Genomic DNA, 102,259 nt, shown 5'->3' on the forward strand with positions numbered 1-102,259 from the left:
TTCACCAAAAAAAATTCTCCTGTCTTCATGTGATACACTTCAATAAAGGTGTTGAGAAGGTCATATTTTGATAGATCCATGCATATGCTCCAAATAAAAATTCCTGTAACACCAGATCACTTGCAGTGGCTCCTCAAAATATCTTAAGATTCTATTTAGGATTTTTAAAAAGAGGGTGAGAAAGACCCAAAAATAAAGAATACTTTTTGGTGGATATATTTCTAAAACATTCATATATTAAAACCGGTGAGGTCAAAATGATGTTTAAAGGGGAACACCAGAAAGCTTCACTGCAGCAGCTGTCATAAGTAGCCGTTACAAGCCTTTTGGCCTTTCTGAAAAACCTGAGTGCCTCTAACATCTGATGCAACACTGGACATCCACGATCATGTCTATTAGGTAAGAGCTTAAAGCCTTTCCTCACTAATCCACTCACATGCAGTGTAAGTGTTGAAATTGTGGTTTCACATGTTACTGATCTTTTCGGCTAAGGCGCTGGCCTGAATACTTTGGATGTACTTGGAAGACTAAGTGAAATTTGCATGAATTTAGAACTTGGAGAATTAAAAAAAAAAAAAAAAAAAAAAGGAAAAAAATCCTTTGAAGTATCAAGATAAGCGATTAAGCGATGACACAGGCCTTGCATAATCCCTGCGAATGAGTTAAAGACAGAGAAGGGGAAAAAGGAGAGGAGATTTGGAGCTGAAGTAGGGAAGTAATAAAAACAAAAAGAGATAAACCCTGAGAGGTTGGGGGGGGGGGGCTCAGATATTGTTTATCACTCATTCTGTTCATCGGTGTGCTGCTACAGTGCTCAAAGCGGTTGTTAGCATTTAAGAAATAGGCATAAAGTGACCATTGCTTTCTGCCGCAACTGCAGGACAAAAACATCTGGAGGTGATGAGAGTGAAACAAAGAGTAGAGTGTTCAGTGGTGTACAAGTTGGCTCCACACACCGACGCTTCAAACTATTTAACTGTGACAACATTCAAGAAAAAATGAAAATATCTAATATAATCAGAGTATGAAGTAAAAGCTGAGCTTGTACCAGTGAGATGTTTTTAAAAAACGCTTAATCATTCTTGCAGTCTACATCAATGACTGCAAGACTTATTTAGGTAAAGAATGAGACAACTTTCAGCTATAAGCAGAAAAAGCTGCTAAACAAGACCAAGAGCCTACAGTCACGCTGGCAGCTTTGAGAGTTTGCACTTTTCAACAAGTTTTAGTGCTTATATTCACCAACTTATTTCGCTAGCGGGAGAATTCTGGCTTTAGGCATCTCTGACAGAATGCTGTCTTTTCTTCAGTTTTTAGTCACAGGTTGATTTGATTTCAGAAAAAGTCTTTATTTTGGTTTTACAAAGTCCCTTGTCAGTAACAGTAACCATGCCCTGTTGAGTCCGTCTGGCTTCAAGATTTAAATGAAAAATTGTTACATGTACAAATATAATTCTATCATCTTCAGACATTTAGTCACAAACTAAGGCATCAGGATGTGACATTTTTAACTAAGTTTAAGGTTTTATAGAATCACAGGCCATTTCTTTAGGTACATCTTCCTATTAGGCGCCTCTGTCAGTGCGCCCCAGGGTGGCTGTGGCTACGATGTAGCTTGCCATCACCAGTGTGTGAATGTGTGTGTGAATGGGTGGATGTGTAAAGCGCTTTGGGGTCCTTAGGGACTAGAAAGGCGCTATACAAATACAGGCCATTTACCATTATTTTTTTCCCCCTAGATATTTTTATTAAATTTTCTGCATCCACTTTTACAAAAGACAAATTGAACAATATGCCGTTTTCTTTTTGAAGAACATAAGACAATATGGAACATACACTCCCACCTCATAAGTATAAGAGTACCAGTGGGTGTACACACAAAAAAAAAAGATCCAATCTAATAATACAAATAGTAAACCCTGGAGTACAAGATAACAGTTCCTGAGTATACAAGAGAGATGTGCAGAGTTTCAGAACCCACACCCCTACACAGACTACATCTTCCTATTATTGGGTTGGGCTCCTTTTTGCCTTTATATCTGCCTCAATTCTTTAAGGCACAGATTAAACAAGGTGCTGGGAACATTTCTTGGGATTTGGATCCATACTGGCGCGATAACATAATGCCGATTTGTCAGGTAAATATCCATGATCCGAATCTACCCGATTCACCACATCCCAAAGGTGCTCTGTTGGATTGAGATCTGGTTATTGTCGAGACCATTTGAGTACAGCGAACTTACCATCTACACAAAGCTACTTTGAAATGATTTGAGCTTTGTGCTTAAAGCAGCCATCAGAAGATAGGCACACTGTGTCTGTAAAAGAATGGGCATGGTCAGCAGCATTACTCGCATAGGCTGAAGCACTTAAATAATGATGAACTGGTACTAATGTTTCATGTTGTTTACACCAAATTCTGAACTGACCATCTGAATGTTCCAGCAGAAAGCAGTCTGGGCATTCTTTTCTGATCTCTGGCATCAGTAAGGCAGTTTTATGCAATGTTGTTGGTTTTTGGATGTTTCCTCTTTTTAAAACCAGTCTGTAAACCCTGCAGATTGCTACTCTGTCATTTTCACACACACAACTTCTAAAGTAGTCAGACCTGTGGCACCAATCATTTCAAGTCACATTCAAAGTGACTTTAATCACTTTTCTTCAACCTTTCTGATGCAGTTTGAACTTAGGCACACTACCCTTGACCATGTCTACATGCCTAAAATGCATTTTTATAAAAAGAAAATATCCAATAGTTATTATGAGATTTCACTTGAATTGATTTATCTTGAAATCCTAAATGTCTGTAAAAAATTTGGCACTGATCTATGGATGAAAAGGTTTATGTCACTGCTGGCACAGGAGAAAATACCAAGGAATCACCACAGAGATTGGAATGGATTGAATCCCTTCAAAGTACTATCGATATCTGTGCCCTACTTCACGGCTGTTCATTGGATAGCTGTCAAGATATTTTAGTGTGGAACAAAATGTCAGACTAACACACCAACATTGCGAACTGTTGACGACAGCCGTTACAGACAGATCCCCTTTAACATAACATAATGAATATGGTCCAAGTGGTCTGTTTTTGATTGTTTCTCTGTTAAATACTGAAATATTTCACAATAGCATAGTTAAGGAATAAATCCATTGTGCACCACAAAGTCAGCAAGCATGCAGAAGGCAGGAGAAATAGGAAGTGAGGTCTCTGTTGTCTGTTAGTGGATTATTGGATTATCTGCAGAAACACGATTACCCATTAGGGCATATTGTGCATTCTCCTTCAGTAGAGATGCTGCTCACAAAAGCCTTGGTTAACCCTAACCTTGCAAAACAGGGACTCAAAACAGGCTAGCTGCTAAAATATGCACAACTTGGGCCACTTTAGTGACCGAAATCAGCAGCATTTACTGTAGAAATAGCACTCTGTTCATAGATATGCCTAAAGACTCGAACGAGCACACACCGAGGCTCATGCAGCAATGATGAATATGTGCTCAGGAGCTGCTAATCATCACTGAATGGGGGGTTGGGCTGGGAGACAACAGAGAATGAGGGTGGGGCTGGGGGAGGGATGGGTGGGTGTTTGGTTTGGACTAAACTATTTTTATCCGGATTCCATGAAGACAGCTGCCAACCTCCCGAGTGTGAGACTCTCCTGCCCTCCTTATCCCCAGGAACAATGACATTAGACACCACCTCTGAGTATTTCGGCTAGGCATGTGGTAAAATAATAATAATTACAATAAAGGCTCCTCTTTTAATGCTTTCATTGAGGCCAGTTGTGGAGTGGGTGCTGAAAATCTCATAAGCTCATCCGGTTTAGCTGAAAGCATTACAGACTTCAGGCTCTGCAACAGCCCGTGTGCTGCTGTAATCTGCCATCGTGTCCAACTATCAATCTTTACCTGAGATGTCAAAGAGGCTTCGGTGCGATCATGTGTGTAATGCTGATAATCGAATTCTTCTTCAAAATAAAATTGTAATTGCTGAATATTTTCTTTGGATCTTCATTGTTCAATTGTTCATTAACCAATTACTTGCATATAAAATCCATTTATAGCTACTTATTCTTCACTTGTGGATACCAAAGCCATCAAAGGCTCCAGCCTGCTCTTTTTATCTATTGAGGACAGAATATGGGCTTTTCTTTTTTAGCAGGTGTCTATTACAGGCCACATGCCATGACCCTGACATTCCCATGCCACTTCAGGCCCACCAGGACTTCTGCCATCCGTTTGCAGAGAGATGCAAGATAAGGGCTGACAGAGTGACAGTGACATCCTCCACAGCCATAAGCTAACAATGTTACTCTGCTTCCTGGGGCCACATGCCACAAACATCAGGGCTCTGATACCTCCCTCAACATTTGCCCACAGCCACCTTCAGCTCCTGTATGTGGAATCCTTCCAGAAGCAAAGAAGAAAATAAGGTACATATCATGGTTCACTAATTAATGTTGTTCTTCATGCCACCCACTCGTGTTAAAGTGTAGCTTTATGTTTTCTCCTCACAATTATATTGTGGTCAGTGTACGTCAATGAACGTCACTGAGCAGAGAGACTGATGTTCAGATGATGCCTGTTTTTATACTTATGGCATGAGAGTGGAAAGTTCCTCTCAGCTATAATCATATTACAATTTGTAGACAAGTAATGGGCCACCTGTACATTACTCCTACAGAAGATGCTCATCCATGGAAACGCATGCCATTAAGCTATTGGTGCAGTTTTTGTGCCGATGTTAATGTCAGAAGATTGAGTCAGCAAAGCGCTGCAACTTTTAGATATTCTGTGACTCCAATCAGTAAGTTTATGTAGTCTGCCACTTCATGGTTGGGTTCTGTAGCTCCTTAACGATTCTACTTTGTAACAATAGTACTTGAAGTCGAATATCGCGGAATATCAAGGAGGGCCTAAAATAAAGGAATCCTATTACAGCACCACACTCTTAAGAGCCACACATTCTTTCACAAATCCTTGTAAAAGGCAGGCTGCATGGACCGGTGCTCGATTTTACACACCTTTAGCAATGGCACTGAAACCACCTTACATCAAAGATTTCTATCCAGGCAGCTACAGTTATTTTCATGGGAAAACAGAGCAAGACAAATTATTACCAGTGCTCACATTAAGCGTAGACAAAAAAAAACTTGAAATATTTGGTTTATTCTTAGTTTTCCATGTAAAAATACACATCCGAGGGATGGATTTAGTGGGGGGGAAAACAAAACAAAAAACAATTTTTTTTAAACGTCTTATTTCAACAAGTCAAAATTTAAAATCAGTTTTTGCTATTAAATACACACCTCCAAGTTTTGCATTTTTCACACATACCTAATCTGTCAAAGTCTGCATTGGCAGCAACGTAAAAGTAGACTGGATGTTGTTTTAACAGCTTTACAAAGTTAAAGAGTGAAAGTAAAGCTCAGGGTTTTTTTTAAGTCATGTTTTCAAAGTGCAAAAATTGTACTTGTAAGGCAACAACCCTTGATGTGTGTATATTGTGACAATGAAGACAACCATACACTCTTTACTTGTAAACATGTCAAAACTTGATTCAACTGTGTCCAAGAAAATATTAAGATCACAAAAAGTTATAACATGTGTCTGCTCTATGAGCAGCCAACCCAAACACAATGCAGCCTTGCGCTTCTCCCAATGTATGGCCCAGAGAGCTTTAAGTGAAGAAGAAGAAATGTCGCAGTGGCATCTACAGTAGCTCAAGGTGGTTTAAAAGACAAAAACTAGCTTCTCCAACTGGAAAATGTTTGAGAATTTGATCTGTAAAAAGAGATCAGAGAGAGAGAGGGAGAGACATTACTGAGAAAGAGTTTTGAATGTTTAAAAAGTCAGCAGCAGGACTATTAAAATGACCTCTAACGAGCAAATCAAAACACAGACACCATGACATCTTGTCCACCCACGCACCCACCCAGTGTTCTTATAGATTTGACATCATGTCGTCCTAATTGCTTTCCGCAGCATTTTTCCAGGCAGGTTGTGAAATAAATCAAATGAAAAAACGCGTTGAATTCAGTGAAAGTGTCTGATTTTGTACTCCTGCATTTGCCTTTTGTCTTGGCAGCAATGACAAGTGCACATGATGAATGGTTTTTACATTGGAGAGAGCTGCTGTTAAGAGCCATATTTTATTGTAGGATTATGATTTATTGTTAGCAATGATTACACTTTTCAAAACTGGTTTTAGAGTTGTCAATGGAGATGTTTAGTTTTTCACAGCACAGGGTAATAAAAACACTGGAATGTTTCTGTTCGTTCTTTTTAAGGTTTAAACACAAATCCAAGGTTCCTACAAATAATTTCTTGATAATCATGAATGGATTTCATTTTAATTCAGGCTTTTTCCCCAGTGTCATTGTAGTAGAGGTTTTTTTTGTTAATATTATTAAATCAAAAATTATAACGCTTGTAGATTTGAGAAATAAAAGTAAAGGCAATTTTGACTTGGCAACAATCCTGTCTGTACAAAGAATGTAATATGCATACAGTTTTGAAGGCAGACACAAGAGAAAAGCAGAAAAGACTGAAAGAGAAGGATTATTAACAGAATGTGAATGTGTCCAATAGACTAAGCCTTGTCTTCACACACTCCTGCACACTTCAGAGTGCATTCCACTGGAACACACCCCGGGGAAACACTGGCTGCCATGTGACACATGGAAAATGAAGCGAGAAGCAGTATAAAAAGGTAGAAAGTGAAATTGAAGGATGACAGGAAAGAAGAGGAGATAGAGAAGAGGAGGTGAAGGAAAAAATAATCACTTTAATTAGTTTTAGGTTTAATTAGTAAGAAAGCTCTGCTTGAACATTTAAACCATGCACAGCCAAGTAAGGAGCACCAGCTTCACAGGGGCTGAGAATGAAAAGCCACACCCACACACCCTTCATGTGCTATAGATTTAGCAAGTGCAGCATTGAGTAGTTTTTAGAATATCTTCTAAATATGACTAAAAACAATATTTTCCTATAATAATTGCTTTCAAAATTTACTGTAAGACAATGCAGTGAAATAATGGTGAATATGAGCGATTATGAGGAACAGAGGAAAGAAAGAAGATGGAAAAGAGGAAAGAAATGAGGTTAGATGAGGTGGTATTAAACCTGAAAGGTTCTATAGGGAGCACTGCGGTGGAAGATGGAAGCTTCAGCAGAGTTCAAATACCACAGGCACAATGCAGTGCTGCCAGCGAGGAACAGAGAAATGTGGGTCTGTCTACTTATCAGTTCACATTAACACACACAAGAAAAAAAACCACACAAAAAGACTAATTAAAACTAGATGGATGGACCACACTTACTGGTTTGCAGACCCAAAGGTGTTTCCAGAGAATCCTAAAAATATAAAAAATAAATACATGATTAATTTGGTAATTGTTACTGCAAGTGGGAAAAAAAGACTAATGGAAGTCTCACTTCACAGCGTGAGTCACATGATCTGTGTGCCTATGTGTTGGAAGTGGGTTAGTGGACAGTCCTATGTACAGTATGCATATTGTGTATAGTGTGCATCCACAATACCATTAAAACTTCAGAAAAAAAATAAAGCAGAGGACTGAAACAAAGGAGAGAAATATCAAAGAAATGAGTGCATGGAAAAATAATTTGGATCTTGCATGCATGAAAACTCAGAGGGATGCACACCAGTCATCTCGGCAAAGAAACCTGTAACAGCTGTAATGCAGTGAAAGTTTATAGATGTGCAGGACAGGCAAATTCACCATACAGTGTGTTACAGTGAACCCCTTTCTGTCTCATTAGCCCATGAAACATAAAATGTATTCATCCATCCAGGAAGTACTCCTTGGATATGTTTCGCACAAACTTGCATTGTGTTGCCAAATGAGGAAATTGACCACTTTAAAATCTTCATGTGATGCACAATCTACCCTAAAAGTGTAATTAACACAACAAAACACTTGTTTGGTCGCAATACTCAGGAAATTTCTATTGCACAACAATAAAGCCACCTTCCTTTTTCAAGTTTGAAAGACAGTTAAAGTAAAGAAACTTGTGATAAACACTGTACAATGGCTAAAATTGTACAGTTGCTGGAAGAATGGCGCTGTTGAGTGACTCACTGTAGGGAATAAACTAGAGTGATAGCAGGCAAGATGGCAGCTGAAGATGATGAGGAAGGGGGAAAAAATAAAAACAAAAATAATTCAGGTAAAGTAGTAGTCTCACCTCCTGGCTGTGGCTGTTGTCCAAAACCTGAAAAGCTGCTGGGCTGACTTCCAAACCCAGGTCCCTGCTGGGCCAGGCTCCCGAATGATGGAGCGCTCTGACCGGCTAGCGCACCAAAGGACGGAGTGCTAGGAGGTGGGGCAAACCTGAAAACCGGAGCAGGTGCTGAGGTTGTGATACTGTAAAACGCAAAAGTTACAACTGAAAAAAAGACAGCCACACCTGAATGGGGCTGGTAAGACAAAATGCTTGACAATATTAGGTTACTGGTCTGACAGTCATAAATTCATAATTAAACACACATACATGTGGGCAAATAGTTTGTCCAAGATGTTTTTATTGGTTAGTTAAACATGTAAACAAAGCAGAACATTCAAGATAGTGAATGTGAATTTGTTTAGCTTTATTTTTTTACTTGTTTGGCATGTGAGGATTGACAGGCTGGGATTTATACATTAATCCTTTCTACAGGACCCAACGCCCGCTCACTCCCAAGGGAGAGAAAAAAAGAATAAGCAAAACAGTGAAAGAGAGAGAGAGAGAGAGCATGTCAGTTTAATCTGCAGGCTTCATGACCCCAGATTGAGATTATCTGGAGGGAATAATCTAGTCTGGCACAGAGCTGGGTTTGTTTTGTGCTGGCAACCATGGTTGCTGGTATCAAAACACATGCACATGTGAACACACCAGAGGTTAATGCAAATCATTAGAGTATAAATGATAAGGAGGAGGGGAGGATTAAAAAACATAATAATCAGGAAATCCTGCCTGAAGTCAGAACTGCTGGAATTAGATTAGATAGAAATGTGTGTGTTTAAAAGTAATAAAATTAAGCCTCACTTCCCAAATTTGCCTCATATAACTCTATAGACCAATAAAAATGTTTTGTTTCTCTACACTTAAATGTTAATGGGGTTTTTAATAGTGTTGTTAAATGCTGCTTTCAGCTGGTTTGTCTTGTAGTGCTGAGCACACTGAAAGGCGCCTATTATGACAATAATAGCCTGATGACAATGACATTTTCAAATACTCATTGTCTGCAACAGTGGGTTGAGAAAAAAAACAGTTCTCTGTTACACTACTTTGTCAATGAAAGGTTGTTCTACTGAAAATATTTTCCGCTTTAAACCTTGAATATCAGAGCAGGCAAAGAAAATAGATTACAGACAAACTAGATGCAGATAGAAGTTCTATAAACAAAGTTCAGCTAAAGGTTCAGCCACCCTGAATCAAAGTGGCTGAACCTTTAGGTTGCTCTAAAGTCAGCTTTAATTACACAACGATGGATTTTTTTTCCATATCAAACCTTTCAAAAAAGACTTCGTCTTGCTTACCCAAATCCTCCCATGTTGGCAGCCGCGGTGCCCTCTCCGAACACTTTGCCAGCCGATGATCCAATAGGACTGCTGAATGAAGGGCTTGAGCCAAAAGATGCTCCAGCACCAAATGCTGGGGAACCCCCAAAAGAAGGAGGACTCCCAAACACCGGAGCACTGCCAAAGCCACCTGTAGGAAGGAAATAGGATAACAGAGCAGGAAGTTACTTGGTTTCCAGCGTTCTTTCTACAAAGAAAATACAGAAGAAATGTGAGTCATGAAGCAATTTCTGTAACTTTTATAACATTATATGCTAAGTGGCTTATTTACATCAGGCATTACATCCATGTAGATGTTTTTTCCCTTTAACAAAGCTACTGCAAACACTAAAATTTAATCTAGAGTTCTTCTTGGACTCATATGAAGAAACATAAATTGAATTTAGTGCTGGCACTTCCAAAAAGGAAAATAAATTCCTAGGTAAAGACAGAAAAAGTATTTTAGCTATGTTTTAAATTTAAAATTTTTTAAAAAAAAATTGCATATCCCCCTATTGTAACTCATCAGAAGCTACCTGAGTACACGTGTGGGCATTTACAGTATTGTTGTGCACAGCCTCTGGAGCAGTAAACTGTTATAAGCATGATGAGTACTTCACACCAATTCAAAGCCTCTGATTGGCAGGAGAGAAAGAGTGTACTGAAATTACAGCCTGGCTAGCAGCATGCCCCAGTAAATAATTGATTGAGCTAATGTAACAAGAATACATTCCCCCTGCATGGCCAGTGATGGAGAATTAGTGTGCTGAGGGTTACCAATATCCCAGAGGCTCTGAGGTACAGCTTGAATAGCTGCTACTACTATGACTACTCATGGCCACGAGCAGCAAAGTATCAGCATATCGGTTTTTAAATTTACATGATGTTTTCAGACAAACTACAATGTGATGTAGACAGGGTTTCTCCTGGTTTAAAACAGCCCTCTAAGGGCGAATTTAACTACGCCTGCACTGGTTTTTATCCATAGCGCCCCAGCTCTATTCAGAAGTGATTTACACAATAAAGACCACTTTTAAATGTATAATAATGAGTTCTCCAAGAATTGACTGAAAATAATCAGCGCATCATCTCGATAGATTAAGAAAAACATGGTGGGGTTCACCAATGTGTTGAACCATTTAAAATGTTTCTCAAAGTAAGAGTGCAAAGAATATGAGGAATTCAACTTTTACAGGAAATTACTTTATATATCCAAGACATGTATGAGTTTAAGTTAGTTGGTGTTTCTAAATTTGAAAGTAGGTGTGAAAGTGAGCGTGAGTGGTTGTCTCTTTGTGTTAACACTGTAACAGATTCAGGCCCTCAGGCAGCGCAGCATGGGAAGCGCACATTTCTCGGGTGGAAATCAGGAACCCTTTGAATGCTGTGATCAGTCACCAATTGATCAGTCACCAAAAACCATATCTAAATGAGGGTCGAACGCAGTGCTGCCTGTTAGAGGCTGAGCTTAATTTAAGATGCATTGAGCAGAAGTGGAAAACTATCCCATGGTCATGGTTCTTGACTAAAATGCTTTAGAGGTTCATCCAGTGAGAACAAAACACAAGGATTAATAGATAAAATACGCTAAAATAAAAATAGAATAAAAATAGGAATGCACTGAGATGTCTTTACTCAACTCGAGCTAAAAGCCAGGAAGACCAGGTGAGTTTTGAGTAAAGACTTGAAGGTCTCTCCACTACAAACAGATCTGATGTTTTGGGGTTGGCGGTTCCACAAGACAGGGCCTAGAACCAAAATGGCCTTGTCTTGGGAACATCCAAAATCATCTGATTGGAAGACCTTAGTGCCCTAAGTGGAGCGTGGATACTTAAAAGCTCAGATAAATTTGGGGGGGGGTGTGCAATAGCATCTTAAAATCAATTCAAAAAAAAAAAAAAAAAAAAAAAGGGACAGGGAGCCAATGAGGACAGGATAAAACTGGGGCAATGTGCTCTCACATTTTTGCCCCTGTAAGATGTCGACCAGCTGCATTTTGAACTAACTGTAAACTTCAGATAGCAGAGTGACCCAGGCCTGCAAAAAGGGAGGTACAATAGTTGGGGCAAATACAATTAAAAGCATGGATAACTCTCTCAAGGTAGATAGGGCTTGACTTTGGCCAACTGTCCGAGTTGATAAAACCCTGCTTTGACCACAGAGCTAATCTGTCCGTCGAATTTGAAACCACTGTCAAAAATAAGATCCAAATTCCTGGTAAAAGGTTAAAGGTTAAAACCCTAAAGTGCCAAAAGTGCGAGCGAGTTACTGAGCTGTTCGGGGCGACCAAAAGCAACATCCTCAGTCTTCTCCTCATTTAGAAATGGAAAGTTTTTAGGTAGCGTGAGCAGTTAAGATGTGGTTTAAATGACTCTTTGTTGTTTGCTTTGATTGAGAGACAGATTTGAAAAATAAAATTTGAATTTCTTTTTCAAAGTCCTACTCATCGTGTACCCAGGTTAAAGAGTATAAGAAACCATCTGACTTTTGAAATCAGCACTCTGCAAAGGCAATCATCCATGATGGTATAGGGATGGATTAGTTCATTTGTTATAGGAAAATTTTCACCCATAACAAATTTCTATTTATACAAAAAGCTTATTCACACGTGTTATTGCCTTTACTTAACAGACGTGATGTCACTGACACATCTTCTTCCTATGGGAGAGCAAAACCTCAGTGTCCAGACACTGGGAAAATGGTCTGTTTGTGAAGAGGCAGTTGTTAAAGAGTTATGAAAAGTTACTATATATAGTTGCTTTTGAGTGATCAAAAGGGATGTCAGATGCAGAAGCTGAGATTGGATACACTACCATGAAAAAAGAAGACACTGCAGTCATTTCATTATAAATAAATAGTTGTAGATTAAACGCATCATTTGTGTCGTAAATATGAATCGATTCAAATAAACATCAGATCTTTGAGGTCATACACTGTGACTTGGCAATGGAGAAGACTGGCACTGCATAATATTCTGTGGGGAACAATGGAGCTTTTGACAACCTCATAGTTTATTCTGTCCTCAGGGGTGAGGAGATAAGAGCTCAGATGATAAAGGTGAGAGCAATGTCAAGAACTGGCTGCCAAGTATTAAAACCGTTTCTACCGCAGTCATCTAACTATCACTGAACTATCACATCAATGAACCAGAGCCCTTAAGCCAGGGCCTGGAAAGAAATGCGAAAGAACTAATCACAGTTTCATGCTTACTCCCCCCGCCCAACGTTTGCAGCAGTAGAATCAGTAGCTCTCTTCTCTTGTCCACATAATCGTGCATCGTGTGGTTACACACGGCTTCAGTTGCATGGTTATATGTCAGTTTCCTTTGACACAGCCGACATACGGTGACTGACTTTCTACATCAAAGTTTCAGACATGCACTGGTTTGCACTTTTGTTATTGACATAGTTTCCAACCTAACTTGTTTACAAGTTCCCATCACAGAAAAAGATGGGCTACGGCTTTGAACAAACAGGTAACTGTTGTTTTACAAAATGAAATCATTATTGTTATGCATTATTTAGCTTAACAACTGGTATTTCTGGTGTGACTAACAAATGTAGAAACATTTAAATCATGATATACATAATGTAGACATATCCTTTTCTTTCAGCTGCTCCCTTTACGGATCATCTGCCTCCATCTTCTCACACTATCCCCAGCATCCACCTCTGTCACTTCAACCCTCTGCATGTCCTCCTTCACTACTTCCATTAATCTTCTCTGTGGTTTTCCTGGTTCCTGGATCTTTTCCTCCCATCTGGCAGCTGCCAATTCAACATCTTTTGTACATTATACCCACCATCCCTCTACTACACATGTTCAAAGCAACTCAGTTTTTCCTCTCTGACTTTGTCAACCACCGGCTCAACCTCACTTGTCCCTCTGATATACAAATGTCTAGTCCTGTCCCTCCTTGTCACTCCCAAGCAAAATCTTAGCATCTTCAGCTCTGCTACCTCCAGGTCTGCCTTCTGTCCTTTTGCCTGTGCCACCGTCTCCAAACCAGGGATCATAGAAGGTCCAACTACTGTCTTTTAAACCTTCCCTTTTACTCATGTACAAATACAGCCACCAGCAAGAGAGCACCAAATGATCTAGTTTAGAAAGACCACTGAATGATTTAGTCTATCCTTAATAAGTGGATAGATATTACTTGAACAGGGGAAAAAAAATACATGATGTCTTCATTGTTGTCTCTCTGTTGCCTACTGTGTGTGTCTGACAGAAAGGATCCTTCTATTGTCGATGTTTGTACTTTTACAAGAACTCCTAAATATGTCTTAAAGTTTGCACATATGTTTTTTAGCTGCAAATCCAAAATGAAATATTGACAGTTTTTAAACTCTGCTTTCAAGCCCTGTGTTCATGTCTATAATATCTATTTAAATTAACATAACTAAAAAATTCTCAGTTTTCACCAAAAATACGCTCTTTCCAAAGCAATGGGGAACAGCACATAGAAACAAGTCTTGTTTTAAAATCTCAGCAGCAATAAATCTTATAAAACGTTACCTGTGAATTACAACTAGCTATGCACAACTTTCAAAACGTGTGAAAATATATCAAGACTAAAAAGCAGGGAGTGAAGAACAAATGCATTAAAATTACAAGGAAAGCTGTACCTGGTTTTGATGGTGTAGAGAATGAGCCAAAGCCCTGGGATGCTACACTTCCAGCACCAGTGCTGAAGGTCCCTGTAGGTTTCTGCTCCCCAAAGGAGGACTGTCCAAAGCTGAAGGTCTTGGCACCACTATTACCGAAGAGACTGTTGGTACCTAGAAGACGGACAGGTAAATGTAATTACACAACAATAAAATGATCTGGGTTTATTTGGTTTGTTCTTTGACAAAGTAGTTACCGCTGACTCAGAACAAAGTCTTGAACAAAAATGATGAAAATATTTCTGAACCTGACATAAATCGGCAACTACAGTTCAAATTTTCTAGTTAATCTGCAGTTTTATTACATCTTAGCCTACCTGTCTGACCAGACTGTCCAAACACTCCAGTGGAGGAGGTGGTGCCAAATGGATTCTTGTTGGCAGCGTCCTCGCTTGGTTTGCCTCCTAGGCCGCTGAAAAATCCTCCACCACCAGATGAGACTGCTGTATTGGCTGAACTGGAACCAAAGAGACTCCCAGATGACGGCTGCTGCTGGGAGATAAACATTAATTCAAAAATTTGTCTAGAAGAAAGGGAATTCAAGAAATTTCCCAAAGTTGGTTTAACAAAAAAAAAGAAAAAAGAAAAAAAAAAAAAAAGATGGGTCATACCTGTCCAAATCCACTGCCACTGCTAGACTGCTGGCCGAACACCGGGTTGGCAGAAGAGCAGCCAAAACCTGTTTGAGAACAAAAGACAAATTCAATTAACACAGACAAGATCAGATTACTGCATTTGGCCCTTGATGCCAGGCCCATTTTATAGTCATCACTACAGAGTGAAAAGTGGGACCCCCCCCCATAAAGTATGAAATCAGGAATGCCAAGCTGGGACTAACTGCTGAGTTAATGCACTGACATCAGCTGTGGCATTCTCATACTGCTCTGAGAATTTATAGAAGCTTTGGGAATGGCACAACACCCGCCATCCCACTCAGGCTGACAGTACACCACAAATCTTTCCTGCAAGATGATACCATTTCAAACACAAGTGCCACATTTACCACAACATGTGGAGGTCAGCCAGAGCGAGTGTAAAACTTTGCACATCCTCCACTGCCCACTAACCTTACAGACATCACAGTTCATAAGCTGTCAGACAGTGTTAGTATAATCACTGTCAAATGTGACTGAACAGCATGCAGCCGAGAAGCTCTGGTTATTGATCATTTCATCATGTCGGTGACACAGTGTGGTCTCTGTTAGGCGGGTGCGAAATGAGAGAATTTTCAATACCAATTTCTTTCTGACATTTGGTGTCATTTTTCCAATTTATAAAAAGCCACAGAACTTACAGTAGTTTTAAATAAAGATGCCAATGATTTCTTTAAAAGCTCTGAAGTTGATCCAATCACGTCCAGAATCGGACTCACCTGACGGTTGTCCAAAGCTGAATCCTGAAGATGAGGATGTGGTGGTGTTACTCCCAAACACAGATCCCTGTCCAAATCCAGAGCTTTGGCCAAAAGCCTGGTTTGTGCTTTGTGCAAACAGCCCAGTGCCAGTGCTGCTTACTGTGTTAGCACCGCTCGTCCCGAAGGAGAAAGAACTTGCATTGGTAGCAGTAGAAGCACCGAAAAGACTTCCGCCAGTAGTTGCACTACTAGAAGTCGCTCCAAATGCAGACTGTCCAAAAGTAAATCCACTCGATGTTCCAGTGTTGCTTGCAGGCTGGCCGAAGCCACTAACCTGGCCAAACACAGATTTGCCAAAACCAGCTGATGTACCAAACCCAGCTGAGCTGAATCCTGTTGATGCTGGTGCAGAGGAAGCTGGAGGTGCAGCAGGTTGCCCAAACACGTTATTCACAGCAGTCACTGTTGCACTACTAACAACGGTAGAGGTTTGAGTAGCTGCAGCTGGGGCAGCTGTGTTGATAACTGGTGTGACTCCAACAGAACTACTGTCTGTAGTTGCAGGAGCGGGCTGAGTAAAAATGGAGCCTGGCTTGTCAGACGTGGGGATCTGGAATGCTGGTGGAGCTGCCTGAGATACAGGTGCTGCGGTGGCAGCAGTTGAAGAGGGTACAGTAGCAGTGGTAGATGGCTCTGGGGTGGTTTCTGTTGTGGACAGGGCACTGGATGGTGCCGGAGGGTTTACTTCTTTTGGTGCAGTGAAAGTCGAGGGAGGGTCTGGGGTAGGGGCAGGTGCGGCCAAAGCAGGAGCAGGTGTTGACACTGCAGGGGTCTGGGTGGTTGCAGGTGCTGCAGGTTCAGGTATCACAGGACGACTGGTGCTCTCTACTTCAGGTTCACTGGTGGGAGGTTCTTTTATAGGGGGCGAAGCAGGTACTGAAGACTGAGGAACAGCTTTTGGTTCTTCTTGCGTCTCTGGTGCAGCTGCAAGAAGACTACTGAAAGATGAGGCGAAAGCTGAGCTGGCTGAGCTAGACTGTGGAACGGAGAAGGCTGGCTTGGCGTTTGATTCAGGAGGCTTAAACAGACTGCCTGACGGGGTCCCTTCGGACAAGTCTGGTGCTGAAGAATCTTCTCCAGATTTTGGAAGACCTGTTCCAAAACTAAACTGTGTCGCTCCCTTGCCCTTGCCAAGTCCAGTGTCCGCAAATGTAAATGCTGCCACAGCAGGTTTGGTGGAGGAATCTTTAGCTTCTTCTCCTTGGCCCACCCTTAGTCCAGAAAAAATGCCCAGAGTCTCGCCACCAGCTGTCTTTGGAGGCTGTGGCTCTATCCTCAGAGTGGCTGTGGTCGAGGTGGGTTTAGCACCTTCAACTGTTGCGTTTGGAGCCAAAGTGGGAGACCCAGTGCCAAGACCAGGGGAGGTGGACTTTGAGGTAAAGGAGAATGACTCTTCTCCAGCCTGGCCAAACACCATCTTACCATTTCCACCAAAAGAGAATTTACTTGCATCTTTCACTGGAGAAACATGAGAAAGAAAAACAGAAATAATGTGCATCAGTAATCTCACAGCTCCTACATCTATCCTAACAAGCTGCTATATCATTTGTACCTTGTGGCATTCCAGCTCCTGGTGTAACTGAAGCAAAACTGAAGCTTGAGGACCTGAAAAAAAAAAAATAAAACACCATTTAAGTTTAAATGCAGCAACAGTGAGATGCTCATTATATTTTGTAACAAGACATATTTACGTGTGAAAAATGCTGGATTAACCAGCCAATCTCAGCAATACAGCCATGTAAACACTTGCTCACCTATTAGGCTAGATTTGGATTACATTAGAGAACTCTTTCAGTACACAACTTATGATTTTGCTCCAGGAGCTATTACCACCCAGTCAAGCATAGTTGTAAGCTGATGGAAAGCTTTAGTAAGCGGGCCCAAATCCTTTGTGAGAGGATGCATTTCATATACACCCCCGAGTGCAGGTTACAAAATAAGTTGGCCTTTAGAGGAATGTGTCTTAAAACATTTTCTATTATAGTGTCTTTTTATGACAAAAATAATGATTTAGTCTTAATAAGTGGATAGATATTACTTGAACAAAAATAATCACAAACATAGTGTATAATCTATAAAATACTGCTGGGCCATTAAAAATATATTATATTTATAAACATCAACTCACACTGAATTGAAAGAAAAACCCTTGCTGCTGGTTTGCTCAGCTGAGCTAGGAGTAGCAACAGAAGCATCAGTTTTGGACGGCTGACCTGAAAGAAAAAGTTTATAGTCAATGTCAGGATTTTACAGTGTGTGTGTGTGTGTGTGTGTGTGTGTGTGTGTGTGTGTGTGTGTGTGTGTGTGTGTGTGTGTGTGTAACAGTGCTTACCAAAAACAAAACTGCTCTGTGGGATGGTTGTAGTCTCTGCAGGCATTTTTTGGACACCCTGGACAGGATTCTGCCGAGACAGTTTTAAATACATGTATGAAATTAATATTACAGCCTAACTGTTAACCTTACAGAAAAACAACACTACTATGATGCATTCACGATTTAAAAAATATAACACACAGGATTGTTTCAGGTGAAAGCTCAAGTCCACTAAGACATAAACTTAAGGCAGATATAGAGAAAAAAACAAAACAAATGTCTATAGGTAATCGTGCAGCACATGAACTTGGAGCTACACAAGAACAGGATTTCTGCGAGGAGTACCCCTGTCACCCAACTGTAATTTGTAACATCAACATGGGTGGGAGGTGGGACATTTCTCACCCATCTTGATAATGGTCTTCACAGGAAAAACTGTCAGCAAACTGTGAATTCTCACATGCTGAATGTTCTTGAAAGTTGTGAGAAGACGAACATAAAGCTATGAATATACCTTTATAATAACTTTTACTATTTAGCACGTGGACACATAAAAATATACTGAAGACATTTGTTTGTGGTGGCACTCCTTGGAAAAGTACAAAACCACATGAAAGGTAAAGTTTTTTTACATGATTTTTTTTTCAATTTAAAGTTTTTATTTATTCCTTAAAATATAGATAAAAATGGTTTCAAATATTTCACATGCAAGTCAACTGAGATTTGTGTTGTGAAGATTATTTAATTTGAATTAATATGTCACCCAAGTAACAGTAACAAGAAAGTCAAAGACAAAATGACAGGTTGGTGAGTGATGGATTTACTCACCCGTTTGGCCTGACTGGAAGAAACTGTTGCAAAGACCTGAGATCCTGGATCTGGTACCGAGGAGCTGGGGACATCAACACAACCATAAGAGGGCACAGTTTTCACATGGCACAAAAATATTTTTAAATTTACATTATTTAGTGGTATGTTTATGGCAAGGGTCCCTCGCAGCAGCCTTTACCATATCTCTTGCCTGGTCACCCAGTTAAGCTATAGTATCACCCTCATATTACTGACTATGTTAGTGATTATTAAAATAAGAATACATCAAAAATGTTTCAACTACATGTTGATCAAGTACATCCAAGTGTCCCACACCTATGTCTAAATATCTGCTAATCTTTAAGGAATTGGTTATTAACTGATTTTCTAACTGATTCTTTTTAATAGCTACAAATAATAAGTCTTAGGTAATGCCAGTAATCTCGTTTACAGTTATACAGAGGAATAGTTTGTAACACTGACCAAAAATAAAAACAAATAGACTTCTACTTGGGGTTTACTATCTTATTTGGAAGCTATAGTCTTGCCGTATTTGTAGTTTACCCTTGACACATTTTATCTGCTTTCCCTCAATTGCCTTTAAAGGAGTGGGGGTGAGAAGGTGAGAAGTGACCTTCGTTTTAGGTTTTACCTGATGTTGGAAGGAACCACCACAGGAGTCCCCTTGTCTTTGAACTCCTGAACATTGACCACCTGAGGAACAGTCTTCAAGGTGGACTCTGTCAGTGAAGTATTGATCACAGCTGGAATATAAACACATGCATATTAGAGCAATTCACAGCTGGAAAAAAAGGTACCAGATGAGACAGAAGCAATCAAACTGAATGTCTCCAGGTTTATTTAAGCCTGCTCTGTTTACATGGAAACATTTTAGCAAATTACTCTCAGGCAGGATGTGGTAATGAGCTAACAGTTACATATTATCTGTTCTTTAAGTCTTTGTCTCCCCCTGGTGAATTACTGAGGGAATAACAAAACAATATTTAAAAGATCCCCAAATGCCCACTGTAGCTAAAAACAAATGTGCACATCTTCCTCATTGTTTAAAAACAAATAAATACATTTTGACTGCTGCACAATGTTACTTACCCAACTGACTGGCCATCTGTCTGCGTAAAGCAGCATTGGCTGCAGCCTGCTGGGCAGAGATGGTGATGGGTGCGGTCCTCTCGGTTGGTGGAGCTCCATGCTTGACTGTCTTTGTGGCGAGAGCCGTGCTCTCAGCCCCGCTGAGGTTGATCTTATTTGTTGGAACTGGAATATTAATGCAGTAATCAATATCTACAAAAAATATCCACATCTAAGACTAGCGACATTACTTTATGTTCAGTAAAATATGGCATTATAACTTGAAGTCATTTATGATTCATGAATGCATCCTCGTAATTTTTTATGAACAGCAACAGTTGGTATAATTTACTTACTGGGGCTGGCAATAGGGCTGAGTCCAAAGCCCATACCCTGTCCTGACTGAATTTTAGATAAAGGGGTGGACTGGATGGCTCCGAAGCCCGGCTGGATAGAGGGGGTCCTCACAACGGTTGGGTGGCGGGGGGTGGACAATGTTGGAGGTATGGAGGACATGGGAGGGGGCCGTGTCTGCAGCTCCTCTTCTTCCTGCTCCAAGTGAGGCGGGTGAGGCTCCAGGGACTGGGACAGGGAAGATGTTGAACTCGCGTCATCCAAGTCCTCGTAGTATTTAGGTGAAAGGAAGGCTGAGCGAGATAGGTTGGCTGAAACAGAAAAATGAATAAATACATTTCAATTCCAATATGTGAGGTGCTGCTGCATTCCACAGTATGAGCATCAGCATAGGGATTTCAATATTAATATCACTGAAATGAAGCGGGTGTTGAATTTGGCATTTGCAGTTGTGAGGAAAAAGCTACTGTCGACATGAAATTAGCACTCACATTTACTATGATTTATTATGAAACACACTAAGAGGGCTTGATTAACATCCCTTTACTTTAAAATCAGGCTTTTTGTATACTTTTTCAAAAGGCGAAATCCACAATCATTTGAACATTTAGGATAAAACTTTCATGTAACCATAAATTTCTAGTACCTGGTGCAGTTGAGCGGACAGGAGGCATCTGTCCCTTTGAGAGAAAGTTGCGCAGCTGGGACTGTTTAACTGGTGATATCTTGACAGCTGCAGAGACATCATACATACTGAAATATACTGAAAAATATACTGAAATGATTAAATATATCCTGTGCTGTTTTTATGCAGACGGTAGGGGAAAAAAATCAATACCTGGAGATTTGGTCTTAGAAGGGGTAGGGTCCAGCCTGGTTTTCAGGAGAGCATCTCTTAAAGTCTCAAGGTCATTTTCCAAACTAATAACAACACAAAAACATGGTGTTTTTATCCAATAGGAGCAAATGGAAGCATGTGAACATCCATACATTATAAGGAATGCTGCTTGGAACCATTCTTTACCATACATGATGTTTAAGCTGACTAAAACCCTTTTTAATAACTTAAAAACTGACTTATAAACCATAGATAATGGTTAACTTAAAACTTAAGTCTTTCCTTAAACTACCGCACATAACTAACTCCTAATATCCTCTTAAATCCCTGTTTTTTCCCCCCACATTCTGCAGCCAGGCCTTACCTAGCTGTCGTTGCTGTCACAGGACTTCTAGCAGGAGTGGTTGTTTTGCTGTAGAGGCGTAGTGAATTGAGCTCCTTAACCAGCTGGTCCAGTCTGTTCTTCTGCTGGTTGATGATGTACAGATTGTTGGACAGTGTAGTGAACAGACCCTCACGTCCAGGCACAACCATGTGTCTGTAAAGAGATTTATTTAATAACAAATTATACTCCATCCAATTTTTTATTCTCTCTTTCTATCCAACACACAAACTGCTGGTGGGATTATCTGCCATTTTCTTTAAAACTCACTTCTGCTTTTTCTTCTTCTCCAAGTGTTTCTCCCATTCCACATCCAAGACATCATTAACATCCTCCACAGTGAACATAACATACTGGTATAGCCTTCGAATCTCCTGAATTAAAAAAAAAAAGAAAAAAAAAGATCAAATATACACGATGAAGGAGATTATTTTTATAAGAATATGTAAAACCTTAAAACTGTCAATTCATGCAAACAATTTGGGGGTAATCTGTCATTTTATTTCTCACCTTGAGCTGTTCCTCACTGCGTGGGTCCAGAGGCTTTTTGTAAAGTAGCTGTCTGTAATTTCTGTCTTTGCTCAGTTCACTCTGGGTCTTGGCTTCTTCTGCCCCAGCAAAGCCTTCCAGTAGCGAAGTTTTCAGTGTGCCAATGTCACCATGGAGTGACTAAAGATTACAGACACACACACACAAAAAGGCTTGAAAGGAGGTTTTAAATGATTTATCAACCTAGAGTGACACCATCTTCCAAACACTGCTTCAGACAGGACTCTAAAGTCACAGTGGTTGAAGTCTTATGGTTGCAGAATTTAAGGTTGTTCGAAATGATTTTTACTGGCTTTCTCAACATCAAATGTTAAAAGGAAGAAGAGCAGTCTGTGAACAGGACTCAGCGTTTCAATCATTGTCTTACCTCTGTAGTTTCCTTGATTTCCAGGGTGAAAATATGGAGGTCTTCCGACTCTTTCCTCAACTCCTTCATTTCCTCATCAGCACCAACCTTAAAGTCAGCTTTTGCACTTCGTGCCTTAAGGTCATCCAATTCCTTCTGGAAGTGTCCGATCTGATGGCAAGTCAGAGACATGTTTAGTAATGTTCTGCCAGACACCACATGTGGTGTCCTGAATAAAGTCCACTACCTTTTCGTAAATCCTACAACTTTGTATGTCAAGTCTTTGAAACTAGTTACCAACTAGACACCTGCACCATTAAAGCTGGTGATATAACTTTTCAACTAATGTACCTATGCCTATTGCTCTATTTATCGAAACACATTATTGCACATAATTAATCTGATGTATCCTTATAAAATAATGACATTAATATGTACTTGTTTGTTATCTTTTGTCCCTCCATATAACATTAATGTGAATAATAAGAAGGTACTTTATTGATCCCAAATGTTGGGAAATTACTGTGTTATAGCACCCGAAACACAAGAAACAACTTAGCTCAATTAAACAAATAATGTATTCATTTCTTCTTTTTCTTCAAGCTGCTTTACAGGTTCATACAGCAGATGATCTGCCTCCATTTAACCCTGTCCCTAGCATGTGACTCTGTCCCACCAACGCTCTGGATGCCCTGGATCTAGGGCTGTGCGATATGACCGAAATCTCATATCCCGGTATAAGAATTCTATCGTCCGATAACGATATAAATCACAGAAATTTAACATTTTCTGTAAATTCTGTGAATCTCGGGCGGCTCGTCTTGCAGGAAGTGTTTCCAGCTGCGCGTCATGTAGCTGGAGTCAAGTGTTTTAACCGATGCATGAAACTATACATTTTTAGACACAAGTTGTAACAGCCGCCGTTTTCTTTGTGAGTATTTATTACACAGCGTGCTGCGGGGAAAAGCCTGTTCTAACATTCGAGTCTAAGGTTTATTTTTTAGCACCTGGTGGCTCTTTTTTAATTCTCATCCGTAAATAATCTGCTCTTTCACGTGATTCAGTTTATTTTGAAAAGTCTCAACAGGATCTTGAGCTTTATTGTGAAAGGTTTATGTGGAACAAACAAGCGGACACGCGATGCTGTTACCGTCGTTGTTGTAGTGTGGTTATATTAAATAAGAGAAAGAGAGAACTTTAAGAAATTAATATAGCCACTACAGTGACCATCAAAACGATGAAAAAATATTGCCGTAAACAGTTTATTTTGCGACAGCACGAAACAAACGATAGCGTAAAATGAAACGATAGACGTTTCTATATCGTCATCCAATATATATCATTATATCGAACAGCCCTAACTGGATCTATAACGCTCCTCTGAGGACTTTTCCTCCTGCCTGGCAGCTCTGTCTTCAACATCATTTGAGATGCTTTGGACATGTGCAGAGGTGAGATAGTGGATATACTGGACAGTTTTGTCAGTAACACATTCAACCTGAATTGTCCCCCCTAACACTCATTTCTAATCCTCTTCCTCCTGGTTACTCACAGTGAAAATCATAGCACCTTCAACTCTGCTCAGTCGCATTTATTTATTATGTATTTGGTATAATTATATTGTAGTATTATATGTTCTCTATATAATTTATTTGTTAGTTTATATAATTAAAAAGCATTCTGATTGAGGTCCACACTTGATATGGTGCATTTCATCTTATCACTTTCTTTTCTCTACAAGCTCAAGAACCCATATATTAGAGATTTAAAGCATTCACACGACAAAACCAGCATTTCTTCCCCGACAAACCACTGCTACATGGCACGACAGTACATGATATGTCTCACCTCCTCCAATATGCCAGCCATGATGGGATCAGAGTCTTTCCTTTGCTGTAGCTGTTTCTCCAGGGCCTTCACACTGACACCGGCCTGCTTTTTCATGAAAAGTATATCAAAAGTTACTTTTCACTGTCAGCAACAAACACAAAAAACAGTCTGAACTAAAAAAAATATATCAAAATGCCTGTCATCTGATATTACTTTTAATCTGTCTGTTTCACTTTGTTTTAGTTGAAGTCTGTTGCCAGTAGCAACCAGTGACTGCACAGTTAAACAGAAGTTTGTTTTGTGTTACTTTATTTAGGATTTGTGAATATATTTTTTGCTGCAATTAGTTAATTGCTTACGTATCCAGGGCTCTATATGACAACACCTCCTTTGGGAGTGACCAAATTTAACACCAATCATCATGATTTTATGTCATTGGTGAATTGTGATTAAAAGGTTGTTTTTTTTAATCTATCGAAAAAGTCTACCACATCACTGAAAGAAACCTATTTGATATAAGAACAGTAAACTTTCTTCGCAGCAAAGAGATCAGACCTGTGGAGCCTGGGTACGGGTCTGGACAGCAGGAGAAGGTTTCTGGACAACTGCTGGAGAGACACTGGTTTGAACTGGATGCACTGGAGCTGATACACATTTGGAACAACAGACAACATGCATTTGCAATTAAGATTCCAAGAGGACCTTTGTAAGAAAAACTACAACATAAATTTAATTACATTAAATACAACACCTTTCTTACCTAAAATAGCTGGTGGTTTGCTGGCCAAAGAAGGAGGGGCAGTTAAACTACTGGAAGTCGTGGCAACCGTTTTGGACAGTGGGGAGTTAAAGGAGAAAGGAGGTTGTGTAGTCTCCACTGTTGAAAATCTTTGGAAAAAGCAGACCAATTTTTAAACATTTAGACAAAAATCGACATCTTAGGACTAATACTATGAAAAACACGTGATAGTTCAGTACCTGTCATTTAGATTCAGTTTCACTGCAGACTGGGACGCAGGGGTGGCAAGACTCTGAGGAGTTAGAGCTGGTGCTGCTGATGGTTTAGCAAGACTCTGAGGAGTTAGAGCTGGTGCTGCTGATGGTTTAGCAAGACTCTGAGGAGTTAGAGCTGGTGCTGCTGATGGTTTGACAGAAAGGTTGTTGAAAGAAAAAGCTGAAGGTGCAGAGGGAGTGTCAGAGGGAGGTTTCGAAGCAAAAGAGAAGCCGGATGACCCTGAGCCAAAAGGTGCAGAACCCCCCAGGGAGAAAGCTGAAGGGCCTGAAGTGGAGCAGGTAGTTGGGATGGAGAAAGTGAAGCCTGATGCTGCTGATGACACAGGAGCTTTTGGAACAATGCTGAACGGTGCAGCGGCAGAAGAAGTAGCAGGGGATGGAGAACTGGAAGCAGCTGCTGGAGTAAGACCAAGGCTTGGAAATGCTGCTGGGGCAGATGGGATTGAGGCAGCAATTTTGGGTGGTTGGGTTGCTAAAGAGCCTGTGAAAGAACATAAACAAACAAACAAAGATTACTTTTATTTGATCTCATCACATTTAAAGCAGTGTGAGTTTTGTCTACAAGCACAAGCTACTAGTTTAAAAAAAAAAAGTAGAAAGGTGAAAAAACATTTTTAAAATCACATTTCTGACAGTTTTTAAAGGTATCTGCAGAAATGACCCCTTTATGAGTGAACCTGACTGAACCAAAAAAGAAAAAGCTGTTCATAGAATAGAAGGCACTTGAGAATGTAGTAAAAGCTCACTGCATGGTAAAAACAGTTGGTCACATTTAACAAATGTCAGTGAACAACATGTGAAAAACAACCAAAAAAATTAGAGAAATAAACTCTTTACTAAATATTACTAGAACCAATAATGCACTACACGGCTGCTATATTAGGTACAGCCTGATAATCCAGGGTAGGACCTTTTTTGCCATTAAAATTACTTTGATTTTTTTTTTTTAGAAAAGGATGCCAGAAAAATTCCTCAGATTTTGGCCCATATTATTAAAATGACCAAAAAATAATAATAATAATCACACAGTTGCAGCAGATTTGTCAAATCATGATGCAAACCCTCCACATCCAGATGGTGCAATACTGGACTGAGTCACTCCTGGTGACTGTAGATTCCATTTGAGTACATGAACTCAAGAGATCGGATGAAATAAGGTGGAGATTATCTGAGTTTTGTCACATGGAACTTTGTTTGCTGGAAGCAGCCAGCAGATGATGGCTGTACTGTGGTAATAAAGAGATAAACTGGGTTGAGAATAGGGCTGTCCCAAACGATTATTTTGATAGTCGACGAGTCACCCATTATTTTTGCGATTAGTCAACTAATCAGATCATCATCCATTGAACGTAAAACGTACAGCTTATTGCACCAGCAGCATCTGCTCTTATATAACTATCATTAGCTTACAGCTTTAAGTGTTTAAGGTATGTGGTAACTAAAAATAAAGACAAGATGATAGTTTATTAAATGTAAATGAAATTTGCAGATTGTTTCGGTGGAGTTTAATAAACTCAGCCGTCTGCTCCTTGCTATCTAAAATATAACAGGACACCGGAGTAAATTCTCGAGCATCTCACACTTCTGATAATCAGCTGTCTGCTTGACGTTTATTCAGCTGTGTAAAAACTATAACATTGATCTCAGCCAAACCGATTTACTCAGGAACAAATACTGAAAAAAGCCAAACACTAACATTTTTAAGTTATCTAAGTGACTTATATATCATGTTTAACCTGAGTAGCGAAAGACGGTGGTGGGTTTGAAAACAATCTGCCGGGAGTCCGGTGTTCTCACGGGCTCTAGTGAGCCTTGCCCCCGGCTAGCTATCGAGCTAGTGGGTAACAGACGTCTCTGAAAATGTCGGAGCGCTTTTGAAAATATGTGTCTTGATAAACTGAGCAGATATTTCAAGTTTACACAGCTACATTAACATAAAATATGTTAAACGTTTATTTTGTGACCAGAAAGAATAATAAGAGTAATATTAAAACTAAGTAGCTGCCGCCATTGTTGGAAACTGAGCTGGGCTGCGCTATGAATTCTGGGACACAGTTTCTTCTCCTCCGGGGTTTAACGGCAGCTGGCATCCTTGTACATGCAGTGCTGCCATCTTCTGTTTCAGTCCGTTATTACACTCTTAAATCCTACTACTTATTCCTGCGTCTTTTGGGATCTTACAAAGCTTCAAACGACGCATCGACTATTAAATTAGTCGTCGACGATTTTGATAGTCGACGTAATCGTGACTAGTCGACTAATCGTGGCAGCCCTAGTTGAGAACTACTCAAATTCCAACACTCCCATCTTAACATTGGAGCAAAACTTAAGACTAAGACAACATTTTTTCCAATCTTTTATTGTCCTATTTTGGCGAGTCTGTGTGAATTGTAGGCTCAGTATCTCAGCTGACAGGGCTTTGAAAGCGCCATGACCTTCTACTGCTGTAGTCTATCTGCGTCAAGGTTCAACATGTGCATTCAGAGATGCTCTTCTGCATATTTTTGGTTATAATAAGCAGTTATTGCTGCTTTCCTATCAGCTCGCAGTAGTTTAGCCATTCTCCTCCAACCTCTGGTATCAACAAGGCATTTTCACCCAGACAACTGGTGCTCATTTTGCCTTTTTTTGCATCATCTGGGAGACGGTTGTGTGTCAAAATCCCAGTAGAGCAGCAGTTTCTGAAAAACTCAGACCAGCCCGACACGCATCAACAACCATGCCCTGTTCAAAGTCACTGAAATCACTTTTTCTGCCTCATTCTGATGCTCAATATGTCTACATGCCTAAATGCACAGAGTTGCTGCCATGACTTGTGTTCGGTTGCTTTTTAAATGGTTGTATGAACACAGTTTACAGCTATCAAACATTTAAAGACATAAAGAAGACATCAAAATTAACAAGAGGGATATATTCAGAAAATCTGCTTCCTTAAAGATTAAGTCAGTCATTTTGTTTAGTTTATTTAACATAAAAAAAGAATGCAGTACTCACAAATGTACTTTGATTAGTGTGTAATTATGTCTTCCAACAAACGGGTGCATTCTCATAAACTTCGAATTAATCCATCAAAATACATAGGAGTGGTTTGTGGAAGTCTCTGTGTTCCCTGACATTTTGAATACAGTGGCTGAGCTGTACATAGAGACAAATCTATGTGCATTTCAGCCACATACACAGCACGCTATAAGTTACTTTAATTTAAAAAAACAAAAAAAAACAGCACAAATAGTCACTTCAAATCCCCAAAGGAGGAGCTGTAACAATTCAAACACTATGCAATCAATACATTATCAATACATTAGGACATTGAAGAAATATTTTAGGCAAACATGGTTCCAATTCACAGGTTTTCTTACCAGGTTTGGGAAGTCTTTCCCCTTCCAAGGCCAGATTAGAAGGAGCCACGACTAGCTGCTTAACCCCTGGATTGAGGTTGAGTAGAGCAAATGGACAAAGTAATCCCTCAGTGGAAAGCATTAGCATTGTGGGCGCTGGGGGCAAGGTCTTCTCATCAGCTTTATGGGAGTGGAAAGATTGGATATAAACAAAGTCAGACACTGAGCAGTTCTCCACACAATATATTTAAAAGTTTTAAGAACATTTGAGTACTAAGACAGTAGGTTCACGCTATAGTTGTCTGACTAAAGTTGGAGCTTTACGCCCTCTAGTGGTTAAAAAAAAGTATCCAGTCTTCATTTCAAAAAGATACTCCAGTCAGTTACAGAGACAACTGTCCTAATATTTGTAATTCGGTAAAAGAGTAAGATGCCTTTCTCTTCTCGCCAAACCCTGAAACATTTTCTGCTCCTCACACCCACTTTCTTGCCCTTTCCAAAGCCTCGCAGTATGCTGTGGGCTGCAGAGAAAATGGCAAATCATGTCTAAACCACCATTCAAATAACGAAACTGACTATTCACGACACAAATTAAAGATGCATTAGTCAGAGTTGATACTAGTCATTTCAGAAATGCCAACAAAGTACACTGAACACACAGTCCTCTTTGTTTTCTCTATGACCACGTTTTATATCTAAAAATACTGAATTTATCAAGTATAACTGTTCATGAGTGCATGAAAAAGTGTTGCTTTTTCTGACCGCGTCATTAATATCCACCGACTTTGCACCTATTTGACCCATGAGCTACATGCATGATAATCAGTGTCAATGTACACACACAAATACACACCCACACTGACAAATAAAATGCCAAGAAATACACTTGAAGAAGCAGTGCGATTTAAAGTTTTAGACAAAAAGAAAGCATACACCCCCACCCCACCCCAAAAGACTGTATCTAATGCTTTTTTGTTATGAAACTAAAGTTTGAAAGCTTTAGAGACGCAAGCAGAGAGAGGGTGAGAGGGAGCGAACAGACGGGAGAGGCACACGGTAAACCTCATCAGCATTCTGCAACAGGATTGTCTGGGCTTTGTTGTTTGTTATGGTCCTCTAGCTTGTGTGAGCCATTTTAATGAGTGCATTTTTCCCTACAGATAACTCCCTCCTACTCTCCCTTTGCTTTTCCAACCTAATGTCTAACTTTAGATCAAGGTTTTGATCAGACTACAATCATGTCATAATGTTGCTCAAATTGCAGGGTTTTTTTTCCCGTAATGGGGAGGGAGGGAATCGTAGAGCGAACAGGAAGAGATGTGACTAGACAGCAACAGCAGCTCTACGTGAATGTCTGGCAGACTGGGCCAGTTAAGATAAAACAGTGTACTGAGACGATAGCTTATCACTATTCTTTACACATGCTGCAATACAGCACTGCGGTGAATGCTGTATGCACACAGAAACCTGACGGATTTAAGATTCACTGGCTCATTAGGGGACTTCTCACCAGAAAACATTTTAAAGTTGAAACAAAGGCAAGGGAATGCGCTACAAGAGATAACACGACTAAATTAAATTAAACTAAACTTAAAAATGACCAAATTAACTTTTGTCTGGTGGCAGAGGAGACGTGCACCGTCGCCTATCTTTAGAGCGTGGTAAGAGGGCTGAATGATGTTTTTCACACCCCTGGATTGAAAAAATACAGGCCATTTATTTTACACCGCAGCTGTCTGATTCTTTAACAAGAGACTGTCACTATGTGTCTTGGTGAAGAAGAAAAAAAAGAATTAGAAACTATGCACCCACCACAGTCAACCAAATATAATGCGCCTGTCTCTGCTAAAAGAAATTCACTCGAAACTAACACGAGCCTCTGTGTTTTGCTGACTTATGGTGCGATCGAGTCATTAATTCCTCTTCCATCTATTTCCACAGTTTTCTGCTGACACACAAGTTAGAAGACAGCTCACTACTGATCACCAGATTCACAGCGTAAACACAATAAATCCATGGTGAGCACTAACACTGCACTGCTTCGCCAGTGTTCAAAATGCTGCATTACTTTTCCCACACAATCCACACGTTTTTCCAACAGTGTCGATCCAAATTCTTAGAAGCTTTGACTACCATGATAGAAAATGTCAAAATCGTGATCCATGATTATTCACTAAACTTGAATGTTATCCTTAATGATATTTATAAATCTCACTGACTGTGTTGGGTCTCATTTCTAGCACCAGCACTGTGAAAGGTGTACATCTACGTGGCAAGGTGCCAGATGAGGTCAAGGTTTTGTTTTTTCAAAGTGACTTTAAGCAGAGACGGCAACATTGTAACGATTTTTTTATTTACTCATTTTTTTTAAAACCCTGCTTTAGGGCTGCTCAATTAATCGAATTTTAATCTCGATTACAATCTGGGCTTTCAACGATCATTAAAAATGACTGAGCCGATTATTAGCACCTCCCTCGTGCTTTACTCTCGCGCTGCTCCGTGTGACAAATCGAGCGCACCGCTCTGCGTTTCGAACACACGTCACAACAATTAAGAGGACCCAAGGGAAGCTCGGAAAGCTAAGCAGAAGTTATTTGGAGAGGAGAGTGACTGCCGTTGGTTGAAAAGAGAGGTAAAAAAAACAAAAAACAAAACTTCAGTGGTGTGGAAACATTATGGGTTCGCGGAGTCAGAAGTGGATCAAGTAGACATAGTGTGTAAACTTTGCTACGGTATCGTAGCTGCACCACAGAGCAACACTGCAAAGTTCACTGAACATAGATGTTTACATTTTCCATTTATTTTTTATATTGCAAACATTTGCACTGTTATCAGTATTTGCACACTATTTTATATTATTTTTTGACAATCTTTAAAGCCATTATTCAATACATTGTTATTGTTAAATAAATATCGTCAAATAATCGAGATCTCAATTTCAGTGAAAATAATCGTGATTATCATTTTTGCCATAATCGAGCAGCCCTACCCTGCTTTGTTTTTTGGGATTCCATTGAGTCAGGCATTACAGTTGTTATGTCTGTTAACATTTGCTCAATCAAATGACAGCAGTATTTCTGTCAACAACTGTAGCACAGACAGATCACCTTTATTGTACTGTACGCAGACTGGTCATGCTTATTTGACACAGTCAACAAGTCTGATATATTCTGAAATAACATGAATCATAACCCAAGTCCTTATGAAGGTTATGCCACAAAAAGAGAAACAAACAAACAAAAACAAGGCAAAACAACAACAACAGTAATAATCTTTATATATGAAATTAACTTCTGCTCAGACAAGTGAAGCAACTAAATACATAAAAAGTCATATTCACTTACTTATGTGGATTTCCTGCTGGCTGGTGTAATCTATAGCTAAGCCAAGGGGCAAAGTGTCTTCATTTGTTTCAGTCACTCGAAGCTCAGCCCTGCTCGAATCTTCTAGTTGCCAAACTTCCCACATCTAAAAGGGGTAAAAATAAGGCATGGTCATCACCATTTACAGAGAGTAAGTATTCAAACAAAATCCAAGGAAAATTAATAGATTTGGGCGGGTGGGGGTATTTACAGTTCCTAAAAGCATCAAGTCTAATTCTCTAAAACGTTGAAGCACTCAGATAAAATTATTGGTTTACCTAATTGATAAAAATTCAGCAAAAGCACAAGCTTGCTCAACTGTCACCAAAAAAGTCAGGTAAGCATTGGATATTTGACCTGGTGGGAGCTTAGCTAATCTAAATTATTTAGAAGGTAAGTGTTGTGACTGACTAGAAGCTGCTGTAACACTTATGCAACCCTCCTCGATTTTTTGGAAGCATTTTACTTTAACCGAGTAAAACAAACGGATGTAAAGACAAAGTAGAAAAATGACAATACATTCAAGACCACTTTCATTTATCTCTACATTTAGACAAACCTAAAACGTTTTCACACATTTTAGCGTTTACCTTATCGTCTTGTCTGGCAATGACGCTGACCTCAATGGAAGCTGCTGATGCTGCAAACACAAGGTCCCTGGATGAAAGAAAAAAAATAAAAACAATGAGACAAAGCTTCAATTTACCATGACCTTAACATCAAACAAAGCACAAAACTTTCAGGGCATAAACAATGAGTTTTAGCTTATAAGTAATCAGGCTTTCAGGTCACTGTTGGAGCAAATCTATCAGTTGGGATCAGTCTTACCAGTCCTCTACGTGACTGAGGAAGTAGTGGTGCTGACGCTCCGTACAGCTTCCAAAAACAAATTCACCAAAGTTCAGAAACTTTGGCTCCACTTTCTCATCCTTCTTCTGTAAAATAAATAAATAAATAAATAAATCTAGAGTAGAGAAGTGGCATACTTCAGTAGCACTGTAATTTATGTCAAAAATGTAAGCTGCAGAAAAAGAACCACAATATGCATACAGTAATTTATGTGCATTAACCTGTCAGCTAGTGACATCAAACTGTGTCTCAGGGTTGGGGGGGGGGGGGGGGGGGGGGGGGGGTTTGTGCTAAATCTGCTTTCTGTTAAACAAATTTAAGGGGGATGAGTGGGCCTCAAGAGTCTTGGTATACAGACTGTAAAGCTGTCTAACACACATACAAGTTTGAGTTTTATAAATAAAACTGATTGGACATTAACACTGTTAAAATGCCTTAAGCTACCCATGGGAAACAGGTGCAGCAATTTATTGGAACATCTGCAAACAGAAATGGAAATACAGCATATAACAAACTTTGTACAATTTTAACAAGCTTGAAGGTTTACAGTTTGGTATTACCACCTTTATTCTTCATCACAGCCTGAACTCTCTGATGTAGTCTTTCTTGTAATTTCTTTAACCTCCTAGGACCTGGCGTCCACAATATGGACATCACATTTTGGGTTGTCTAGACCAAAATACTACATTTTGCTCTACAAGGGCCTGATATCCACTTACGAGGACATTATACTGCCACTGTTCTATTGAATTTTTAAACAAATATGCTCATATGTGGATCTCATTTTTCTCAGAAACAAAAAGTAAAAAAATAAAAATTTAAAAAATTAAAAAAAAAAAAAAAAAAAAAGAATCTGGTAATTCTTTGTTTTTACATTCATCAGGTGCCAATCATCCCAAATATCAAAGAGAAATTAAAAATGCATGCCATGGAAGAGTTCAGGTCTTAGGAGGTTAAGTAGTCGCTTAAAGGCCATTTAAAGCTCTTCTTTGGATGTTGGTTGCGTTTTGTTAAATTGTCTGTTAAGATGATTCCACACTGTTAATGGGCACTGAGGAGGTCAATCCATGACTGATACAGTGTTGCCTTTTTCAATTTACACAAACAAACATTCCTCTGAAAATGGTCAGATACAAGGACTGGACAGGAAAAAAAAATTGTGGAAAAGCAGCCAATGTCCAAAGAAAAACCTTGAAATACCTTCAGAGAGCCTGCATAACGCTTTCTCTGTCATTAAAAAAAAAAAAAAAAAAACTACAAGTGTAGCTGACTGGGAGCAAAATATGAAGAAATGACTGGTGACTCAATACTTTTGCACAGTAGTGTAAATATGAAAAGAAAGCACAAAAGCCCAATTATGGTCAAAGCACTGGTCACTGCATGCACAGCTGTGATGTCATCAGAGCACCAGAACTACATGCACTGAAACCCAAGGGAAGCCTAAGAAGTAAATAAATAAATATATCACAGATTCATAGGAATAAGCAAGTTTTTTGTTTTAAATCTTTGTTTCTACCATCTGGAAATCTATGTTCCTTCACAGATGTGTCATAGAAATGTCTCCACTGACTGACCTGCTTGCACTGACATGCCTCCAGACTGGTTGTGCCAGGCATACAGGAATACTGTATGCAAAAATGCTGTGAAGTTTCTTTTGGTACTCATGGCTGCCAATGGCAACCATTGAAAACAATCGACACTGTTATTCTTTGCTTTTTTTCTGTGGTCATTTTCTCTGCACTGAAACATTTCTGTATTAATCCCTGTTTAATTATTAAAACCTGTATAAAGCTCTGGAGGCATAAAACACTAATGATGAACAATTAGATGTTCTGATGATCAGTTTGCTGGATCATTCCTGCTCTCTTTCACTTCATGTGGGGATGATGTGAATATTTATGAATAAAGATGACTGTGATCAAACGACTTGTAGATTTTCAGACTTAAAAGCAGCTCTAATGAATTCCTAACCATAATCTAAATGTATTTACTCCAAGCATAAATACACAAATATATTTGTAAACAATGTTTAAAAACTGCTGTGCATTTATATTTTAAGTATAAGTTGAATTGTTACAGTTTGAACCTGGATCATCTTTTTCACACACTTCACAGATCAATAACTAATCTGCTAGATACATGTGTTTAACTCTGTTACTTGCATTGTTATCACTGTCAAATTACTGATAAATAAATAAATTTTAAAATTTACGTGATAAAACTTAGAAACGAAAGCAAGGAAAATTCAAGATGAAAATGTGGATAATAAATTTAACTCTCCATAACTGAGCTGCAGTGATGATTTTTTTCCCCCCGATACCCATGAATGGTCTTAACTGAGCTTCATACTATGATCAGCAGTTCGACCGTAGAACCAGTCTGTTAAACCTGATAAACCCAGATAAAAATCAATCATAAAACGATGCCAGGCATACTTACAGGGAGTGAGATCAACACTAGCTCAGGGGGGGTCTCAAGTGAGCCATCTCCAGCAGCATATGCTACTGCAAACACATAGGTTTTCAGCCACAGCACATCCACAGCTGTGAGAGACAAATAGGAAAGAGAGACAAGACATTGGAACATCAACAAAACAGCAAGACTCAGCTCCTCCTTTTCCTATACAACTTGAAATATTTTATGGAATCACTGCAATCTATTACTAATCTATCACCACCAAGATAAAAACCTTAGTGTACGGACCATTTTCATAGTTTAATTTTATATACATAGGTATGGCTACCTTACCTTTTACAGTTTCGCCAGGGGTGAAGAACTGTGGACATGGGATAACTTTCTTTTCCTCCAGTCCCTTTAGAACAGAGGAGAAAAATCTGTTCCTGTAGCTTCCAAAGACTGTTAAGCAATTTGCTTTTAATTCAAAATTCTTCTTATTATAACTTACTGGTGTATATTGTGTGACTGTACCATCCATTTTTCCAGCTGCAACTTGCTTTCCCTTTGGACTCCAGCAAACTGTGGTAAACAAAGCAAGTAAACAACTACTGAACCACATCAGCGATATGGACTGCAGATAAATTTACCAATTATGTCAAGAGTGTCACTCACTGCAGGTAATTCCACTTGAAGAAGGCAGCCTGGCCTGCACATTGACACTGTCAGTAACATCCAAAATCATTATAGTGCCATCAGAGAGGCAGACAGCCAACACAGACACCTGCGCAGGATTCCACTTCAGGTCCTGCACTAAGACGTCAGGTGCTACAGCTGGCTGGTGCGATGCAAATGGTAGCTTCTGTAGTTTTCCCTGGAAAAGCAAGGAATGCAAATTAAAACAAATATCAGACAACATGATTACATTTACCAGACAAGGTGAAATTTGGCAACCGGTGTTCGACTGTGTTAACACATTAGGTAGACAGACTGAAATAACTACCTTGTTCATGAACGTGCGGACATCATAGAATGTGAGCAACAAGCCAGCTTCCTCAGACATGCCACACATGGACAGTGTGAGCTCATCACAACTGAGAGCCACGTGGTGCAAAATTAGTTCCACGGTCACTTCAGTCAGTGCTGGTATTCCTTTGACTAAAATAGGGAGGAAGATGTTAGTGGACAGTGAAACAGCAAAAATTATTAATGACATGAAACATGTGGTGTATCTGTCATGACAACATTGTGTTTTTAACCTGTCATCATTGCACTATTTAAAACTGCATGTGTATTCATACCTATTTCGTTGGAGTTGCCATCACCTTTATCAGCAGCCAGAATATCTCGAGTTAAGTACACCTTGAGAGTTCTGTCAAGCCCCACAAAAGTTAAGCCATATTTATTTGAGATGGCAAGGAGGCTGGATCTGTCTTTTGGCAAATCTTCGGTGGGGTCAAACACTCTGACTTTCTTCATCTGACGAAACTGAAAATCCTAAAACGAAAGGCAAACACTTTCATTTCATGGTGACCTGTTATGAACTGTTAACAACTGTGGGTCCACTTCGGTAAATGCAAACGCAGCGTCTTCGAGACAGAATAATACACACTTTAAATAAACATTGTTGACAAGACAGCGGGTGAGCCTGAAGGGTGATCTCAAAGCCAAAATGTTTGTAATGCCTCTCAATTAGAACTATGCTAACACGTTACCATATCGTGTTAGCAATCGGTGCAAGGCTTGTTGTAATGTTACAGCAATATATAAAACTTAAACAAAAAAAATGCAATGTGTGTTAGAACACGTTATTTTACAAATGCATAATTTAATAGGACGAATCCACCAAACACAGCGGCGTTTAACTTTACAAGCACAACATCACACCGGCTATGGTGCTAACCCTAAGTAGCGGGCTAAAATAAGGCATGAATAAAACTGCAGTAACTACTTTTAATTGAAACGCTTTTAAACCGCTGTGAAAGTCTTTAATGTTTTATCGTATCAAAATAGTCATTACAGTTCAGTAAATATCGTGAGGATAAGGATACCTAAACCAGAAAACATAACCCACGACAAGTGGCTTGTTTAGCTAGCCAGCTAGCTAAACTAGCCACTACATTAAGGGTGAACTGACACGGTAACTTACACATGCTAACCTGTGAAGTCAACTTTACCAGAGACATACCTTCATTTCCCTCTCAGGAGGGGAGTCCGCATCGTCACTCATTGTGAAATTTTGAGGGTTTTTCTTCCAAAAGACCTGCTGTGTTCGTTTATTTCTTGCTAGTATGTACCACAGAAAGTTTAGGTTAGCTACATCAGGACAACTAAACACACGCCGCGCGATTTCTCCGTTGAAAAAACAAAAACCAGCTAGGATGACGAGTAGATACCAGAGCAGCTTGAGAGAACACGAGCTCATACAGTCGAGTATGTTTAAGAGTTGCAATTAAAAAAATGCATAAAAGTTGTGTTTTTGTGTGTGTGTGTATACAAAAACATAACTTTTATGCATTTTTTTACTTACTATTAAAAAGGTCCCACTTTTTACAGTAATAGAATAACATTTTTTCCACCAACAAAGTGATTTCCATGAGCCATTAACTCAAACTTATAAGTGTTGGCTAATAGTTAATCTATAATTCTACTGTTCGAAGCTTCAGCATAAATTATCTAAATGGACTGGTGGCTATCAGGGAATGGAATAAAAGCCAGCAAAGGAGAGCTCTGATTGTCCTTTGAGGATCCTGGAGAGCTATCCTTGAAGACTAGTTCAAGAATTTACAAGAGTTCAGGCTGTGTTCGAGGATAAAAGTAGTTATACCAAATACTGACTTTCAATCTTGTTAGAGTTGAACACATTCTTTCACCTCACATACCATATAATCATGCGTGTTTCAATAAACTGCTGCATCTTCAGTCTTTCTCATTTTCATAGCAAAATAAATTTTAAAAAATTGAAAGAATGAGGGGTAGCTTAATAAGAGTCCCCCCATACATATATTTATATATCATAGATGAAATGCTTAGGTTAATATGGTTGATTTGGATCGATCCAGTGTTGCCTGCAATTCTAAACCTGTGCCTTCATGAAATAAAACTGGCTGTATACTGTATGTTACATTCATCTTTGAAGGAACTCCAGTGACTCATCCAGCAAAATTTAACACCATTTTAATGACACAAGAATTTCACAGCTCGGTGGCACAGACAGTGAGAATTATTATTGTCACTAATTTGTCTTCTTTCTGCTGGAATCTCATTACTTACATGTTTGAAGCCATGCAGATCTACAATAAATCGCAACTTCCAGAGAAAAATATATTTCAAGTGCATCCTTTTGTAGGTACTTTGGCAAATGCAAAGAGAGACAAAAGACAGTATATGGTGAAGTAAGGACTTTTATTAGAAAGCAGATTTTTCTGTATTGCATTTAAAGAAATTGGGTACTCTTGGACTATACAACTTAAAACTGGTGATGGCAAATATGATGGGAATGAAAGGTAGATTACATCAAAAGTGGCAACTTGCATTTCTGTTGTATATATTATTGATGCTTGAGTCAGAAGGCGCATAAACATCTTTTTCATTTGAAACATAAAGCGGCATCAACACTGAAATTGTCCCATCCCAGTTTGCCTGATCCAAACCCAGCTGATAGTGAAGAACATTACCATGATCGGTGTAGGGTTGTTGTCCATCAAAGGGGGTTATCAACAAAACCTGGGCTCAGGACCACGTCCAGAACATGCTTACCAGAGCATGACAGATATGGTCCGTGTCCAGCTCTGTTTGCAAAGCACCAAAGTTTGACTCAGTCCTGGTTTTAAAGACACACACTTATAACCAAGAAGGCTGGAGATAACATCACCATGTCCCTCCACTCTGGAAAGGAAGCTAGCACAGACCGAAGCAAGCTGAAGAAAGACAAAGCAAACAGCAAGAGCACATAGCAAGTCATACCATATGTCCCGTAGTGCACTTTGGGTCTCGTTCCTATTCTGATTGTCAGCGCTCTGAACACATGGCTTTAAAAGTTGCATTTACTCCTCATTTGCCTAACACCCGGTTGCTCTCAGTGTTTTTCCTTTCACCTTTCCAAGTAGTTCTAAAGTGCTGGCGTTATGTACAAGGACACGTAAATACACAAACAAACCTTCAGTGCATTTTCTTCTGAGTGTGCTGAGCTGTGAACATACTGAACTGTGTACTTAGTCTCTGTATTCCACTCTTTGTCACTACTTTGCTGTCATTAATACAAGAAATTCAGCTTTATGCAAACATTCAGCGAAAGGCCAGGTTGTATAATAAAAAAATCCAGCCCTGCTCACCACAGGACACCTCGATCTTTGTTTACTAACAGTTGACAAGAGTTATTCAGCATAAAATACATGGTGCATAAAGATCAGAGGTTTCATTGGGTTGCGGTGAGTGTGCGAATGGCATGCATTTTATGGTACAAGTGTCTCTTTGCATATAAATGTATTGTTTTTCATGATGAGCCAGTCACTGGAACAAAAAACTACAGTGTCCGTGTGGGGGTGAGCAGAGCCCGATGCAAAGTGAGGAAGAAGTTATTTGCAACAAAATACCTTCTATTCAATAACCATCCAAGAAAAACAAAAAGTTTGATATAAATGAGAAACACGTCCGATACATGACATACATGTAACTGGACTTTTCTCTTTTGGCCACGTCAATCTTCCCAAGGGTTAGCCATGACATTCTCCGTTTATAGTGCAACATCGTTCATTTACCCTGCACAAGAAAAGGATCAAACCCCAAGCGGTCTTAAAGGATTATTGTTCTGTTTTGGGTTTTTTTGATGGCTTTGTTTTGCAGCGGGGCAGAAAAAGTGAATGAGCTGGTCAAAACCAGCGCGTGATAAGGAAATCGTGCGTAAAAAAAGAAAGATCCCCCCCCAAACAACAACAACAAAAGCCCGCCACACCTTAAATGTGACTAACTGATGAACAGGTTTGACTATACTTGACTATACTACGAATGAGATTTCATTTGAATTTCTTCCAAGGGTGTTCAACCAGATTCCTTAAGAGCTGTGCTGTAAATATGTAATACTGGGCTGGTGAGCCAACATGATGGAAAACATAAAGCAAGAATGTAAGGTGAATAAATGACTATGTCATTAATATCATTTATTAGAATAAAAGATTACTAGTTTTTAATTTTAAACTCAAAAATGGCCAAAAAAAGTGTTATCTGGCTATATTTAGTAGATCCTTGGTCCTGTTTGCTTCTGAACACAAAGTAATGGCACACATCCACACCCACACATTCACAGTCTAAGGCACTGCTCCACACCCCTTTAATACTACAGTGGAACACATCCATGTTTCCCACCCGTTATTATTTACTGCTTTATTTTAATTGCAGCTGATTTCATATTCCCCATGCATTTAGTATCTCTGCGAAAGTCCTCCTATTCAAAAGGATCAAAGATTTATTTTACACAAAAACACACAGAGAGAAATATTAAATACAAAGAATATCACACTCATTGCCCAGTTTACTAACTGAGTAGAAAGGTTTCTCTCTCTCTTTTTTTTTCTGAAGCTATAACAGCTACTTTCTATATTTTCCAAAATAAAGGCTACACATATTCATTTCTCAAGTCTGTTACTCTGACTGGCATAACCAGAAGTGATCAGACATTTAAGTGGCTCAAATAGACAACTGAATATTGTTTGTTTTTTACTGCGAGAAAAACCTGTAAGAATAATAAACATATGATATGAAGGTACAATTTGCAAAATCTCTGTGTTAAAAAAACATCAAACAGAGGGGAAAAAAAGCCTGCACTGCATGTGAACCTTGCTCAGTTTTGCACATAACGATGTTCACTACACTGGAAGACCTGTTCGCAGTTTGAAAAATAAATAAATAAAAAAAATAAAAAAAATCACTATATCAATAAAGCTTTAGGTTTAAACACCACCCAGCCTCACAGTCGGTATTAATTTTATATTATGGCATATTTTGAAGAATTTACTATACTCAAATCAAAGCTTGGACCCTCACCACAGCAGTGCTACAGATTACATTCATCCATCATCCCAGCCATCGTGTCACAGTCTTGTTTTATCTACGGCAGATCGCACTTATTCCCAATGAAAATAAACGCGCTATGAACCTTTTTGTTACTACCTAGTGCAATCGTAACCCTGTGTTTCTTGTGCAGGGCCATCTTAAAACTTCCCCTAACAGACGCTGAAACAAGAGCAGAAACAGAGACTACTCTGGCCCCGCTCATGAAGTGGCATAGCATATATTTTGAGAATAGTATTAGTACTAAGCCCGGCAGTTCTTAAATTAACCTATCACAACCCACTTTCCCCCAAATGTTGGTGGCTTCTCTTTTACTTAAATGAACGGTCTTTTCTGTGCTTTCGTTTGCTGATAGGGGGGAAAAAAAAGATACAGGGAAGATCTATGCATTGCACAATGAAGAAAGGCTGTGTGGCAAAAAACAGATATCAAAAGAAGAAATCAGGTATGACGAATGCAGGTTTAAAGTCCCTGTTGGACATTGCTTTGCTCCCCCCACCCCCCTTCCAAAACGTAGAAACAGTCATTGTCAGAGAGACTCGTTTCAGGTGTTGTCGTTACAGCCTCTCAATTAAAAAGGTCCACGTTACCTCCCTCAGCATCTCGGCTCTTTACCTTCTTTTGAGTGCAAATGCAATAAGCCAGCATAAATTGCTCGTATAAGTTTGATTCAATAATTTACCCACCCTCCCAAAGAAAAAAAGAACAAACAATAAAACAAACAAACAAACAGCCAGGTAGGAAGCAGGACTGCGTAGTATCGGTGCATATCACACCACCACCACAACATTACCGAGGTGGAACAGTGCTTCTCTCTAACATTCGTTCTTCTACTGCCCAGTGTAGTGCACTTCTTTACTACTCCATATATCCAGTCTCCTCTGCTCATGGGCACAGCACACTCTTTAGTTTAAAACAAACAAACAAAAAACAAATAAAACAACAACAACAAGAAATTCCAACTGTTACTGTGTAAATCCTGGGTCACAGCCGGATCAGTTCTAACATGCGTCAGACTGCGGTCAGGTCCAGCGGAAAACGGAGAGAGTCCTCTTTGAGCATTAATAGCGTATCTCGAGGCAACGGCAGCTGTTATCTTATTTCAATGCAGGTTTGTGGCTTTGTTGGCGTTTTTTTTTCCGAGAATTCTTTGTATCCACTGTTTGTATGAATGCATGCAAGCTCGGATTTTTTCTTTCTCTCTCTCTCTCTCTTTTTTTTAGTGCATGTTCATGTTCAAGTCTCTCTCTGTATCTCCACAAGAGAATGATTTTTACCCAGAGTTAAAAAGCACTGTTTTTATAGACCATGTATTCTGAATACATTGGCGCAGATATTCAAGGCTATTATCCACGGGTTAGGAAATATGTCTTATCTGTATGCATGTGTGGTTGGGGAGGAGTGGTCTGGAGCAGACACAGGCATCACATTGACAACCTAATTCAACATGTCATGGGCAAATATGCGCGAATAAACAACTCCATGTGATAGAGTTGTTTTTAGACTGTGGACTATAGACATGAGTGCTTAAAAAAATTTGATCATCTAAATGATGGGCCTATTTAATAGGGAGAAAACCGTTTTGTTTAATGGAGCTACCACAGTACATGGCCTTAAATTGCAAAACTGTTGTTGTTATACATTCATACACGTTCAAAATACAGTAAACTAACATAAAGGTCAACATTGCTCTTTCCAGATCTGTTTTCCCCAAGGTTACGCGGGTTAGTTTCTGATGCAGCTTTCCAAGAAAATGGAATCATTTTACAAATCAGTGTACCACACCGGCAAAGCAGCTGTTGCTTTTGTATTGCACTTGAATGATGAATCATTACAGCCATTTGTTCTGCTACCAGGCCTTTGTAATAATGCTGCGGATGCCAAAACACTGAGTACATACTGAGTGTACCAAGAAACGGGCGGAGCAGAAAGAGTCGACTTTCTCAAAGTGCTAATGCCATGCCTGTGTCTACTTCTAAGAACAGTGTTCTGCTTCCACTAGCGGCAATTATGGGAGCACGCAAGCACACGTGTGCGCATGCATGTGCGACAGATTCCTGTATAGTAAGATCAGTGAGTGCGGCTTCTTGTGCTGAGCGAAATTCCCGTTGAGGAAGCACAGAGGAGGAAGAGTGGCGGACGAGCTGTTGTAAAAGAGCAAGCAAAGAGAAGAGGCTGTCTCTCACAATGTAAGAGACAGCCTAAAAAGGACATTCACTGTCCGTTCACCCTCGCACCGTGTCCAAAATTTTCTGCTTCCTGCTCAGCCGGCGTGTCGCCACAGTTGCCTGCCTCGGCTCCTGGGATCGCCCCCAGTGATCTGTTTACACCCTCTAACCTAGCTTCATCCTCGTCTTCCTCCTGTTCCTCTTGGACTGCTCCTTCGCCTTCATCTTCAGCTTCTGCTCCAGCCGCCCCAGACCCGGGGCTGCCTTCTGTCAGGGGTGGGTGAGTCCTGAGAGGGTCCTTACGATCAGGATACAACCTTTGCTCTAAGGTCTTGAAGTCGGCCTCAAAAGTGAGGGGTAACCCTGACTGAGGGGCACCCAGCGTCAGACCCAGACCTATAGCAGCGCTCATGCCCATTCCTGCACGGTACACATCCATGCCATCGGGCAGCATGGACTTAATCTTGGGCAACCATCGCTTGCGGACCCGCCTCGCGTTTGTGCACATGTCAGCAGCAATCACATTCATTTCACTCTCCTTGAAGTTAGGGTTGAAATTTTGACAGTAGACTGTAAAAAAAGAAAGAAAGAATACAGCAAAAGTCAGCGTGGCACAAACTGCCCCTCTTTGAAACTTCCATTACTTCTATCAAGTATGACCTACGTTTGACAGCGTTGAGGACCCTGCTGTCCAGGGGTTTCCTGCTGGGATCACTAGTAGAAGAGCGAATGCCCGTCCCACAGCTATTGGCTAAAGTGTTTCTGCAGGGATGCAAAGTCAACACCAGGGGGCAGAGTCAGCAACAGGCACATACAGTAGATAAACATGGGAGCACACATAACAAACCGCATTGCACAACATGGCCACAGATGGAGTGTGAAAGTTGGTTTGTGACAACAGCAGTAGTGTTGGAGTCATACACAGAAGTCAAGCCTAAGAGTCGAAATACTTAAACAGTTTGTTCATTATTTGCACATTTCTCTGCTCACCTGTCAAAGAATGTGGCTAAGAGACGGCGGAGCAAGACTTTGTGTTTGATGCCGGCACATAGATGACAATTCATCAGCTGGCCTCGAGTCATGAACACTTGTGTACCTGTGTGGGAAACAAAGAAAAAAAAAATCTTGTGTGAAACACGCTGACATTACAGCATTTTCCTTTATCTTTGAAGGCCCTCCTCTCTGCTTCTTTTACCTTTTACTCCACTTTGAGGCCTTTTTCTACATTTGAAGTCAAAGTTTAAGGAGATCTTTAATGGACTTAAACAAAATGGAGTCAGAAATTAGAGAAGAGGAACAGACGGTGACAAAAGCAGCACACTATTAAATGACTCCGTTTTGCTTTCTTTCCAGCGTCATCCCTTCCTCAGCAGTGCATGAGCCCTTACACCAATCGAGTTTTGGATTATTCACCACGACTTGCGCATTATTGTGCTCAGCTCTCTGTGAATTACGCTGGGAAGTACTCAGATGTCGTTCTTTTGTCTGGAGAGATTCGGCACCAAATCGATTTAAGGTTTTCTGTCACGTTCCTTTGTGGAAGCTGTATTGCCTACACGGTGAGTTGTACCTGTTCTCTTTGAAGTGCCAAGAGCGTGATGTGGGAGCCAGACCAAAGAGTTCAATTTTTGTCTCATTGTACCAAAAAATAAAAAATAAATAAAAGAACTTTTCCCTCATACTCTCAGAGCTCTGTAAGGACCATTTGGCAAACTCCCGGCAGGCAGTCATATGCTTTTTACTCCAGAGTGACTTCTGTCTAGCTACTCTTCCATAAAGACTGATGATATCTGCAGAGATGGTTGGATGGGTGCAGAGATGGTCCTTCTGTCTCAGCCTTAAATCTCTGCAAAGAAACTTGCAGCTTTATTTTAGCACTTTCAGTCTGACAGACAGAGACGTGGCGCCGGCTTCCTGACCCTTGCCTGATCCGTGGATTAACATGGGTCAGACTATGTTTTCCCAAACAGCCTTTTAATTAGGAATATGAATTCAATTAAACGGCACTGAGTTGTAAACATAATTTAACTAAACAGTCTTAATCAAATTTTTTTAGCACTTATGCATAGTCAAGTTGCTGTGAATGAGCAGTAATTCTCTGGTAGGAGTCTCATATCGGACAAAGAGGGCTGATTACATGCAGTTGACCCTTACATTCACTATGAATGAAGGTCACAGGGCTGTGGGTAAATTCTCTAATAGATGGTGCTCTTTGCCCAAGTCTCATTAAAAAGATTTCGGTAACTTTAAACTTTGACAATGAGCTCTCCATCCTTCTGAATTTATGACTTTCAATTCATTTAGTTAAATTCATTTTTAAATCCAATTTCGATATCTTCCAAACTCACTTGGTGTGTAAGCGAATCCTTGGAAATTCTGCAGGGGTAAGATGTTAGCATCTAAATGTGCTGTGAGTGACTTGTGATTGCTTTGTGCGTGCCTACCCGCCACCAGCTCCAGCTTCTCTCCAGGGTCCCCCTCAGTATAGAGCTTAGGATGGCAGCGGTAGCCTATCTGGCTTATGAGGCTTGCAGGCAGCGCCACAAGGTCCCTGCGGATCAGCACGCAGTTGCGGTTCTCCAAGGACAAGGGCATCGACGCCATCTCCGGCTTGTCTTGGACTAAAAAAAAAAGAGATAAAGAACCGAAATGCAAACTTTATTTAAAATCTCACATCACAAAAACACATTGGTATCCGTCACTTTACTGGAATAAAAACACCCTAAACAAAGTTGTTTTCCACGCCTACCCCTGTGTATCCACACCAAAATAGAAGCTATGAAATTTAATTAGTAAAGCAGGTTGGAGTAATCTCATACAAGTTTGTTGTGTTTCATGAATGTTTTAGAGCATTGCAGATGCATCCTAGACAAGTCACTGTGCAGCATCAGCATCTTTAGTTTTGGAGGGGGGGGGGGACATATCCAGAGCTGAGTGTTGGGTTCTTATTCAAAAACTCTTTTTTTCACCCCAAAACCTCTAAGACAGCTTGTGAGTGTATACACATGCATACTCGTCCTGCACGCACACACACATGAAACAAAAAGAAATTAATCCAATAACTGCCACACGCATGCACATAGCGAAAGGTGTAGATTAATCAATTTGTATGTGCAGACACATCTGCGCGCGTGCACACACACACACACACACACACACACACACACACACACACACACACACACACACACACACACACACACACACAGGAAAGATGTGCATGGTTCTCAAATATCCTACAATGTCACCCTGGGGTGCTCTGACTGATTGCAGATAGAATGGATTTCATAAATATGTGAAACCCTAGAATTTGACAAACCTCCCTTTGAGCTGCAGGATGTGAAGAATGAAGGAGAGCGAAATCTGTGTGTATGTGTACTCATGTGTGAGTTTATCACTATCCATAGGTACCCCGTCGGTGTGTTTATGTGAATGCAAACCATTTACACCTGCATGTATTGAAAAAATCTACACCAGTGTAAAAAATGTGGCAGAAAGCCATAATGAAAAGCGGTACGGTCCGGCTGCTGTAGCTGCGATAAGGAAGATGTTGTTGGTCACGAAGCACTTCAATCATAACTCCATAAAGCTATCTTTAAGCTGAAAGAACCCCCCCACACACACATGCACACACACAAACACACACACTGGAAGTACAACAACCTGCTTTTCAAAGATGCACAGGACACACGATGCATAAAAGATTAAATAAGGTAATTGGGATGAAATGAATGTGCATCAGGTTCTAGTTTTTTTGTTTTGTTTTTTTAATTTTTTGCACAACCTGTAACAGATAAGAGGTCTGGATAAACCCCACATTTAGTTTCTCCAATTCCTCTCAAGTTTTACTTTGAGATCGCTCTGTTATCAAATTAATTTCCTCCATATGAGCCGAGGGCAGCTGAGAAAGTAATGCACCAAATCAGACTTGACATGACTACAAATTTAAAGTTGCCATTGAGACTTTATCAGAGTCCTGGACTTTGATAGTATGTGCTTTAAGGATCGAAGTGCTGTAAAATCAGGGGGTGTGTTGTAAGCACAGCTCCTTATGGCATGCCACTGTTGTTTCATATACTAATAAGCATTGTTAAGGACTTTAGAAACATCTAACACAATACTCACTCCCGTAGGGATTGGCTGAACGTCCATAAAGATGACTGTAGGTCTCCTCTGTGATCCCATCGTAGGGCTCCTCCTCAAACTCCTCATCCTCGTTCTGGTAGGACGTGGGACTGTCGGTTGTGGGCAGACTGGAAGCTCCGGGGCTGGACCTGTCACCGCCGGCTGCTCCTCCTCCTCCAGCTCCACTGCCACTAGTCCCCTGGAGGCTGAAAGCAGGCATACCAGGGATAGGGGTCCCTCCAGCTGTTGTGTAGAACAGCGGCCCGGCCCTCCCCAGTCTACTTCCAAGCTCTGAAGGCGAAGTCTTACTTGGCGTTGAAGGTACAGTCAGGGGCAAGGGCTCACCTCCTTCAATTTTAATCTTACGCTGCGGTATGAGCAGAGTCGAAGACCATCCCGGGGTCCCTAGAAGGGCAGCCACTGCCAGGCCGTTGCCATTATTACAAGGACTCTGTGGCTCAGATACCGTTTCTTCTAAGGACCCCATTGTCTGCGAGTCACAGTGAGGTGAGTTTGCCTTAAACATTAGGTCCATGCCTTTTTCAACTATATGCTGAATTTGGAGGTAGCCAGCTGTGTACATGACCACCAGCTGTTCACTAGCTGCCATTGTTAGCTTCCCTGTGTAGCAGAAAGTGAGGATCTGCTCAAAGCAAGCAGGTGTGACTGAGGAAGGCAACTCAAACTGGGTCTTGGTGGAGCTGCTGAAGAGGTCACGAAAGTAGAGGCTGCTGGCGGCCAAAACAGCCCGGTGGGCTTTGAAAGCCTGGCCTGGTTGAGGGAAAAAGAAGTTGAGAACATTGACGAAGACAGTTAGCACTTTGTACAAGTTAATCTGTGATTAACAGAGCAACATTAACATTTTTCTGCCAACTGACCTTTAACCAGTATGGATACATCACAGTAGTGTCCCAGCAAGCGCTGCTCATTAAGGGAACCCAGAACCGTAGCTCCAAAGTTTGGGATCTCCACATGGAGCAGCTGGGACATGATGGCCACAGAGTGGAAGGAAGATGGGGCTTCAGATATTCACTGCAGACTCTGCCGCCGAGAGAGGCATCTGTAATAACAAAGCGGAAGGAATCCAAAAAAAAAGGTATGGTAAATGCGTTGGAGAGGAGAAAGGCACTGACAAATGAAGGAGCAAAAAGCAAACGCGTGAAAGATGAAAAGACATGCCAGAGGGAGGCAGAGGGGCGAGAAGAGAGAGATAGATCCTCTCAGGTTGTTTCTCTCTCTTAGAAAAAGCAAAGAGTAAGAATGAAAATAGAGTTGCGATGAAGTGAGAACACGCATACAGTTGAGGGAGAAGTGAGAGGTGTGCGAAAGAAAGATGGATATGCAGAGATAGTGGGTGAGAGAGTCGAGGCAGGAGAGAGAAAGGAGGAGTCACTCCACAGAAAAAAAAAAAAAAAAACACGAACACAATGCTGCGCCTACTGTGCATAGAAGGTTGTGAAATACCTTTAGGCTATGTTGTTTTACATTACTTAAATTCCAAGAACCTTGCACTCCTTCCATGTATTGCTCTTAATGCATCCAGAACAATTTACCCACAGCATGGACTTTGACAGCCTGTACGCCTTAACTTTTCTCAGAAATAAACCCCACACTGAATGCAACCTGTTTTTCATGTCATAGATTTTCCTGGATTTCGCTGACACCGTGGCAGTTGTTCTCTTTCTCAGATCTAGCTAGACAACAATCCAAAGAAAGACAACTTTAAAAAACAAAACAAATAAAAAGTCCTTTTCAGTAACACTCTCCAGATATATTTGCACCTTCATTCCAGCCCTGAACCTTTTAGAATTGCCTTTGTCTTCCCACCAACCCACACATACATACATATACGCACTAGTTTCATTATTGAGCAATGCTGCAGAACAGTTTCCAGGAATACAAACTGAAAAAGATGTCACCGCCTCTCTCTCTCTCTCTCTCTCTCTCTCACACACACACACACACTCTCCCACTTCATGCACTCCATACAGAAAGGCATGCACTGTGGCTTACTTACATAAAAGCCTGCATGCATGAAGACACACACGCACATGCAGTAAAAGCTGCACAGGGAAATTACTGTGTACTCTGGCACGCAAGCACTCACCTGGAGAAACAAGAACATGCCTTTTCCTCTGCTAACAGTCTCTCACACATGCACAAATGCACAAAAAGAGTGCTCACTCTGTTATCCCAGACAGTTCTGACCTGAGTAAGCCAGTCTTCTGGTTAAAGCACACCATGGAGCCTTGACACACACACACACACACACACACACACACACACAAAACACGCCAGCAGCAGTCAGGACCAGGACAGAAGAGGAGCAGTTAAGAGACGGAGGGAGAGCACTCAGATGTACTCCGTCTGGTCGACTCTTTCTCTCACTTAAAGTGTCATTCCTAGTGACTCAAAGATGATTCTCTCTGCTGACTGACTTTTCTCTGTCTGTTTTCTCTCGGCCTATCTACAATCTCTATACCCTCCAAAGCCCTATTCTCCCTGCTAACTGTCTGCTCTAGCACTGTCTCAAAGCCTCCCTCTGCCTCGTCATTATCTCGCTCTCTCTCTGTGTTTCTCTCCCCCTCTCCCTGTTCTCCAAGGGTTGAATTCAACAAGTGCCGCTGTAGATAGGGGGAGTGTGTGAGTGAGAGAGAGAGAGAGGGGGGGAGTGAGAAAGACAATGGGGGGGGAGAGAAAGAGAGGCCAGAGCAGAGCAGAACCGAGCAGAGCAGAGCGAATCAATGATGAAAGGAGTGGGAGGCTCAGTGTGTGCGCAAGCGCACGCCCGTGCATGTGTCTGCGCGCGTGTGTCTGATCAATGCAGTATCTATACGTCGCAGGGAGTGGGAGGGAGAGAAAAACACAGGCTACAGTTACAGACGGAGACAGAGACTGGGCAGAGCTAAAGAGAATCAAGGGAGGGAGGGCGGGAAGGGAGAGTTGAGACAGAGAGAAAGTCATTTGAGGACAGTACGAGTAGAGAAAGACAATTAGGTTGAAGCAACTTCTGCTACTTGGACACAGACATGTATATACAGTCTAACAGAATGAGGGGGAGAATGACTAAGACGAAAAAAAAAGAGAAATGAGAAGCACATACAGGGGTCACATCCACCATTAATTAAGGAGACATCGAATAGCGAAACTTGTGAGCGCCCAGTTTGACGCAAGTCTGGAAAGAATGCGTCACATCTCAGTAAAGCAGAGCTTTATTAAACTCGAACTATAGCGTGCACAATGCAGTGAACCTTAAATCCTTCTAAATGTAGAACTGAAAAGATTGATCGAAAAACAATCACCAGTGTCAGGGTATTTCCCATTATTCGTACCATCTTTGTAAGACAATAGTTTAAAAAAAAAAGGAAAAGAAAAGAGAGGCTTTACTTTTGAGCAAGTGTTGTGTATTTTCTCTGAATCATGCAAGGACATCTCTGCCAAACACCTACACATAAACAGAGAGAAGTGCTGTCTTCACGCAAGACTATTTTGTATTTCTACATGAATTGATGAATTAAATGATTAATTTACGCCTCCGCTTCGGTGGCTCGGCTTGTTCAGGTGACATTTCTCTGCTTTCTCTTGGGTACTTTTTTTGGCCAGCCCATAGAACGCTTCCCTAAATGTTACTTGATCTGTATGAAGGAGGACAGGAGCCAGATGTCACTGCCTGCGACAGGACAACCGCTAAAAGAAGGACAACAGCTACCAGAGAGGATAAGTTCCAGAAAGATGTGTGTGGGAGGGTATAAATGCATAACGGATGAGTAGGAAAATGGGTTGTTTTTTTTTACAGTATGTGTGTGCATATAAACACACGCACACGAACGAATGCTGTGTAATTTTTACATGTCAGAGTAAAAAATTATAAAAACAACAAATAACACTAAGGAGACAGCTTTCTCGGAGTGCCGTGCTGTGTTATAGGTGACGAGACATGAAGACATCCTTTCAGCGCATGTCGCTTATCTTAAAGAAAAAAACAAAACAAAAAAACATCAAGCTGATGCTGAGGTTTTCTGAAAGTGAGCACGTCTCTCTCCCCCCCTACAAAAACTATCAAGGCACATTGTGCTCAATTCTTTGCCAAAGAAACCTCAAGTGGAGAAAGTTGCGCTAAACTGAGCAAACTTTTACTCTTCAGTTGCAGCGGAAATATGAAAGGGAGGATATCACAAAGCGTTGAATGCAGTGAGTCAGACTTTGGTTTACAGAGCTTTGGCCCAGCAGTGCGATATCTGCACGGCACATATAGGCACACATGAGTGAGCACACACACAAAAAAGCACAGTGAAACGCAGGAGAAACAAATCTGCAAACACTCTCCTGCTTTCTTACACACACACACACACACACACACACACACACACACACACACACACACACACACACACACACAGGTAATCTCCCTGTGCACACTCAGCAATACACATTCTGTTTGTTTGTCTGTCTGTCCCTCTGTGAACCTGCCAGACTGCTTGTCCACCGGCCCATCCATCCACCGGTTATTGTAACTACTGTGTCCTTACATCGCCTCTTGCGTCCCCCCCGCATCCCCACCGCCCTTCTTTCTCTTCTCTATCCTTCCCGCCCTGCATACCACGTACCCACTGTCTCTCTGCCAATTAATGCACACAGGGCTGCATTGCAGTGAGGTTGGCGCGTGCCACGGCAGCAAGCACAGTACAGAGTCTACAGACATGCATGTACGTGCCAGCCAGGCAGAGCGGGATGGAGAGGAGGGGGTGAGAGTGAGGGAAAAGAGGAAGAGGGAGGGCGGGTAAGTGGGTGGGTGAGTATGGGGAGGGGGGCGAGAGAGTGAGCGGAGAATATGTTGAGTCAGGCAGACAGGACGGTGGAGTGCCACACTGCACATATACACAGCCGCATGTCTGTGAAAATGTATGCACGAATGAATATGAAACAAAAGGCACGGCACACATACATGTGCATCATGACAGCCCAAAAGTATGCAGAAATGCAAATGCGCACACGCACACACACGCACTCGCACACAAACATGCATGCAAATTCCAACCTCCTTATGGCTGCTTTATATATAGACTTTGCACATCACTGATGAAAAAAATATAAGGCACCGACTCCCTCAACTTGTTTGCCAAACGAGTCACTATGTGTGTGTGTGTGTTTCTCCGTACATTGTGTCCTCATTTGCTACCGTATGTTTGCATTTCCATGTCAAAGTTTCCTGCATACCAAGGCGTGTTTTTATAGTCATCATAATATATCCGACTGTGACTTTTGGCACTTCATATCAGGCGCATGTGTGTGTCTGTGTGTGTGCGTGTGAGGCACAGTTTGTGAGTTTAGATATAAGATTCGAATGCTGTTCTGATGGCGCTTGTCTGTTTTTTGTTGGAATGTGTTACATCCATTTTAATCAAGAATTCATACCTACGCACAGTGTTATTAACTGTAGCAGCAGGTCCAGGCATATTTGAATAATATGAAGAAATGAGACGATTCGCCAGATGGCAAACAAACACACACACACGCCGATTTTAACTACTACTTATACTAGAGCTCTCTACCAAATGACAATGCTGTAAGATTCAAACCTTAAACCATCAAAGTCACAAACAACCCTGAATGCACTAACCCTTTATTACTTTGTGGAACAGTTTAAGCTTAAAGTGAAGTTGGTTCACATGATGCAAGTCACAAAAATCCTCACTTAAATACGTTAGCCGGCATCATCGTCAAGGCACAGAGAAGTAATACCATTGCTAAACATGTTTTTGGAAGTAAAGAAATTCATTAAAAAAAAAAAAAAAAAAAGGAAACTCAAATCAAAAATTTGAAACGAGCCGAGGAGGAGCACATCCGTCCTCCATTGCTTATGTTGCCACTATACAATCTCAATATGAACAGTCCCCTCGTTATAAATATTCAGATCCTGCAGTTGTTCTCATGTTTAAAGTGTACCAGACAACAGATTCTATCCACGTTGAGACAGCAACGCTCCCTGGCAACAGTTCTACCAATCGGGAATGAGCGGGTGTCTGCCTGAGTCTGTCTGAGTATCATTATGGGATGTCGAGAGAAATAGAGAGAGGAAGAGAGAGGCTGCTTATCACTGCTTATAATGCAACATCATTCTCTGTGTACAGACCCCGCTGGGTGAAGTTGTCTGCACATAGTCAGGATCAAAATCATCTTTTCTTAAAAAGAAGAAGAAAAGAAAATCTCCCCATGATTCATGTAGTTACGTAACAAAGAGACAAATATGAAATGATTTGTTGTGGGCTGAATATTGTCTGGTATCTTTCCACTTGTACTCACTCAATATGCACTAATAACGTAACTTGTGGTCTGACGAAGGAGAAAATAGCAGTGAATTCCAGTTTTTAACTGCAATGTTGTCTGCACAGAAATGATAGTGTGAAGCAAAAAGTCCCACAGAACAAGCCATATGAGGGTGGGATGATGTAACCAAATATAACATATCACAATTGTTTGGTCAAATTAAATATTAAAAAGTACTTTTTCGCACTTTGCTTTTTAATAATCATTGTTTTGTTTTTTGGTTGGATGATTTTGTATTCAAAGTAAAGTCCCTTTTACACTGGATTTGCTGAACACTACCATGACGGGAAGAATTTGAAGTATACACACATTTTGTCACTTACAGTAAAGATGCACTAATGTGTCTAAAAAGAGAAAAATTAAATCTAATAACTGTTATCATTACTAGATTTAGTGACAGACAGACTATTCATTTGGTCCCCTATCCCTACTCACAGCATTGCTTTGACAAAAGCAGTCATTTATTTTGGTCTGCTAAAGGCCTAGAGACCAGTTGGCAACCATCTGCCAACTGGTCATGAGGGAGATATGTGTACTCTCCAACCAGTTGGTGGGTGGTTGCTGGAATTTGATGGTAGTTGCTCTGAAACTTATTGCTAAAGCCCCAGTGATGCCAAGAGATATGTCACTGGGAACAATGTGTATTTCTTGACCAGTTGCTGGTTGTTGTGGTACATGGTGCTGCTTATAATTATTTTATTTGCTAGCACACTGCTGCGGTTGCCAGTGAAAGATGCCGACATGTCAGTAAACACTCTGCAACTACTCTCCAAGTGGCAAAGAAACATTTTCCTTCAAATTAAAAGTTGTGCCTTTCGAAAATCCACATCGCACTTTAAAGTTGCACTGCTGCTCATCTAGTAGTTAGCAAGTGTCTGCAGACAAATCGATGTCTTCCATGCAAACGGCAATCTGCTAATGATCTTAGCAGTCAAAACCAGGTCTTTGGTCCAGCACCCAGTTTTCGATTTCATCTAGCAACAGCCAGCAACTTTCAGCAACTGGTTGGTACATTTTACACATTTTTCCCCAGCACCTGGAGGTTGCCAGAGAGTTGCCAACCAGTTTCTAAGCCTGTGTAAGTGAGGCCTTAATTAGCTAAAATCTTTCCGCCATCTTTCCACCACAATGCAGACATTTAATGGGATGGTAGAGACCAAATTCAAAGCAAAAAGGTGAGACTATTCTGAATCTTCTGGGGTTTTGGAAACACAAATATATGCTGACAACTGCTGTCAAAAAGATCAGAGCCAATGCAAAGCAGCTGGAGCTGGACTGAACAACAGGAGTTCTAGGTAATGAGGTGTGTTCAAAAATTTTCACATATGGCTCTAACTGTCAGTTGTTTAGACTAGAGGTTTTAGAATAAACATACTGCCCAAAGGGTTGTTGTGGCTAGCATTTGTTGAAAAATTAAGTACGGGTAAAATCGGTAAGAGAGACAAAATGAAAGCATCTACGGATCAAGCCTGCCAACTGCATTCCCGGCTGCTACTGTATTTAGTAGATACTGTTTACTCTCTTCCAGAGTCTAACAGCTAAAGGGTCAATTATGATAAGTACAACTCCATCCATTATAATCGACTCTCATCAAGGGAGGTAAACACGAACACGGACACACCTTCGCAGAAATGTACATATCTTAATCATGTGCACCGCTTCAGGGGAAGATGCCAGCGATGAATGAAGTTAATGCTTACATTTCCCAGTGGTTGAGCACAGTATTAAGGAAAAAGCTTTGACAAATAACTCCTGTAACAGGGGGGGGATACCTGTAAGTTTAGCCTGTAGTCGCTGTGATAACCAGACAGACTGAGGGAAAGAAAGACAGAGAGAGAATATACAGTATCTGTGTGTGTGTGTGTGTGTAATCCTCCTGAGGCAAAGGCATTGCTAATGGACTCCAAGTGGCTGTGGGAGGTAAACAAACAAACAGTAGCAGTGGCTACTACATCACACCAAACTCTGGTGACTAGCACACTAGACCGGCTGTGTATACCAAACATCAACCCACATACCCTTGAATATACATGACTGCATGGACTGCTTATAGATATATAAAGGAGTGCTTGAAAGATAAATATGGCAGACTGACGGGTACATAACGGCGTTTTAGGTTAAGAGATGATAAAAGGCCGGGGGGTGAGGGGATAAATGAATAAAAGGGGAGAGGAAAGAGAGAGAGAGGGAGAGATAGAGCGAGTGTGTGAAAGATGCAAATAGAAAAGAACAAGAGAGAAGTTGACAAAGCACAGTCACAGGGAAAGAGAGGAATAGGGAAATGAGCTAAACTGACAGAAATGTAAAGCTTCAAAAGAGAATGTGTTCGAGTTGACAAGAAAACTGCAGAATACTTGAAAAGGCATACGAAAAGTTAAAAGTTGGAAAAAAAGCAGCAGACTTGATCATCTGTAATATTAATATTCCCATTTAAACTGTGACAGCCATAAAGCAGACTTAGCATATTGTGTAATCTCATTTCATGCGCTTTGGTCCCCGATTTTTCCAAGCAGGGCAACAGACAAAGCCAGGCCATATGGATAAACTGTCACTTTGTTCCAATCCAAAGAGATCCGACCTTCGCTCAACATTACTCACTCTAAAATGTCAGCTTCACGGTATAAGCTTCCCAGACTGTCATTTTCTAGCAAGGTAAATCCTTAAATGACAAAGAAAGGGAAGAAAAAGAGGCAGGTTGGATTTTTTTCCAGTTAGAATAAACTCATATTAGACAACCACAGGAGCCCGCGGGCCGTTCCAGTTTAGAGCAACATATAAGTGTGACGTTAGTGTGCTAAGGAAACTATATTCACGCAAGATGGAGATATTTTGACCAAATACTGACACAAGACCAAAAATTCCCCCAATTTCCAACTTAAAAGGAAGCTACGTAAGCAGCACAGGAAGAAAGTAGGGAAGAGAGAGAGACAGTGAGGGCGCGACAAAGCAAGAAATGATTCAGTGTGAGATTGTTAAGTCACAACACTTGAATGTGTAAACGCTAGGATAGAGTATACTGCGCTTATGACTATCATGTGATATCTCTGTCTTTGGGATAGAAACCCTTTACATTGGGAGTGGTTTGCAGCTGCAGTGTGTGACTGTTGGGACTGTTTTCTATGAGCCCGAGGGACGTCATGTCACACTGGCACAGACTGATCTCCTGCCAACAAAGTGTCTGTTTTGATGGGCTCAGGCAGATTTTTTTTTTCCTTCTCCTGTCTTGTTTGGTGATTTCATCGATTGCCAAGACGTTGCAGGAAAAATGTCAATGGACAGAGAACAAAGTGACTTTGGTGTCAACCGTGGAATGCAAATCATCTCCAATTACAGCTTAAAAACGCCATTAGAGACAATCGGACAATTACTGCTCAGAAAAACAGTTTTTTTTCTTTGATTGAAGGAAGGGTAATCTGACTTTTTGGGGAAGCAATAAGTCTAAGTTTATAAAGTTATAACTCTAAAGTTAGTTTTCACATGAAGGGAGGACCTGTTGCTGGGCAGCTACCACACCGAGGTCCACAAAGGTCTACGAGTGAGTAAAAACACAATTACTTTTAGCTAAGTATTCCTAAAACTTGCAATATCTGTGGATGGCTTAGTCTGGCTTTATCAGTGAAGCAGCAGATTGAAAAATACATGTTTTTTTCAGCGTATCAAGGTAGATGCGTGTGTTGCTGCTCAAGCTCACAGAAGTGAATACCAAATAAAAGAAACACAATTTGTCCTTGGCCTCGCAATAGGGATGTTGTAGCCCTGCCATGTGACTCTGCTTTGACAAGGACATCAGTTCACTCTCGGGACAAGCGTTTGTGGCATCTCTAATGTGCTCATTTACAAACTATAACTGTGCCATGGCAGGGAGTGTACTGGCTGAAGGAGCTAATTGGTTTTATAGCTGATCCCTGCATCGAGAGCGCTTTGATACCGTAATTTATTCTTACAAGTGCAATTACAAATCAGGTTTGCCACCGTTGCTGTGCTAGCACTTCTGGCTACAAGGCACCAGATAATTGAGTACACTGGATTTATGCAATTGCCCTTAAGTTAGTTAAAAACGGCAGCACCATCCCCCTCTGGAGCATGTGAGGTTATTGAGTTTTTTCTTTTGTTGTCAAGCTGACCAAAAGACTTGTGGTTATTGACATACTGCCTGAGGATAGCTTCGGTATTTCCTCATATATCCCGAAATTCCGAAAGTTCTACTTTAGAGGTGGCATGGGAACAATTTTTATAGGCCAATACACATTTAGTATTCAATCATCAATATCAAACATATCTCATTTCAAAATCAAATGTTAACATATTTGTTTTCTCCTGTCAGTTCTTAATATTAAGGACATTTTCAGGACCTTTTAGAGGGAATCTATTATGCCAGCTTGTATATAAGAAGCAGCATAATTCACTTTTGCCCACCTGGCCAGCTGTCTTGCCTTAGATACTCTTTGGATATTCTCTTTAGCTTGACCATTGTCTGGGGATACACTGGCCATAAGATGTCCTGCTGAGTGTCACCATCTGTCACACAAGCTCTATTATTAGGTTAGATTTCACAGGAAGTCTGTATGGTTGTGAGTCTATGCGTATCTTGCCTATGCATTTGTTCCAGGGCATGATTTGATTTCCATACTGAAATGAAAACAGCAGGACATGAAAGATCATGACTGGCGATCCTGAACATTTTGAAAAAGATCCTGAATGAAGGGATGAGAGATATTATTTTTATTTCCGGTTTGTTTCCACATTTTGTAATAAAGGTAATGATGCTAATTTTTTTTTCTTTTTTCTTTGCTCAATAATGCTTTAAAAAAAAAAAGTATCTGTAGCTAAAAAAGTATCTCTTAGATGACTGATTGGTACTCCTTTACTCACTGCATATACTGCAAACAAAATTAGCATACATGTGCAACTCTGATGTACACACACTGGCCACTTTATTAGGTACGCTTTTTTAACTGCTCATTAACACAAATATTTATTCGGCTAGTCACGTGGCAGCAACTCAGTGCATTAGACATGGTTAAGACAACCTGCTGAAGATCAGACTGAGCATCAGAGTGGGAAAGAAAATGTCATTTATGTGACACGGTTGTTCTTACAATTCATTTCAGAGAGAAATTTTGACAAAAAAGTCACAACAAAAGTCACCTCAGAAATTTCCAGCGGAACAAGGCTGAGGGAGCGGCAGCTATCTGCCGCAACCGGTTGCAGGTGAGGGTAAACAAGAAACAAAAAGCAAAACAATAGGGAGACGGGACAGAAGACACAACAGTTTATAAGGTTTAAATAGAATTACCCCAAAAAGAGAAAATATCCCGTGAATATCTTTTAGTGAAAAGGCCTTGTTGGGGCCACAGGTCAGAGGAGAATGTTCAGACTGCTTTGATCAGATACGAAAGCAACAATAACTAAAATAACTACTCATTACAACCAATGTATACAGAAGGGTATACCTTAAAGCAGATAGCCTAGAGCAGCAGAAGACCACCCCAGGTGGCTCTCCCATCAGCTAAGATGTTGAAGCCAGAATTTGGTGTCAACAACATGAAAGCATGGCTCCATCCTGCTTTATATCAACAGTAGAGACAGGTGGCGGTGCCATAATGGTGTGGGGGATATTTTCTTGGAAAACTTTGGCACACATTAACTTTAACGCAACCCAAGCCTACCCAAGTATTGTTGGTGACAATGCCTATCCTTTTATGACCACACTTACCAATCTTCTCATAACAGTTAGATAACGCACCATGTCTCAAAGCTCAAATCATCTCAAACTATTTCCTTGAAAATCATAATGCGTTCACTGTACTCAAATGACCTCCACAGTCACCAGATCTCAATCCAATAGAGCACTTTTGGGATGTGACATAAAAAAACAAACAAAAAAACAACGATTCACAGTAGGGGTGGGGTTTCTATCATATATAAACGATATACGATAGAAACGATATAAATTTGGCCAACGATAGAGATTTTGCTATCGCGATAGCGCATGTTGATGATGTCATCAAGCTGCGCCTGTTTTGGTCGAAAGCATTGCAGCGGCTACAACCATTATCAACTGCAAATTATGCCGACAGTCATAGCAAAGAGATGAAGCACTTTTGAAATATGGGGAAAGCCAAAAACTGCGCTTCCTCCACTTCCGTAACATTGATTCATTAATGGTGAATTCTCTCGCAGCTGCTCTATTCCCATGTTGTTGCAGTATATTAATAACTAACCTCGTATTGTGGATGAATAATCTCAGTTGTTCTCCTGACTGAAGTTTGGCCCGTGTATAGCATCCTGCTATGCGATTGCATTTGTCCCTAACCACCAGAATCCCTCACGTTAACTTTTATCGAGTGGGGAAAAAAAGTTGGCGTTCATCCTCCAGCTTCACTGTGCTAATGTTATGCTAACATAGCTGTGTCGCTAGCAATCACGTAGCACAACATTATATACCAGGTAGTCCAACTTCAGTAACCCTGCAAATGCCACTGCTGTTTAGTTTTCTGTCTTCATTTATCTGAAGTAGTAGCAGAGCTGTACGTTTTAATTAGTTTCAAAAATCTCTCAGTCAGAACATGGTATGTCATGTTTAGGTGGAAACTAGCGAGCTAACTTCTAACTCCGTTAAATTTAATAAATTCTGTTTTCATGGATGCCTGGATGTTAAACTTAATTGTTACACCTGGTAAAGCAGCAACGCTGATGATTTTATTAAAGATTAAAGAATTTAGACAGTTTTTAACTCTCAGTGTTCGTTTGACTTTGGGACCAGAAATGGATGGAGTTTTGGACCCAGATTACTCCGCGAAGCTCCTCACTACGGCAGCCGTAATGCTCTGACAATCCATCAAGCAGTGCGGCTTACTAAAGTTGTACTAAAACATTTTTAACAGATTTCTGCACGCCAAAATTGGTTCAAGGTCAGTAAGCACAACCAGAATTCATACATAAGGCACACTCTCGATTTATGAGGAAATTAAAGGATTTTAAGTGTGCTTTATAGTGTGGAAAATACATTATACAGAAGAAAAGAATATATCGCGATATATATCATTACCGCACATGCTTCAAATTATATCGCGATATGAATTTTAGGCCATATCGCCCAGCCCTAATTCACAGGAAGTAAAGCTGATAAATCTGAAGTAACTGTGTGATGCTTTCATGTCAACACAGACCAAAATCTCAGAGGAATGTTTCCAGCACCTTGCTGAAACTATGACACAAAGAATTAAGGTTGTTCTGTAGACAAAAAAGGTGGGGAGGTGGTGGTGGTGGGGTGTCCAACCTATTATTAGGAGTAGGGATGAGTACCGGTGTCCGGTGCCATGATGGCACCGGTTCTGACATAAACGGTAGTAACCAGACCGAAAAGCAGCGCACATTTCGGTGCTTTATTTCGGTGCTTTATTTCGGTGCTTTTTTTTCCTGAGCTGTGATACACTTCTAGCCAATCATTTTACGTTTCCGAGGATAGTAGGCGGGCCCAGGTACGTATGTTCTTTTAGAGCAGAGCTACAGATTAAAAATGCTCAAGGCGAAGCGGTCAAAAGTCTGGCTGTACTTCACAGCAAAATATGCAAACTCAGCAGCCTGCAACAAGTGCTTTAAGCTGATACTGTGATACTGTCAAAGGAGGTAACACCTCGAATCCGATGAAACACCTGGCGACGCATAGCGTTTTTTTTTTTAAAAGCCAAGAAATGCGCTGTATTTGATAGCTTGCTGCGAGACCTTACACCGAGCACATCTACTGCGGGTGGGTTGCCTGTTATCGGACCCGGAGTTAGCAACATCCCCAAAAACACGAAGAGGAGAGTCCTGGCCCCTAGCCCTGCCAGTGTAGCAGAAATGATGAGGATGATGCAGCAGCAGCCGTTCTTCTCTGCGTGAGTAGCTTAATGTTGTTCGTGTGTAATTTACGTTGAGTAGGCTAACCACGTTATTACATTAATGCATGTAAGGTGAACTAGCAAACATCATCATAGCTACATGCGGCTGTCTTCTTGTTTGATGGCAGATACTCCCTTCACCCTGGCCAAAAAGGCTAAAATGACCAAAGAAAAAGTGGGAAACAGCTAAACATGAGAAGTTTTTGGACAAAGTTTGTGTTTTTTCCATTGTTTAAGCACTGCTTCCAGCCAAGAGTGATGCCATATATGCCCCATAGCTGCAGAAAAGGCTAACATTGTTATCTTTTTACAAAAACCAGCTGAACATGAGAGGTTTTTGGACCAATTTTGAGTTCTCCATTCTTTAAGCACCGGTTTGAGCACCGTTTGAGCACCGGCACCGTTTCAAAAGTACCGATTTGGCACCGGTATCGGATAAAACCTAAACGATACCCATCCCTAATTAGGAGTTAGTGTGTACCCAATAAAGTGGCCGGTGAGGGTACATCACTTGCAGATGTTATTTTTTGGTGTCTGTTCATATTCAATCTGTAGGCGTTTATCTTGTTTTTAACAGTAATTCAGATAAAAGTCAACATCTCACTGACTAAATAAATAAAAAAACCACATATATTATTATCATCTTTGTCTCCAAATATTCTTAGTCAGCAAAGCCAAATGGTTTAAAAAAGGAGTTGTATTTGTTGTTTTAGTTCAAGGAACTCCTTTTGGTTCTACTGACTATGATCCTTTTTTTGGCCTTCAGCGCAGTAGCAGATACAAATACAGTGTTTGAACCGATGCAACAGAATCAATGAATCTTTGATCCAAGCATTGCTGAACACCAAGATCATCTGAAGATAAATGAGAAGCAATGTGGACATATTTAGGGTCTGCTATTGACATTACAACTCGCTATCCAGACTCTAATTTAAGGGTTGAGGACCAGTTCCAGATTTCAAATATGAACTTGTCTGCAAGGGTCTAAATAAATGTTCTTTTCAGAGGTTATAGCAGGCTGGTTTTTAACTTGCTGGAAACAAGCGACATACTGCATAAGACAATTTCAGTGAAAAGGTTCTGCACATATTAAGAAAAAAGAACTGTGGATAACAGCTGCGTCAAGGGTGTCAATCAAACAGGGGCATGCAAGGTGAGAGAAATTTAAAACACACGCGATCAGGTCTCTGGAAGGCTCTTCACACCTTTAAGTGTAAAAGCGGTTGTTTTTAAAAAAACGAAAAAACCTCCTACCTAGTAAAACCACCACTTTTTTAAAACAATTACATAAAAAATTGTAATCTACGAGGGATCTTCGATAGCAGAAAAAAAGAAAAAAGTTCCCAGCAAACCAGCGAGTCACAGAGTGACAGGAAGAGAGTGACACAAAGGTAGACAGAGGGTTGGAGAAAAAAAACAAAAAAAACAACAACAACAAAAAAACCCAAAACACAGCTTCTTGATCACACTGCTCTGCTGTGTCTGAGCTGACTGACTACAGTGGCACATGTGTGACATCAGAGAAGCCCAACATGGCTGCCAGAGGAGCCCAGTGCAATGCAAAAACGAGGACGCATCTTTCAGCATCAGTGCCCCACTGTCTACACACAGGAGTATACAAACTCACACATGCACACGCAAACACACCCACGCAGACGAAGGCATACAGAGAAAGCAGTCCCTGCAACGACTGAGTGCCCCAAGTACATTTTTCAATTAGAGCAGACCGAATGATAACTTTAAAAAAAAAACAACAACAACAAGAAAACCAAAAAACAAACAAGAGGCAAAAATAAATATATAAAGCAGCAGGGGACTGAAATGCATTTGATAACAGAATCAGGAAAGCCAAGCACAGGCCACAGGTCATGCCAAAAAAAAAGTGTATCACAAAAGAGGGTTTGGTCTAGCAGCAGCAGCACACGTTTATTTTGAGATCTTATACGCAACCCCCTCCCCATCCACCCTTTCCCCAACCAAACATCTCTCTCTCGCTCTCTCTCTCTCACACACACACACACACACACACACACACACACACACACACACACACACACACACACACACACACACACACACACACACACACACACACTTTCCTGTGACCTAAGAACCTTCCAGTGAGCACCATACCAAGCCTAGCACACATGTGCTCAAATAGCATGTAACCTTGGGTAACCTCATCGCACTAGTAAAGCACTGAAGTGGGCTGTGGCTGATCCTACGCTTGTTTATCTCTGTCTCAGGCAAGAAATGAGTAAAGAACGTTGAAATAACCATCTCGCATCATGAAAATCCCCTGGAGTTTACATAATGTGTGTAGAAGCATAGGTGTTGGCCACGCAGATATAGGAAATGCGCTTACATCATGTAAGGTTTCCAGGAACCGATCAGTTTGATCTGCCTTTTGATGCATGGGTCCTTTGCCATGCTGTTATATAATTCCTCGAGACAGCGTTAAGAAAAAGAAAAATCATATCTGGAATTTTTTTCTTCAAAATACTTTTCTCTGTCTGCCCAGTTATTCACAATGTTAATGGACATGAGGCTTGTTAATGAGTAGAGAGTGTTTCTCCTCCTTAGATCAGCCTTTCTCAAACTTCACAATCCTGCAGCCCAGTTAGAAATCTCAATAAACCCACCAGACTAGTTGCGTTTTAGCAGTTTTAGTTTGATCTTTAACTGGCTTGCTTGTCGAGAGCGATTCTTCGTTAGCATCTTTCCTCTCCCCTTATTATAGCCCCCATTTTTAGCTCTTTCCCTGTCAATGCTCACAAAATACACACACACACACACACACACACACACACACACACACTTGTAGATCACACAAGAGCAATGATGGATAATGTGTAACAAAAACCCCAGGCCTTTGTTTTATTAGTTCTGAAAGTAACAACTGTATCAGTTATATTTGATTGTAACTTTTATCTTAAACCGTTTTATCCATTTGCAGCAAATGATGTCTTGCAGCCAACCTGCAGCAGCTTTAAGAGAGCACGCTGTGAGAACCAATGGGCTTAGAGCATTTGCTTTTTGCTGAGGTTTAGATAACAATCAGTGAAACCACTCTGGTAGGTCGAGGCTATACATGCCAGAGTCTTGCTTGGCAAGGCCAAAGATGAGGAAATAGTCACCTTGACTCAATGAACATTTGAAAAAAAAAAAAAGTCAAGCTCTTATATATATCTCAGCTAATGTGCTGGATGATGGTCCCATGTTTTGTATGAACGGAAAACAAGCTAAACATGATGATGATTGGCCTTTACGGATGCAAAGGGATGGCCTTTTCTTTTGGACTTTTAAAATGAAGCCGGCTATTTCTAACACTCCGTTTCCCAACACTGGCTAATCGTTACAGTCATTGTAAGCACAAGCCAAGAGGAATTCCTAGAATTGACACAATCTTCCCCTCACCCTCAACCAGTCCCAGCAGATGCCTGCCCCTCCCTAAGCCTGGTTCTGCTGGAGGTTTCTTCCTGTTAAAAGGGAGTTTTTCCTTCCTACTGTCTCCCAGTGCTTGCTCAAAGGGGGTAATTTGATTATTAGGGTTTTCTCTGTACTACTGCAGCATCTTTACTTTACAATATTAAGCACCTTGATTTGGTGCTATATAAATACAACTGAACTGAATTGAGCTGAAACCCTAAAAAAAAAAAAGTCAAGAAATAAAAGTGGGTTTCTACATCTTGCCCAATGTCGTGAAATCATCAGGTAAGTCAAGTTGTGATTTAGCAGTAATTGCTTGCACATGTTATCTTTGGAAAAGGGAGGGAGTGAGGGTGGGCTGTGTTGTGAAAACGACCCGCCTCGGATTGCTGTCTTTTTCCACTGGCCCCTCCCAGGATTCGGTCCCGACTGTTAAGACATGAAGAGCACATGCAGGACAGGTCATCACTACAGAGGAGGGGGGTGCTTTCCCCCTCGCTTATTACCTTGCGCTCTAATTAGCAAGCTTTGTTTACAGGCAGGAGTCTTGAGAGAGGCTTGAAGTTTGCAGCAATTTAATTATGCGCAGCACACAGTGAAAGAGCATGGAAAATTGTGTGTGTGTGTGCAGGGTGGGGGGCTGCGAGGATAAATGCCATCCACGGTGCTCTCTCGCTGGCTCTCCCTCTCTCAGTCTGGTCTACTCCTGTGCGAGTGTGTGATTCTGTTGGGTTTATGCATGCGACTGTGCGCGCGCACGTCACCCTCTGAATTACAGGTTCAACTTTCACAGCAAGTCTAATGTACCCTCAGTGGGAGTCTGAGAATCTGACAAAATTGCTCTAATCCTTTTCAATCCTTTTTTTTGCTACTGTCTCCGTCTCCAGTTATAATGAAGCACTTTCAAAGAGAATTTAGGGTCGGAGGTTTTCGGGGTGGTGGTGGTGGGGTGGCTCAAAAAAAAGTTTGAGATACTGTAAGCGAAAACATACAAGTGGTCTCGCCACACAAGCCTCCCTACAAGGCTACGCAGCTTTAATGAATTTTGAACGGCCCAGCGCCACAAGTGAAGTGAAAAAGTGCATCCACTATGAAGTACCATCAAGGAAAAAAAATCAGATTCTCCATCCTATTTGAGAATGTGATCCCATGACCGTTTCAGAAACACATCCTCGTCATACTTCTTGGTACTCCGTAATTCTCTGCCATGGCTACGTGCTTCTATTCATGCTGAAAATACTTGGAACAATCAAATGTGCACATGCTCCCTTTCGGGTTTTTTTTTTCTCTACTCAAGAACAAATGCACACACACACATGCACAGTCTCTCTCTGTCACACACACACACAGACACACACATATACACAACACAAGCACGACATTCATGCCATGTGATCTTGCTAGGCATTATGCCAACGGCCAAACATGTCACTTACAAGAAATCTCTGAGACACAGAGAGGGAGAGAGGGAGAAATTGTGCACATTTGTCAGTTTGTGAGAGCTCCTTGTCAAGTGTAAGTACAGTGCATACACAGGGAGCAGGAGATTTAGCTGCTACAGTTATCTGCAAGTGTAGTGCGGTGTGGGGGCAGTCGATTCTGAGAAAAAACCAGACACGTGATCTCTGAGATCTAATGTGGAATTGTTCTAAGGAACATGCCATGTTTACTGTTCATTGTCTAAATTCTTGGAAGGCTTCCTGAAAAGCAGTTAGTGAGCCAGAGCAGCCCAAATCACTAACATTTCAAGATTCCTAATGGCTTTCGCTGATCCTCTCTCCCTCTCATTTGGTCCCGCATTATTTCGCCCTGTGCGAACATGCATGTTGTGTAATTTCACAGGAAATGACAATAGGTGTGGAAAAATGTTCTCAGCTGCATTATTACTTCTGTGTGCACTTTGAGAATAACAAAATAAATTTAGTACAGTAATAGAGCACAAAAGAAAAACAAAAGAAAGAAAAACGCCACACATACCTCCAGAAGATATATATTATCCGTCAATCTGTTTTCCTCGAGAGAGGCAGGAAGGTTGCCAAACCTACTGGTGTTTTCCAAGAAAAAAACTTGGCCTCATTACATATGAAATGAGCAGGAGATTCGAGGAACTGCCCAACCCTGTTTAGTGGGTTTGGCAAATACCTTTTGTGCTGCAAACGTGTGGCACTCTAATAGTTGAGCTGTAAAACAGCAGCGGTGAAGCAAGACAAGAAATGTGAACCTTCTTGTGCCCACTTTAGCATGAAGTCTAAAGGTCTTCACATGCACTGGGAGCGAACATAACGAGAAAAACAACTTAAGCAAACGCCTTTTGTAGCTAACAGCAAACACACCGTAATGTATGAAACTCCCAACTTCACTCTCTCCCCGATGAGGAAGTATGCGGACAAAGCCTGGTCACTGGGGCCAACAAATTTGCTTAGCATTTACCTGCTTTTCGTGAACTCAGAATGTATACTTCTAGTGTTTATTTGTGTCATTCGAGTCTGCGCTGACTGTGACAGCACGTTTTACTCTCACTATCTGCGCTAGTTGCGCACATTACATAAACCCTGGCTCCATCGCCTTGCTGCCATTCTGTTTAATCCCTAAAAGAGAACATAACCCGCTTTCTTTTTAGCAAAAATAAGTTGTCACATACACATGTGTTTACATACCCACAAGCTATGAAGAAGAAAAAAAAAAATCCTGTCCCTCGTGCTTCTTTCCTTTAAATTAGGAGTGCCTGTGAATGAGCCGTGTTATTTTCCAGCCGGTCGTGATGTCAAAACGGGCTAGGCTGTTACACGTCTTTGATGGAAGTTTCACATCTTATGGTGTCATCTGATCCAGAGTGGCAATACAATCAGTGCATTTGGCGGATCGCACCGGCGTGTCTGAACAAAGTTCACACTACGTATACACGTAGCTTTACAAATCATACATGCCCTGCCTGTATTTTTAGAATTTCCACGTCTTTCCCCAATTCCTGTTTTTACAGGCTTACTTTTATTATTTGCTTTGACTTAATCACCCATGCTGCTTTTGACAGCTGTATCAGGGCAGAGCTAAAAACCAGAGGGATGGCACACTGAATGAGCGAGTTACCATGTGGCAGTTGCCTCTGCAGAAGTCAGCGAATGCTAAGTTTCCTCTACTGTATTTAAATTGTTTAGCCGTACAGCACATTTTATGCCGTCATCCTAGCTGAGGTATAATTTGCATTTGGAGTGTGCAACGTTAATTGAGGCTTTACATTTGAAAGCAGGAGCCTGCTAAGGTCCGCCAGCATCAAGGGTGAAATCTTAAGTCAGACAATGAGGAAGGGGTGCAGTCTAACATAAGATGCATCTAACTACCAACAATTTACAGGCGATTCCTTTCCTGAGCAAGTATGGATAAAACTTACCAAACAGATAGGGAATCTGAACAAAAACCAAAAAAGGGGGGGATTAACCGGCCCCTAAATAGACCACTGCTTTCCCTTACTGAATCAGTGTGAGGGACTGCTTATTTTAAAGCACTTACTATTAGCATAAGGACATTATTTTCCTCACTTACCCTCTACATGCACATCTAGTTGGCAAGAAACACCAAAGTCAATTTTACAGTGTTAGCAGTACTGGGTTAGGGAGGAAGGAGTCATTTTACTCCAGTATTCTTTAGAAACACCACAAAAAGGAGAAACTACATGGCAAAAATATTTGCATGTTCCCCAGAAAGATCCAAATACACGCATGAATGTTAAAGTCTGAGCACAAACAAGCTTACCTCCACATTTAATTCATGTCACCATGTGCTGGTGTATGTAGATAAATTCAGCTAAAGGAAAAATGTATATGTGACCACCCGATGCGTATCTTTCCCAGAATTCCTGAACGCTTACTAGAAATGCCATGTCTTCACAGTTACTCTTAACTGTTTAAACCTCAGTTCCATGAACAGCAGCCTACATGCCTGAACATACCAGTAGGAGCAGGTTTTTTTCGTCCATCAGGGTTTAACTCGAACAAGTAGCATGTGTGTTACCAAGAAAGCACAGAAGTAACCTATGAGAATACAATGTATGACTGTTGGTATCGCATACCATCAGCAATGACTCATGCTTGTCTCAGGAAAGGAAAATCATAGACACATAAACACACTCCCCACACAAGTTTACACGCATATACAGAGGAAAGTGCGCCAAGCATGAGGGTGAACACGCGCACACGCACACAGTAAATGAAGCCGCACTAGAGATGGTTGCTGATTTTTCATGTAGTCGACAGTGCCCTTGTTTAGTTTTTCTTTATTAAAGCCAGGGTACAAATCTGCAGTTAAGATGATCTTTAAAGCCAGCCAGCGTGCTACTGTAAATTACATTTGGGATTAACCCTACTTAAATATTTGCTGTGTAAGAAATAACAGGGGAAATCACCTCCAGGTGGCTTTCTACGACTGCTTTACACACTGATCAAGTGATGAAGTTAACGCCACCCCCAAATCTCTTGCAAATCTACAGAAGAATTTACTGGGAACGTCTACTTTGCTGCAGAGGACCTTTTAATTTAAAGGTCTGACAAGCGATGAGGAAACAGTCTCACCGTTTCCCCTCTCCTTCGGCCTTTTCTCTGCCAGCGTGTCCACATCAGTTTTATTTATTGAATCTCTCTCGCTGTCTCCTTGACACTCCCTACCCGCACAGCCCCCGGCCCCCTTGTGGAATGCTGTATAGAGAGAGGCCTATGGAGGAAGGGCATCCCGGGACACAGCTAGAGCACACACAGAGGCACACACACATACATACACTAACCCACTCACTGACACACGCAAATACATACACACTCTCTCTCTCTCTCACACACACACACGCATGCACACATACACACACACACAGACAAATACAGCTGTTGAGAGCCATCAGAACCCTTTGGCAGATGCCCAAATCAAAGACCACTGGTGTCGGAGGGCCTCCGTTCACAGAGAAATAGAGAACGAGGGGGGGGGGGGGGGGAGACTCCCATTTTCCATGTATGTTATCTTAAAGGCTGGACATAAAAACTTGTCAGCGTGAGCTAACATTACTGTGAACCGATTTCCTCGTAATGAAGGGAGGGTATGATGAACTGCCCTCATAAAAATCTGTCTCTGTGTTGTCTTAGGGCAACCAGGTACAACTATGGATGCATAATGATTTAAAAGGGCAGCTTAAAATTAGTGCAATGCACCTTCACACCTTCTTATATCCACAGGTTATATATTTATATATACACAGAAACAGATGGGTGTTAAAAGTAAAAGTTATAAAGTTACACTGCAGTTTGAAAGGGTTCATTCACCTAATAACCCCACCTGAGTGTCACCTGTTGAGGACATGGAAGCTTAATATGAAGTAGGCTGCATTGCTTAACTTGTTGCCACGTTACCATAAAAGTACGATAAAATGTATCTAAGATTTTTTAAAAGAAGAAAAAAAGCATTTTGTCTTCTTAAGAAACAAACAATTGACTCACCAGTGGACTAGACAATAATAATTACAGCGACAGAGAGAAAGCGTGTGTACTGGGGGAGGAAAAGTGACAGGAAATGAAGAAAACTACCACAAGCTACATGCTGGGTAGCCACACACTGCACCCATGTACACAAGGAGAAGAGAGAGAAGAGGGGGGTGGTGTTGTTTTGTATGTATAGCCAGATGGCTCCTGCTGGGGGTTCAAGTAAGGTAAATGGAACCACGGCTGACAGATTTGATTCAACAGCATGCACAAATAACATATAAACATATATTTTTTTCAATCCATATATGCCAAACATAAACTTCAGAGCCCCCTCATCCCCACCTTTTTTAACAGCCATGTACTTTTCTAAGCTAGCCAGTCAGCCAAAGAGGCCAAGTGTTAACCAGACTGTACCCGAAAAATAAACCCCCAAAAAGAAAACCTTGAAACAACAGTCATGAAAATGTAAGCTGATATCCTATAGACTTTTTCTTTAGCGACTACAACCAATAAAATCATATCTGCAACACCAGTACCTCGATCCGTCCTGTGATTCTCAAATCTATAGCATTACAATAGATGCACTATGGGTGGAGATTTATCTTTTTTCCTTTTTTTTTTTTACCTCATCGTGACGCAAGACCGATAATAGCTTGCCACTTTCACCACTCAGTACAGTTGAAACTAATGACAACACCAGTTCCTGTGGTTAAAAGCAATGGCCAAAATTATCATTAGACTGCAAATTTTGGGTGGGTTTTTTTGGGGGGAGGGAGGGGGGGGGGTGTAGAAGAGGTTAGGGTGAAAAACTACAACTACTATCAACCTGATTAAATTCCTTCAGAGGCGCGTGGTACGGTTACACATTTTCCGACTGAAGTTTAAGGCGCTAACTTAGTTTTAGGTGGCCGAAATAACTGAAATTCCGACTGGCAAAAATAAATAGATAAAATATTTTTTAAATGTAGCTATGAAGAGAGAGGGGGAAACGAGGGAGTACTGCATGGTAAAACCTATGCGTCATACGAATCAGGCTCAGTACATATAAAGCCAAGAGAGAGAGAGAGAGAGAGAGAGAGACACACACAGAAAGGGGGGGGGGGGGGGGTGTATATTTACCCGATGCGTCGTTATTCCATAAAATCAGCTGGCCCAGATGTGGCAGGCTTTTTCTTCTTATAGCCTATAAAGTTTGGAAGGCGTTTGTTTTTTGTTTTGTTTTTAAAAAGAAGAAGAAGAAGAAGCAGGCCCCGGTTCCTTTCGTCCGCTGGCTCACTCTTTCACTTTATCTCCGGCCGCTCGTTCCCCATCTCTATCCCACTCTCTCTTTCTCTGCCCGCTTCTGTCCCTTTGCAGGAAGTAAACGCAGCTCACATGAACAGTATACGGACTGCATTCAGCCTGACATCATGCAGCACTCGGCAAATAGTTCTTTTTAAAGACACAGACATTTTTGGACCCGCCAGGTTACTGTAGGTACTCTGTCCTACTGTAGTCTACGCGGCAAACGGGCAGTCGGCAGCAGCGGTCGGTCATATCGTGCGCCTTTACGGACACATGAACTCGCTGCACTCTGCGGGCTTTAAAGGTGTAGACTGCTGCGGAACACTTTTTAACGAGATCACCGGACAGGTTCGCGCGCCTCCACCCCGCCACTAACGTGTTCCTGAAAAGACAACACACTTGGGAGCACATTTGGGGGGCTATAAGTAGGGCAGGGGAGGGTTGCACGGCTCAGTGAGACCCCATTCGGTGTCGTCTACATGTGTGGTTACTTCACGTGTCATTATGCGATGACAGTCCGGGCTACATGATGCGCATGTGTGCCGTTCTGCTAAATTATAAGCGCCAACTGCTGGCGGTGTGACCTCAAGTCAACTTTTCTTTACTGCAGGCCTGTATCACGGTGTCACAGCACGATAAATCACTGCAGGAGCCTCCAGTCTACCACATGAAATCGCCATATTCGTTTATTTAGATTTTTTTCACAATGTTATACTATATTTACCTTGTTGATTTGAGTTATTTTATGATCGTCCAATCACATTTTTACTTTTCACTTGTAAATTTACACACTGCAATAGCAATTAAAATCAGTGATTTTACCGGGCATTTTAGTGATTTTAACTGTAGTTTATACATACACACATATATCAGGGATGTCAAACATAAGGCACAGGGGCTAGAACTGGCCTGGCACAGACTACAATCCGGCCCACTAGACTTCTTTAGAAAATGCAAAGGACTGCATAGATTTTGAACTTTTAACTGTATTTTCACAAGTTTTACAGCTTTTCCTAATGATAAAGACCCCACACCGATTGCCAAGGACATTTCTGTGAGTTAATGAAAACTTTATATATTAATTTATAATTACAGGATAGTATAATTAGTCTGTGCAGTGATCTACCAGAACCCTTTATGTGGAAAGGGATGAGGATGAGTTTTCTTTCACATTTTATTTTTAGATAAACACACACACACACACAGGTACATATATAACCTCATCTAGGCATGAGCACACAGCCACCGAGACGTGCACCTCATCTATACACTCCACAGACATGACACACATAACCTCACACAGGCACAGCAAACACAGCATAGACACAGGCCTGAACACACATGTGAGCCAAGCACATACCGATGGACGTATGAAGAGCTTCTATCTTTGGCCATGTTTGCAGGGTCAACATATAGTACTGTTTTTTGTAATAAAGCTGTTATTGTATGTGAGCATACATGACAGATTTGTTTCTGTAATGGCACCAGCATCACTGGGAGAGTACAGGTCAGGAGGATCCTAGCAAAGAGGAGGCTCTCTGTGAGATAACCTTTTGTGGTACCAGATTTATGGAGCAACAGCGGGTACAAATGTAAATGTGGAGAGGCTGTGTCTTTTGTATTTCCTCTGTAGCATGAGAGAGATAACCCACACATGAATAAATATCTCAAACTACTTGGAACTATCTTTTTCATATTCTCTTTCCTCAATTCAACCACCATCATTTAGTTTTATTGATCTGGTCCACTTCAAAGAGGGCTGTATGATGTAAAATGAGTTTACATTTACTTACAAAATACATATGAGTCAGTCGTTCTTCTCCCTTTTCAACCAGTTAATTAATTTTATAGGTTGGCTGGATTATCTTTAGAGGTCAGAAGACAGAAAAACAGAAAATATTAATGCAGTAGTTGTACGTGTCTTTGTGAAACTGGATAGAACGAGTGTAGATATCTAACTGCTGCCCTCAAAAATGGATTTGTCAACTTTAATAAACATTAAACTATAATTTTGAGTAAAATGCACCTGAAACATAGAAAACCAAAGGTTTATTTATTTCAATAATAAATCATTAAGGAAAATGTGCTTGCTATAACCTGAAAGAATACCAACCAGGCACATTTCATTTGACCAGATTCCACTAATTGTAAAATCTTACACTATACTTATATAACAAAAACGTACACTTAATTAAATTAGTCAGCACTTGGGCATTTTTTTCCAGCTGTATAAATATCTACAGGTGTAAATCAGCTTACCCGTTCCCCATTTTTTGCCCATCTCTATCAACCCAACTCTTTATGTTTATCCATGCAGGCATTTTGTAAATTTAACATTTGATATTTCTTTTTATTTTCACTTTCTTACGGGATAGTATTGTATGTATTTATATATAGATATAGATATATATACCAATTTGTTAGGTACTCCTGTACAACCGCTCATTAATGCAAATGTCATTAGCGAATCACATGACATGTATAATTAGGCATATTAAAACTGAGCATCAAAATAGGGAAGAAAGGTGATTTAAGAGACTCTGAACATGGCGTAGTTGTTGGCTAGTCTAAGTATTTCAGAAACCGCTGGGATTTTTCCATATGACCATTCCTAAGAGTTTACACAAATGTTCTGAAAAAGAGGAAATATCCAGCGAGCGGCAGCTTTCTAGGTGAAAATGCCTTGTTGATGCCAGAGGTCAGAGGAGAGTGGGACAGACTGCCTCGAGCTGAGGGAGCTGCAACAGGAACTCAAATAATCTCTTGTCACAACAAAGTTCTGCAGAGGAGCATCTCTGAATGCACAACACATCAGACCTTGAAGCACAGAGGCATAGACTAAACAGCAGAAAATTGGAAAAATATTGCCTGGTCTGATGAGTCTCGATTTCGCTTTGTAATTTAGATGTAAGAGTCAGAATTTGACGTGAACAACGTGAAAGCATGGATCTATCCTATCATGTATAAATTGTGGTGGTTTAACAGGGCAGTGGTTATTTTCTTGGCAATCTTCCGACCACTTAGTACCAGTTGAGCATGCTTTAAATGATGCACCCTGCATGAGTATTATTGGTCATGATGTCCACAGTGTATCCATTTTCTGCTGGAAGCAGCTTCCAGCGCTGTCAAAAGCTCAGATCATCTCAAACTGGTTTCTTCAACATGACAATGAGTTCACTGTACTCACTTTCATGAGCACAATAGAGCAGTAGTCATGACTGCTGTACTGTACTCATGACAGTTGGAGAAATGTTTCCAGCACCTTGTTGAATCTGTACTGCGAAGAATTACATTTTCTGGTGGCAAAACGGGGCCCAACCTAGCACTAGCAAGATTTAGCTAGTAAAGAGGACAGTTAGTGTAAGTATTTAAACGTATTTCAATTAGTTTCCTTAACAATCATTGCTACATACACTAACTTATTCCATGATGACAAATAACTTAGTCCTGTGTTATTTCAGCATAAGGGTATATACGTTTATATATGTTATAAAAGTCTGTGGTAGCACTTTAATATTCCTAAGGTTAGGGGTATAATGATCTTTTGTTATTTAAGCACACACCTATTGTCATTCATTTTTACAAGGACTTTTGTTTTTCCCAGTTGTGGCTTTCTGCCCAGCCAAACCAGTAAAAGCCCTAAGTGTAGCCTAATTAAATGACAGCTTTTGCTGTTTGCTCCAGTAAACTGTCATTTTGCAAAGCTGAATGTTGAAACACGATATTTTACTTTCTGCACCGACAACAAAACCCGATCTTGTGTTTCGTACGCATTTCCATATTATCGTTTCTCACAAAGGCCGGGTTAAAAGTTCAAGATAAGAGCTGAAAAAATAGAAACAAATGCAAATGTCGGCGAAACTGAGAAGTCATTCAGTCTAAGCAAAAAAAAAAAATAAATCAGCTTTTCATACAGAATGAAGAAATGAAACTGAACAGTGAATGACTTAATCATCAAGCCCACCTAAAGAGTATGTTGGCATCATGGGACAATTCATATTCTCTAGTTCTCTGTGTAATTCGGGCTGTCACACTGACCTGGCTCAGAACATGAGGCATATGATGTGTTGATCCAATGAACAAAAGCTTATTGTTGCTCTGATTAGCCATTTATAGGCCTTGTGGGTCTGAAGCATGTCTCAGTCAGCCCACCAGCCACTGTGTTGAAAGTTCAAATCTAAAGTTGGCGCTCTGTACTTCCAGCCTCTTTTGCATGCTTTCCTAATCATAGCTATCCAACCTGATGCTTGTGCATGACAAGAACAAAAAAATAGTTAAAATCTTCAAAGCAAACCCAGGTTTAGAATTAAAGTGCTCATTTCAGTGCCTTCATTAGTTCCAGTAAGGCATACTTCACGGTATGTGAAAATGAGGCTATATAAGGTGATTGGGGCACAGCCATCTCCATTGTTATGCTTGGCACAAACAGCAGGATCTAGTTGTGGTTGGTGTTTGCGTGCTGGAGGAAGCTAAACAGAGAAGTCTGTCAGAGCAGCTCCAAGACCATGTGAAGAACGACTGATGGAACACTTGACCCAAAGCCGTTTTCAGTTTGAACTGTCACACACTCTTATGACACAGCTCGAGGCATGCCGTCATGAGTGTTAGACTACACAGTAAACACATTCATTTGGCCATGCATTGTAAAGCACAAACCAGCTCATGGAAAAAAAGAATTTATTAAACAGCTTTAAAAAAAAATGTTTGTGACTCAGGCTATACCCTTTGCCCTATTTTGCCCAAAACATATAAAAAACACAACAAAAACTTTCTGATGCAGCACATTCAAGGCAAAAAAACTCCCAAAACATCTTACCTGATTTTAATTTGGCCACTGCCATCTCCTTGTTCACCTCTCCATCACTTACAGGACTTCTGCTATTTTCAGATTGCTCTCTGGAAGTCCTACGTTTTAAACACTTGCCCCCTCCACGGGCTTTAAACTCGCGCAGAAAGGGAACGTCAATACCTGTGTCATCATCTGTCATCTAGCTATGAGACCAAGTCTGAAGGCTGGTTGCAACTAGGAGCACAGGTGTTGCTTATTTCCTGTCGCTCACGAGGTTGTGCACCATCAGTTCGCCTCCTCTCCCCTCCCCCAGGAGTCAGACTGTCTAAGGGAGGACATTCAGCACAAGCGACCTCAAAGCTGGGGGTTTTTTTTTGGTCATACCAACACAGTTGTGGCTTTCCATCTGCCCTCCTCACCAGATTTGGATTTTTATTACTTTGAACACTTCCTTAAACTCTAACTCAGAGTAAAGCGTCACTGTTTTGACACAGTGAAGAAGATCCAGTGCACATCCCAGATTCGGGCGGGAACAAGACTTCCAGGGAGCATTCTAAAAATCACAGGAGTGTGCAAAGGCTTCAAGCACCAAATCAACAGACAGTGGCCAAATTTGAATCCAGGGAAGTTTTTTTTTTTTTTATTCATCAGGTGGAGTCATTTAACTTCTTTTTTTTTTAAAAACTGTGCTTTCTATTTTACATTGTATTTTTATTTATACACAACATCATTTAAATGCACTGATTCATACACAGTATCATGACATCCTCTTTGTGCTCCAGCATGACTTTTTTGTGGCACAGATCACTGACGTGCATCCACAGTCACGATGCACATCAGTCATCTGTTAAGTCACTCCTCCATGCAACAGACTTTGAACAAACACATTCCTAGACGAGATGTCCTTTAAAGTCCATTAAGACGGTTTACAAATGGCACAAAATACAAGAATAACTTATATAAAGTCACAAGTCTCACTCTCATTTTTGACATTTCTAACTTCTCTGAAGTATGCAGGACTGACATTTTTTAAAAGAACAACTATTTAACTGTTTAAGCCACGCAGGCTGGTTTAAAGATCGCATCAATGCTTCTGATGCTTCTTATTGGATTTTAACCTTATCTACAATAAACCAAATGAGATTTTGCACCTTTCTGACTACAGCAGAGTCAAATATAAAACAGAGTATTTGAGTGCAAAACATTCCAATCACATGCCACATTTCTCATGTTTCTCATGACAGAGCTACATATCCACGAACACCATTAAGCACCAGCCGAGTCCCCCCACCAGAAACATGGTGATCTGCATGCTGTATATAATCAGGTCATTAAGCACACCCAAGTCCAGTCGCCGGTGCCCCAGCAAAAGCAGGATGACAGACAGCTTGTATTGCAGGCGCAGGAGCACACGCACGCTGATGTACTGCAGGAAGAAGAGCGCAGAAAGCGACACCCAGAGCAGAGAGGTCAGCAGGCTGCAGCCAAAGTAGAGCAAGAAGCGGAGGAAGCTGTACATGCAGCGTGAGCGCAGGTACAGGTCAAAGTTATTGTACTTAGTCCGCACTAGCTTGGAAGTGTGTGCCGACCCACAGGCTGAGTGCATGCAGGTGGTGTGGGGGCCATGGAAACTGCGCACCCGCCGTGGGATGGGGATCACAGGCATGGATGGGCTACAGGAGCCCAACAAAGTGCACTGGAGTCCTTGATCCAGATGTGAAAGCTGCTTCAGGGGAGGCAGTCAGCTTCATGGGGAGGGGATCCAGGGTGCTCGCTTCCCTCTGCTGTCAGTCAGGGGTTCTCTTTAAAAATGGAACAAGGCTCTGTGGAGAAATTAAGATGGTTAACATGCTTTTAAATGCACATTCAAACGGCACACACACCTACAAGAAAGGCAAGCTTATGCAAACAATACCCATAGATATGCACGTTGAAAAAGACCTATGTATATTTAAAAAACTTAAGCTAGTGATCATTTTTGGATGATTAAAACATAGCCACAGCATAGTATATGCAACCCCAAAGCATCCTTTCTTCATATTGTGGTCTAGAGCTAAGTAACAGTGCAGAATCTTACATGAAACACCGAGACGTCTTCCTCCACAACGAAACAAAATATCAAGGCTGTTTGACTCGCATACGTCCAGAGGATTGCGTCACATTATTTAAATTTTCCAGCAACATGCATACAAGCTTTATTTTCCTATTTTTTTTTTCTTTCTCAAGATAAACCGTGAAGGCGGCAGCGAGCCGGCGCGTTTACGTCCTGTCGCAAAATATACGAGTCATCCTGCTGTGACGGCAGAAGCCGACTTAAAGGGGAAGTGCTCCTCAAGAAAAGGAGCTTGGTTTAGATTTGTGCTTGTTTGCTCGTATGTAACGTTCAGCTGCTTTGCAGTTATTTTAGCAACCGCGTATTAGGCAAGTATTACGTATGGTTTGCGTAATATGTCGACTGTAGATATGTGTGTAGGCCTACTACAACTCGAAGGCTAATAGTATTAGTTTAAGCTAACTTCAAGGGTCAGAGTTTCACAACCATTTGGCCTTTAGACCACATTTCTTCAGCATGAATAACGTTTAGAAAAGCAGCACACAGTTCCTGGATATGTTTCAGTCCTTACAGTGTGCAAATAAGATCCAGGAAATATCACATTACCATTTTATTATGTTTTTCTTTCTTTTTTGTTGTTGTTTTGCCTCTGTACACCATCACAATGGATTGTAAATTAGCAATGATAATATGTGATTGAAGTGCAGTGTTTTGGTTTTAATTCAAGGTGTTTTTTTATTTTTTATTTTTACATAAAATATATATATGGAGTGGCCAAGTTTAAATTTTTTTTAGTACATCCTCAAGAAGTGGTCAGCAATGCCTAAAGGTGTGAAAGATCACAGAAGGTAACTACAGTGCATGATGACAGAATTCTTTCCATGGTTAAGGAAAACAACTGCACAAGTCAAGAACTCCTACAAGGAGGTAGGCGTATGATTGTCAATGCCTAAAGTCGAGAGATGCCTTCATGAATGGAAATACACAGGGTTTGCAGCAAAGTGCAAACCACTGGTTACACTCAAGACTAGGAAGGAAGTAGGTAAGATTGTATTTGTCGGAAACATTGTCAGCACAGTTCTGAAAAACAAACAAACAAACTTTGGACAGATGAAACCCAGAGTAACTAACACCAAAATGATCATAAGAGATAAACATTGATGTGAGTTTGGCCGATTAAATTCGAGGATCTGAAAATGGAGGACTGTGTATAAAACTGGTTGCAGTTCTAAAAAGTTCATGCAGAATTTTGCATAAAACTCCTTGAATTAACACGTAAAGTCTGCACTTCAATCACAGTCACATAGTGTATGATTTGAAATCCACTGTGGTGGTTTATAGAGCAAAACTGCAAGAAATGCTGTATCTAACTGTGTTCACAGTCACCTGGATGTCTCATTAATCAGATCCGTTCACAAATATTCTGAATTCCTTAAATCTTGCCCTTGACAAATGCCCCCCTATTATAATCAAAGTTATAACAATGTGAGTAATGTAATGTCAATGAAAATATAAAACTGCAAGAACACAGCTAGTGCATTAAAAAAAGCATTTTCAGCCTTTCTGAATACTGCTAAATAATATATATATATATATATATATATATATACATAAAATCACAATAACATCTGATTGGTGTGTTGTTTACCACACCAAATGCAATAAAAGCTACCATTTAGGACTGTTGCATTAGACTGCATTAGTTTACCTTGACCTATTAAACCTACGTGTGTGTTAGAGAAGCCAAATTGGAGTCCTGTGACTTTCGGCCGTTTTAGTAAAAAGACGCTGTAAAGGGCAGTCTGCAAACCAAACACACTGTTGCTATGCGTGTCCATTTGGACGTCCTCATAAGCTGTGTGCCACATAAACATGGTCTCTCTGTATATCACGTAACCTTCACTGGGCAGATTTATTGGTCAGCCCAAGGATTACATCTCTGGTATCTGTCAGCAAGCCAGATGGCAGCAGGTGACCATAAGTCATAATAAATGCAGGGGTATTTTTTAAATTTTTTTAAAGGCGTTTATTACAGTTGTTAATAGGGATCTGGGTCACTTTGCTAAGAATTTAAAGGTGTATTATGCAACATTAGAAAAACAAACCTATAATATTTAATCAAACAAACATTAAGCTGTCACCGAGGCTGAATATATGAATCTGTGTGCTTTTCTTTTGCATTATGATTGATTTTAGTAATGAAATCCATAGCATAATAATTTGAGTGGTAGCCAAAGTCTGAAGTCAGCTCTGACCTTACAAATTTAACGGCCGTATACTTATTAAAATTAGTATTTTCTGTGCTCACTGGCACAAAATGTTATCGGAGCGCTTTCCATTATAAGTTTGTAGTGGTTCTCTTCACTCCTTGAATCAAAAAATGTCTCTCGCCGATCTCCCTTTCCCCCAATTTTTCTCTGTATTACTTAATAAATCTAAAACGGCACCATACATTTTACAGCACACTCTTCAAGGTGCCATGGTGCGCATATTTGATAAAAGTTACACTGTAATTACAATAAAATCTGTTCTTATCAAAACCTGCATTTCAGTTGTTGTGTATAATCTCCGTCTGTATCACAACTGTGTGTGGGCATAGATAAGTTAGTGCAGCCTTTAAACCCACTCATATTCTATATGTTGCAGACAGTATTGTTGTATTCTACAGATGCCTATATTGCTTCCTTCAGTGAGATATTTACCAAGAACGTTTTCTCTTAAAGAGCTCTTAAAAGCTCAGGGTCGTTGCCGTAGCGCTTATTGGAAGCGAAGCATTGAATGCTGCATTTCATCATCATTTGCTCATGTAATCATTAGCGCTAATGTATAAATGTGACCTTTGGCTTAGCGAGAGACAACTTCTGTGCAAGCTTCAGGTGAAAAACAAGGATAATTCTCATTTTTAATAGAAAAAAAATGTTACCCCCTGGAAATGTGAACCTTAAATCTGCATGTTATTCCCATTAGGGATAGAGGCTGAATCCACACTTTTCTTCATGGACAATTTTATCACAACCCAGTCATATAAGTATCCAATAGTTCGCCTTTAGCTGTACACGCTTTTAAAAAAAAAAATTATTATTTTTTTTACCAAGCTTTGAAATGGGTCTTTGGATCTCTTTGGGGACAAAACCTGCAGCACAGGTTATTGGACTGATTCCACTTGGTGAGAAACTTTCCTGCCTATCTTTCTCCCTAACTCCTCTTGAGACTTAAACTTTTAATGCGCTTTGGTTCTCTGGTTCTTGTTAAAAGATAAATTGTGAACATTTAGAGAAAAAAAAAAGGTCTTGAAAGCAAAGAGACATATCCTGTTCTTGGGTATAAATAATACTGGCCCAGTAGAAAGGGACACGTGTGAAAACTAAAGTGCAGAATAAGATAAATATGAAAACAATAAAACTTTCATTAGTGGAAAACCAAGTATACTGCATCTTAAACACATTCACTAGCTCTCAAAATCTTATTCAGCTCACTCTTATGCAATTTAAATTTATTTTTAATTGATATCAGTCACTTAAACTACAAATCAAACTAAACAGAGCAAGCAGAGTTTTAGTTTGGAAACCTTTTTTGATCATTTTACATAAATGTGTGTCACACTTTTCATTCCTTTGCCTTTATTTTCTGAAACATTTATTCCTTGTTGGATGAGACTTTTCAGCTTGGATTTCAGCCGAAGAAGGAAAACATTTTAATTTACCACCACTGGAGGGAGCTATTTCTCCAGGTTTCCCCTCGCATGGCTGACTAAAGGGCACGGCACTTAGCTATCTCTTCTTTTCCTCCTCGAGGCTCTTCTGAACAAACCCACCTCCTATGTTATTGCCTTCTTTCATAAATTAGTACATTTAGTGCCATTACAGCTGCAAATGCCACCCACCAAATGGTGCCAAGTTCAGATGTTGGCTTCCCCCCGCATCTGGTTAATAACTTCCCATGTGCTGAGGAAGCTCCGATGTATCTTACCATTACCAAGAAAAATGATGTCAATAAAGTAGATGCTACTGATTTAGGACATTCAAAAGCCTCTGTAATGTATGTTTGCTGCATTATGGCAATGTTACTGACTCATATTTTTCTCTTCCAAACCACGAAGAAGAGGTAGAGCGCTGCCTCTTCTTCACGAGGGAGGTTAGTCAGGGGTAATATTCTCTGCTTCCCCCCCTCTAAGTTTACAAGTACCTGAGGGATGGTGCTTTTAAAATGTCCTCGCTCTGGCTACTCCTTCATCCACTGACAAACTGCAGAAGGCCCAATCTACTCTGTAATTGCATCCTGGTGGAGTGGAAAAAATAATCCACAGCTGAAGCTATCCGCCCTCCACCTCCCACCCTCAAAACCTTCCACCAATACACTGCCTCTATGACCCAAAGAGTGTCCAGAGTAAGCAAGATTAAAGGGGCAACATGTCAAAAATCCTCTTTGACTTCTTGGTCTAAATCAATTAATTCATTAACTAAGTAGAGGTCACAGCCAATAGTTTGGGCTAAGACAAATTAAATCAATTAGTCGGGCTTATAAGATGAGGAAGACTTTAATTAGTGAAAGTTTAATCAAAGCCATTTTTTTGCACTGTGCTGTGTTATGAAGAAGCTCATTGGATCTTCTATAGAAAGATCTATTGGGCCTGTCAGATGAAAGTTTGGCCACATATTATAGACAAAATGTGTGTGCAGTTGTTCCTTGGTCTGAGGATGTGTTTATGTTGAGTAATCATTTAGTTCTAGAAAAATGCAAATCATAAATAAATAAATAAATAAATAAATGTAATAAATGAAAATGTGATAAAAGGCCCTAACAAACGACCGACTTCCAGGACAGTACAGGATGCCAAGCTTCAGCGAGAGAGAGAGAGAGAGAGAGAAAAGTAACTACCCAATTAAACCAATTAAAATAAAACATGACACACGCAGCTGGGTCACACGGCTGCTTCCAAGTTGCTTTGCTATATAAAGATGAATTATTACCATTAAGCAAGGAGCTACAAGCCTGTTCGGTGTTTCATCATCTCTTGTGCATGTGTGTCCCTTAAGTGCATGCATCCTTTGTGTCTTTCATAATCCTGTCAAACCATCTGTTAGCATTAAAACCTGCTCCTGTTGCGGTACAGATTTATTTGGCCAGATATTACTTTGAACTATTGTATCTCAAAGTTGTGTGAGTTGTGTTTCGTAACCACTGGAGCAAACATCCAAAACGCAACCACTAAAAAGTTAATGTGTCAGAAGCAGTGTTTTTGTTTAACTTTGACACCTTTCTGTTGTCCTGTCCTGCACTCTGTCCTCAGACACATGTGGCTGGATTGGTCCAGGCTGGTGTTAATCCTTGGCATGTGTGTACTAGGCTGGATTATGAGCGGATGTGGAAACATCTGTATGGGTGACTGAGAGGGTCAGGAGGCTCAGACATAGAAAAAAAGGGCTCTCTTGCATGTATGATGACCTGCAGGGGGCATGGTGAAACAGCACCAGAAGTTACGTCAGGTGTGTGTGGAGGGAAAGTGAGAATCAGATTGTAGAATCGCTTCTGTGTTAATTAATTATTGGGACAAAAATGACAGCGTGAATGAAAACTAATGTACCATGAGGAAGGAGTTGTTGATCACCACAACTGATAAAAATATAGCTGACTGCAAGGGCAAAGAACAGCAATTCCTTAAATAGCTACCTAAGGCTAGGTTCAGAGTCCATGTTATTATCCATGCATCCATTTTCTAAATAGCAATAAACATGTCTACAACTGGCACAAAAATGGATTTTGTCTCTATGAGTATTTCCCACCTTTGTAATAACAGTAGAGTTTAACTCACTAGTCACTACACACTGGCATTATTAGTCATGTAGTTTTTTTAGGTGGCTACTTTAAGCTAATAGCTGTTTGCTAGCCCATGCATTACCTCAGCTAATTCAGATAAGTAGTCTGGACCACTCCACCATATTTGTGAAGTTGGTACCTTTTAGAAAATACAAATAACACATACAAGGAGGTGTGTTTTACAGTTTTGATAAGTATAATTCTTGCATTTTCTTATATTGTAACTTTGTAATGAACATGCTATCAGTGGATGCATCTTGCTAACCAAATAAGATAGCATTAGCTGATAAATTAGCATCCTCAAGTCTAAAAATGGTTTTGATTGTCCTCCCACTGTTTCTATTTTGCATACTTGTTGTGGTTTTGTGTTAACAACACTTTGTCAATGCTTCTTACTCTAAAATAACTAGATGCCATTGCTCTAAAAGTAGGATCAAGGATTCTTGGTGTAGTGGTTGTTGTGGCTACATTCAGCCTTTATTCACAAGCTGAGAGTCTAATTGAAGGAAAAAAATCTATTTCACATACACAAATGCTTTAAAGTTTTAGTCAAGCTGTACAAGGTATAGTATAAATAATATTTGGTTCTAATTAGAGATGGCACGATACCACTTTTTTATGTCCGATACTGATACCGATATCATAAATTTGGATATCTGCCGATACCGATATGAATCCGATATAGTGTGTTTTAATCAACAAAACTGTTTTTTTAAATATCTTGCTGCATTTTGTATAAGTTCATACTCAAGTTTAAAACAACAACTACACTAAAGCTATTCTGTTATACCTGTATGCAAAAAAAAATATTTCATAGTTCAACAATACTGATCAATCTAATAAACTCAAACCTACACCATCCTCCTTATTCTGGTATTTTAAAGAGTACTTAGCGTAAATATTAAGCAACCTAACTAATAGGGTTCCAACTCCCAGCAACAACAAAAATAAAAAAATAAAAAATAGGGAACCACCCCTCACGCTCCACCTCATGATGCTTAATCGACGTAATCAACCTTAATTTGATGCAGTGTGAAAAAAAATGCAGAAAAGCCAATCAGCTGATCATTAAGCAGTTTCATGATTGAAGTAGCAGCAAGAAGAGGCAGTCGCTCCATATATCGTTTGTTAAGCTTAACGCAGGAATGCTTTACAAACATTCAGAGATGGACTTACACACTTGCTTTACTTCTCTCGGGATAACTTTGTCGGAGATGAAATGCCGGGTTGCTAGCGAAGCTCCACATGCTATCCAGACCACCGACAGGTCCCGCATGCCACAGCCGCTCTATCACGTGAGGCATACTGCTCCGACATGCTAACGTTCTGAGGCGAGTTACGGCGTGTTGCAAGTTTTGTGAGGTGCTTTTGTGATATTTAATGGATCGGATTACATTTTTTATTTTTCTCCGATATCCGATCCAGTAATTTAGGTCAGTATCGGACCGATACCGATACGTAATATCGGATCGGTCCATCTCTAGTTCTAATGAAATGGCTGAAACAAAGGAATCGTTAGCTAACATGATGTTAACTGTTATCTCGTCATGAGACAAGCAGCTAGTTTAGATGATATTATGAAATAAATTTAGTGGTGTGGTAGCCCAGTGTTGTTATGCTGAGTGAACTAACAGCTGCTGTGTGAACTAACAGATTTCTGGAAACATCGGGATAACTGTAAGAGCCAAAGTGAAAAAAAGGATGTTTTAATGTTGAAATTTTGCATATTACAAATCAAACTATATTACCAGTTTTCTACCATACACATCTATTTAAAAAAATCTGTTTTTGTCCTCGCTCATCACAAACCTTCAATGAGACCACGTCCTTGGGGTTTGTGTTTAGCATATAGAGACATTTCTATCTAGCTTGTGATGCACAGACATAAATATGCATGGATGATTTAGAGAGCAGGGGAGACTGGAGGGATTAGACCCGCTTCACTTCATACTGGGAGAGTTTGAGGAAGGAAGAGGTTTACATCAACAAGCCCTGATTTATGTTGGAGAACAGATGGCAGAGAAATTGCTCTGTTTGGAAAAGATGTGCAGTTCATTTCAGCTGATATGAGAGAGGGAGGGAGAGAGACAGAATTGATTGGCATGGACAGTGAGGGCTGAGATGCTGATGTAGGGTGAACTTTACTTTTACTTAAAAGCAAGTTAAACTGGGAGCTTTTCTTATCACAAGGCTTTTACATTCGCCACAATATCCTTGATGATTTTGTGATGGCCATTATTTTACTGAAATGTATCTATTTTTATAGCCAACAGTTGACTTGTAATGGTTGTGTGAACCCTCTTGGCTTCTGAAGGTGGACAAAGCAGAAATAACATAAGAATGACTGGTTTAAATAAATGATTGGTAATTTTGAGCATATGTTGAGTCCCTTTGTTTACGTCATAATTGATTTTTAGTCAGGAGAACAGTTTAAAACAAGAAAGAAATAACGAAAATTTTAAAATTAGCCAGAAAACTGGTTGGATTTGATTTCACACTGTGTGTCTACCACACCCATCTTCAGCTTTTTTTTTTCAGGCAACACATGCTTAGAGTTGTATGGCTGCAGACTGAGGTTAAGGTTAAGGCTGTTAGGACACCATTATACATTTCGCACTGGTCTTTTTGCATGCTGCCTTAACGTCATCACGCAATGACTTATATTTATGCTCTCAGGTGGAAGCTGCTGCAGAACTCCCCTAAATGATAGGTGTTGCCACTAAGACAATACCACCACTTGAGGACTGATATATGAAAGGAAAAAGTTAAAACAGGATTACGTTGCAGAGTGTTTGTATTTCAAAGTTTTTTCCATAAAGTCTCGTGTTTTCAATCTGTTGTAACATCTTTCTCTGTGAATCTCTAAGCTTCTCTAATGATACATCATTAAAAGGGCTGTAAAACCTAACACAGCCATGCACTTGTGTCTTCAATCCAGCTGCTCTAGCAGTGGCACAACATGACAGATTACAAAAATCAAGAAGTGCATGTCCAGATAAAACAAAATCAAAATGCCTGTCATTGAATTTATAAACAGACACATCCTCAACACACTGCTGTATCAATCTGCAATGATGAACAAAAATCATCCACAACATACCCCTTTATAGGAGGGGACTCAGCTCAACTGATTTCCAGCTGGTTGTATTCTAGCTAGATTCCTATATAAATGCAGAGGTGCTGAGAAGCTATGTCATATTGCAGTTAAATCACTATGAAATTCCTCCACAGTGACGTAGTTGCCTCTACGTCACTATTTGCGTGTGAATTTCTTTTTCAAAATTATGAGGTTCTGTCTGGACTCTTAATCTAAGTAATTAATGTAGATATTTGAATTTCTTAGTATGTAGATGGCAACAGATTTGCAATTTCTGTCAATTTATCACAGAACTAATAGAAATTAATTGCTTTAGTTTTCCCTAGTTTGACTGTAGTATAACTGCCACACGTCTCCTACCTCCTCCTTGCCTGCTGTTTAACTCTGTTTACTGTGTGCTATATGGCTGTTATTTAATCTGTGGGGATCGCACTTCAACAATGAAGCTTTCCTGGCACCAGAATGGAAAGTAGAAGTGTCAGAAATAGTCATATGGCGGTGGTGAAGAGGTGACAGTCATTTTAAACTCTTGCTACAGGCCATCTATACTGACTCTTTAGAACTGTCTCCATTTGTTACCCTACTTGAGTCAACAAGCCTGTCCACCACACATCGGCATCTCTGATGTACACACTGTTGTCAATTAAGAATCCATACACTATCATTACATCAAATAATTGGAAACCTGATACAGTGACCACATACTGGATCAGATCAATACAGCTCCCACTTCCAGTCAGTAAATTTGGACACACCCAGTCTAAGAATTTTACTATATAATTGATTTATGGAGATTTAGTCTACAGGGACATATCGATCCAGATGAGGTAGCTTGGATTGTATGTGGGGAGTCATTATTATTGTTATGATTAATATGAACAAACATCCATATGCCTGGGAATTGTTAAAAAGACCAAAAAACATTATGATTTCAAATCAGAGGAACAGTCTTTGGCCATAAAGCAAACTGCCATAAGGCTTCTTGATTTTAACAGGCTTGCAAAGAGAAAAAGGTCAGCACTAATGAGAGCCCCTGAGTTGGGGATGTGTCGATACAGACAAACTGAGATGGGTTAGAAACCCAGGATGTGTGATCTGACTGGATTTCAGCCTGTGTTTGCATGTTTTTGTGTAAACAGACTCACAAATATATGGTTCAAGTGAAAGGAAACTAGTAAAGTAATGCTCGGACCACTAGCCACCATTAGCTTGATTGGCCTGAAAGGTCATCGGGGTCAATTGATGGGTCAATCACATTGTCGATTTGATGACCCAACCACATTGGCTTGGCAAACAGAGGGCTGGGTGCTGGATACACTTGCTCCTTCTCCCTTGGCTTGAGTTATTGTGCATACCAAGGCTACGATACATTACTGCAGAAAAATCTATCCGATCACTTATGCTGATTTACGTTTGGACTGTGCTGCCTTGTCAAGCCTCTTGACCAGCTCGTGTAAACATTTTAATGCAAGAAGATTTATGCCGCAAATCATTTCACAGTGGAAAAAATACGAGTGCATGAGATGTGACATTGAAATGGCGTGTTTGTGCTGGATTTTTGAAACCAGGCTCAGTAAGTAAGAAATATTATATTTTATGTGTGAGCTTTCTAAGATAGGTTTAAGAAACAAAACAAAACATACAAGTATCTCTAACTTCACTGATGTATCGGTTACTGCCAGGCCCACATGTGAATTGGACCAAAACGAAGCCTAGATAGAAAGGACAAGATAAACGCATCGGTTTTCTAAGCCCGTCTCCTAACCTGTAACAAAGTGCCAGGAGTCCTGCGTATCTTTATCTGCGGCCCATTAATGATACAGCAAGTACAAAAGTACCCCAGCTCGGATACCACTCTTCCTTTAACTGGCCAAACCCAGAAAGCCTGGGCTATCAGAAAGAAATACCTCCACCTTTTTCCCAGTGACATGATGCCAGGGTCAAAAAGTTAAGGGTCATGAAACCAGGTGACCTAACCCAAAGCTAACCTCAACCTAATACTGCAAAGTCTGATCTACATGTTGTCTACACCCATTCTTAAATATCTGGTTCACTGACTATTAAAGGTCAGTTTCCTGTTTGCAGTTAGACTTATAATATAGGTTTAGAGTAAAAACTACATGAACATAAAACAAATCTAGTGAGATAAAAAACATGCATGCAAGTATGGACTATGGCACCTTTACGTTCTTATAAGCTTAGCATTAAAAATCAAATGCTGCAGCTGCTTGTTAATATAGATGTTTATACTATATGTGTATACTAATCCCTCAACCTGGCTGGAACTGCTTATTTTCTTCTTAGCTGTCCACACCTCCCACCCATCTCCATCTTTTGCTCCAGATGTAAGCAGCACCTCATATTTCTTTAGTTGCTGACTCATAAAGTCAGTTGGTGTTTATGGGATTCCCGCAAACGTGTATGCCATTTATTGAAAGACAGGTACAGCGTTGCATTTTATTCCTTAGCATATGCTAAGGAATAAATTCTGACACATAGTAAAAGCAGTACTCACTGGTAATAAAACACACACAGACATAAAAAGTATAAATGAAACAAAAATCAGGTTAAGGATATCAGTCACCAAGTCTGCTGTTTTTACAATAGCTGTTCAGCAGCGCTGCAGATCAGGTGTCCAGCCTCACACACGGTGACCCCAGGTTTGCAGGTTTGCGGTTACCTCAAACTCCTCCAATATTAAACACAGACATCTATTATCTGTAACTGGTCTCCATTTACACAGGAACACATACAAGATAATGCAAGATACACGTGCAAGTGCGCACACACAAGTATGTGCCTTCACATGTGCATGTGCGCTCTCTTTGGTCATGCAATGTGCATGTGTGTAGGTGTGTACATGTGAACGAAAGACAATGAATGTGCTCAAAATAAAATATTTAGGGGAGAGAAACACATAGCCTGTAAAGTGCCTGCGGTAAACATCATCAGGAGGAAGAGGAGGAGGAAAAAAGATGAGGCAGGTAAAGTGGAATTTTGTGGTTATGCTGGAAAATAGGCAGCATTTATTTGTGAGAATTTCCACTTCACAGCAGCTTTTAACTACATGATTTATTAGTAAATAAATTTAGGCTTGATTGTGGATGACAGTGGTTTGAATTGTAGTGAATTCACACTGACCCTTTATTACATTTGTCAAATTCTGTGTTTCCTGTATACCACTCTTTTAGGACATTTTTGAGCTTTTTATAATTTCAATATTCCCCCCCCCCCAAAAAAAAGGCCCATAGCTACTCACCATCATGGACAACTAAACTGGACAGCATGAGGAACCAAACCAAACAGTCCATGCACGACTCCAGCAGTACACCCAGCAGCCTGACTCATCTTGCAGCTGACTCCTGCACAGCTCTCAGTATCTTCTGATTGTTTCAGTCTGACAGCATATGTGACGTCCAGTTTGGTTTGGTTAAGCCTCTGAATTGTTTGGCCCACGTGAAAGCAGCTGAAATTAAAAGTAAAAAGTCGGAGAAGTCATCATCTTCTATGTTAATTTGTTAATTTGCTAAGCTGTTGATAGCCAGTTGTATGCAGTATTGGACTAGACTTCATTTAAGCCACACAGCAACCTCATATGCTAAAACAAATCCAATGCTGATTATTAGGGGCTTGAAGACTTTAGTGAAAGGTGGGATATACTCCATATGTTGTAATAAAAAAAAGACGATGAAGTTAAATGTTGAGGTTTTCAGGTTAGTAAATTTTTTGAAGCCCTTTAAGCCTATAAATTATGAGTACACCTTGGTAATTCTGTCACGGTAGTCCCTAATCCAAAATCTTCACCCACTCCTTTGGGAAAATCTCTTGGTCTTTGGCTTCTAAATCACATTGTTCATAGCTAATTAGGTCTGTAACTGCTTGCATGCAATTAGGTTTTAGTTATTTATCCTAGAAAATACCAACTTGTTGCATCTAAAAACTGTGCTAAGATGCTATAATAGCTTGTGGAACCACCCTCAGCCTAACTTGAAGTAATCAATTTCTGTATGACAGTCTCTCAGGAGCACCCTTCTTAACAATGTTGCTTCAGTTCAATTCATTTTTACTCACATAGTGTCAAATCACAGTTGTAGTCACCTCAAAATACTTTATATTGTGAAGTTCACTGAAGTTTGCAGGTTTTATTTATGCACAGCACTCTTAAGGGCACTCAACAGCATTTTATTGAGGCTGAAATTTGGACTTGCCACACCTGGATTCTTTTTACACTACTCTGTTGTAGATTTGCAGTTGCACTTGGGTTCATTGTTCTGTTACATGGTCCAATTTGGACCAAGCTTTAGCTGCTGGACATATGGCCACGTTTGACTGTACAATACTTTGGTATACAGAGAAGTTAATGGTTGACTCATTGACTGCAAGGTACCCAGGTCACATGGCTGTAAAACAAGCCCAAAGCATCACCCCTCCACCACCGTGCTTGGCATTTAGTATGAGATTTTGTGCTGATGTGCGGTGTTTGGTTTCCATCAAACACGGTGCTGTGGATAATGGCCAAGCATTTCTGCTTTGGTCTTGTCTGTCCGAATGAAATTGTTCCAGAAGTCTTGTGGTTTGTTCAGATGTAACATTGCAAACCTAAGCTCTGCTGCCATGTTCTTTTTACAGTGAAGAAAATTTATCCCGGCACCGCTTCTAAACAAACCACGCTTTATCAGTCTTTTTCTAATTGTTCTGTCATGAACTTTAGCATTTGTTATGCTAACTGAGGCCTGGAGAGTGTGAGATGTAGCTGTTTGGGTTTTTTTGCAGTTTCTCTGAGCATTACACAGTCTGACCTTGCTGGGATGACCACTCGTTGGAAGACTTTGGCATTGTGTTAACATATACTACAGCCAGCAAACTGCCAAAACGTCTGCTTCTATAGAGGCGCTCACACTTGCTGATGATCTATTAATCAAGTGCATTTGATTCACAGCTTCTTGCTGCTACGTACCTTCTTAATTCATTTGATTTTCTTTTCGCTATTTTTCGCAGGACTGGATCAAGTCTTGTGAAAACTGCTTTCTCTTTTTTAAGCATGTTTTAAGCATGCTGTTGTTTGGACTGTTTTGTTCTAATTAAGATATTGTAATATGAAAAGAACATCAATTTTCTCATTTTATTATTTTATCAGCTTGTACTTTTAGTTTCCTGAGCGTAGACAACTTAAAAAAACTCTCAGACTCCAGCTCTTTCTCTGTGATTAAAGGTTAGAGCTACACATTTTTTGCCTCCAGAAGCCACATTTTCAGAGCTGTTTACCAACATGACAATTAGGTCTTTCTCCTTGTATGTTTTCATGCAACTATAGTGCACTTCAGAGCTTGTTGTGACTTATCCTACCCAGGTGGGGTTTTGTCTCAGTCAGCTTGGTACAAAGAGCGTTTAGCCTCTCCTGAATAATGAGAGCATCCGGCAGATGGGGACCTAGGGATCGAAACCTGAGAGCGACATTCGACGCATGCACACACACACACACACACACACGCACACACACACACACACACAGGGGATCTGGGGACTAAATGTCTTCAGGTGGTTGGTGGCCGTGGCGTTTCTTCTGGACATGTCACCTAACCCACAACTCTCCCTGACCCCTGCTGGGTTTCCATGTTAAAGACTAAATGGAGCAGAAGTAGTGGTTGGTATAAGCATATTCTCTCCCCTGGCGTTGAAGTGAAAGTGTCTGCTCTGGTTGAAACGTCTTGATATTTTTCTTATGCAGTGTTTGATTTGTATTTGCAAATAATAAGCAAATGCCAACAGACATCCAAAATTACTTCACGCAGCAAACTTAAAAAAAAAGAGGCCTAATGAAATATACAATCAATGAATCCTCACGGGGAATTGCAAAATGAAACCTCCTTTTAACATTTTATACCTAAGTATGCCATGCTGTGGTTCAGCATTCACACAAGTTCATGTCCCAGCTGTCAAGCAATCAGAATTACTGTATATTTGTTGGCCACATCTACGACTCGCCCTGAATGCGGTGCTCAGTAACTTATTGCCCCGTCCCTAACCTTTATGGGCAGAGGGAGCATCCATCATCTTAAAGTGCGATCTATTCCGGTCCACCTTCAGCCGAGGTGAAGGGGTGGGGACCGCTGAGCCAACATGTGTGCCGGCACAACTTATGGGCTGTCAGCACAAAGTGCAGAGCCTTGCCGGAAAGTGACAACCGCCGAATGACTGACAGTGACATTGCACCATCATCTCCGCTCTGCATATGAGTGTGTGCTTACGTTTGTGTGCTTGCTTTCCCGTAATTAAAGTTATATTTCTGCCTTTGCCCCAGAGGATCTTTTTAATTTTTTTCCTGCAGTCTTCAAAGAGCAAAGACTGCCACTCATCATTATGATGCCTTCATTACTGCCACCTGAAAATGTGACTGTGCCATATTAAACAAACCTTCACTGCGGCAGTGTTGACTCTCATCTTTTCTCAAGACGGCGTTTTTATTTGTACGTTTCAGCGTGGCTCTATATTTTTAGATCTTATTCACCCAACCATGTTCATGTCTTTCCTGTTGATGCCTCAGAATTCTCTTGCTGTCTCGGTGCTATAACAGTCTGCCCCTGTCTTTTCTCAAATTTTCTCCTACGTGACTCCTCCTCCTCCTCTTTTATTTCTCATTTTTTACCTCAGTTTTTCCTCACTTTCGTGTATTCTCGCCTCTCCTTTATGCCATGTGCTCTCTCACTGCACCCCCTCCCCCTCCCCCCGCCGACTCTCCTCTTTCCCATCAGCACCCAGGGACTGATGAATGCGTGGCCTCCTATTGATCGCAATGGGTGATGGATGATGGCTGGGAGATGAGTGATGGGGTGCAGGCAAAGGTGCCAATAAGGGGGCAGCCAGAGGGTGGGGTTTCCCCTACTGGTGTTAATGGGAGAAGACTAGGAGAGACGGCCGCTGTAGCAGCCGCCCAGCTCCGCCTTTTCAGCCCCAGCTACAGCAAGGTGCTGTGTTTTTACTCTAGTTTGCATTTTCTTTTCATGGAGCATCTATGGGTCACACTTTTATGTGTATTGCGCATAAATGCACCCCAAGCTCCTACATGCATGGTTCGTGCAACTGCCTGAATTTGCAGAAAGTGTGCTGAAATGTGTTCTGTTGGTAGATGGAGGGTAAGGCTGTTTAAGTGTGCATGTGTGTGGGTGGGGGGCGGCGTATAGGTGGGGTGGAGTGCCCAAGTGGTGGTTAGCACGAAAAGATGATGGATGGCAGGGCAGGAGGGGAAGACTGCTTTGCAGCTTCAAATTGATATCCCAGCAAATGTTTTTGTCTGCTGTGAAAAATGGTGCCGCAACTCTCATCTCCACTCCACTCCAAGCCCACCCCACCCCCAGCCACACACCCCACCCTCTTTGGTCTCTCTCTCTCGTTCTTCTGGGCTTCTCCCTCTGCAGTGAATCATGCCCTGCAATCCATTTCTAACACCCCGAGCTTCACTCCTCGTTTCCAAGTATTCTGACAGCACCTGATCACGGCCCCGGCTTCCTGGCTTTCCACTCACATTGCATACCTGGCCTTCATTTCCTTGTTGCCATAGAAACCCTGCCTCAGTTTATTGTTCAACACCTCTCATCCTTTACCCCTTTCTTTTGCTGTGCCCCTCCTGGCTCAGCATTAAGACCAACCGATCAGAGTGGGCTATCAGTTGTGAGCTATTGCTCCAGCTCCTGGGAGGGAATGAAAGAAAAAGTAAAAGTCCTCCAGAGAGACAGAGATTACTCTCTAATTGAGTTGGTAAAAGAACCACAGAGTTTGGGAAAGCAATGCTATACAGAATCCTTGAATACAAACTTCTTAAAATATGACTTAAAGCAATTGCTTTAGGTGGTTTGCAAATGTGACATTTTAGAATAAAGATAAAAAATAATAATAATGACAAGATGTAGTCAGTAAAGTATTGAAATTTAATCTATATCCACATACTGTGTGGACAAGACTTTATTTTTTATTTCTTAAGGATTCAAAAAAAAATGTTAAAAACAAATCAAAACATTCCAACAGATGGTGGGCAATGTTTGAAAGTGCTCTAAACTTGGTAGTTATTTAGTAAAAAAAAAAAAAAGTGTTCAGGATGAGGAATGAGAGTGTAATGTTGGGAGAAAGGGATGACGGAGTCGAGCGATAACGGGGGAATAACCGGAGAGATAGGGATGAGCTCACTTCTTTTTCTGTGCTTAAGGAGAGAACCATCTGCAGGAGAGATTGTGGCTCAGATTAGGAGTGAGGCGAGGCTTCGGTGGAGAGGATTACGGTGGCGGAACAGAAGCAGCACTAATAGAGGACAATCCAGCTGCCTGGGACGAGCTCTGCCACCCACCCGGGGAAAAACAAGGAAAAGACAGACAGATATTGGGAGATACAAGCTTCACACTAAAACATGCTTTAAAAGTAGTAGTTTTTAAATTGCTTTAAAGAATTTATTCTAAAATCTTTTGAGAGAAAGACACCAGATTAGGAATGATATAAATCCGTTTTTGGTCATCTTACCTTCAGTAATGAATCACTGAAAACCATGAAAACAGAGTTTATTTGTGAAAATCAGAAAAGGACAAAACATATGTATATCATCTTTTTTTTTTTTTTTAATCCAGTGATGTAAAGAATCACAGAACAGCTGAGGTTTACTTATATTTATATACCCTAAATCTGAGGTTAGAGTTCATCTATCTTTGGCTTCAAGATAACTCTAATCCTAGTTCACTAACTCGGCTGCCTAGTGAAGGGGCCAAGAAGCCTACTCCCATAAGACCAATCTCTCTGACATCTGGGCCTCTGCCTTTCCCTGGGCTCCAGACAGATGTTGGATGACTGTTAAGCTCCCAGGGTTCTTAGGAGAGGAGAAGCGAAAGCTGACTATGGTTTAGCGGTACTTAAGAAAATAGCTTTGTGCCAGTCAAACATGTAAGTATGACAAAAGGTTAGAAAGGCTAACAAAGCCTAATCAAATGTAAACTGAAGACATACAGAAAGAGCATGTTGATATTTCAGTATTTTGCACCTACATAGCTTGTAGTTTTGGGGCGTTAGCATGCTAATGTTAGCTGTTACGTCAAAGGATAAGCATTTCATCACATTCCCTGGACAAAAGTGATATAGGCATCTGTGTAAGGGGCAGAACAGAGAAGCAGAAAAACTGATAACATTCTTTTCGTCTGCTTGGCTGTTTTTTAAACTACAGAATGACCTACTGTGTTAAAACATTTAGTCGATGTAAATGTGCTAACCCTATCAGGGATGTTTTCCTGCCTCTGCTATCTTTAGCACTCTTCTCCAGATTGTGGGGGTTTAGATGCCTTGGTATTCAAAGTCTGTACAGATTTACAATCAGTGTGTAATTAACACATCACTGGGCACATGGCACATACAAACACAGACGCAAATTCCACAGTAAGTTACACTTATGTGCTTATTTAGCGAAACACACACAGTCATACACCTGTGTATATGTTTACTGTAATTCTTTTATGGTATGTATTTAAACCTTTAAATGAATTTTTTTTTATCAGATTTAATTATTTAATTATCGTGGAAAGTAAAAATCACAGTGTTTTAGTGCTCATTAAAATTTTAAGCTAAAGCTTCTCTTCCTTGCCACAAGGGGTCGCCACAGCAGGTAGATCCCTATGTTTTCACTTCCTGATCGTGTTCTGAAGGAATGCACACTAATAGTAGTGCTTGTATTCATATACAAGTATTAGTAATAGTGCTTTTTTAACAATTACCTAATGAAATTTCTCTGAATTAAATCTGCATGATCATAAACTCAGTTATCTGGCATTCATTGCGTCTAAGATGAACCTGTGATTATGTGACTGGTGGCTCCTTCCACCAATTTCAGGCCTTGCATCAAGCATGTCCTTTACTATTGGGTCTAAGCCTTGTAATCTTATTTTCTGTATGTGCTCAGCAGTTTAGGTTGGAGATTTTAGCCTATAAACTTTAAAAAGTGTTTTATGAAAATACAACATTTAAGCCTAAATGTACTGTAAGTACTTTTATCTGCCCCAGCCCAGCATAACATAGCAGGCTAAAAGATGTTGAAAGATTGCGAACCCACCCTGTTCACCCCATAATGTCCAGTTGTCTCTCTATAATGGCCATGATATAGTTTGATTGTTGGATTAAACACTTATCCCTCCCCTCAGTCTGCCTTATTGATTTTCCTTATCCCTCCACCCTCCCACACTTTCCTCTGCCCCCCTCTTAAAGGTGAAGTGGACGCGCGTCCTGATAAATGGCAGAGGATTGATTCGTATTTAATTAACAATTTGCAGGAGACTCTCTCTCCCTCCTCGCTTGACTCCCCATCCCTCCCCTCTCTTTTTCTCTCTATAAGGCCTCGGACGGCTTGTGAGACACGCAATGAGGAGAGGAGAGGTGATGCATGGATAATTTATAGTCTGATCGATAAGTCCTGGCCTAACATCTCCACTACCTGGATATGAGGGCTGGAAGGGGTGTCAGGCTCCACAAACGGGGGGAAAAGGTGAATGCTCAAGAAAAAAATAAAAGGAAAGACTCCCAGACAAGAAGAACACGGTGAGAAGCAGTATAGACTTCTTTTTCAAAGACTAAAAGTATAAAGTAAATGACAATCCAATATATGTTGCAAAGGAGAAATAAAAATAGAGAAATAACAATTGCAAGCTCAGACAGCTCAAGTGAAGTGTCTGGTGTATCAGAAAGGAAGTACCAAAGGAAAACTTGTTTGAATTTTAACATCCTGTTGATGGAAGAGATTTATTGATATGGCCAGGAGGCATCAAACAAAATCATTAATGTTAATAAAGATAATCACTAATCTGCACATGAACATAAGAAGATATACCAGTAACTGCAAAAATTAAACACCAACCACATAGAAGTGTACTTAATTGTTATGATGGGGGAAGCTTTTGAGTCTGCATTTTCTAAAGAAGAGAAAAACACAAAAACTGCAGGAGCAATGTATGATTATTTGCAAAGAAAGATTTAGAGAAAGATCTAATACACCAAATATATAACAGATTGTTTTAGTTAAGAGGTAAAAAAGTTCGAAATGAGTTAATCATAAAACGATTTCTAAGTCATCAACCTTTTATTTTGGTCCAGTTTGTTTTCATTCTTTATCTTTTGTGACAGCAGATTTGATATCTTTAGGTTTTGGTGCGTTGGGTAAATCTAAAAAGGTGCTCTATGGTGTCTCCAACAGTGTATTGTGATAATCTGATCTAATTTTTGTTGCCTCAATTTATCCGCCCACTGAATAACTAAATTGTCCAAACAGCCTCCAGTCTATGCCAAATCCATGGGCGCTGTTGTTCCGTCGCTCATCCATTAGGGGGTGGCGCTGAGTGCACATTCTTTTTTGTTTCTCATCAGCTCTCCACGCACAGTCCTGAAAAGAAAAAGGAAAGAACACAACAACATAACAAACCTTCCTTAAGCTAATTTTAAAAGCCCATTGTTGTCATGAAACCTTCAATATAAAGCACACAGACTAGTATGTGGCAGCATGGTTTGCATAACTCAGGAGAGGAAATAACATTATTTACAAAACCCCCCCCCCCAAAAAATCCACAACCAAGGTGAGAAAAAAGGCAATTAGTTAGTGCTGCTGCCCCCACGCTTAGGATAACTGGCTCTGGCACTGGACACCAACCCCTCTCCAGTCCAACACACACAAACGCACACTCACATACACACAGAAGCACAAGATGGGCCACTGAGTGGGCACCATGTGTGATGAGACCACAGCATTTACAGCCCCCCACATAAAAGTGTTTTATCACATATCTTGTAATGCAACACATTAAGGGCTGCTGTTGTTATTCCCAGCAAGGTCATTTTTATCTCCTTCCCCGCCCGCAACCCTCGATCTTTGCAGTCTATCTCCCTCTCTGTCCCCTTGTTGCTGTTCTTAACACGGTAACTGCGATGCACGGTGCTGTTATTATACCCATAAAGGTGTGAACATGGGGAAAATATACGCATGGAGCAATGGCAGAGGGCTGCACATTGACAAGGTTATCTGGAGCAGTGGTTTAACTGGGCGCCCGTGTTTGTGTACTTGTCGGATTCTCCCCCCTTCCTCCTTTGGTTCAGCTGATATGCACAGTCCAGTGCTGGAGACATACATGTGTGTGTGCAAAATCTGCACTCTCTGTGTGTGTAATCATTGGTGGGTGCTGTCTTCTGTGTCGCCGCTGAACTGCTTTTGAGCTTATCTTTGGATTATTATTGTGCCAGACCTACTTTTACCTTCCATCACTATTTTTGATCTTTCTTTTGTTCAGATTTGTCATACAGTCATCATCTTAATGAACGCGTATATATATATTTTTATTATTGTTATTACTATTCCCTCCCTTCCAAATTTAAGTCCGCTGGCTTTTCTGGTAATCCCATCAGTTCGGCCTCACCCCCCTAACCCAAAACTCTCCTTCAGCTTCAGCAGTAATAAAAGAAAAAGAATAATCCTGTGTTTAGAAATATGAGATTTACTTGTTGGAATCTGGCGAGCCATGTTGGATTAAGAAGGGCCTGGGCTGTGCCCCCCTGGTGATCATGCCCCTGGATGAATGGAGAGGCTAGTGTGGAAAGTGTAATACTTATAGACAGTGAGGTCTTCAAATTTAAAGTCTTTTAAATATTTCTTTAATTTTAGTTCAACTCCTGTGGGCCAAAAAATGTGCAAATAATTTTAGCTAAAAAATACAAATGCATGTCATTAATAAAAGGAGACAGTCAACACACACCAGACAGATGCGTCTTTGATTTCTTTCCTCTTGCACGTGTGTGTGTGTTTCTATGTTGGTGTGTAAGTCTTTAAAAGAGAAAGTGTGCGTGTGTTCATGTTATTTATGGCTGTCTGGATTTGAGATGATAGAACTGGAAATTGGGTTGCTTTTTAATTTTTTTCCCCTTCTCCTTTTTTCCCCACCCGTTCTTTACTGCACACTGCTCATTTATTTAATACCCTCTAAAATGTAAATCCGTATGCACACATGCATCCCGGACAAAACCCCAGATGTGAATTTTATGTAAAACGTACCCATAACTCTCGCCTATGATGTAACGTATGGCTCTGTGTAATTTCATTACGTAAAAGGGTTTTTTGTTTGTTGGAGAGCGGGATGTGTGTGTGTGTGTCTGCACGCAAGTGGACGTGTGGATGAGGTTTAGGATTAGAAGAAGAAGTGATTATTAGCAACGCCGTATGTTTGTTTGCGCCCGCCTGCGCATACTTTACAGGGTCGAGGGTGAATGTGTGTCAGCATCAAGATCTCGGAAATGCAAAGTGGACAGAGGCATTAAATAAAGAGGAGAGCTTTTCATTGGCATTAGAATAATCCAAGCAGGGTTTTGTTTGGAGAGTTTTGCCTTGCGCCCCATTTACATATGAGGCCAAAACATAAAGGTCAAACACCAATAATTTCTAATACTCTAAGTAATGTGAAATATGTGGTATGACCTCAGCTGTGAAACATAAGTGAAGATTAGAAATGTGGTTTATTTCGTTAAGTACGTTTTGTTATGGGATTTAATAATACCATTTCGAAATGCCGAGAACTGCATGCAATCAGAGTGTTGTGTGTTTTGTAGAATGACATATTTTTAGTCTCGTTTAACATGGCTGTGTTTACTGTAATAATGATTTCATACACCGCATACATGCGTTTTCTGTGTTTAATCCTCTGTATTTGTTTTTATTTGTCATGTACAGAACATCACAGTGAAGCAAAGATGCAAATGCAAAAGAAGAATGTGCTTTCAAGAAAGCTGCATGAAATTCAAGCTTTTGTAAGGCCATTAATAAAAATGAGGAAAACTTGTGTGTAGATGAGTTCGATTAATGAATCCTTCAGAATTTACCAGTGTGTGTTTATCATGCCTGCCCCTGTGGGTGCATGTTATTATCTCGTTATGCTATTCTCCTTCTCACACGCGGGTCTTTTATTCAATTAGTGGAATTAGAGTATGAAGGGAAAACAGCAGTTTAACCCCTTCTTGCATTGTTAGATTAAAGTGTTTGTTAAAACCTGCTCATTTTGCATCTTTAGAAAAAAACCACTCTGCTTTTGTCCCCTTTATGTTTCATTATGGCATTTAAAAATACCATCTCAATGTCTGTGAAGCACTTTGTTGTACCTGTGACTTTTAAATGTGCTATAGAAATAAAATTGAAATTGAAAATTGAAATTGAATGTCAGCAGCTTGCCTAAGGACAAAACCCACAGCACAAACATCAGATCCGAACCTTTTCTTTTATTAATAAAAAGCCAATCTATAATGTGGAAATCATGGTCTGCTGGTATTGATCGAGGTTGCCGGGTTAGTGCGCTGTGTGACAGTGAGACCAAGAGTGTATTTGTACATAAATATTTGTGGGGTGTGTGTGTGTTTTATGCGTCTCTTACTGTGTGTGTAACCTGTACCAGACACTTCAGTCTATTGGATTGAGATTCATTTGCTATTTAAGGGTCAGGGTTTAGGCTGTGTGTGCGTTGCATGCCTCGCTGATCAATACTATTGCCACACATCCTGCCTGACCCTGGCATTTTGTCACAGTAAATCCCCAAGATCCCTTTTCTCCTGTTCACCCCGGCCTCTCCCCCCTCCTGCCTTTTTTTGCTCCTTAAGT

The 102,259-nt window shown here is 40.6% G+C and overlaps 2 protein-coding genes, 1 long non-coding RNA gene and 1 other non-coding gene across 13 annotated transcripts; 1 reads left to right on the plus strand and 3 right to left on the minus strand.

Moving 5' to 3' along the window:
- Window positions 1–5,150: 5,150 nt before the first annotated feature.
- On the minus strand, window positions 5,151–37,495 carry nup214 (nucleoporin 214). 6 transcript variants are annotated; one of them, XM_026173651.2, is made up of 36 exons: window positions 37,301–37,495; window positions 36,414–36,609; window positions 36,116–36,270; window positions 35,788–35,986; window positions 35,624–35,694; window positions 35,467–35,530; window positions 35,158–35,261; window positions 32,698–32,804; window positions 32,460–32,526; window positions 31,852–31,975; window positions 28,529–28,687; window positions 25,134–25,650; window positions 24,916–25,043; window positions 24,711–24,799; window positions 24,174–24,260; window positions 22,347–22,496; window positions 21,941–22,099; window positions 21,701–21,804; window positions 21,413–21,586; window positions 21,049–21,131; window positions 20,857–20,943; window positions 20,213–20,521; window positions 19,878–20,042; window positions 19,420–19,531; window positions 18,786–18,849; window positions 17,976–18,045; window positions 17,772–17,856; window positions 17,196–17,248; window positions 15,602–17,101; window positions 14,841–14,908; window positions 14,547–14,721; window positions 14,191–14,343; window positions 9,545–9,716; window positions 8,211–8,389; window positions 7,325–7,358; window positions 5,151–5,786 (listed from the first exon to the last, which is right to left on the minus strand). In XM_026173651.2, exons 1-36 carry the CDS (start codon window positions 37,340–37,342, stop codon window positions 5,750–5,752), a joined length of 6,042 nt encoding a protein of 2,013 aa, XP_026029436.2. In that variant the 5' UTR covers window positions 37,343–37,495; the 3' UTR covers window positions 5,151–5,749. The 6 variants fall into 6 exon arrangements, with proteins under 6 accessions (XP_026029436.2, XP_026029443.2, XP_026029438.2 ...); XM_026173658.2 differs by having other exon boundaries at window positions 8,211–8,356; window positions 14,547–14,718; window positions 24,174–24,257; window positions 37,301–37,480; XM_026173653.2 differs by having other exon boundaries at window positions 24,174–24,257; window positions 37,301–37,480.
- Window positions 9,284–9,663, plus strand: LOC145430006 (uncharacterized). The gene is made up of 2 exons (XR_013910381.1): window positions 9,284–9,423; window positions 9,473–9,663. It is a non-coding gene; the product is annotated as an uncharacterized LOC145430006 (long non-coding RNA).
- Window positions 37,496–38,498: 1,003 nt separating the features above from the next.
- Window positions 38,499–72,365, minus strand: nacc2 (NACC family member 2). Of its 5 annotated transcripts, none has more exons than XM_026173664.2 (7): window positions 71,695–72,365; window positions 48,353–48,534; window positions 47,475–48,245; window positions 45,794–45,970; window positions 44,340–44,445; window positions 44,014–44,111; window positions 38,499–43,919 (listed from the first exon to the last, which is right to left on the minus strand). In XM_026173664.2, the coding sequence occupies exons 2-7, from the start codon at window positions 48,462–48,464 to the stop codon at window positions 43,396–43,398; spliced, it is 1,788 nt and encodes a 595-aa protein (XP_026029449.1). In that variant the 5' UTR covers window positions 48,465–48,534; window positions 71,695–72,365; the 3' UTR covers window positions 38,499–43,395. The 5 variants fall into 5 exon arrangements, with proteins under 5 accessions (XP_026029449.1, XP_026029446.1, XP_026029450.1 ...); XM_026173661.2 differs by lacking the exon at window positions 71,695–72,365 and adding an exon at window positions 67,774–68,092; XM_026173665.2 differs by lacking the exon at window positions 71,695–72,365 and adding an exon at window positions 49,582–50,047.
- A 4,154-nt stretch (window positions 72,366–76,519) lies between these two features.
- On the minus strand, window positions 76,520–78,945 carry LOC113025664 (uncharacterized). The gene is made up of 2 exons (XR_013910382.1): window positions 78,726–78,945; window positions 76,520–78,471 (listed from the first exon to the last, which is right to left on the minus strand). It is a non-coding gene; the product is annotated as an uncharacterized LOC113025664 (transcript).
- Between the last annotated feature and the right edge of the window lie 23,314 nt (window positions 78,946–102,259).

This window comes from Astatotilapia calliptera, chromosome 7 (assembly GCF_964374335.1).
Source record: "Astatotilapia calliptera chromosome 7, fAstCal68.1, whole genome shotgun sequence".
In the NCBI taxonomy this organism is placed as follows: domain Eukaryota; kingdom Metazoa; phylum Chordata; class Actinopteri; order Cichliformes; family Cichlidae; genus Astatotilapia; species Astatotilapia calliptera.

Excerpts from the sequence above, each read along its gene's own strand:
- nacc2 (XM_026173664.2), bottom strand. The coding sequence starts at position 48,464 with ATGTCCCAGCTGCTCCATGTGGAGATCCCAAACTTTGGAGCTACGGTT. Across the intron at positions 44,446-45,793 it reads GAAGCTGGAGCTGGTGGCGG|GTACACAAGTGTTCATGACT; the intron begins GTAGGCACGCAC and ends TTTCCCACACAG. Across the intron at positions 44,112-44,339 it reads TTAGCCACATTCTTTGACAG|AAACACTTTAGCCAATAGCT; the intron begins GTGAGCAGAGAA and ends GCATCCCTGCAG.
- nup214 (XM_026173651.2), bottom strand. The coding sequence starts at position 37,342 with ATGAGTGACGATGCGGACTCCCCTCCTGAGAGGGAAATGAAG. Across the intron at positions 36,610-37,300 it reads CTCCTGAGAGGGAAATGAAG|GATTTTCAGTTTCGTCAGAT; the intron begins GTATGTCTCTGG and ends CTTTCGTTTTAG. Across the intron at positions 7,359-8,210 it reads ACAACAGCCACAGCCAGGAG|GATTCTCTGGAAACACCTTT; the intron begins GTGAGACTACTA and ends TTATATTTTTAG.